General features: G+C 40.3%; 5 protein-coding genes across 9 annotated transcripts in view; 2 read left to right on the top strand and 3 right to left on the bottom strand.

Annotated features, from left to right (window-relative positions):
• Positions 1-14,626, top strand: part of LOC127353416 (PDZ domain-containing RING finger protein 4-like) — a 111,607-nt gene extending 96,981 nt beyond the window's left edge. For both annotated transcript variants that reach the window (XM_051382625.1, XM_051382626.1), the window contains 5 exons: positions 5,065-5,163; positions 7,452-7,514; positions 9,311-9,412; positions 10,278-10,406; positions 11,276-14,626. In XM_051382625.1, coding sequence (XP_051238585.1) covers positions 5,065-5,163; positions 7,452-7,514; positions 9,311-9,412; positions 10,278-10,406; positions 11,276-12,745 — 1,863 coding nt within the window. In that variant the 3' untranslated portion in view covers positions 12,746-14,626. The remainder of the gene's footprint in view (positions 1-5,064; positions 5,164-7,451; positions 7,515-9,310; positions 9,413-10,277; positions 10,407-11,275) is intronic.
• A 41,218-nt stretch (positions 14,627-55,844) lies between these two features.
• On the bottom strand, positions 55,845-63,816 carry LOC127353289 (glucoside xylosyltransferase 1). Its single transcript, XM_051382416.1, has 8 exons — positions 63,602-63,816; positions 63,080-63,172; positions 62,122-62,305; positions 61,624-61,755; positions 61,285-61,536; positions 60,561-60,684; positions 60,207-60,379; positions 55,845-57,077 (listed from the first exon to the last, which is right to left on the bottom strand). The coding sequence occupies exons 1-8, from the start codon at positions 63,814-63,816 to the stop codon at positions 56,916-56,918; spliced, it is 1,335 nt and encodes a 444-aa protein (XP_051238376.1). The 3' UTR covers positions 55,845-56,915.
• Positions 63,817-63,822: 6 nt separating this feature from the next.
• On the top strand, positions 63,823-84,731 carry LOC127353290 (periphilin-1). 2 transcript variants are annotated; one of them, XM_051382417.1, is made up of 10 exons: positions 63,823-63,921; positions 69,066-69,131; positions 70,295-70,368; positions 70,915-71,136; positions 71,362-71,423; positions 74,280-74,342; positions 74,821-74,984; positions 76,904-76,980; positions 77,680-77,814; positions 83,859-84,731. In XM_051382417.1, the coding sequence occupies exons 1-10, from the start codon at positions 63,909-63,911 to the stop codon at positions 84,078-84,080; spliced, it is 1,098 nt and encodes a 365-aa protein (XP_051238377.1). In that variant the 5' UTR covers positions 63,823-63,908; the 3' UTR covers positions 84,081-84,731. The 2 variants fall into 2 exon arrangements, with proteins under 2 accessions (XP_051238377.1, XP_051238378.1); XM_051382418.1 differs by lacking the exon at positions 63,823-63,921 and adding an exon at positions 68,261-68,463.
• LOC127353297 (YY1-associated factor 2) lies at positions 64,933-67,582 on the bottom strand. Of its 2 annotated transcripts, XM_051382426.1 has the most exons (4): positions 67,428-67,582; positions 66,991-67,116; positions 65,977-66,129; positions 64,933-65,862 (listed from the first exon to the last, which is right to left on the bottom strand). In XM_051382426.1, the coding sequence occupies exons 1-4, from the start codon at positions 67,451-67,453 to the stop codon at positions 65,622-65,624; spliced, it is 546 nt and encodes a 181-aa protein (XP_051238386.1). In that variant the 5' UTR covers positions 67,454-67,582; the 3' UTR covers positions 64,933-65,621. The 2 variants fall into 2 exon arrangements, with proteins under 2 accessions (XP_051238386.1, XP_051238387.1); XM_051382427.1 differs by lacking the exon at positions 66,991-67,116 and having other exon boundaries at positions 67,428-67,574.
• A 67-nt stretch (positions 84,732-84,798) lies between the features above and the next one.
• prickle1a (prickle homolog 1a) lies at positions 84,799-111,058 on the bottom strand. Of its 2 annotated transcripts, none has more exons than XM_051382402.1 (8): positions 110,737-111,058; positions 91,815-92,018; positions 89,885-89,998; positions 88,894-89,031; positions 87,734-87,937; positions 87,388-87,574; positions 86,423-87,292; positions 84,799-86,302 (listed from the first exon to the last, which is right to left on the bottom strand). In XM_051382402.1, the coding sequence occupies exons 2-8, from the start codon at positions 92,001-92,003 to the stop codon at positions 85,437-85,439; spliced, it is 2,568 nt and encodes an 855-aa protein (XP_051238362.1). In that variant the 5' UTR covers positions 92,004-92,018; positions 110,737-111,058; the 3' UTR covers positions 84,799-85,436. The 2 variants fall into 2 exon arrangements, with proteins under 2 accessions (XP_051238362.1, XP_051238364.1); XM_051382404.1 differs by lacking the exon at positions 110,737-111,058 and adding an exon at positions 97,316-97,600.
• Between the last annotated feature and the right edge of the window lie 33,121 nt (positions 111,059-144,179).

The raw sequence follows: 144,179 nt of genomic DNA on the forward strand, positions 1-144,179 counted from the left end.
CCTCCTCTTATTTGTTTCATTTAAATTTGTCTTTTGAATGCTTCCACCCACTGAGCTTGAGCTGTTTCTTCACATCTTAAAGAGATCTGTGCACCCGCTGGATCACAGAGGCCCCAGTGTCAAATCAGAACAAATATAATATATTAAAGCCTCTCTTTATGCCTCATTGCTATTAACAAATCCTATTATACTGTGTATGCTTTGTAGCCTGCACCATTTTTTATTTCATGCTTGGGGAGTTGGATACCATGCTAATGCAGCCCCACTTACTGTATGTCAACTGAAAACGCTGTGAACGGGGTGTAGACGAAAGCTGAAAAGCCACTTTCAGAGTCGACCTGATCTCTTACTCCTCACTGAAGGAGAGGAAAGAGAATGAAGAAAATGTATGTCTTTGAATTACCTTTGTTAGATGAAAAAGCACAGTGGGAGAGAGCAGTTTGCCATCACATCACAAGGAAACCATCTATATCGAATTCATCTTTCTAATACAGTAGCACATTTCTGTCAGACTAATCAACATGTGAGAGTCCTAGAGTAGACTATACTGGATGGTGAGGCGGATAGATGCCAGATGCCATGAAAGTACACATCCATAGTATACTGTGTATTTCAAAGCGTCTTGGGTCCATGTGAAAACACAGAATTTTCATTTTCCTGGACTTGGAGATGTGGCCAGATATACCACGTACGTGTTCATACTGCCATATCAGCAGAGATATCAAAAGACAAACACCTGTAGAATTCATACATATTATATTTATGACCTCCACCTTGGAACGTACAACATTGACAAACAGTGTCTTTATATGCACTTACAGCTGCCCTATGGATATTTTAATATTACAGATGGATGAAATGACGTAATGTGTAATGTGAAAGGAGTTACTCGTAGATTAGATTTATCTCCTGGCTCTTCACCCCACTTAGCTCTATGGGACTATGGGATATGGCATTTTAGTGTTTTGTCAGCTCATTGTTTTGGTTTTACGTCATGCTTTCAGCAGGCTATTCTGACCAGAATCAGCCCTAAAAGTGCTAAAACCAAGAAGGCCACTTGAGTAATAAGCTTATCAGACACCAAAGTAATTCATCACTGCTTATAATACTCAGCACAGGATTTTATAACTGAAAAGTTATCACAATTGCTTAATTTCTCTGGAGCCCGATGCAGTGGCACCCCTGCTGTGTCACCAGACTGCCAGCTACAGTCGGCAGCTGTTTTCAGTGAAACAGGTTTGATAAATCCACTGTACACTCCCTGTCAAAAAGCAAACAGCAAACAAAGTTAGCAGCAAGCTGGTGAACAGTAGAGCATTTAGCAGGTAAAGAGACAGATAAACATCATGTAAATGACAGAAAGTTTCTGTATTTGGGGTAAAAGATTGGAGAAACATAGTTAGTTTGCTTATTTAGCTTAGTTTGCTGGTGAAACCTGTTTTTTGCTCTAGATAGAGCTGTTTGCATTTTTACATGTTGCGTTTGGGTGTGCGTTCACCGTAGCGCACCCAAGCGTTTGGAAAGGGAGGGCGAAGCAAATGAGTTGCAATCTGCAACTACACCGTTATATGCCACTAAATCCAACACACGATCCTTTAAAATAAGCAAACCCTGTTTAAATGTTCAGGAGTAGTGAGTAGAGAAAACTACTGGTTTTACAGTGGTCAGGTTAGTACAGTTCATGTTAACTCATTCTCCTATTTCCCACTATATCCTGATTTCCCTGTAGAGACTGACAGTCAGAATTCATAGCGTTCTCTGCTGCATCTCTCTCCCTGACTATGTTTCTCTCTGAGTTTATCTACTAACTCAAGAACGTTGAGGCTGGATTTTAAAGTAAGCCCTGTTTCACTTAATAAGCTAGGGAAGGAGGATTTGAGTGAAAATATACTGTATATTGTATATCTAATTTAATTGTTCAGTCTGTAGAAAAGGCGAGGGAGAATTTCTCTGCCACCCCTGTGGTTAAAACTGCTCACACCCTGGGCTCATTTCAGCCTATAATGTCTCTCCTCTTTCTGATAATTAGGATTAATAAAACACAGGCCAAGACTTATATCTAGAATTTCACACAGAAACATCATACATTTCCTAGGATCCCTTGATGTGCATGTGGCCACAACACCACGTTAATAACCATTCCTTTGATTAGTTTCGGTAAGTTCAGAAGAAGCGAAGCACTCCAAGCTCAGAGATGGTCTTCTCTCACTGCCTGCCAGTGGTAGCCATCCATGCATTTGTGACTGCTTTTTCAATTACTGGTAATCAAAGGCGCGATTATTATGACAGCATCCAATGTGCTTTGATGGTGGGTGGCAATCTTCCCCCTAATCACGCCATCCCAGTCATTAATTTACTGTCAGCCCTCTTTTCCCTGTGCCTCGCCGCAATCTCCTGCCTCAGAGGCAGAGAGCTCGGCTGGAAAGTGCAGAAAAAAATTTAAAAGGGAACAGGCTAGATTGACGAATGCGCGTTTGATGGATCAGGAGACAACCTCCTTTTACTGAGGCATCCGAGTGGGAGTGGGTGTTTTTTCTTCACAATATTGTCTTAAAACAAGAAAGCAAAAGAACATCTGGTGAAGAAAAAAAAGGTCGTGTGTGTGCTGCACATAGTTTAACACACACATGCACGTGCAGTTTTGATGTTTCATCCAACATGCAGTAATTGTAGCAATCTATTTTCTCTGATCATTTTGCCACAGGTCTCTTGCACTAGCCTATATCTAGTCATTAATTAATCAGAGGCAACTTTAGGCTTGTTTCGCAGAACCAGATAGGGATGATGTAGTACCTGCTCACACTTCTGCCTTGCCTCAGTCTCAGCAATTAATTTGTGTGGTTTATTTTTAGACATATGTCTCCGAGACATTGCTGCTGATTTCAATATTTCCCACAGATATCCCACAACTTCTCACATCATATTAGCATTCAAGATATGCCCTGTCTCCAAACCTCCATTACCTCCATGACTGCTTCGTTGCATCAGGAGATGTGCTGCTTCAATAATATCTCTACCAACAATAACAGTGGTAGCTCATTAGTAACATTTTTAATACAGCTAATGACTGATTTTTGCAGCTCACTTTGCTCAGGTAGTGTGCACCAAAGCTTCTTCCGTCTTTCACATTGGATCTTTAAGTATCAGCCGGGATTTGAGGTTGTCATCGCCTCTGAGACAGTCAATTAAAGATCTGAGCTCCCTGTCAGGTGGATGCTGTCGAGAAAGATAAAACGACAAAGCTCAGATGATGTCGTTTTTTTTCAGCTCTTTTTCTCTGTGTGTGAATCTGTGTGCTCTGCTGAGTACACACAAATGTGTGTGTGCGTGTAAGCATAGGAGAACGGCTTATTTTGTGTGTGTAGCCCAGCAGCATCAGATGCCTGCATGGTCCAAAAACACCTCAGTGATCTGTCAATGTGTGAGAAAAGCTGAGGTAGAGAAGTGTAGGAAGAAATGAGTGACAGGGGAGATGAAAAGGGGAATTGAGCCTAAAGATGTGTTTTTGTGTGTGTGTGTGTGTGTGTGTGTGTGTGTGTGTGTGTGTGTGTGTGTGTGTGTGTGTGTGTGTGTGTGTGTGTGTGTGTGTGTGTGTGTGTGTGTGTGTGTGTGTGAGAGAGAGAGAGGAAGTGGGGGGTCATAAACAGCTTAGGAAGGGTAGCCAGAGGCACCAGGTGGTGGCTCTCTGGCAGTGGTATTGGCCTTTCCCCCTCATCATATCCCACCATGGTCAGACTTCACCATCCCCAAAGCCCCGTCACATCTGACATGTGTAACCAGCCAACCCTCACTTGTCACAGAGGAAATGAATCTCTGTTTCTGTGTGAGACCCCTCTGAGCCCCACCAGAGCCCTCACTGCTGCCTCATTTCTCTCTGCCCCCTCCATCCTCCTCTCCACTCAACCACCTGGCTCCTGCTGCTGAAAGTTGGTGTGTTTCTGCTCTAATGAAGACTTTGGGAGGAGAGGCCATTTCACACTTGATTCCCTCCAACACCCTTGATATGTTTCAGCGTTTGGAGATGGAGCACAGGCTTGTGCTGTGTGTTATATGGCTGCACCTCTGTTGTGGGAAACAGAGTGCAAAGTGGGTTAGGTACATAAACTGTCTGCAAGCTTGAGAGAAGTAAGTTGTGTTTGGTTCCATATTCACAACATATTCCATTCTAGCTGCGATTAATCAAATCTCACTGTGTGTTTGTATTTATGAAGTTAAATGAAGGATTCATGTTGACGCTAGGGTACTTTGCTATGTTCCAAGAGGCTTGTGGGAAAACTGACGACCACTGATTTGTAAGTCAATAGTTTGTTGATCTCTCCCCACGGGAAGATGGGGGATATTTTAGAGCTGCAGCAAATATGTATATCTGGTAGCATTAGCATAATTATACTTTATTTATAGTCTAATATTCTATAACTTGGCAGCAGCTTGAAATAAAAACACTCGAGGTCCTCTGACATTTATCAAAGCCCTACCGATCAAACTGTGCAAGCTGAGAATGTCTTTCATGATCAAACACTTTCAGACTCTAAAACCTCAGATGAGAGTTGGCAATCCAGATTCAATAAGTGTCTGAAAAACAAGGATTTTTCTGCTGAAACTTGAAGAACATTGTGGTTTGATCAGTGGAGCAGAAACTTATGTTTGCTTAGCCATTGTTATGCATCAAGATATAGTTTTATACTAAGCTTATAGAACTTATTGTTAGTCTCTGATCACTATCTGATTCTTCATTAAAGGTTACAGGTGTCCTCTATGTCAGCAAGACAATATTATGTGTTCATTTAGTGGCCATTCTGGAGCTTTTTTCCTTAATCTTCCTCAGCAGATTGAGTTAGTGCAGTCGTCATGGAATTCTAGTAAATTTCATCTTTTCCAAGTTCACAGAAAAATGAAAAATGGACTATCTACAATTCCACGACAACTGGACAAACTCCATCTCTGTTAGCATTGTCAGTTAGTATGCAGATAATATCATTTAGCTCAAAGCAACACTATACCTGGCATGCATGAATGTAAACTCTTGTTTTTACATTTATTGTATTTTCCCTATTATCTACATAGGAAGTGGAGTTGTGTCGACTTAACAGCCAAGAGAAGTTGGGGCTAACTCTGTGCTACAGAACAGATGAAGAGGAGGATGTGGCCATCTATGTCAGTGAGGTGAGTAGATAACGTGCCCTTCAAGATGACTTCAATGACAAGTTTAAAGGGTTCATTTCCTTCATATAAGACCATGAGTGTTGCATCTTCCAACTTAGTTTGGCATGAGAAACTTTTCATACTTTCATACTCTAACCACAGAATTGTATCTCTTTGATGATTCCCCACTCTGCTTTGCTCCTGGAGATACTATAAAAGAACATGGAACATACATAGCAACCACCTCCTGCTATTTCTTTTTTTTTTTGCCAACCACCACAGTTAGGACTGCTAGCTGTTTGAAAAATGAAATTATTAATACTCTGGAGGTGGAAGATATATGCATATTCTACATATTCCTTGTATTTCAGTTCTTTGAAGTCGTACATTTACATACCACACACTGTTGTGAAAACAGACAATCATTATGGTTGGATTAGAATCCCTCAGTAAAATGCCTAAACAACGAAGAGAGCTGGATTTCTAAGACTTAATCAATTGTGACATTTAATATTCATCTTCCCATTTATGATTTACTTTAGTATTCATGTGAGCAAAGCAAGTTTCTCTATTGGGTATAGTCATTTTAAAATTGAACTCTTTTATCAAACACAAATGACATTATTGAACAGTTTGGCAATGTTCTAACTGCGTGATTACACATTATGACTGCCAAGACAAAAAAACAAAACAAACACAAACGCTCTCAGGTCTTGTCTGAGTTGTTCACCCAGTCCTTTTAATACAGCTGACATCAACAAGCATTCTGTGTGAGATACATGTTAGCATTTTCTCCCACTTGTTGGAAGAATAGAAAATACTGTTCTCCATTCTGCTCAACTTTCTCTCTGATTCGTTTGAAGTTGACTCGGACCCTGCAAGGTGTTCGCTTTGAGAGCTGAGCGGAATATAAATCACTGTGGTCTGTGGCTCCTGGCAGCATCTTTAAGTGTTCGCTCTGCAAAAAAGTAGGGCTAAGAGGTGTGTGCTGCATTTAGATGAGGTGGCTGAATGTCACTGTATACAGGATGTGTTTGAGGAGGTGTTACGTGCTCTGATCATGCATAAGTAGTGAGTACACATCAACATGAGAGTTAAGAACAATGCAAGGTCATTTTAAAACAAGCTAAATTTCTCAACTTTGTTTTGCTTAATGAATAGCTGCATTGTTTTTTACTCTGTTGTTATTTAAGTTGATTTCCCTTTGTTTCCATTGTGTCTCACAGTACAGTGGTTAAATAATTCAGCAGAAGAAGAGCAGAAAAAGAACATTTCTTTAGTCCACTGGTTCATGCATTTTCTGTACCTGTTTACTTTGTTCTTCTCAGGAACACAGGGGAGTGGAGTCTGTCCCAGCATGCAAAGGGCAGAAAAGCAGAGTCCATCCTAGACAAGTTGACAGTCTATTTCAGGGCCAACAAACACGCTCATTCTCAATAAAGGGCAATTTAAAATTTTCAGGCCACCTTCCAAGTCTTTTTTATTTTTCATCCAGAACTATTTTATTCCCAACACAGTCAGACAAGCAAACTCAAAATTTTCTTGTTGTGTTGCAAAGCTGTAACCACAGCACAATGATATCATTTATTTTCTTGTATTCAAATTTTCTGTTGTAGATTATTCGGGTTGGGTCCCCTCCCCGATAACTGCAGAAAGTTTACCTTCAATTTGCGCTGTTCCCTCCAGTCCTACCCCCATTCCTGTATAGTGACCTCCCTCCCAGTTTAATGAGTGCTCCTCTGTGTAGGAGTGGACTATCATAAAGATGGAGTGCCACAGCAGCTCACCATCTCCAGAGATTCCCCCGGATAGGAGAGAGTAAAACGAATGGCCCCAGACACCAATTGATTGGCTGATGAAAGAGTGTCCTGCCCCCTTGTTCACCAGCATTAGTTACGGGAGGGGGGGCAGGTGCATCATGTATTGTGGTTGAAGTACAGGCTGTAAATGCTATATGCAGAGGCTTGTGCTATATTAATCTGCCAGAATATTACAACTGAGGCGGGAACAATTGAGGACTTAAATGATAAAGGTGATACCTCAGTGTATAGGGGCTTTTGCTCAGGGCTAAAATGGCTTTGAAAACTGACCAGACACCTTCAGACAAGCCATTTAACATCTAAGGGCTTCCCATGGCAGCATACCTATTGTGTGGTGTTCACATTGTTAATAACAGTCTAGACATGTCTAGCTGGGAGATGTCTACATAATGACTTAAAACATTTTCTGGCACTCAGTGATTCTCTTGAAAGAAGATTGAAAGTGTTTTAGTTCTGTGTGTAGTTATTTTGTTCCTTCTACCTTCACAGATCAGTCCAAACAGCCTCGCTGCCAGAGATGGACGGATCCGGGAGGGGGATCGCATTTTACAGGTACAGTAGGACACACTCTCTCACTGGCCCCCTCTACACAAGCTCTCATTAGATTCAACATAAAAACCCGCTTTTATTTTGTCGCACTCAACCACTGTCTCCCAGCACGAGAGCCCATTCATTTTTAATGGCAGCACATTAAAGGGGGAACTCGCCCCCGCTGTGACTGTTAGAGGGGGAGAAATGCCCCCCTGGCTGTTTTAGTTACCGACTCAGCACCAGCAGAGGTTTTTAAGAGTTCTGGTTCAGGATGGCGCCGTACTGCAGCTCACTGCCTCCTGTGGGATAGCTGAGAGGCTATGACTGTTATTGGCCCCTAGCTTAATCTTCAGGCCTGAGAGTTCTGCTACTGACAATGAGGGCTGGATAGTGTCGCCTCTGTGGGTTAGGTGGGTAATTACTGTTTTTGTGTAGGTGAGTCAGATCCACTAATTTCAATGTTAAAAATACATTAATGGACATTTTGACCACTTGAGGGTAGCTAAACAAGCTGAAAACAACATCTATTATCACCTTATTTAATTGTTATGGTAAGCGATTTCCTTTTTACATATTCAGCAGACAGAGCAACATTAGGACTGATTTGGAACAGATTTTTATCCACCTGATGAGTTTAATATTCACTTTCCTTATGGTTATGTTTTTGTCACCACCAACTCCTGGGAGAAATAAGCGTGCTAGGTGTTCATTATGTTCACCACCTAGTCACCTAGTGTGTACTCTACCTTCCAAGTACCAAACTGCAGTGGGTTTATGAAGGCCTTTTCCCTACTGCTGCGGGAAACATGATCGATGAGAGCGAAGTCCAAGAAACAGCAAAGTTTTACTAAATAGTTAAAAGTGTACGCATCATTTTTGATGCCACAAATAGGTGATGTGAACTATTCTAACACTGACAGTGAATGGGAGTTACGGTATGAATGGCAATGATGAATTGAATGTCTATGAATGGAGAAGCACACAGTAGTATTCTATGCAAAAAAAAGTATTTTAATGAGTACAGTAATATATTGAGTGAGGAAACAGGAATAAAGTCAAGGAAGCTGTAAATGGTCTGCAGAAGCTAGGATTAGATGTGGGGGGAGGATGCATAAGCACTGTTAGTCTAATTGTGTACCTGTGTCTACCATGTGTTGTGTGACTGATTTAAGCCAGGAGAGGGTGTTTGAGTGTGTGTGTGTGTGTCTGTGTCTGTGTCTGTGTGTGTCTTGTGTGTGTGTGTGTGTGTGTGTGTGTGTGTGTGTGTGTGTGTGTGTGTTTGTGAGGCAGACCAGTACTCTGGCACTATTATCCACCAGTGACAGGGCCATTACTCTGCCGGCAAAAAGATGGACGCCCCCTGTCAGTGGCCAGTTAATTGTACGGCTAGATGTATGTACGCTGCCGGATACTTTGGTGAACAGAACAGCTCCGTCGGCCCACGGCCACTGTCCCATTCATAATCACTGCTGGGTCCTGCTTCATATTAGGGAGCAGCACAGAGTGTTTACGACGGGAAAAAAAAGGATTATTGTTCAGTGCTACCCTTATTGTGGCACTTTATTTTTCTTAAGGGCTTTTATATTGAGAGAATGAAGGTGGCCCCAGTGTGTGTGTGTGTGTGTGTGTGTGTGTGTGTGTGTGTGTGTGTGTGTGTGTGTGTGTGTGTGTGTGTGTGTGTGTGTGTGTGTGTGTGTGTGTGTGTGTGTGTGTGTGTGCATGTGTTCACGTTTGCAATTATGTATACAATACATGTTTGCCTGCTTTCATCTGACTTAATGGTGAGTGTGGTAATCATGTTTGCTTGTCATCTTCAGATTAATGGCCAAGATGTACAAGACAGAGAGGAAGCCATGGCTGCGCTCTCCAGTGACGAGTGTAGGAACATCGTGCTGCTGGTTGCCAGACCTGAGATGCAGGTTAGAAATGACCACACACTTTCCGTGACATACATATCTTTTAGCCATTGAATGAAATGGGTAACATGGGTAAGGGAAGCATGTGTCTCACAAATTACAGCCCTGCAGGTTTGTCATTTACAGTATATTTGCTCAGAGTAAACCTTAGCAGTCTGGGGTAGCCAACCCTCCCCCTCCCCACTGCCACAACCACTCCTAGTGGAAGCCACCGCTGAGACATCTCATCATGTTTTATTTTTATGTAGCGCCACTGTAATTGACTTCCAACGGTAAGCCATAAAAGCTAATGGCATGCTAATGTGGAGTGAGTTCAGGCTCAAGGCCGATGGCGAATAAGCAAAAGGACTCTGCCGCAGTGCAGATGAGCCAGGAGCAATAGTAGACTCTTTGTAATTAAATGTGTCCCTCAGTAGTAAATCTGAAGTCTTCATATATGGATCCCATTTGGTTCACATCGAGCAGACAAACAGATGATGGATGGTGTGGTGCAAGTAGGTCAAAGGTGGCAGCCTTATGTCCATTAAACTGTATTGGCTTGATTTTAAGATTAGAATGCATGTTTTAAAGATGAGAGGTAGTGAACACATCAGTCAAACACTACATCACATTGATGCGTCTGCAGTTTCTTATTTCAAAACCATGCTGGGTGTTTTTTCAGAAAATCCCATTTGGGCATCCATTTGGAACACCCAACTATTTGTTTTGAGACACCGTGTTGCCACAAGCTTTAGGCCTTGACAAATAACTCTCGCCTCTCTCTCTCTCTCTCTCTCTCTCTCTCTCTCTCTCTCTCTCTCTCTCTCTCTCTCTCTCTCTCTCTCTCTCTCTCTCTCTCCATATGCTTCCCTTTTTCATTCACCCTTAGCTGGAGGAGGCCTGGCTGGATGATGAGCACAGTGAGTTCCTGGAGCAGCTGAAGATGGAAATGTTGGAGGAGCAACAGAGAGAGGAGATGGAATTGGCTGCCTTACAGGAGGAGCAGGAGTATGAGCAGGTCAGACAGCAGCAAATCACATGCTTTGTGTAACTGGATTTGAGTGTCAATGACAAAGCTTTTTTATCTGGGTTTAAGAAACTCTGGGAAATCTGCTTCTTTGTGTTTCCTCTGATCAATAGGAATAAAGCCCCTAAAAACTAGTAAATCAGAAATCAATAGCTAATAGAAAGTTAACCTTTCTATTGACAGACCGTAGTACCCACTGTGTTATGAACACTATCCCATTAGACTGACCAATAATTGCTTTGACTGTATTAGGTCATTACTCAAAGTCAATTCCAACCAGATTTAGCTGGCGGCAGAGACTAAATCAAACTCTTCATTGACTTTCTTAGCAAAACAATGAAAACAAGCTTTGCCCTTTGAAATATGAATATAAAATAATGATTATGAATATTTATGTAAGGGGACTGTTGAACCATTTTAATTCCAAACATTAGTAATCATAATTTAAAATTCTGTTTTGTTGGAAGGATAGCATGCTACAAAAAACCCATATAAATGGAACTTCAAAGACATGGCAGAGACGAAACAATCCCTGAAGTAACAGAGCTGTATAACAGAGTTATGCACAACAGAACATGTAATCCTTCAGGAGAATGCAGAATAGGGTTGCACTTGAACTCTTAAATACTTTATTTCTGGTTACTTTTGTTGGTTTCTGACCTCAGTCAATAAAAAAGGAAGGTAAAACATTTGTAAATGTGTTTTATCACTTAAAACAACTGCAAACATACACATCACAAGTTTCAGAGATCAATATGATAAAAAACAATCTTTATGTGGCAAGTTTATCAAAATTTGACATGTGTCATAAGTGCTGCATATTTATAAAAGTTTTGTTTTGTTCATCTCATTCATTTCAGAGAGCAGAAGATGAGCCCACCTGCTCCACGCTACCTCATCATAAGGATAGTGTACTGAGTATAAGAGACAGAATGGAAAGCTCAGAGCATAATGTCCTGGCACACATCCAGAGACGTCTGTCCCAGTGCCTGAGAGACAATCGGGACACGCACTGTACCACCGGCTCCACACGGCTGGAGGACAAAGAGGATGAGGACGATGATGACACTGAGGGTGATCGTTTCCAGCAGCTCTTGGAACTGAAGTGTCAGATACGTAACAGCGGTGAGTACGACCTGTTCTACAGCCGCCGCAGCACCATCGAGTGCAGCATGGGCGAGCAGGGCGGCATGCAGCATGAGCTACGTATGCTCAATGAGGAGCTGCGCAGCATCGAGCTTGAATGTCAGAACATCATGCAGGCCCATAACCTTCGGAAGGGCCAGCAGTCTCCCTCCTCGGGTCGCTCTGCACCCTCAACCAAAAACCAAAGCTTCCATCAGAGTGAGCAGACAAAGGGTAAGCTGGCTGACATTAATGAGAGGCTGGAGAAATCGGACAAGGACAGCTCCAGTGCCTATAACACAGCAGAGAGCTCAAGGAGCACCCCTCTGGCGATGGATCGTTCCCCGGAGCATTCACTCCAGAGGATGGTTAGTCTCACCAACCAGAGGAACCTTTGTGGCGGCCTTGCCACTGGCCCTTCTCTAAGCCCAAGCCCCGTCCCAGCATGCCGTGCTCCAGCACCAGGCAGAAGCAGCAGCCCTGACCACAGCAATCCCTCTGAGTCAAATCAGACTCCTCAAGCTGAGGAGGAGATCGGTGGGAAATTAAAGCCACGTGCTTCTCAGATTCCTTACTTTTCTCCATCCCACAGTTCCCAGCAGAGGCAGGTCAACATCCCAGCTCATGCCCGCCACTACCAGAGCTACATGCAGCTGATCCAGCAGCGCTCAGCTGTGGAGTACGCTCAAAGCCAGCTCAGCCTCCTCAGTGTCTGCAAAGAGCCTCAGAGGCCCATTAATGAGCCCAAGATGGAGTGGAAGGTCAAGATCCGCAGCGACGGCACACGCTACATCACAAAGAGGCCTGTGAGAGACAAGATCCTGAGGGAGCGAGCCCTAAAGATTAAAGAAGAGCGCAGCGGGGGAATGACAACAGATGATGATGCAATGAGTGAAATGAAGATGGGGAGGTACTGGAGTAAAGAGGAAAGAAAGCAGCACCTGGTCAGAGCAAAAGAACAGAGGAAAAGACGAGAGTTCATGCAGCGCAGTCGGTTGGAAAGTTTGAAGGAGAACCCTCAGAGCAGCAGTGAGGGTCGCAAGGAAGTCAGCATTATAGAGCTCAGCCACAAGAAAATGATGAAGAAACGCAACAAGAAGATCCTGGACAACTGGATGACCATCCAGGAGCTGATGACTCACGGCACTAAGGCTCCTGAGGGAGCCAAGGTGCACAACGCCTTCCTATCAGTCACTACTGTATAAAAACACACACACTCTCTACCCCATGCGGTATAATATACTTGCCTCGTTCAATGTGGCGTTTTTATGAGGACAATAGGAATATTTTTCACAGTTTGTAACCCAAAAAAGCATTTTGTAAAGAATTTATCAGTGGTTTCATGACATTTTCTTCATTTTTTTCAGTATTTTTTTTTTTTTTACATCAGTCTACAGGAAAAGCATTTTTTTCTAGGAAATTATGACTATATAATTATTTTATTACTTAGCTCTAAACATGTTTATCTTTTCAATTATATTTTCATATTTATGTTGTAACCATATGACTCAAAAAAGTTGTATGAGCATCTTAAGAAAAGTTAATTATTTTCTTTGTTGTCTTATGTACACTTGCTGGTTGCAACACGCAGTGCATCAGTGGGTGTCCTACCTTTCACTTACTGTTTTCATGCTCCTTTAATAAACAGATCTCATTATCCTTTAAAGCTGAAATAAATTACTCTCTCAATGCTGTCAAACGTAATTGAAATTACGGTTTAGACTATTGGTGCATAGACTTGGACTAGAAGTCCATTAGTCCAAGTCCACCATACAAGTATCCTAAAATGATCATAGTTTAAGTCAGTTTAAAAAACACTTAAAAAGAGGTACAATTTTCAGCTTTAAATGGACATAGATATCACAGATTCCAATCATAGTACTGTATAACTGGCTCCTAATAAAATATCGAGTATAACTACAGCACATCTTTTATCCCAAATTTGATGACTTGGAAATAAATCCAATGAGCTGAAAGGGAAAAATTGCCTTCAAACTCATAATGTTTCACCTCAAAATGTTGTATCTGGTTATCTGGGGGGTTGGTTGAGGTTTTAGATGACTGAACATCGTAAATTGTTAATATGAGCAGAAGTTTCTGGTCAACAAATAACTTTTGCTAATATTATTTTTATCATCAGCAATTTTATAAAAGCATCTTTTGAAAGTTTGATACCTCATGTTCCAGTGAAATTCTTCATACGTTGTTTCTTTTATTTCTGAACTAAAGCCACTTTCTTACAAAGCAACAAACAAGGAGACAGTTAAGCTGCTACACTGAACAGAAAAACTACTTTGTGGACACAAATGTACTATATATTGTACTTCTAAAATAGTTTGAGATTTTTTTGGTGTAAGGGTACACAGATATTCTGACTCATTGCCAGTGCTGCAGCTTTGTTTGTATGGTTTGCAGCTTTGGGTAAAAATATTTTGTATTCAGTTTTATTTTGCTTAAGTTTTTTCTACATATTCAACAACAGATGGACCTGCACATAGCTTTCACATACCAGCATTTTTACATAATTTTTACTCTCCACATACACCTTTTACTCAGCATAGCCTTAACAGCAAAAACTGAATCAATGATGCGTTTGTGTGGCCAACTGACTTCATGCACAGACAAACCGTCTCTGGATATCTCCATGCAAGAGAGAGGTATTATTCAGCCTTATTCATACATTGTATAATTTGAGTTTTTAGTAACAGGAAAAATTCATAGAAATTGTATAGTCATTACTGAATTATGTTTGCGGTCACATTAAACTTGTGTTGGGATGATTGCCACTGAGCAGGACTCAGAACACAGCATATTAGATCAAAAAAACTAAAGTGGTGAAATGAATGGGTTGCCATTTATCAAGCAGACTTTATAGTTCAGTTACGTGTACAGTATACTCATTCCAAATGCCTCATTTTTAACTGAAATATTGTAAATTTTAAATCAATCCCTGTATTTGTTTGGAGTCAATGTCAATGGTCTACTTTCAAGTAATGCGTAGTTGGCACATTTGTAGCCAGGTAAAATGTGTGATAATGATGATCTTTGCAAAAGAAATGATAATAAATTATTGGTTTTTGGTATAACATCGCACTGGATCATGTTTTTTTTATTCAGACCGTGTGGAAGAATTGAAATCTGCTTTGGTGACAGGCACTTGTACTGTGTAGTGAAAGATTTTAGCTCTTGAATCTTGAACATAAGACTTACATGACATTGAAAGGTTCTAGCACAATACTTGCACAAATTAATATTTTAATATTTATTATTTATATTTTATAATATATAAAGTTATTTTTCTTGCTTTACAAATTTGTTTGTACTTTTCTGTGAAGCGGTTGGTGTGAACTGTGTGAAAGTGAGCAACAATCTGTGCTGTTCTCAAATAAAGAAGAGACGTGGAGGGTGTCAGTAAATGGTGTCATATGAGAAGAGTAACCAGCGCAAAGAACGGCAACTACAGCAAGTCACTGACCAGTGTACTCACTGAAACAATAGAATTATGTGTTCACTGAACACACCTCATATCTCTGCAAGTGAGTAACTTGTCTCCCCTCTGTGGATATGTTAAGATATTAAACAGAGGGAGATTTCAATTAAAATTGCCTTACACTTGGATGACTTTGTGTTCATTAAAATGTACCAACCACTTAATCATTGCTATGGCCTTGTCATATGCAGGGGAGAGCTACTGGGATACTCTGGTCCCTGTATTATCTTAAGTTGTCAGTGTGCTATAGCTGAAATTGGAATCGGATACACTAACTGCCTGAAGACTGTTCTGTACTTCTATTTAACTGAAAACTTTTTTCCTTGTAAGAAACTGGTAAAATAAAAAAAGGAACCAAAAGTCTTCCTGATATTATACATGCTTTATTGAGTAGAAATTGTTCTTGGTTACCCATTGGCATTATGTCTATGTTTTGGTTGCCATGCACATTTTTACATTCACTTGTTTGGTTTATTATTTTCATATTTCCAAACACTTCATTTGTGTAAACTGGCCTGTGAAGAATTCCATCCAAACTCCTTAAGACGAAAAGGAGATCAGACTGTGTATCACTATGAAAGCACTTCGTACTAGCATGCTCTACTTAATTTTAATACAATACTCTTTTATAATGCCATGGTGTCACATTAATGTGGTTTTGAGGTTGTACTGCATAGTCAACCCCTTCCATTTCCATTATAGTCTGTGGCACTTAAAAGCATCTCCATTTATACAGCGACAAAACATTAACATCCAAATTGGTATTGAAAAGTAGACTCCTGCCATAGCCCGAGCCCATTTGCTCTCCCCCATCATTTGTTAATACGGTCTGTCTGTATAGACCAAGACCATTAAAATGCCAATGAAAAGCCACCGAAGAAGTGGTGTGAGTTGTACCAACCAAAGCCAGAACTAGGACAAGTGCTTGCTTGCTAATTAAGTTCATCCCTGAGCCCCTGAAAGAACCAGTCAGGTGTAATTAAAATCGAGCCTGTGACAGCCATGGCATTTGTCAGAGCTACCCAGCAGTTCAAATACCAGTACTGACAGAAATGTCAAACAGATAGCAGTGGCTCATCTCCTCTTCAGCGCTCCACTCACTCTCTCACACGCGCACACACACACACACACACACACACACACACACACACACACACACACTCATGCACTCACGCGAACACTCACACAGCCATTTGCCTCTTTTATGAATGTTTACTGATAACCTTTAGGATTCCCTGAAACTACAAATTCTCTATCATTATTCATCCAGGGAGACCCATATTTATTGACACACATCCACTTGACACGTGACGGTACAATCTACTTCATAATGCCTCCTCTCCCTCCTAATCTCAGAGGCTTGTAAGAAACTGGTAATTGCCTCAGATCATGCGTCTCTCGATGTCACTTTAACAATTGATGGCATCTTTGATCTTGGATATCATAACTGCTGTGTTGTGGTAATTGGCCCTATAATGCCAGGTGTAGTGGTGTGTATGTGGGTGCTATGGACAGACTGCTACTGCTGAGCCAGCTGTTCTGAATTTAATCAAGCAGGAGACAATAGTAAGTCAGCTGAGAGGATTATGGTGCATGGAATCACTCAACACCTCCTCTGAAATTCTTAACATTGACAATGGGCGTTTTTTAATTAAACCTGCAGAAATGTTTTATGAACTCCACCTGGTTATGTTATGGGGAGAACAGAATATGAATTGTCTGTAGGCGCATTTACATCCATGCTAGCTGCTCTGTGACACAGTGGTGCTTTGAATTAAATGTTAATGTCAACATGCTAACATGTTCAAAATGACAATATGAACGTGCTGAAGTTTAGCAGGTATGTTTACTTGCTAATGTATGGAAGCATTAACAACAAAGTACAGCTAAGACTGATGGGAATGTCATTAGTTTTTCAGGTATTTGGTCATAAACCAAAGTTTTGGACAAATTAAAGTTTTGATCTGACAATCGTACTCAGCTTGAATGGGACTAAAATACTACATCCCCCTTCACCATCCCCTAGTACAAAGGTCGGTAATAGACAGACTGTGATTAGGGACCAAATCCAGACACCATCCTATCCTGATCCAGACCTACCACCGATAAATTATTGAGAATCATTTAATTTTGAAGTGTTTTAACTTGTGCAACCTTTCTAGCCTTGAAGGGCACTGTTTTAGCGGCACAGGAAACTCACAGACCAGTTGCATGTGCTGCAAATCATCTCACGTGATGCTACTCAGAATCAGATTTATTGCCAGGTAGGTTTTTAGACATACGAGGAATTTGTCTTGGTGAAATGGTGCTTAAAATATACAATCACACAAAAAAATAAAAAGATAAATATATAAATCACACAAAAATATACAAGTCACACAAAAATCACACAAGAATAAAGTACTTTTAAAAAAATATATAGATAAAGAAAGATAAGAAAAGATGGAAAACTGTACAGAGACGGGAGTGTATTAGTCAGTCAATCAAATCTATGCATTCCAATAAGCATTACGACTTGAGTCAGCGAGTGAGATACACACACGGGAGAGACGAGAGACAACAGTCGGGGGAAATAGGTGAGTCAGAAAAGTAATTCATATGGCATGAATTTAAATTTTAATTTAATTAATTTTAAACATCGCTGCCTGAGTAGCAGAGAGAGTGCAGGGGGAGAGGGATTGTTTGGTTTAATATGTTAGTTTAGTCTGCCTGAGTCATTGATCCTTTATCTGTCTGGGGTTCGTGTAAGTTAGATGGCCCTGAGTCCTAGCCACGGTTCTGAATTATCAATAGCCTAACTGTAGTAAAGAATCCATAGAGCAGTCAGTTTCGTGTTGGATCTATAATATTCTCTATAACTACTCTCATTATATAGCTTATACAACAGGCTTAAAAAGAACCTGTCTTCTCATAGGGTGCTCCCATTGGGCCATACCCCCCTGTTAAAAATGAATACTGATAGTGCTGGATGAAAAGTCAGGAGGATCACCAAAGTTTTCTGTTCATCCCGAGGAGAACGCGACTGTCTGTACCAAACTTCATGACAATCTAACAACACATAGCAGGCATCTCAACCTCTTGGCGGCTCTACAGGAAAAGTCAGTATGCTTCATCCCCAAGGTAATGTACGAAATATCATGGCAATCTATCCAATAGTTGAGATATATCAGTCTGGCCCAAAGTATGGGACCAACTGACAAAAGGACAATGTTAGCAGCTAGACTGCTGGTAAATACAGTAATACATTTGTGGTGTGGGGGTGATATTTTTCAATTTTTTTCCCTTAGATGTACTATAATCTTTGGAGATTGATTCTGGGCTAAAGTAAAAGTGGACAGCAGTGGTGTGTGTTAGTGTGTGTAGCTGGTAGTGAGGAAAAATATGCAAACACTTTGTGGGCCTCAGTGGTAACTGTACTTCAAATTGTGATTAACTTTGTTTCATATTCAGTTCATTCTACATTTCCAGCATCACACCATGCAGGAAACCTGGTTTATAGCCAAGTGTTTTCAGCCAACTGTGAATATAATATGAAAGTTAATAGTTTGAAGGATTAGTTGAAAAGTCTAATCTTTTGTTGTCTCACTATTTGCTTCATCACAGCTCTGTGTATTCAAACTCTCTGCTGGATATGTTTGTGTGTCATTATTGGCAGAGATCTTTTATTGCTTCTGTGAACCATTTGGACTTTTTTTTTCTTTCACACCCCCTGTTTTATGTGTCATTTGTTGTTTCATTTTCAGCCCAACCAAATGCATTACGGGACCTATTAAGCAAAAACCTGTGAATATTTCAGAGCATAATTAGAGCTCTAATTACAATTCATTATTCATAAAATGGGTGAACCAAACTGCAATACATACTGCAAAGGTCTCAAACATGCACTGTTGGGATTGCAATTAGAATATGTATAATACTCCCTACAACATATTGTAATACTGTTAGCCTTAAACAGAGATATGCTAGTGTTTTATACATAGACACATATTGATTTTAAGAGCTGGTTAATAACCGCTGAAACATAATCTCTCTGAAGCATTCAGCTCACACTAATCAAATCACAAAAGGTTTTTTCAAAGCACCAAACAAACATGTATAGGCTTCAAACTACTTCTACGTCACTAACTCATCTTTAGCTTGGGATCAACACAAGTCCCCAGGTCTCGGACAAAACTGATATTTCACTTCCTCTCAGCCTTACCCAGTGAGCTCCAACCGGGATTTAAACATTGATTTGTAAGTTAAAAAATGGTTGGTTCGGACCGAATTTTTTGCTCTCTTTTCAGCCAGTGGTCTACATTTTAATGCATTTAATATTTCATATAAAAATGTCATAAATATTTAACTATATAGGCTGTGTGCTCTGTGAACAAAAGGCTTCCAGGACATCGTAATGGGAGGAGTTCTGTACATTAATGTAAAATAAAGAATTGTGCTTACTGATGTAACGTGCATGTGCAAGCACTAAGGCGTATTGGTTACAGCCTCAACTACTACTACATATATGCATTGGGACAGGGACTTCCGGCATTGTGAGTATGCACTCTTCAGCCAAAGAAAGTCAAAGTATTCAGCACAAACGTATAGTATAAAAAGCCAGAGGAGTGTATGTGTGGGTTAAGCTTGGGAACTTTCCAGGAGACTATGGTGGGATTCCTGCACAACGCAAGTTTATTAATATTCATACTGGCTTTCAATTGAGAAATGTGGCTATTTACACAATTATAGAGGATGAAACATTTCTCTATGCAAATCCAAGAGAAATATGATCAGAAAAAACTTTTGTACCAATTTGGTACGTCTTTTTAATGGTGACCACAGTCATTTATACATACAATACACCCAACCCCAATATTACACCCAATATTATACATACAAAACACCCAACACAGTTCTTAGTATGTAGTCAAAACACAAATTCAGATCCTCCAAAATATTTTTTAAAAAACCTGCATAAATTACGTCACCCAGCCTGAAGTGATAAACAGTCGCTCGCCCTGGTGTTTTCCAAGGTGGAAATGATTGACATGTCTGGTCAACCATGCAAACTCTCTATCTTGTATACGAACAAACACTAGCCACTTTGTACATTCAGTGTCTCTTTGAATCCCATTAACATTCCTGTAAAGTTTCTGTTTCTCTTATTCATGAGCTGTGGGTCTGAGTCTGTGTCCAATAGAAACTGCTACAATGATTTTGAGTCTCGATTGCCTTGCTGAGCTTGAGAATTTGTAAATAATGTCTGTCAGTCGGTGCATAGGATAAGTTTCCCATTTATTACATAATGTAAACATTGATCCCACCCCTCCTTCCCATGTTATTCCAGTGTCAGCATAGTTGTTGAGATGAGGGCTCTTTTATTAGACATGGTGAGCTCATCAGTTACCATTTCATATTCATGTGTATTACACTATGTAGTCCTGTTATGAAGGAATTTCATAACTGGACCTGTCTTCACATTGATTTAATTGGCTCCTAGTGCGCTTCCTAATGAAATCGTAGCTTGCAGAGTGTGAAGTGTACTCATATCTCTGCACTTCTGCCATTATAAGGGTTCATACATTGCAGCATCAAGCAGCAGGACAATTTAGCTTGTTCAGTTGCATTGTGGGTAGCGGGACACCTGCACTCTGAGTAATGAGAATCTTGCCAGGAGGTCTTGCTGGTCAGCGCTCAGCTCTTTACTGCTTCCAGGCTTTGCCACAGGCAAGTCAAGCTGGGAATGATCCACAGTGCATCTCCAGAAAGCAAGCCAGTGAGTAATGACCTCACTGTAATTTAGACTGTGCTTCTTTTGGATCATCAACATATTGCAAATAAGTCAACTTACTAAAATTTGCATTGACTAACGTTGCACACTTACAGGTCCCCAAGTGGCAGTGACAGAAAATTGTTAAACTGTTGTTACTGATCATTTGTTTAAACAAATGACACTATCACATTACATTTACAGAGAATGGCATTCAACTCTCTACAGTATCCCCACTTTGTGATAAGCCAAAGTGAGTTTATCTTTACAGAGAAAATAAATACCCAGTGTAGCCTGATTTAAATTATTTTTATGATAAGAATACATTTAGTCTTTAGGGAAGACCAATATTGTTGCAATAAGTAACATTATCTGTTTATTATTAATATATAATAATAATAATAATTTTAAATTTGTAAGAACCTTACATGATTTTCTAATGTGGGAATGGTAGTGGCCACATCTCATCTGGGGCTTTGTTTGGTGATCGACTGGGAAAATGGAAAACATCTGAACAGTGCCTTTTTCTCAATTAACCACTTAAATCAATTATGCAACTCAAAACATCCTCTCTATTTCAAATCATTAATATATGCACCTTTCTCCTCCATTATGATGTGCATTTACTAATTTATCATTTCAAATATTTTGAAGTATCATTGATGACTACAGAAAAAGCTGGCGTCAAATCCAGTAGATGATAATCCACATTGCCTTTGAAGTAAAGTGAACAAGGTGTGCTGCTGTCCAAGAGGTTGGTGAACAACGGGGGGATTAAGTGAATGCAAAAGGGGGCTGATGCAGTTGACTGCACAGCAGTCTTTCTCACAGTGAATGACCTTGAGGCTGGAGTGCACCATTATACTTTATTACAGTAGCTTACAGAAGTCTGTGCAGGCTTAATGATTCATGGCCACTGATTCCATAGTGCTTTGTAGACCATTTGACAGTGCTGAGTTTTACAATGAAAAAAAACTATGACAGAGGAGTGGCTAGAGCTACTGAGGATAAATGCTTTTGTTTCAAATAGCTTTTGGTGTCAGAAGGTAAAGTTAGATGTGACTTCAGCTAGTCAGGTGAGTAACACCACCACCTTAAATACACACACACACACACACACACACACACACACACACACACACACACACACACACACACAAACACACTCACACCCACACACTCACACCCACACACTCACACCCACACACACACACACACACACACACACACTCACACTCACACTCACACTCACACACACACACACACACACACACACACACACACACACACACACACACACACACACACACAGACACACTGTCAGGATATCAGAACATGCTATAACTATGTCCCTGCCCTCTATTGGCCCTGTCTTTACTTTCTTCTCTCCATTAGTAGAAAAAAAGTTGCTACAATTAAGATACCCCTTGTGCATTTAAGAGAAGGTCACCTTTTGAAGGAATGTGGAGCTACATATATATCACAGATAGCAGCAGCAGCCTATTCGTTTTAATATCATCCCTTGCAGTCTCAGTAATAGTGCAGATTCAAAAAGAAGAGCAGTAGAATCTGTAGATGGTGAAAATTATCTGTTCATAAACAGCAACATACATACGTTTCACTACAGTTCCAATGTTTATATCTGTAGAAAATATTTTTATTTTATTTCTTAACCTGTATCTGTTTCAGATTAGAAGCATTTATTTGGACTGAATCCATTAATCTTAATAAGGCTTTTATTGTATTTATCAAAAGCAAACTCAGTGTAATATAGGGCTGGCAGCAGCAGCAGAAACGCTCTCTGTGCGGACACAACAGGCGTGCAAGCTGCAGCAGTTCAGCGAGACAGCCGTCACACACTGCTCATGCATGCTGTGTGTATAAGGTGTTGTTGGAAGCGACATACACCACAAAATGCACTGTTGTTCCCAGTGGAAAATAGGCTATACATCACTGTCATCCCAGTCCCCCTTTTTGAATATCCTATCTGCATGGCACACTGGTTGTAAAGGATTATCCTCCTGTGGATTGCTTTATTGTCACAGGGTATCTACAGTATGCAAGGACTCCAATAGATGAGCTAGATGTCATCTTTCTGTTTATCTGTTAAACTACAGGTTAAGGAGACAGAAGTCATACATTTGAGTTAGGTAATTTTATGATGTTGCAGTGAGGATTTTGTTAACTTTGGTGACTGATCCCAAGTTTTTTGGCTGTTCATATATTCTGCTGCAGTTGTTCTGTCTTTGCTCAGAGAATAATTATCTACCCTTGAGCTCAAAAACTCCTTAGGTGTGCCCTCTGCTCTTTAAGCGCCTGGGGAGATGAGCAAAAAGAACAAAGACATCTCATAAAGTATGTAAAGTTATGAGCATCACTGCTATGCTGCAGTGCAATCAATTAAAAATACTTCTGGAGGGCAGTATTAGTCATGTTTTAAGAAGATTGGTGTACACCGCCATTACAGACTGAGTATTTTCATTATCTTAAGTGCATGTGATTTTGTTAAGGCCAGCATTTTTAGTAAATAGTAAACATCTATTATGAAAAATCTACCCATATGAGAATCTGAAACGATAAGTCAGGCTCTGATCAGGCATCTCTGGTGAGAAAATTAGGCTATTAGTCACAGTTACAGACTAACAGCCAAATGAGAATACAGCCACAAATAAGTTTGTTGTCCTTGTGTTATGTACAAGCCTGATATTTAGAATTAGAGTCAATTTCATGACCACTCCATTATTCAGTTCGACATTGCCCTCGGTTACCCGCCTTTTATCAGGGGAGACACTGAGACTGCATTATCCAGTGTACAGTTAACATACGGCAAAATTGAGAAGCCGAGACGTCCGTCTTCAACGCAATTTAGGGTTGGGTGATAGCACATATATATCGGCTATCAGCAATTGGTCCACTGAAGATTGGTTTTTTGGGCCTTGTTCAGTTTTTGTCATTTTATTTAGCAAATTTTATGTTTTGCCTTCAAAGAATGAGTTGAAGCCACTGCAAGTTAACTCAGGTGCTCAAAGAGCAGCATGGAACAGCATGTAGAGCCATAATATTTGCAGATCCCACCTGGTGAATTAAGGGTTATACTCGACCAAGTGGTTTGTGATTGTTTGATCAGAGGAAGACACTATGAATGGTGCGTGTTTTATGAGGAGTTAACAAGGCAGTTAAGCAAGTCTTTGTTCGGTAAGAGAAAACTTGAATTCAATAGGTGTACTGTTATATTTTGCTGTTTGAGGAAAATAGGTGTAAAGATATTTCTTTTCCTGACATTTTGTGACTTTATTTTGTTTATTTATAGCTAAGAGAGCTTGTGGAGCGTAGCAAACTCGCAGCTCGTACACATCTCCCAGCTGAAACTACCCTAATGCAGAGCTGTCCATGCTTTTCATTACTGGGACAAATTCGAAGGTATTACTGTGACAACATGGATATTTAAAGAAAAGTGCAGGCAATGTTCAATTTACCACAAACTGAGGCGGTCAGAATATACTAAGGAGTCTGCCAGCTTGACCTAAAGCACGGCTCGCTAACATTTGCTGAAAAGTGTGTAAATAGGCACATTTAAGGGTTAAGACCTCCTCTATAAGGGTTTCAGTACTGTCCCTTAGGCACACCCTTGTCTCTCTGCTAGGGAATGTGACTGGCCTCAAGCCACATGACCATGTTGGCAGCACCTTAACACAAACACATGAGGCCCCCCAGCAGTTAACCCTGAGTGGGCCCCTTACAGAGCTGGCGAATTGTGCCATCTTTTATAGTAAGGGTACTTATTTGTCAGGAGCACACATGATTCCGAGGCCGCGGGAGCGGACTCTGCAGTTGGACTCTCCCTCACTTGATGCTGAAGCTGCGGGGGCAGCGGGGAACATATGTATTTGTTTTATGTTTACACCAGTAAGGGTTCTGAAATACAGACAATATGTGCACCCTATGTAATTGTATTTTTTTCAAATAATAAAAACCATCATTCTTATACTAATAGTTATTGACAAGCAAGCGTGGGGGCACCCTCTCCTCACGGGGGCTGTGGGGGTATACTTTACGGCACAGTGTGTTTGCTTCATACTGATCTTATTTAAATGTTCTTTGTAATGTGTTGTACAATGAGCCTGAAACTGAAACGTGTTCTTCTGACAATACTGTTGTTTAGGCTTTAAGTTTTTACCAATGCAGATCTTAATGTCACCAACTTACACCCACAAAGAGTAAGGCTCAGTTGTCTCTTCAATGGCAAGTAGTCAAGTAGTCAGAGCAGAACCAGAGCAATTTCAACCACTTCACAAAATTTGACATGAGGGCAGGGATTCATTCTGAAACCATAACTGATTTCAGAGAAAATAGAGCATAGGGTGCTGTAGATTTTGTATTCTGTTAGATGAACATTCATGCTTAGGCTTTGCTTTATATAAATATGAACATCTATATTCATAAAACTGGAAATGTCAAACACAACTACAGTTTATCAATTTAACCTCTGTTGTTGTCAACTTTTAAACACACCATCTAAATGTCTAGGACTAGACAGATCATGCTGGGTTTTGATGCAGCATCTTCAATAGCGGTCACATTTGAAAGTTCTTCTAAATCTTCTAAATCAGTAACCAGACAGAATTATTGCAACATGTTCTTTTTTGAAGCATTATTCTGGGATTCTAGTGAACTGCTCAATGTGACAGTCCTATACTGTCAAAATGTCACACTGACACTTTCATAGAGTCCTTGAGCAACCCTCCTTTGATCTCCTTTGACCAGGTTTCTCGTTCAGTTCTTTACCACTTCACCACTACCTCATTTTGATGTATATCAGACCATCATAAAAAAATTGCTTGCAAATCAGTAATCAGTGAGAGGTAAATTATTAAAAACTGAGTTGGCAAGACGCACTTAAAAGGTCCAGTGTGTAACATTTAGGAGGATCTATTGGAAGAAATGGAATATAATATAACTAATAACTATGTTTTCAGTGTATAATCGCCTGAATGTAAGAATCATATTTTTGTAACCTTAGAATTAACCATTTTTATCTACCTTATCGCTGTGTGTCGCCTTTTATGGAGGCTGCAATGTTGAACCACCATGTTTCTACAGTAGCCCAGAATGTACAAACCAAAAACTAGCTCTAGGGCCATCCGTGTTTTTCTCGTGTTTCCCTGCCACCGTAGTATCTCCTAGAAGGGGGTGAATTGAGGGAGATGCAATCTGCAACTACACCGCTGATGCCACTAAATCCTACACACTGGACCTTTAAGGCATGGGTCATTAGGGCCCAAGCAGAAACCAAAATTGGCTATTTTGAATTGAGTATACTTTTGTCCAATCTCTGACCCTGAACTCATCTACATGCTAATATTCAGTCATAGTCATAGCTGGCACATAACATGACTGCAGCAAGCCCCAACATTTCATTTTGGGTAGCACAACCGGAGGTGAAAACGGGTCAAATTTTCTCTTCCTCTTTTCAGCATTAGTTGGAGATGTTTCCTGTCCCACTTTTATAAATGTACTCATATTCAAATCTGGGTCATAAAGTCCCAACCTACTTCATAGGTTATTAGTTCTTAAATGTGTTTTGTTTGTGTGATCTTCTTGAAAAGATGAATCACACTCTCGGGTTCATATTGTAAGCACAATAGGCGTCTACTACTGTACTGAATACAAACATCTGAGCACTTTGTTGTTTTAAACTAGTAGGGTGGGTTAGTATGTGTACCATCGCAGGTTTTATGGCACAGATTGGCTTTGTTTAGGGTTCGCATCCTGTTATTGTAAAATAAGCATACAGTATGTGCATACAGATGGTAGTCCTTTCTGGTATTCTCTCTTATATTCTAGTCCTCCAACTCTCCCTCACACATTCACATGCTCATCTCATATTACTATAAAATGGTCTTGTATGTAAATGAGATTCAATTCAACAGTGGAAGCTGAATAGCTTGGCTAATATTTCTTTTGAAGATCAGAAACACGGAGGGACCTGATAGCCATTCATGTGTGGTCATATTGTGGGACTAATGCACTGCATTAATTCCACCAATGGCTCAATATTTCTTTCAAATATGAACATCCTGTTTAATTTCCTATCTTTGGTGGTTTTTTAGAATAAGAAAACAGTGCACACAAAGAATTTCAGCAGAGAAAGGTGGTTTATAGATCTAAAATTCAAAGAAGGTTATGGGGTGTTTAAGCTACACTGTAATGTTTGACATAAATACAAGTACAGGAAATATATATAAATGTACATTTCCAAAGATGTACCATAACATGTGCATAATGGGCCATCATGAGAACAGAAGCTAAATCTTTATCCATCACAAAAGGTAATAAAGCAGTATGATAGTTTAGGGGATAAATTGACATGTCACAGTGGAATTTTTTGCTTTTCACAAGAAAAGTAAAAGCACTGTTACTTCTTGTAATGATGCACTGATTGCATTACAGTCATCAGTGAGGCAGAAGGCAAGTTTAGAGGTTCCCTGCAGTTTAATGTATAAAATATGGCCAAAAGTCAGTGGATACCTGACCATCACACCTACAGACGGGTGACAAATTAACCAACATAAAGTGTCTTACTAATGTGTTGAGCCACCATGTGCCACAAGAACAACTTCAATGTGCCTCAGCATTGATTATTTTGATGCTAATGGTGGAGAGTGCATTCTAAAACATCTGTCCAGAATCTCCCATGGGTGTTCAATTAGGTTGAGATCTGGTGACATAGCATAGCAAATACTTTAGATCATTTTCATATCATCAAACCATTAAATTACCCCTCGTGACCCATGGATGGGGGCACTGTCATCCTGGAAGAGACCATTCCCATCAGGATAGAAATCTTTTATTATAAGATAAAGATGATCACTCAGAAAAACGGATTGATGTGGACTGACCCTCCCCTGTAAGGGGACAAGTGGACCCAAACCATGCAGCAAAACGGTCCCCACAGCATAACAGTGCCACCAGATCGCCTCACTGTAGGGGTCAAGCATTCAGGCTTATACCGTACGCCACCCATGCACTTGTCCACCTGTCGAGAATAGGGTGGAGGTATGGTCATCTAACCATATCACGTTTTTTTCCCACATTCCTGTAGACCAGTGGTTTTTGCACCACTGAACTCTCAAATATGCATTCATCTTTGTAATGAGGATTTTATGAACTGCAACCCTACTATAACATCCCTCTGACAAAATCAGAATAAACTGGGCCTGCTCAGCATTTTATACATGCCACAGAGCATGACTGGATGTTAATTGCTTAATTGTACAATGCAGTGGACCTGTGTGAAAGCATCTGCATTCATTCTGTTTTTCCCACTCATTTATTGATGTTTTTCCTTTAATTTGTCACCCATCTGTAAATTACTTTTTTGGACATCCTGTCCTAAAACCATGGGCATTAATATGGAGTTGGATGCTCCATTGCGTCTAAAACAGCTGCCACTCTTATGGGAATGGTTTCCACAAGATTTTGGAGTGTGTGAGGTGAGGGCTCTGTGCAGGCCAATCGACGCCCTCCGCACCAAACTTGTCTAACCTCGTCTTTATGGACCTCTTTTTGTGCAACGAGGCACAGGCCTTCCACAAACTGTAGCCATGCAGTTGGCTAAAATGTCTTTGTATCCTGTAGCAGACCTTTCACTAGAACTATTCCAGTAGGTAGCATTCTTCTGACATTTGTCAAAGCCAGTTCATCCATCATTTGTCACGATTACACTGTGATTAATATTCTTTTAACATGGTTTTCCACATAAAAAGTAAAAAAAATAAAAATGAAACACACACACACACACACACACACACACACACACACAGGACAAGAAGCACATCTACTCTTTATCCCTCAAGAAATTCTGGATCTATGAATGCCCCACCCACCACCACTGCTTGCACTGCGTTAACTGGTGAAAGAGCAATGCGTATCATTTAGGATTCAGGCTCCCTCCCTTGTGGAAATTCTAAATAAATCAGGAAATCCCTATATCTGTGTGTTATCAAGCTGGACAACTTTTTCAAGTCAATTGTGTGGATATCCTAATTCCCAATAGTCCCGATAATGGAAATTCACCACAATCAACTTAAAAAGTGTTTTTTCATTACAATCGTACATCGTCCCAGCCCTACTAATGACAGTACAATTTGTCAAGTCATTGAGCTCTTTACGACCCATCATGAATTCTAAAATGTATTTTTTATTTCATGGCTATGTGCTGGATTTTGTCTGGTCACTAAAAGTTGATCCACACCTTTCAACCAATAAGACGAACCAGCATTTTACACACAGTTTTTCCCCTTCACTTTCTTTCTTCACACTGTTGCATTCCATAATTACAATGTTTATTTTTATATGCCTATCACTCACAATTATTATTTTATTTATCTTATTAAAATGTCTTATTCCTTGCTTTCTTTTTTACCAACATAAGTGTTATTATGCAATGTATTATTGCTACCCCTAATATTTCACCAAATCACAGTCTAATGGGTTATAATCTACAAACATAAATTTGTCAAAATAGTTTTATGATGGACTGACAGCTTTATCAGTAAAACCTTGTAATGTAAAAATCTGGACTAGAAGTATGTAGATAAGCACATCTCAGATGAATCCGAAAGGGAGGAGTAAATGTAATAAAAGCAATATGGTCCTATGAAATGTACATCAATAAGCTGGCCTTTCCTTATATTGATGTGGACGTTTGTGGTGATAACAGAGGCGATTCTGTTGGTACACTAAAGGTAACCATAGGAGCTTCTTGTATGCTGCAATAATACTTCAATGTCTGCCATATCGCATCTACCATATGCTGCTGTATTGCTGTATGCACACCTTATGCAGGTTCATAGTGGGCTGAAATGAAATGCATTTAGCAAATAAATAGCAATGAATTCTATCTCCCATTGTAATAACCTGAACATGGTGGGTGACGAACAGTTCTTGCAAAGCTGAATGACCTGCGGCTACACTGAGAGTCTAAGAGGAGTCTGACATAACCAGCCATTTACATTTGGCCTCATTCCAGGTATGCTATGGGACTCTAACGGCTTACATTTCCCCACAATGTCACAAGAAATTGCCACATCTGCAAAAAAGGCTTTTTTTCCCCTGTGGTGACTGTTTAGCTAGTTATGCGGATCCTGTCCCCTACGGTCGGAAAACAAACAACTTACTCTGCCTTTCCGTGACACCTCTTGGGCTTTGCTTAAACAAATGTACTGTCTGTTGTAGAGATAAAACCGGTCTATGAGATGTCTATCACCAGAAACTTCCACGCCTCATTTTGGGGGGGTGGAATAGTCAGTGGAAGATGATGTGTCTGTCAGAAATCCAAATCAACATTCAGAGGTAAATGAGGGGGGAAAAACTTGCAAATTAAATTCGCCTGTCAATCCACATCTGTTTGATCCTGTCTCACTGTCAGTCTAGATCAAGATTCCTCACCACAACATTATTTGAAGGAGTAAAAGGGGCATGCTAACAGTGTTCCGACATATAGTCTGCCTTTAGTCAGCTGTAAAAAAATGTTTAAAATGATGCTTCAAACTTCACGATTGCCTCCACAGATTTTCAGAATGGTATAGCTTTTTATAGACTTAGTAATGTATTTGTACTGGGATACAAGTCATTCGTGACCTCCAGTTGAACCCTCTTGTGTCTCCCTGGCTCCTCAGATGTTGCTGCCTTGCTTTGCATGCTTCCTTTGGCAAACCTGGTGGCCCGTTTGATTCACAGAACTATAGGTTCAGTCAGTGAGATTTATAATAATATAACTCCTTGTATCCTACATGAATTATTTCATACTCTCTCCATGGTACAGTCCCTCATTATATTGTGAGAATGACAACCGGCACATACTTTCAGTACACGGGCACCCCAGTTTTGTCAATATAAACTCAACCACAATGTGAGTAGCTAGAGCCCTCCTTGCGGTATTTGATGGAAGGCCATAAAATATTAATTTCACAACAGCTGTCTGGGGCTCTCTGTTATTTGACGTGGGCTGTCAGCCTTCTAATAATCTTCCTGGGTTTTGTCTCATTTGTGTGTCCCCATTGAGGTGCCTGTAATCTCTTTCATTATTAATCTCACAGAGCACAAATGTCATGCCGGCAGACATCGGCATCATTTAATTCTTGTTTACCAGCCTTCCTCTTTTGCCCCAGTGAGGCCGCCCACTATACTGCCACAGCAGCAAGCTTTACTCTAAAGAATAGTCTTTTCATTCTGTCAGGAGACAGAGAATTTGCATTAAGATCTATAGTCTTCTCCCCGCCACATGCCCCTTTTATCATTCTCCTAATGGATCACAACAGCCATTGAACCTTGCGTGTGTGTGAGAGCGTATGTGTGTGTTTGTGTGAAGATACCTTTAGAGCCCCTTGAGGAATTTTATAAGGCTGATTTTTACCCTCTTGTTGCATGTCCTACTTCCTGCTCCCTTATCTCCTTTCCAGATCCCCAGACTCCAGCAGCTTTAATGTCACATCCCAGGGTTGTGTACCTGGCCGGGACCGCCAGTTGGAGTGAATACTGATGGAGCTTGACTGTTTGTTTGTGGTTCTTGTGTGATTTATCTGAGTAATGTGGATTGAGGCTGAGGAAAACTGGAACAGAAGGTGACTGATGGAGATATAAGGTTTAAACAAGGAATGATACTGTGCGCTGCTGTATTTGAGCCTGATAGCGTTTTAGCATTCGTTAAGAGAAAATGTGTGTATTTCCACATATCTCACATGTACCATTTATGTTTATGTAGACAGGTTTTCTCTGGTGTCAGTCATGTCTGTTTGGTCAATGAGCTGTTTGATATGAAAGCGGTGAGGAGACGTAAGAAGCGAATAACCTGCAGAACTGACCCTCAAGTTCCCCTCAGATCTAACGAAGCATTTTAGCATCTTTCAGCTCATTGTTTTGGTTTTAAGACCCATTACTTTAATGTTTTGTTTCACTTTCTCTAAAACAGAAACTGTAAGCTACCTGACCAGCACCGAATAACAGACAACGTTAGCGACTACATAGTTAAGCATCTTTGAATTGCTACAAAGCAAGATATATTTCTCAGAAAATGGTGGGGACCAGACCTACAGAGCTACAAGGAAAGCGAATATTCTTTGCCAACACATTCGCCACATGAACTTTATAAGGTGACAATATGTCAGTGTTGTGTTTACAGCTGGTTTGAACTGATGAGTATTAGACCAATTACCCCTGAAAATGGCAATGTATGTGGCTTATTGTGTATTTTTCTTAAAAAAAAAGAGTTTTCTTTTTTCACAGCATATATACATTTTATAGGATATCAACCATTTCAGAAACTGGCCTATTTATTTATGTATTCATCTTTTCTATGTCCACACACCATTACCACCAGAAATTATTCACTTTTGTCATGCTTCTCCTCCACAGCCAGAAACATTAGCTCTTATTGACGACAGTTAGCTTGTTTCCTAATTTGTCAAAATTGGCTGCAGAAGAAACTATTGTCTCATGCTGCCCATCAACATCCAATTACATGCAAGCTACAGCTACAACTAGCATGTAATACTTCCATCCAAAGGCTGCCTAAATCAGCCTTTGGATGGAAGTGTGGCAACACAGGTGGTGGTGGTATGAACCCAGAATTAGGATTAAGACAGCAAGGCTGTTTGGAAGTCCTGGAGGGGTTGGAATCTGAGGTTGAGCATATCTCTGAGAGTACATATGTGTACCACAGAGGCCTTAGTAGTTCAATGAGCCTGTATATTAGCACTCACCAGCTGTTCTTTTGAATATGCCAACTCCTCTTTTGTTTGCTGACAGGCTCATTGGCAGCTGCATGTGGGATGGGGAAAGGCACCTGTTAGAATTAAACATGGGGCCTCAGCAGCCCCACAAACCACTCAAAACAGATGGAGAAGGCTGGGAAATGTGGCCTGTGTGTATCAAATCTCTTATTTTGAATTCTAGTTTGCGCCCAAATCATTGGCACGTGCCACATGGATCTGGGAGAGGAAGTTAGCACAGTGGGTCATAGTGATTGTGGGCATGACATTACAGAGTATATCTATTCTACAGTAAGCCATAAGATTACTTTATTTTAATAGTATGCTTGGAGACAACATGTTCACCAAAAAACAACTTGACTGTCTTCTCTCTTGCCCCAACAAGTAAGCTGTTAACCTGTATCCCTGTGAGTATAAAATTGCATACATTTCTTCCCAACATGAAATGAAACATTTGCATGAAAATAAAATAACATGGTTCCAAGTACAGTGAATAGAGGATCATACCAGAAGATTTAGTGAAGCTGGTATCTTTCAGCTCACGTTCTCTCTTTATTTAACCATGATTAGTTCATGTAAGTCATGCACAAAACATCAGGTGACCCAAACAATCTCCAGTCATGTTTGACACCTCAACATTTAATTTGGAAATATTAAATTCTTCTTGTGTCTGCACTGCTACATGCTGTTGGTTACTGCCTGTCACCGCCGTTACTATTTATGCTGCTTACACTGTGTTGTCGCTGTGTTCTTTTCTCCCTCTGCCACCAGCCTCCTGTCTCCTCCTGTCTGGTTTTTTATTAACTAGTATCGCAGTATCTTTTCTGCAGTATGTATATTCCATATCTTATAATATGTGACTGCGGGGCTCTGTTTTAAAAATCTATGGGGAATTCAAATGTAGCTTTTACCAAATCTTTGAATGCTGCTTGGTTTAATATTGGAAGCAATACGGAGAACAGATCCTGTAGCCTCAAATAAAACTGTATTAGCATTCATACATAGTGATTTAATTTTGACAGGTGTTCCTGACTGACAGATTATTTTAATTTGGTTTAACATTATAAAATCAGTCAAATATGCAGATCAGATTTGACTGATAATTTTTGCACTTAACTTTATAATTTGTAGGAACAAATTCGTGGCACATTCCCACAATTTAATGAAATGTTTCTGAAGCATATTCTTGATTTATACAGCATGTCAGAATGACTTCAACGACTTATCAATGGTTGATTTTTCCTAGTTGCATTAATTAATTTTGTTTATAATTAGCCTGCTATTTTGTTGTACAAATGTGTGATTAAATCAGGCTTATAAAAAGGTATAATGTATTAATATTTGTTAATCACACATTACTTCAGATAAAAAGCTCAAGCAAGATGTTATTAAGGCATTGCCTGGTGCCTGGGCTTGGGATGTAAGATGCAACTGTCAGCAGTCACATCAATATATAAAGATTTGAGTGATGTTACAGACTTTGAACAGAACAGACTTTACAAGTTTTATATGTTCACAATCAATAATGTGTGGGGCAGGTAAGTTTTCATAAAATAGTTAATAAATTATGTAAACCTGTTATAATGAGTAATACCAGACAAGGTTTAATGTAATTAATTTGTGATTTGTAACCTGCAATTACAATTATAGTACATTTTCTCTATTCTTACTAATTATATCATACATATCTAGACTCTAAGGTGACTGTCTGGGAGGCATTATATATTCAGCTTTCAATAATAAATGCTTTTAACAAACAAAGTAATGTTTCAGCTGTAGAGAAGATGTAATAGGTGTTATCCATCACCACATCACACAGGTGTCTTTTCACAAAATAAAAGGGAAATCGATGTCTCCATTACTGAAGAAGAATGCGCTTTTATGTGTATTTACAGCATATTTTATTGCTCTTCCATTGACACCTCATGCCATGGCTCAATAAGGGCCTCTTTGCAGATTGGGCTTCTTTTGGTTTTTATAGATAAATATGTTTTGCATAGAGCATTGGTAATGAACTTTTCATAGTTACTTATTCCACATGTTGTTATTCAATCTTTGTGAGAATGATACAGAGAGAGTATGGTGTGGATATGCCTTATCACAACACCATTATCCCATTAGCAAGCCTCTGAACTGGGTTTGTTGACTGTGGATGAAAGAGAAATATTAAGACCCTCATGAATAGATCTGACACAATTTTAACTGACTGCAAGAGGGCTGAACGATACCCTTTACACAAAGAACAAGCGAGGGAATGAAGAAAAGCTGCAAATAATGAATGTACTGAAATTGTCTGGAATAATGAGACTTTTGATGGGGGGGATACGCTATCATTTGTTGTCAGCCGTGGCCCTCAGACACAGGCGCTATTCACAGATATCATCATTTCATTCAACCTGTCTATTCATATTCAGAAGACCCAGGAGGCAAAAAAGAGCAGGAAACACGTGTATGAAGTATAATATGCAGGAGCGTCATTGTCTGTAAGAAACAAATCTTTTCCAAATGCATTCTCTGTCAAATTACTCCGATATCAGAATGTAATGAGACAGATAGGCTGTGCAATAAAGCCTGGACAATAACCGAGTCACATCTGACATCTAGGTAGGTGTTCTTAAGTAAATATGGTAATATGAAGGCTTTAATATTCGGAGACTCGCACATCAACAAACTCTCACTACTCGCTAGCAGTGTGTATTGGATGAGCCATGCATCAGGTAAAATGAGTGTTGGCCTATAAACTGAGAGGTAATCCTTTGAAAGGTAGCACTGATGATTCCACTGTGAGCCTCACAGATGGTCTGCTCCTCTCCATCCCTGTGAAGTCTGAAGAAATACGAGTGCCTAATGAAAATAAATGGCCTGGTCCATGTGACTTGATTGCGAGAGCTGCTTTCATCAATACATCTAATAAAGGAGTCACACCTCCTAGTAGGACAGAATGGGCTTGTGATATAGAAACAATGAAAGAGTTTGCTGCGCTACTTCTGTTTTCAGACACAGTGAAGCAGTTTATCTAGACCAGAGAATCACAATGAGCCATACAGGACTGAAGTAAAGCATCCCAGTTTTACAAAGTAGGTTGAGTCATAAAGTTTTAAAAATACTTCAAATTTCACAGTTTTACCACTAAAATTTCCTGCCTCACCAAATTTAATCTCTCAGTTGCAGTAAAAACATGGCAATTATGTACGGATTTTTAAAATGTATATGCTGTAGCAGAACATAATGAATATTCATTTGATTAATTTAAGAAAATGCTATGTGTCTATTACCCCACTGGCAAAATATTTCAATTAATTCTTTCAGGCCTTGGATGTGCCGAATAGTGTTTACAACCGGAGGGTCTGCCAGAAGAGAGGCCCCCTTCCATGGCTTTCTACACAGATCTTAGGCTCAAACATAGAGATGGGATTAGTTATTTCCATGGCAAGCTCATTCAAGTTCTTTAGTATGGAAGCACAATCTAAATGCAAATTGCTAGCTGATTTTGTTGTACCTCTGTCCTTGGGCATTATGACCTGAACATAATAGGTTAAAGGTTGTTTTATTGCAGAGAGAAGTAATTGGAGTCCTACCTGTTGATCTGATAGGTCAGCAAAGTCAGAAGCAGGCATCTAAATGATCATGGACCAGGGGCGGAGAGGTGGGGGTAGCTTCTGGGGCTCCAGCCCCGAATGCCCAAAATCTTTTAGGCTTATAAATGACTTCAACTTCGTGTAATTTCTCCTCAGTCTCTCTGACCAGAGAGCTAAAGTTCTATTACTGTGGAAATATCACCATCTACAAAAATATTACGACATATGGATTCACATGTCAGGTAAACATTTATTCCAGAGCTTGACCGATATGGGATTTTTGAGACCGACACAGAAGGCTGCTTTCTTCAACAAATAACTTGATTAAAAAATATTTAAGTTAAATATTTTTTAACATATTTAATCATTTTACATATACATTGTCAACTAATTCAAGTTGACATTGCTGAGAGCTGCTTCTTCTCTCTTACTCTGAGCTGCTTGCCATAGTATTATAAATCACAGTGCACTCTGCTGGATAAACTTTGCACTAACACAAATATATTACCACAAGGTTAATCTTCATGCATTAAAGGAAAAAAAACAACAACACAGTTTACATATCAGCGCATATCGAATAACATATCTGTTGATAACAATACAATACTGATATGTATTCAACAGCCCAATATCTTCATACAATATTGGTTGTCCAACTGACATATCGGGTTCTAGTTCATTCTGTGAACTCTACTCCAACGCAGTTTAACAAAAATAGATTTCAAGATCGGTAATACTGTTTACACCAAATTCATTCCCTACTATGCTATGTAACTTAAAGTAATAAGAGATCATTTTTGCTTCTTTTTAGATGCAGGAGTGAAAAGTCTGGTTTTAGATTTTTTAGGTATTCTATTGTCACAGTATAGTGTATATAGCTGCTGTAAATGGAAAAAAATCTCCCTGGGGTGCATGCCCCCAGACCTCCTTCAGTTTAAGCTAAGCCACAAATGTTTATGACTGGCTCCGCCCCTGTCATGGAGCCCATTGTTGTGCCCAACAATGAGGACAACTTCTGTGATGCACTAAATACCAGGTGCACAAAATTACCAGTTGTGTGTTTTGCACAATGCTTGCCTATTTAATTTATAGTCCTTTGTCTTTTTGAGCAGAATATATATCAGGACTTCTAATAATAACATCTTTTAAAGTCATTAAAAGCACACACTATGGACAGCCTTGTTACTGTTACTGTATGCCATTCAGTGGACATTGTTATAATTTGAATACATGACAGGACACACAATTGTAGTATGACTGGCCTCAAATGGACACCGATCCTTAACTCCAATAGTACTAATGCCATGCCTTTCACGGTTATACAGACCCTCATTACTTGAATACTGACACAATTGTGAAAAACTGTCGGAAAATAGCTGCATTATTTTCTGAACAAATTGTAACTCAGAAACCATGGGAATAGTGGTGACTAAGAGGTACACTTCACATCATTATTCCTGTATTCAGTTAAAATACGAACAGGAAAATGTTATTTTTCCATCAAATTTTAACATTTACATGCTTCATAATGGTGAAATCAGAAATAAAATGCAGCTTCTTTTAGTGTAAAATGGCAACAAATCGGTAAATGTCATTACAGTACAGCACAAAAACCTGAGTGACAATATTTTTGATTAAGAATATGGAATGGTGTGGAATTAATAATCATTATCTTACTGAATTAATGAAGTTGTTTGCATCTTGAACAATTTTTATTATTGTTCCAAACAGTACACTTACATAGTGAGGGCACCTACACAGTTGCCAGTTTATTAAGTACACCTACTGTAGCTAACACTAATACAGTCCTGCTGATTCCACTTTGTGGTCATACTGTAGGATGTAGTTGGACTTCAAATATACAAGAAGTGTTTCTGTTATTTAGCAGACTATATATATAGGCCTAATAATGTGTACATTGTGTACACCTAGATGTCTGTCTAACATTACCGCTTTATGCCACCTTTGAAACCAGAAACAACTGATATCAGTGATGTCTGAGACCTCACCACAAACCAGCCAAAAATTCAGAATGAGCAACAAGTCTTTGGCAATCGATAACAGATGAGTCAGTGATTAAAAAAATGCTATGAGGAGAATTACTCTGTGCTGGAGTATAGAGTGCTGCAGAGCTTACATATTTTTGTTGGCTAACCCAGAAGTTAGCATTCTCCTTTATCCTGGTTCACTTGAAAAGCTGCTTTGGGGATATGCTGACTACAAAAAATATCGGATAAATGTTACACCTGAATGAAAAAAAACAGACAATTTACTGCTGAGATGAATTGCTGTGTGAACAGGTTGAAGTGGGAGCCTGATGAGATGCTCATCTGTTCAAATGACTTACTGTCAAAGGGAAGCACCAAAAATCTGCTTGTGATAACTGGATATTCATGTTTGGCCATCTGTCTGTCCATTATCCACGGTTTCATTTTATTTTCTGGTAAAAACGTCTCTATAAAATGAGTTTCTTGTCTCTTCTGAGAATGTCTGATGTACTTGTCATGACTCATTCAAGATAATTACCTTTCCAATCAATATGAGGCTTTAACCTTTTGTGACCTCTACATTGTTGTAATTCAATTTAAGTGAAACTCTGGGGAATATGAATTTATCTAAGGAAGAGGGTAATTACTGTTCTCAAAATGGAGAAAACTGATTTCCTCTACAGCTGAAATGTTACGTCAAATCAATCCAAAACATGAAAAGGTTAAATACAATTAAAAAAACAATAACTCTAGTCTATTTGGTGAAGAAAAATGACAGCCGCCAAAACAAAACTTTTCCATTTGTCATTTGACAATTTGTCACAAATGGCTCCACCCTCCACAGTCTTCATTGTTTAAGATTAATCTAATTCAGATCATCTTAAACAAAACATTGGAAGCATCTTGATTAACTTTCCTTTTTGCTTGTCTTCTGAAACCCAAGGGAAAATTAATATTAATCCCAGTTAATCTCCACAGATTGAATTAAATTAAGTGAATAGGTATTCAAAACATCCATTCAGCCCCATCTCAATTCAAGCTCTCTGAGTTCAGAAAGCTCGGTGCTGTTCTGATGAATTCCTCTTCCCCAACTCCCCTCAAAATAATTATTTTGACTTCATACACAAATGTATATTAGGAAGTGAACTATATTGGACTGTAAAATAAATGTTCATTCTATTAAAAGGAAAGACTAATGTACAAAACATACAATTGTACTGCTGCACAAGGACAAAGTAAACTACTCTTGTAAAAAAAGAAAATGCCAACATTGCCAAAGAACTCACAAAAAGTGAGAAACTCACTCAAGGAAGTCTTATAGACAGGTGCATAAGATAAAAAATGTACCTGATGAAGGTCTGAAAGCAAAAATTTTGTAAATAAATTGAATACAAGTTATCAGCAGTGGGCAGGATGTTTTGGTATATACTATATATATATATATATATATATATATATATATATATATATATATATGTGGCAGTAGAGGCCCATGTAAACAAAATGGGCCAGATCTGGGGCAGCTGTTCTTATAGATGCCAGTAAAATCAGACTACATGGGGTCACTTATAGCGTACATGACTACACTGGGTAGTATTTCCTTAGAATGTAAGAATATATGTTACCACAAAGGTTATATTCTGAGTCATAGATCAGTACTGAATACTTAAAAGACTAAACACTGAAAACATTCACAGATAAAGGTTCATTCTCACAACAAATACTTTTAATGCATGTCTCAAATACATGACTTACACACTTATGTATGTGCTTGGTATTATAAGGATAGCCTATTTTACTTTCAGTCAAGCTAATGACTCACTATACAGCTGCAGCACAGCTTAAAAAAACACACAATAAAGACCTACCCACAAGCCTTTACAGACCTTCTCCACAGACTCATTCACAAACACAACACAGTCAACAGGTGACTGAACAACCGATAAATGGGCTCTGTACCCTGCAACTGTGTCTGTGTAGACAGCACAATATAACACAACAGATCCAGTGGCAAACAAAATATAATACACATGACTTCCATAACACCAACAAGAGTGCAGCAAGGAAAACACACAGGCAGGCAAGGAGAGACATTTACTGTAAGTTAACTAATGTTACCTACCTAAAGAGATGAACAGTTACATACAGATATACATGGTGCATCTGACTCACGTTATTTGACATCAAGGCCCATATTCTTTTCTTTTGAGATGAAACCCATATCCATGTCATGCCAAGTCCCTCTGTACTTGGTGCAGTGATTGTTTTGTTTGTTTCTTGGCAGAGTTTGTTTGTTTCTTCATCTCCCCCTCTCTGCTAGCTAACAAGTCAGTCAGAAACAAATTTGCTGTTATCATTAAAAAATAGGGAGCTTATGGTGGAAGACACAAAAATAAAGTGACTGTTATCTGACAAAGAAAAATATTAAATATTTCCCCCAGAAATTACAGTGGTGTTTTTGGACAGTTTTAGAATTAAAATCAACAACATCACAATTTACAGCCCATATAACTCTAGAGGCTTAAATAGGTAAACCAAGAACAGCAACTGGTCAATCAGGAGGTTAATGAACGGCAGCTGATCAACCCATCAAGTAGTTAGAAGGCGTTTTCCATGAGTTCCTCAGCTGTAGCTGAGTGAAGCCAAAAGGATGTCTGAATATATACACTCGGTGGCCACTTTATTAGATACATCTGTACAATCTAATTTGCATGTCTACTTTTATGATGCCCGTAATGTTTAGTTTTGTTTGTATTTGTGACACTCCCTCTTTCTCTGTAATCAGCTGACTATGGGCGTTACTCTGTGTGTTAAACAGACGTTGCCACAATTTCCTTCAGCCAATCATATCGTTGCTGTTGAACTTTAAATATGTTCTTGTCTTTGCTTCTGTCAGCTCAGCTGCCATTTCACCCCCACCCCAATTATGTCCAGTTTCATCACTTCCAGTGTCCAGGTCTGAACTCACCAGAGGCCTTCTCTTCTTCCCATCCATCCATTTCAGCATTCTCTTCATCCATCACCACCACCACCACTACCACCACCATTCCTAGTCTAATCACCAAAGACTATTTCTCATCTTTATGGAGCACAAGTCAACAAATATTGTTCACTCTTAATGAAGTCTCTCCTGATTCAAATATATTGGATTGGAGAACAGTTTCTTCAAACATATCAGTGTTTTCTGGCAATAATATTATTGTTCACTGAGCCGAAAGTAGGTTTGGCCAATATATATTCTCCCCTAATGGGGCTAAATCCTCCCAATAAAAAGGCTCATCAGAAACCCTTTTAATCTTTGGGATGTAACTCATATGCTTTTTAAACATAAAATGAATATAGGAAAGGAAAGAAAATGTTTGTGCATTATGGATTGACCTCAAACAGCAAAACATTATTAAAATAAAAATGTTTTAACATGAGGCTGACCTTTGTTTAACTGCGTGGTCTTGGGGAAATCAATCAATTTTATTTTTAAATGTAGTCATTTAATAAAATACATTTCTGTTAATTAGTCATTTGCACATCAAATGTTTCATGTGCTGGTAAATATTTTACTATTGCAATCGTTTGGGGTGACCATTCAGCCAGCATGTGAGAGGCAAAATTAATATTTCAGAAGTCAATTTTAAATCGGATTAAAGTCTGTTAATGAAAGTATCATTCATTCAGTGGCTTTCTTTGTCTTCTATTTAGAGTGTAGCCTGTAGGATTTTCAGTAGCTCAGTTAGCTGCAGTATTCATTGCCAAAGGTGTTAAAAGTCAGGGCTTGTGTGTTAAATGTTATAGATAAGACTGCTGCACGAAGAGGTTTTTTATACTGAAGCTCTGCATGCTGTATCCTTTTTCAGGAGAGCCATTTGCTCGCAGTTTCATTGTTTTATGCACATTCTCCCCTGATATTCCACACAACTGTTAAATGGTTCTGTCTTTACTATGTCAGTTTTGTCTCCTGTTGAGATTTTTTAAAATTCATTCACCACGCTTCTATCCCCATCGGAGCATGACTGAGAGACAGCAACGCTGAGAGTACAAAAGAAGTACAAAAGGTTTTCTGGCTTGGAGGCATTTGTATAGAGATAACTATTTTCTACTCTACTTTTAATGTTTGTAGCACTTACTGCATACATCCACAAGAGAGAAAAAAAGGCATTTTGTAGAGCAAGTCAGAAGTTTAGTGCTTGACTTGGCGTTCTGCTGCAAGGCAGAACTTTTATTGATTAATAGTGGGCTAAATAGATGGGGAGGGAGGAAGGATTTGTCTGTTGTTGGACCCTCTCAGTTGAGGACAGAAAACTACAGTCGACTTCACTGTAAAATGCTATGTAGATTTAGTAGTCGACCCATATGGGTTTTTCAGTGACCGATGCCTATATTTAGAGAGCAGCCTTGCCGGTGCCTTATATATAATGCTGATATCAAAACAAAGGAAAGAATAAATGTATAATGCTATTCTATTCTATAGGAAATTCAGGCATATGTTTACAGCAGGATGCATGACCGTTATAGTATATGGCTCAAAATCTTTTGAAGTCTTTTTTCACCACCATCCGAAAACGTACATGGGGAGCACTAACATCCTTCCACAGCAGTCATACTGACAGGGCTGCCTGTAGATATGTCTGAAGATGTTTTTGTTTATCGGCATCATGAGCACAGACATTAGCCAATGCCAATTATCTCAAAATGCTACACATAAACCTGATATAGACAAACTAATCCATTGAAGATTGGGATTTGTTGAGAGAGAGGAAAATAGAATATTGTGAACCTTTTAGCTTTAAGATAATAATAAATGAGGTTTGAAGTAACAGTGTATGGATTAGAGTGTTCTATAAAAGCAGCCGTCAATGCTTTCCACTGGACTTTTTCAAGTTTTCAAGGACAGATTTTTTTAAGCTGAAAGAAGAGAAAACTAGAACTGTCCATTAAAAAGAACAGCACTATCTAGCATCATCACTTCAATAAATCACATTAATGTATTTGGTATTTTCTCCTACTAACAACAGAGAGATGAAGCATCTACTCACTAGTTTGCTGATATTGCATTATTGCAATACGCCATTACCGTATTACTTCTCTATGCATGTAAATGTGGCCAATGACTTTACACAACTGAGAAATAACCTACCCTTCATGCACCTTCCATCTGATGACTTGCACTGTCACCACCATGATGCACTGAAAAGGATTTGCCCAAGGTACTGTCGTTCCACAATAACAGAGGAGGATTTCTATTCAACAGCTATGCATGTTGTTGTCACAGACTGCAAGAGTGGCCAGAAACAAAACAGAGAGAGATAGTGTTATTTGTATTCACTGTATAATGGAGGAGAATGTGGGAAAAACAGGAGATGCAGCCTCCGATGGGAGTATTTCTCCTGGGACACTAACACCTGAATAATAATGACACAGCCTGACAATTGAGAAGACAGGGGTGGTTTTGGTAAACCAACCCTGTTACAACAGAGGAAAAAACAATGGTCTTTTAAGTAAAAGGGATTAGAGCTTTCGGGTTGCCTGGATAGTTCACTTGGTACCCGATGTATCATGTCCTTGCTGCAGCGGCCCAGGGTTTAAATCTGACCTGTGGCCTGAACTGTGTGTCATCCCTTCTCTCTCCTGCCCTTTTGTGTCACTCTTCAGCTGTCACTGTCAATTAAAGGAAATAAAAGCCAAAAAAAAAAAAAAAAAAAAAGGGATTAGAGCTTCTAGTCATTTTGGCAAGATTGGTAAAATCCCAGAAGGCAAGGTTATGTAGAGGTCCACTTTTCCTCCACAACAAAATGTTATAAAATGAGTGGAGAGAGGGGCACAGCTGTAGGTATACAGTCAAGACAATGCAGTTTTATGCTATAATACCACTCATCATTTTCAGTTAATTCTAACCGTAAAATCTATATCAAACTCAATTTGCTCACGATTATATCACCTCTCTTTATGTAAGATTGTGTTCTCAAGCCAGTCATTTGTGGTCTCATGAATAATGCAAGTGTACGAAATCAAAATGCAATGAAAGAAAGAAATATATGTCATGCAAGGTTTAACATAATAATAAAACCTCCACAGTTGATTATCATCCAGCTCTGTCTATCGCTGGCTTCACTTCAGCTGCGTGTTCTCTGCATTTCACACCTTTAGTCGAGCTGATGGAAAGAACAATTCTATTATATCAGCTGAATGATTGCTCCTAACTTGTGTGGAGTACCATTACTGCTATCACATGGAGTCAGGGAAATATCACAAAGTGCTGTGGAAGATTAAATGGGACGGTGCTCTTTGTGGACAAGCCATATAAATGCCAGACCAGATAATCATGACAAGGAGAAGGCATCTCCCCAAAATGTTAATCGAATTAGGAATTTGGATAGAACCCTGAATAGGTCCGGATAAACGTGTGGTGATTTAGACCTGTATCTGTTCCTGAGGAGGGCGCATGCTGATTTTAATTTGATCAAGTGTGAGGATGTTAAGTAGATGGTCCTGCTGAGTTGTTCTATTTGCCCATCTCCTTGCATGTACACATTTTCTAATGAAATTAAAAGAGAGTGCAGTGGCATGAAAGGTTGTTCAAAGTGGTAGCATAAAGCCAAATGATGTTTTTATGACTTTCTGCTCCAGTGCTCAAAGGTGCTGTTCATTAGAGAGAGCAGAGCAAGAAAGACTGCAGCAGAAAGCATTACTGCTCTATTATGATACATAATCAGTGCCATCATTTCATAATGCATGACAGACCCATCCGGGCTGACACCTGGAAGGTGATGTCTACATCTTTAATCTGAATTTCAATGAATTTGCATGTGATTTATAAAGACCCAGTCAGTTTTCCGCTTATAATTAGAACCGGGGAATGAGAACTATTTTTCACCTGCACGCTTGATCGCATCCATTACTGGTTTGTTACGAGAAAGATCATGTGGCTAAACAAGGATATTTTGCAGGTTCTCAAGCAATATTTACAAGCCACTGAGATCAGTTGTTTACTCCTCATCTGAATGCTAACAGCAGCCGCTCCTGCTCATAACACTGAATGTAGCTAAATTTCTGTGTGCACTCTAATCAGCTTTACACAAACAAACAGCCACACACATTGGTATCCCTACAACAGCTGTGCCAAACACACTGTAAAAAAAACAGGCCTTGTTAAATTACCTATGGTGCAAAAAATGAAAAGGATCATATTTTGCCTATTTTCCTAAAGGCAGGTTTTCAGAAATTAATAAAGGGATGTCAGTTTTCTTACTGACAACACAATGCTATTTAAGAGTAGCATGTGCAGTGCATGGAAAGCCAAGGGAAAATCAGTAAAAGCCTCTAAGACAGTATAAGAATAAAAACTGCTTTTTAGATTTCAACCCTAAATCTCAGAGATATAAACTAAGGTCACACTGCAATTTCAATCCATCTGCAGTCTGCTCAGGAGAATAATTAGATGGGAGGGATCATAAGAAAGGTCTTGCCAATAAAATTGGTTTTGCTGCCACAGAGCCATCAGTGTCACCACTATGAAACAGCACCTGTCAACAAGTACCCCCTTTTTGTCCAGACGCCGGCATTTTTTGAACAATAGTAGCTTTTTTAGCTTTTTTTTCTTTCGCAAAAGTTTCACCAGTTTCTCTTCTGAATGTTTCTTGGTCAAACACAGCTCCGAGTCCCAGTGATTTGGTGTCTTCTCATAATAGTTTGGCAGTGAGACTGGTCAGCTGCATTTACAGTATACACAACATTTCATGTACAGTTACAATGCATAGTAGATAGAAAAATCAAATCCAAAATAATACAGAAAAAACAGATAATTGATTTATTCCTTTTCTATTCCCACTTCACAGGAGTCAGGAAAACTAGATAGATAAAAATGTAATCATCAGAAGAAGATGTATTTGGATTAGGCATTAAATCTTAAAGTTTTTTACCTTTTGACATCTGCTGTAGCCCTCAGGTTCTCCAGAGATGAGGTCAACAGACACTTTTCCTTTATCCTAGACAGATAATAACTTAAACAATTTATCCAACATTTCTAAATTTGCAACATTAAGTGCTCAGTGAATGATGCTGCTTTTTTGGTCCTGTGGTTCTTTGGCTGTTTAGCTTGATGTCTGTTAGTTAGTTAAGTTCATATTTAAACATATATTAAACATATTTAATATATATCCTCAGCCTCACTAATGGCACGAAGGATTATTATATTAACGTTTGTGTGTTGGGAAGATAATCAGCCTCCCGGATTATCCTCCAATGTCACACATTAGACCTCAGTGATCTGCAAACAGGATTAGAACTTAATCTTCTTATTAAATTGACATTCACATTTTATATAAAGTTGCAACTGTCATAAGGAGTTTGGTCTAGACCTGCTCTATTTGAAAAGTGTCCTGAGATAACTTCTGTTATGAATTGGCGCTATACAAATAAAATTGAATTGAATTGAATTGAATTGAACTGTGCTGCAAAATAAATCCAGTCTTCATTAGAAAATGTCAAATGTTACCTGCATTCTGTCTACACAGTATACAGTATAGCTTCATCCCATAGAAGCACAAAAAACTGATCATAAATTGTTGGTCAAATAGTGACTCGTCAGTATTCCATGTTTGAGGTTAAACCGGCTCTTGGCTGATATTATAATTTCAAGTAACACTTTGGGACTTTTCTTATACATTTTGTATTAAATACATAAAGGGTGTTACTGCAACAATTCTAATTAATTTATTAAAAACTCAGAGCACGAAGTGTAAATGTTTCACTCAATCTAACAATTTAGAATTGACTCCATATCACAGCCCCTCAATTGATTTCTCTTGAACACCTTCATAGGTAGAATATTGAGTGAACGAAACATTAAATGGCTGCCGGGTAAAGGTAAAAGGAAATCCATGCATGCAGGAGGGAGATAATGAAATAGAGTGAAGTCAGACCCTTAAGGCACATACCAGTGACTTGCTCTGGGTCCCACGACAATAAAGATTTTCTCCTTTAATTGAAATCTGGTTATTCTCTAGTCATGATGGACAACTTTTTAAATAAAGGCAGTGTCTCCTCTCTTCCTCTTAATTTTCCAGACACAGTAATGGCTGCTCTAGTTTAAACCCCTCTGACTTTGATGTAATGGCTGCTTTTCTGTGAAAATAATGTTTTGCTCCTCATTTTATTGTTGATGTTTTATGAACAAAAAGCAATTCTATTATAGAGCTGCAATTTACTGAGGGAGCCAGTTGAGTTCAGTTGCCCATATGCAGAAACGTGGTTAACACAGTGGCTCGTGGGTCAACGCCGCTGTGAATCTTCACACATTTTGGACACTGAATGACGAAATTAAATGTCACTTCCCGTGTCCACTGTGTTGGCTAGAGAATACCCACTTATTACATGCTTACAAGTTTCAGCATATCAAGTGCAGAGCACGCCTTGAATATTCCATGTAAATCCAATGATGATTGTCATACAAGGCTTATTTCCTGTTGCTTACCTTAGAATGAGCATTTTATATTGTGGGTCATTATTGGCAAAAATGAGAACTAAAAGATTCCTTGCATTACAATAGGACTGGTTAATGGTTTCATTTAAATAACTGAAGAGCTGAATAAAGGTAAAACCATCCAATATTTCACAGGGCAGAACTTTTATGTGTGGTTTTGTTTTTTGCTTATTCTTCCTCCCTACTCCTTTAATTGTCTCATGACCCCTCAGATTTATTTGATGACCTTTTGAAAGGGGGCTTGACCCCTAGGCTTGGAACTAATGGAATAAACTAGATTACGGTAGTTACAAAACCCGCTCCACCTCGATCAGCAACAACAGTAAAACACTGCAATGCACTGTTATGTAATTATTAACAGTTTTATAATTTCAAATATAATAAATCACCAGTCACATGGGCTATTTTTCTGCAGAACCAGTTATAATTTTTGATACTTTTTGCTGATAATACTTCTGCACTTCTACTTAAGTGAATAACTTTAAATTTTTTGTTGCACTGGTACATTTACTTGCGTTCCCTATGGGGAACATTTAGGACCACAGATCTTTGACTGCTGTAAAAACTCCCAATCCAAGAAAAGAGGTGAGGAACTGCCTTTCAAATTAAGGTATTTCACCTCACAAAATGACATCTGCTTCAGTCAGAATGAGATTTTCTTGAGAAATATCCCATCATGCAATCTACACTCACCTACAATCAGTCATACGGTATCACTGAAAAATTAGGCCCTCCATTCCTCCGAGCATGCATAAAAAATGATAATGACTTACAGGAGCTTTGTTGAGGAACCATCTGTGTCTTCTGGTGGTCAAAGTGCCCTTGAAAATAACAAGGGTGTCTGAAAAATGACTTTCTTGGAGCAATTTGTGTTATATTCCTTAGCTGAAACTATATAGCTCATTATGTATTTTGCAGCTTGGTAACCTTAAATTGCATTGTTGCTGTAATTTGTCTGATTAATCTATTTCAGTGATACAAATGCCTTACAGTGCAAGAAATAGAATGCTAAATTAGATTGAGATTAGGTTTTTATAATAGGTTTCACATGAGGGGCATGTCTACGTTTTTTCAGAAACCCCAGCTCATTTAACACTTCCTTCACAGCCAACAGTTCATGAGGGGGAGAAAGATTTGTGGTAAATTGTGGAGTTTGTGGAGCAGCCCATTAAGCCCCGGAGATTTCCTTTGAAAGTACTTTCAACTCCAAATGAGAGATACTTCTATGGTCTAAAACCAAGCTTGAAAATCTGCCCATTACAAAATTTTCTTTTCAATTGACTTAGCTGTATTTAGCAGAACTTATTTGAGCATGTATGCTTTTCAAGGTATACAGGGATTGTCCTTTTCCATGTCAGAGATAAATGTTGTGACAAATCCATCATGTGTCTTCGGTTGTCAGACTCAGAGAAAAACAATTAAAGGTTCCCCACACAGGTCGAGCTGCTCCAATAGTCAATGAAGCAGCCTGTGTTGGCCTAAGGACAATAGATTCATTAGGAAATGCCAGTGAAGGAGGGATGCATGTGGAAGACAATTAAATGACCTACAGTATATGAGGTTGCGGACTCAAGGGACTGAAAAGACGAAGGGAAAAGACAACTGATATAGAACAAAGTTTGCTCAGTTCAGTGAAATTGTTAAAGGAACGATGTGTAGGGTTTTGTGAACTCTAGCGGTGTAGTTGCAGATTACAACGCCCTCACCTCAACCTCCTGTTCAATGCATGTAGGAGAAACTACGATGGCTGCGAAAATGTGCAAAAAACAGAATAGGCCTAGAGCTAGTGTTTGGTTTCTGGGCTACTGTATAAACGGTTCAACCTTTACTTCAACATGGCGGCCTTCGCGGAAGAGGACCTGCTCCTTGTGTAGATAAAAATGGCCGAGTCTAAGGTAACAAAAACACAACAATTCTTATTATACACTAATGAAAACATACCTGTGAATATTATATTCCTGCCAATAGATCCTCCCAAATATTACATACTGGACCTTTAAGCAATTAATACAAATCAAAAAACTGAAAATGACGCTAAAATTGAAGTCACTGTGGTGAGAAATAGTCAAATAGGCAACAGGAGGTCCAGGGGAACGTCAGTAAACAAAATGTGAGCTAAAGCTAGCCCTGTCTAAAGTCTTTGGCACGCCTCCCAAAAGTCAACAGTCATACACACAGACATAACCTTACACTCATTTGCATGAGAACAGACAACACAAACACATTCTTGGCATTTGGCCAAACCACAGACAATTCATGGCCACTGATGCTACTGTCATGCTAGTGCATGAAAGTGGATGCCCGTATTAGTCCGTGCAGTCAGTCAGTTACCATGAATCACACGCTCAGTCCATTAATGCTGCTTGTCAGTGGTGTCTACAATGCAATCAAGAAAGTGCGGCGTATTGAATCACTGGGCATATTGTTCACTAACAATACTTTGCATGGCATTGATTTCAACCAATAGTCCTTAAGCCCTCAGGCACCGGGATTTGGCTTATTGATGAGACACTTTATATGGGAAAAAAAGGTCAGTTGAAGTGATTGATATCCTCTTTTATGAGTGGTAATACAGATGGTATTACTTGTGCATTTTGAATGCTCAATCTCAATGACATTTGCTCCAACTGGGCAATAAAAAGCCAATATAAGAGTGAGACTGAGTAATAACATCCTTATTTTTGTGTGTTTGAATGTTATGCATCTATAAAACATGCCATGCTATCTTATATGCAATGGTAGCAGAGACGAGAGCCCTTGGGGTCAGTGTGGAAGCTCTTTGAGCTGTTGTTTATAGCTGTTGAGCGAGAGGAGAGGAGCCACCACCCTAGGGTAGCTGGAGTATGGATTATTTGTTGAAACATTGATCCACACAGTGTGGCTGTAAGGCAATGTGTCATTAATCTAGCTCACCTTCTGTTCTTTGAGGAGTAAATCCAAATAATTAGCTAGAATGGGATTTAAATTGCAAGTTTGGAGAAGTAGTAGTTTTTTTCTATATAGTTGTTTTTGTGGCTTTAGTGATTATAACATTATTCTGGTAGTCAATGGGTCTACCACTTATGGTCTACACCATATAAGTGGATACATAGGAGGCTCTATATAAAATAGAATACAACTATGTTTTCATTAGTGTGTAATCGCCTGAATATAGGAATTGTAATGTTATTGTTACCTGAGAATGAGCCGTTTCTGTGGGTTGCCTTCCCCGGAGTCCGCCATGTTGAACCACCATGTTTCTACAGTAGCCCAGAAGGGACAACCAAACACTGGCACTAGTTAGGGCCGTTTCCGTTTTTTGCACATTTCGTGGCCACCGTAGTTTCTCCTTCACATTTGAAAAAGGAGGGTGAAGCGGGGGAGTTGCAATCTACAACCACACCACTATACCAGACTAAATCCTACACACAGGACCTTTAGATTTTACTTTTATTTTTATAACACTTGAAACAAAGTGTATAAATAGGTTCCATTTTGTCAAAACATTTAAATACATTAATTATATGATTTTATTGATTAAAAAAGCATATTAAGAGTAGGTTTATTACATGTTCTGAGTGGAAACCATGCTTCCCTATTCTGCCCTTCTGCATTTGGTGTCCCAAATGGTGACCTCAGCCCTTCCTGACTTTCTTTGAGTTGCACTAATAGATTTTCATGATCTATAAATTAATATTTTTACCTTGATTAGGCGAGCTGAGTAAATTCACGCTCAATTATGTCACCATATTTCTCGTAATATCTTTCAGTGTTAATACCATGACCAGAGAAAAAATACTTACACACCTGCAATTTTAAATCAAAATAATACTGACATGAAAATGGTTGAAGTTTGGAAACACCTGGTCTCAGGAAGAGTTGAAATAACTTTGGTGAGTTACCCGACATTTCAGGTCAAAAGTTACATTTCTCCAATATTTTTGTTTATGGCCAAACACAAAGCTAATGGCATTATCATCAGCCCCAGATGTACTTTGGGTGCTAATTAGCAAATGTTAGCATGTTTACATGCTAAACTAAGACAGTAAACATGGTATAACACCTGCTAAACATCAGCATGTTAGCATTGTCTAGCAAGTATTGCTGTACCAAGGTACAATCTTGTTCCTCCAAAGTTTAAATGAAATAAGAAAGAAGTCTATCAGTAACTGTAAAATGATAAGATGATATCTTTACTTTGACCATAGGCAATGAACTAGCAATTTCATTTAATTTCTATATGCAAATTCCCCATGTTGCTCTGCTTACAGTGGCAAATTTACTTCCGAGCATGATACTGATTGATCAATGCATGGCTAATGCTCAACGGTAAATTACATTAATTGTTTTAAACCCTGACATATCAGCACAATTATACCTGTCTCAGCAGTGCTGGCAAATGTATTATTGATCAAAACGTTCACTAGTTAAATTATATACTTGTGCAGCGGGAAAGGTAGGGAGCAGAGAGAGGAAAACAGATTTTCTACCTGGTCCATTCAACTGTGATAAACTTCGCACTTACCTCTCATCCTCACTTCGTTCAGTTTATCAAACTGACAAGATACATGACTCGCTGTCAGGTTCATGTCTTGACTAACTGGAGTCTCATCCTCACTCAGAAGTGCTGTCTTGCAAAGTGAGCACATCGAGGATCAGTCTTTCTTTAGAAGCCTTGATGAGTAAAACCTTTGTGCTGTCACATCACGTATCAGGTAATATGTTTTATCGATGGAAGCCTCAACAGCTCTTTTATTTAATGTAAATTATCTGTATGAGGCCTCCCTTAAACTCTGAAAACACAGTGGATCATCATCCAATTCCACAGCTCTTTTCAGGCTTTTAAGTCTCCTTTAGTTCAATAACAAATACTTCTCTCATTGTTTACCTTTATTACTCTGCAGTGGAATTTCTTCTTCTTGCTTTTCCTCCCCACTCTTATCTTCTCCATCACTTCTGCTTTTGTCATACTTCCAAAGTAACATACATTCACAAATTCTGATATCATCTTAACTGACCACTGACTGTTTGCCTACTTTCAGCCCGTTGATGCTTTTCTTCAAATATAAATGCCATCCATTTCTTAAACAATCCAATACTTCCAAATCACCAAAATTAGCTCCAGGATGTTCCACAAGTTTCAGCTGAGAGATTCAGTCTTTTTGCTGGTGGCTTCACTCCACCTCTACAAGCCTGTAGTCTCTGGTGGATCCTGGGCCAACTCTAAATGAAGATGCTTCACATCCATTACGTCAGTGGATATTGTTATGCACTTTCCTTATTGAACTGTATGGTTGATTTTGAGCCACTTTCCAGAACTATAGCTCTGATAAACTCACTCTACCCTACCTGTCCAGCATCAACAGACAAACTTGAAGGAGCATTTAGCAAATTAAAGATCCAGTCGTCTTTCTCAGGAGTTGGTGGAGACCAAATATTTTACCAACTTTTGTATAAGGTTATTAGGTATGAGAAATATATAGGCCCAAAAAATCCATAATGCTGCTTTAAGTAGATAACTAGATTAATATAAGCTTCAAACTGACTTGATAGACTAAACAGGGACATTTAGAGTAATAATATAAAAAATAATATAAAATGTGCAGAAGCTGTGTCCAAGTATAAATTTTAAGTTCTTATCTCTAATTTGTTTTGTTTTGGGATTTTATTTTGGGATAAAAAACATTATTCCCTTGCTTGAATGCCTTGTACACTACTTTGTTGTGATATTTTAAGTACACCACATTCCTAATGTCCCTATATTTATATTTCAGTTACAGCAAGAGGAGTTTGTTCTTCAGCACCAAAGAGCAGACAGACACAGTTAGCAACTAGTTGGTGAACACAGTGGAGACTTTAGCAACTAAAGAGGCATTTATTTCCCTCAGGGGTAGGTAGATAAAATGGAGCTAAAAGATGAGTAAATATAGGACTTACATTGGCAGGGTAAGTCATCTGGAAGATAATGTTGCATAACTGCTGGATATGTAAATTGTCAACAATTTTGCCACATTAATGTGAAAGGTGATGCTCTGTCAATGTTGTGTTCACAACTTGTTTCCGCTGTCCCCAAGTAGTAAAATAAATTGTTATTGCAAGTTTAAATGCCAGCTGTGCAATAGTATATATAATCAGCCTCTATAGAAAACTGTGTATATGCGTGGTCTGCACACACATCGTCAATGGACAATCTACTAAATTCAGGTTTATTGGTGGGAAATGGTGTATACATCATTTTTGTGAGTACACATCATTTTTACATCTGGTCCCAGATCTAATGGACTCTGCACTCTGAAAAACAGATCCTGTCATCTTTAAACTCTAAATGTCCTCTGCACATAACTTCTCTCCCGAAGTAAAGAGGATGTTGATCACTTTGTGCTGCCTAATATTGCATAATCCTTACTTTGTGACCCTTTTTACTCTGTGTTGGGCCATTTGCCTGTGACTGTTTTAATTTATGCCTGAGCTTTAAATCGTTATTGAACATTACGGAGGCCAAGTGCTGCAAGCAATAACATGAATAATCCATTGGTAGTTCCTGTTATACTGATAGAGAATGAGACCTCAATCACCATTATACTTAGGGAGTGAAACCAGGCAGTAGCAGAATTAGCCTTTCCCCCTAAAACCTGAATATGCTTTGCATATTTAAGTTGTAAACATCTACAGTATCTAACTAAGGGTTGCGCTGAAGGTATTCAATAATATCATTGAGCTTTTCTCTGCAAATCACTTCATGGGAGAAATAAATTGACCACTAGAGTTTTTTTGTGCAGGGCTTTTTGTATCAACATAGTAAACCAAAATATGAACTAGCTTAACCCCTTTAAGATATTGCTGTAAGTGGGAGTAGAAAAAGGACTATGAGCTTCTATGTAAAAAATTTGAACCAGAGCCATTGTACACCGATCAGCCATAAGATTCTGAGCACTGACAGGTGAAGTGAATAACACTGATTATCTGGTTATCATGGCACCTGTCAGTGGGGGGGATATATAAGGCAACAAGTGAACATTTTGTCCTCAAAGTTGATGTGGTAGAAGCAGGAAAAATGGGCAGCTTGAGGATTTTAGCGACTTTGACAAGGGCCAAATCGGGGTGTTCACGGTCTGCAGTGGTCAGTAGCTATCAAAAGTGGTCCAAGGAAGGAAAAGGGGTGAACCGGAGACATGGTCATGGGTGGCCAAGGCTCATTGATGCACGTGGGGAACGAAGGCTGGCCCTTGTGGTCCGATCCAACAGACGAGCTACTGAAGCTCAAACTGCTGAAACAGTTAATGCTGGTTCTGATAGAAAGGTGTCAGAACACACAGTGCATTGTAGCCTGTTGTGTATGGGGTTGCGGTGTATAAGTCTTCCTTATAGCCGGCAGCATACTGTACGACCCAATACTTAGTAGAAGAAAATTGCTCCAAGGTTTGAAGTGATCGACCCCTTTGACCCTATTTTCCCAATGAAATCAAAATCCTAAACTCTGTTATTGCTCATTAGCCTAGAGTGGATTCAGCCATTAATTGCCTAATACGCAAATCTTTTAGAATTACTGTTGTACTGGGTTTCTACCAGCATAGTAAAATTTTAGCTTAAGATGTAAAACTTGTGAAGGCATAAGTTCTTCTGAAGAAACAAAAAACTTATTGCACCCTTTAATTCCTCTTCAAGGAATCTGAATATATCGAACAGCTTCTTAGAAGAGAGACCATTTTAAATTCATCATGCAGATCTATTGCCTATTCCAGGCACGTCTGTCAATCTGCCTGTGAAATGAAGAGCCAGAGGCTGCTGACCCAGACACATCAGCTCCTTTTTGGCCATCTAACAACACTTTCTGAAGTCTTCACACTCACAGTTTAATTTCCTTTTTTCAGCTTGCTGCTGCCTTCTAGGACATGGCTCATGCTCGGTCTTTGTGTGGAGTGAGTGGGCAACAAGTACAGTTTATGCAAAGTAGTTATGCTGGCTGATGCAAAAGACTTAATAAGAACACAAAATAAAATGTAAGAAACTGAGAACCGAGCGTTTCCAAATGAAACCTTTAACACAATAAGCCCCAAATTTTGGTAATGCTTTTAGGGGCTCTTGTGATGTAAAGTTTATTTGCAGCTTAAAATACTGTATGTTTATTGTTAAAGCAACAAAATGAAATTCTAACCACTATCACATACTGAAGAGCTGTCACATTTAAAATGCAGTGAATTTTTCAATTGAACCTTATCACAAGCGTATGTATTTTAGAGATACCACATACTGCATCATAGCCACCATTAGAAATGCGTTTCAATAAAATATTTATTTCCCATTCAGTTGATATACATTTGAGTGTCTATGCTGGATTTTCAGTAAAACATTAACATCACATATAAGATTTTGTTTTGTTACAATACTCAATTTCTCAAATCAATAGTGCAAATTCTTAATAAACCTCCATCCGAGGAGATTTTAAGACTTGCTGGCTTGATTGAAAAATAACAGCTTCCTTTTGTTCCATTGTTCCAGTTTTTGGAAAATGTGTCGTTATTAGTAAAGTTACTAAAATTATTTAAACACTAATACAATGTAATAGTGATAATGTACAGTAAACAATGCTTTGAAAACTCCCATACCAGAGTACATGAAATGATAGCCCCGTGTTACATTTTTAACAAAGACATCAAAAGTGCTTCCTGCAACATGTCCAACAGTAATAAATACTGATCAGATTATACAAGTTTAAAGTATGACCATTTGTTCAGTTCAATAAAAAACGGAGAATTCTTACGTAACTAACAAGTACCTGAAATTAATGACAACCCTTTCCCGTGAACACTGCAGTGACAAAAACACTAGTACAAATATTGTATGCAAAATTATATTAAAACTCTAATAAAATACTCTGGATAAGTGTGTTTGTACCCTGCTGCATTTCTGTTCCCTCCTTAGACGTTAGACATTTGTACAAAGTGATTGCAAGGTATTTCTTGAAATAAGAAAATAAAAAATAACACCTGATTGTCTGGAATAGAGACAAGTGTTCTTCTTGTCAGCTACAAAGTCCAAAATCTCTACAGGGCAAAGTGGATTCAGTGCATTTTCCACCACGGTGAGAAAGCATTTGTAACCTGATTGTGTGTTCACTGGACAGATTATGTAAAAACAATTGGCTTCACTTTAAAATACAAAAATCTAACCTGTTCCACAGATTACCCTTCCCCATTTCCACAGTCTCGATATGCAGTCTGTAAACAGACGATGGTTCAGTGTTAACCTGAGTCTGTTTCCAGCTCACTGTCTCCACAGGAGTGTCTTAAATCCAAGTCACTAATTAGACACTAATTATGGAATGATATTAGAACGCCGTACTGATCATCTTCTCCGTGTGACTTCTTGCTGAACAGACATGATGCTCTGTTTTAACTTCTTGGTAAACAGGTGACTGGCTCTTCCACAGTAGGTATTTGTGGTGGTCTGCAGTGACGCCTCCAGCGGCCGAAGCAGCGAGGTCTCCATGTTCTCACCGAATGGGTACTGCGATCAAAAGAAAAAATGTACTGGTATTACATTTCTGATTATTTTTAGACCAGATTTTATGACAGCTTTGCACATCCACGGTAATGTGTCTCTGGTGGCTGCACCCACTTTAAACATCACTCAAGAAATACTCAAAGCGTGCTTTTTAAACAAAGCAGAATTGCAGAATTGTGTGTTTTTTACACCTGTTGCCTCCTGTGACGGCCATGATGGAACCATAAGAACTGCATTCAAATCACATGAATTAAGTGCCACATTTATCACTGTCAGTTCAAAACAATAACATTCTGCATTTGATTCATATATGTCAATTCAGAGTGTGTTTGGATGATGAATATCTATTACCACAACTACACAAGAATGGACTCAGCAAGGCGTGACAGCATTGGTTAAAGCTACAGCTGCGGCGGCATTCCAGATATGCTTCATTATTGTATGCTTTTCTGTCACCAAGTGAACGGCTAAGATAAAACTTCCAGCTCCTCAGCCAGTTAATTTTAGCAGCCAAGGCTTTTGTCATGTACAGTATGTAAATAAGGTACGACCAGTATGTAATGCAGGCCTTTGGTTTTTATATGGAGCTGCACCATTCTTTTACTGCTCTAGTAAATAAGAAGAAATCACTATTTTACAGCATCTCATTTGACTCCAGTTTGGCCAAGCATTAGGTTACTCAAAGCACACTTTCTTTATTATCTTTCATATACTGCAGCAGGCAATAAAGCACCATTAACAGCCTCCTATCGATTTTTATGTGGATGCTGCTGGTGCATTGTTCACACAGCCATCATGATGTCTCAAACTAGCATCAGCACTAAAATTTTTACAACTCTTTTGTGGGCTTGGCTGGGTAATGGTAGTGCCCTTTATTGCAAGCTCCACTGCTGTCTGGGAGAGCCTGCCCTGGGAGCTGGGCTGACTAAGGAGCTCTTGGTGGGATGGAAATGAGAGTTTCCTCCAGAATTGCCTGCTCCAGGCTTTAGGATGCTGTCCTCAAAGGACTGAGTGGGAATAAAGTGGGAGGGGGGCCTGAGGAGCAGGAGCAACAGGAAGCGCACATAAAAGCTTCAACAAAATATAGCTTATAACAACAAAAAGGTTGAAACACTCTTGAGTTAGACCATGGTGTGTTTTCTAATGAGCTAATTGTACATAAAAGACCTGATTCTCACATCTATCTACTTAATATGGGACAGGTATTATGCTTACTAATGACAAACCACAGCACTCCACCTCCTAAAATCAGGTGGAGGCTGGTATGTGCTGTCTTGGACACTGTATGTGTGTGTATGTGTGTGTGTGTTGTCAGAGACTGATGGAGGCATGAGGACCGAGTGCCCCATAATGAAGCCAGCTCGTTTACCTAATGGCTGAGAACATTGCCCGCAATGATAGTGGACGGGCCGGGCCCTGTGGTGGTAATGGATGGAGACCAGCTAATGAAGCTTCCCTTGCTCCCCCGATTGCTGCCTGCATGTTGACCGGTGTGCAGAAATCAACACGAGCAAATCGAAGGCGTGCTGCCAGCACAGCAGCGAGAGAGCTCTCCAGCTGACTTGTTTGCTCACTGATGACGGATGTGTAGTGGACTTTTAAGCTTTAAAAGCTGAAACGTTCTAGAGTAAATTTGACAGATGCTATACTTTTTTAATCCAAGTTCTGGCTTCAGTTTTTTGAAGTGCCAGCAATGCACTGCCAGTGCTCTGTTGGTTGTCATCCCAACTTAAGGATGCTACAGTTCTGATAAAGATTTGACAGAAGGCATGAAAGAAACAGCCAGACCTCACCAGCTATTCCAACATAGTGAAATCAGGTCTAAGCACAAACCCAAGAGGAAGATATCAAAGGATGAGGGTGGTGATTCTATATTATTGTCAACAAATCGAGTGAAAAGACCAAAATCAGTGATGAATTGCTCCACCTAACATGTATTCTGGTCTATTGGCCTCCATTGTTGTCCAAACTATTAAAAAAAACATCAAAAAGCCCTGGCTAACATGTTTCTTTGTTATGATGACCACAGGCACTGTAGTTTATTTTGCGTCAGTCCCACATACACCATCCTGCTGCCATAAATTACTAAAGTCCAGAGCAAAGCCCAACAAATACACCATTTACTCCTGCTACAGTAATATTTGCTGAATAACAACACTGCCCAGCTGTTTTAGGAAATTAATTAGTGTTTTTAAAACCTGTTTTTAAAAGATTTACGATTTAATTGGGGAGGAATGAACTGGGAAGTTGGAAGGTATTTAGAGACTGACTTTAAGTAGTAACTTTGGCCTTTTCATGGGATGTGTGGACAATAACAAAAACAGCCTAATCCTTTAAGTAGGCATGTATATTTGTTTTACTGGAAAGCAGTCACACTCAGTAAGTGTAAAGAATCGGCCTAAAAATTGATTTATTTTTTTCAATTATTCTCAGTCATGGTGGCACTGACTGTGTTAAGAATGATCTAAAGTTGGCCTATAAATAACGATACTGATACTTTAACAATCAGTAATGTACCCACAGAACTGTTGAAGAATGCCTTAAATTATATGGTATATCAACTCTGCAATGCACTTAATGAATTTTAATCTTTCTGTTGACAACGTCTCAAGCTGCCATTCCAGCAGACGAAGCAAGGTGGGGCAGATTTGTCTGGTTTGGAAGAACTAAGACAGGATGACTGAAATGTTTAACAGGCTATTGATTAAGCATTGGTGGACGGAAGCATCCATAAGAGAAAAGCAATGGCCTGGAGTGCCTATTGATAATATAATGACTAGTAAATGTTTCTCCAAATAGTCTGGTCTGCCTACACAACTGCTCTCTAAAGAAACAGAGGCACCAGAAAGAAAGTCAATAAAGATGATCATTCCCCTCTAGAATAAACAAAGTCGTTCATAAATTACTTCCACATTAAGTTTCCTGTGTCTGTAATATGACAAAAACTTTTGAGGAATAAATATACTAATATATATATTCTGATTTTTACAGACACAAATAAGAACCCTTGAGTAAGTTATTTTTATTTTACTGTAGGGACTCAGAGGATGTGTCAATAAATTGTTTAGACCCTTCTTTCGTGTTTTCGGGGCTCAGATAAAACATATTTCTGATTAAAGAGACTGTCTCTACCTTTTGGATGGCCTCGTAGACAGCCCGAAAAGCTGGCTGCTTATCATCATGGTAAACCCCCCTGTTACCATGGAGAATGAAGACACCTTCTTGTTCAGCCTGTTGACAGTTGCTACCATAGATACAGTGGTCTGGACGGTAGTTCCACTGACAGGGGAACACAAACAGGCTTTCTGGAACACAACAATAGACATGATTGGGTTGATAAAGATAATAAATTCAATTACAAACCCTCAAATATTTCTTTATTTGATGATGAATGTCCAAAGCAACAAACGTCTTTATTGAAGCCTCGTTTGTGTTATACGTAACATTCATGACTTCAAATAATGCGATTAATGTGGTTGCACAAACCTGGGTTATGGTGAAATATGATATTAAGAAGGTCCTGGTCACCCCAGGTGATGTTGAGTTTATACTTCTGGAGAAGGGGCATCAGAATTTCCTCCCACCGCAGTGCAACTGTTGTCATGTCATTCTAGATGGAAAAAATATAGCAATCAAGAGTGCATTCGTATCATTTTGCATCAGGAAACCAAACCTACAATTCTGGAAAATGAATGCCTTTGTCAACACTTCACGTCAACTCAAAGAAACTGTTCTGTCTCTCCTTTGAGTATACTCATTGTGACAGTTTACAAAAGAATTACAAGAGTGACCTCAGCTGGTCATTCTTGGTGGTACAGCTACTCCTTCAGTATTCTTCACACATCTCTAGTTGTTTAAATCGTTAACCAAATGTAAAGATGTTGATGTTTAATGTGACTGGATAATATGACATAATACTCAACCTACCGACATTGACTTGTTTGCATCAACACTGAGCCATGCTTTTCTAATAAACAATCCTGTGGAATTAATGTGGTATAAAAACATGCATTTAACACCTGCTTAGTACTCTTTGCCTTCACATGTGAGCACTTATCCATATTCTGCATTTTAATGTCAGAATGACCATCACTCGTGTATTAAATTGGCAAGATGAAGTTTAGCAGCTTTAGCACACACCAACAGCTGACAGTGGATAACATACTGCAAAAAAAATAACACACATACAAATTGTTTTCCTAAACATTACCTGAAAAAATTTTTCCCTGAGGCGTGTCATGTTCATGAGCATGACTCCTGAGTTGATGCCTGTCTTGCCATAGTAGGGGTGGCGGGCAAAACGGTTGTACCAGCCGATGCGTGGCTCTTCGTGCTCTGGGGCCATGGCAGCTAATTGGCTCGAATTGAACTGAGAAAGGAGGGCCCAGATGTCCTCTACCGGCTGCAGAAAAAGGATATCGGTGTCCACATAGAGCAAGGAATCCACCTCCTTCAGGATCAGCTGGTAAACAGACGACAAAAAAGTCATGAGCACATTTGTCAAATATGCAATTGTTACAAGTTATATGAAGGACGACTCTAGACCTACTGGCAAGAAGAGCCTCTGAGAGGCACAAGGTTTGAAGAGCTTCTTCCACTCCCTTGCATTCTCCTTGGGAAAAGTGATGGGGTAGATGGTGAAGTTGAACTTGGTCTGAACTGTCCTGGGCCAGGAATCCAGCTTTAAGAAAAGACAAGCCCAAAGAAAAATTGTACCTTAACAATATCCACATGTGAAGTTTGAGTTTTGAATTGTTAAAAATGCATTTAAAAGAGTGAGCATTTGAGCTAAAATGTGAGTCTAACTGTATAAAAGGAAGACTTTACTGTAAAAACAGACTGTTTCTAAAGCGTGCCCTGAGTTTGCTTGTATAATTTGTGCAATGGTTGCAAAAATGCCTCCTTAAAGTGATGCTGTATACACCAGTTGACAATTGCATGCGAAATCATTTACACAGATTAAGTCATAACTGTACTATTGTGTACAACGAGACAATAAATAAACAAGTAGATGAGAATTCTGGTGCTGTTGGGAGAGGACACTTACAGCATTTCTGAAGCTGTCATGTAGATCATCCTCAGCAAAGATGTAAAAGTGTAGAGGATTTTTGCTGAGGAGAACAGCAGACTTTAACATGGTGAGAGTCTCTTCTAGCCGGGGGCCACAGGCCACCACAGCCAGGTGACTTCTCCCATCATTATGTTCCTTGACTGCAGAGCCTGCCCTCTCTCTAAGAGCAAAGACAAAGTACACTTAATCAGTAATAAATCCTGGCTTTCATTATTTATTTATTATTACTATTTATTATTTACAACAGCTGAGTGGATACACAAGTGCAGGAGAGAACAAAGTAATTAAGATATCAGCAGGCTCAGCTGTCTGGTGCTCAGCTCTGTAGGTTTGGAACTGTCATTAGGTTTAATGAATAGACGTAGAACAGGACAATCACTCATACTTTGCGCTGCCACTTTAGACACAAGTTTCAATCATATCTATGTACACATATCGTAGAATGGCAAGCCGACTAATCTGATATGCTAGTATAGGTTAAAGTGTAGCAAGACAGACTAAAGAAAGCCTCAAGACCTTTATAATCATTATCTGCTTATGACCAGATTATTGGATTAGAGATGATAAAAAGGGGCTGTTGATAAGATACTGACATGATTAATGGCCTGTGTGTGAATGTGAATATCTATGACAATAAAACAGAGGTTAAAATGTAATGTAGAAGAAGGTTGGCACAGCCTTTAAGTACACACAATCATCATGAGATGTCAAAGTGTCACATCCTGAAATGTCAGCATATTTGATTTCTGAGAACAGCTTGCACTCATAGAAAGTAAAAAGTAGTCCAAAGGTACACTGTAAATGCAACAATAGTCCCAGCATTTAGACTGCACTGTGGACCTAGGAAGTAGGTTTTAAGTTTTAAATTGAAAACTATTGATTATTAAAGAGCACTGGTATGTTTTTTTATAGAGATGCACAAAATCAGTCATACCTAAGAGATGATTCCAATAAGCAGTTCACTCCACAAACATCAGCAGGCAGTCTCCAATATGGATCCCAGTAAGAAACTGACAGTGATTTACACCTGCCAGAATAAAAACATTACCCTTCGGATCCTCAACGTCAGATTGATCTCTTGGACATCAGAACTAACATGTTTTGGGATTAGATCTGTCCTGAACTGCCTCATATGGTTAGTGGTTTAACAGGTGGCCGTCCTTTTTAAATCCAGCCTAAAGCTAATGAGGCACGTTGTAATGGTTAATCGATTAACCTAGCTAGCTAACAAGTGGAAGCTAATATATATGCATAAGACAACGTTGCTATCAGACAGTCAGTTAACTTTGCCGTTAACGTTAGCTAATATAGTTAACCTTAGCTGTAGCAAGTCAACTAACATATTATTTCATTCACCCTAACTTTACAGCAACTAAATGTAGCTAGAAGCTAACTGCTAGCTAACCCACTGTGAAATCACATTAACGCTAGGTGACAGATTAGCTGGCTAAGCTACCTGTCAAGCCCTTCGCGGTCTCGAAGGCCTGTGAGGCCTGGCATTTTCCTGAGCAGGTGCCCGCCGTCATGACTGCTCCTGTCGGGTGTCCCCTGTTCTTTCAGCTCCCAGTCGTCTCTGTCCTCCAAGGTGGAGGCTAGCTGATTGAACACATACAACAGTGAGAAGAAGGTAAAAAGCACGCACAGGAGAAATGCGTGAAGGTAGCATCGCATTTTGCGTTTCAAGTTCTGTGCGTCAAGGGGACATTTTTGTTGATCTTATCCACCATTTGATGTACGACCCAGCTAACTCATCTATCTCATAAATGAAGTCAGAAGGTAAGCCGGAGAGAGCACAGTTGGTGTTTACAGTTTTCCGCTCCACCCACTTGTGTTTCACGTGTGTTTCAGTTTGACCTTTCATCTGTCAGTGCAGTGCTCGTACATTCACAGATAAACTACATGTTTTACATCTGTAAACTGAGCCTACGGCCAGGTAGCTGACACAAAGCTTGGTGAATAAGTAAGTACATCATTCATGTGTCGCACAGCATGGGAACCATTGCGGAGCACACGGTCAGACATTGTGCTACATAGAAGAGGTGACTCTTTAACAGTATTAACCCAAAGCTCTTGGCATGTGGTAGTTAAAACCATGAGGACTGTGGAGGTGGTGTGTACAGGTACATGTCCACCAACGAAAGTCAAAGCACAGAAGTCAGCATGGTTTACTTTAAGTATCAAAGGTATCACTGGATTGTAATTACTGATTACATTGTGTAAGCATCACTTAAATGATGTAAAATCTATAACAATGAATCATAATGTATAAGTGATCACATGTTGTTTGTAAAGTTTGAACGTCCAAAGTACATGGGCTGTCAAATAAATGTAATGGTATAAAGTATAAAAGTAGTAGGTGGAAAATACTCAAGTTATATTTATAGTGTACAGTTCATGTAGTTAAGTTTCCACCGCTGCTTTTAGGGCCTTCCTCTCAAGAGGAATTTTTCACTACAACCACAACACATGTAAAAAAAACAGGGTGAAAGTTAATAACACACACACACACACACACACACAGTACAGTGAAGTCTGGGCAACTCATTGACAGACCTGAACTGGCAACACAAGTTAAATACAAACTCTATTGTCTATTTCATGTGTTGCCTTTACAGAACATGTCAGTCATGATGGGAAAACCATTCAAATTCAAAAATACAACCCAGTACCTATGGAAATGCTAAAGCCGATAACTTTAAAAGTTTTGTTTTCCGATAAAGGGAACTTGAATGAAATCAATGCGTCTTACAACCCATTCCTGTTTATGATGAAAAATAAAAACATGTCTCAGTATCTACAACTTATTTTATTTAACATTATTTTACAATATAAACCATTCTAGAAGAGAAGCATAGTTAGAATAATTATTCAATATTTTTACTCAAATGTTAGACAGTATAAAATGAGAGCTGGATAAAGGCCAGTGGCTGACAGTGTTATGATTTACTGATAATGGCAAAGTGGAAATAATGCTAAAAACAAAATGTTATCATGAACCAGAACATAGGATGCCATTAAGTGCAAACAATGATAACAAAACTCAAGGACAGACTACAATTCTGAGATGTCATCTTCGTATTTTCTTTCATAACGTATCATTTATTCTGTGCGGCAATGACCAACTGAGTTGTGACACTGAGTGGTTAAAACAAAAGTCACCACAACGCATGGCACAGTTCCACTGACATCCAGGTTTTAATGCTAATTCCTCTTTTCAGTTCATCGTGATGGATCTTGCTGCGACAGTTCTTTGAATTGAGCGTACAGCATACATCTTGACTCCTGAATTCTTTACCATCATTGGAAGGCAGTGGACAATACAACCCCAAGTGGAAGAGGATGCTATCATATTGGCATTTATAGTATTATTTAAAAAAAACAAAAAAAAACGTGCATGTTGAAGTTTGATCTCTGGTTGAGGCTGTTGAGAGTGCAGAAGAACAGGTTGTGCAGACTGTAAGTGTGAAGTGTGAAGGTTAGTGAGTTTCCCCGTTAACCGACGAGCCTTCCCCGTGGGGCGAAGAGCATCTGGAGACCCCTCGTTCAGTGTTATCAGAGCTTGAGCCACTTTGACTGTGTTGGTCTGCTGAGGCAGCACTTGTTGATGTGGAAATGGGTTTGGCTTTCTCTTTAAAGTCTGTGATTATTACAGTCAAGTCTCCAACCGTGACCTCTAGGTGCTGGGCACTGCTCCTGTCTATGTTTTTTAATCTGGGCCTGGTGAAGAGACAAACAGAAGCAGGATTTGAAAACTGCTTGGTGGATACTTAATAATTCACTGGTGGAAACAAGATCAGAGATTCATTCATTCATTCATGAATTCATCCTTACCTCAACTTTTTATGGCTTTTCTTTTTCAGTGTTGGTTCTTTATCACTCTTGTCTTTCTCTGATTTTTCTTTCTTCTCCTTTTTGGGGTGTGTGGGTGGTGCAAACTGCTGGTTTACTTGCTGTGCAACCAGCTGAGAAACAGGCCGTGGTTTTCTGAAAGAGACCAAAAAAAAAAAAAAAAGTTAGTTGGCCTCATAGTTAATTTTAAATCACTGAAGCTGCAAGTAGGCTGAGCTTGTGGCTTGAACTGACAACTGTGTAACTGTTCAGTATGACCAAGAGAAATGAGGCTTTTGACTGTCTTAACACAGCAGTCATATATACAATGAAACAGGTTTTGCTTGCTGTAATCATTTCTCCTGGCCATGAAGAGACCCCTTATTAATGCAGTTCCAATACAAGTGATGGGCGACAGAATCCACCGTCCCCATTCTGTGTAAAGTACTTTGAGTTTATCTGAAGTTAGCAGTCAGCAGTCTGTGTTTGTTAAACCAAGCGTGTATCTTCCAAAGTTAGTGATTTTACTGTCCACCCACTGCAGGAATCTGCAAAGTCTGTAGTAATGGACTACAATAGGGCAAAAATACCCAAGTCAAAGTCCTGGCAACAACTGTCAATTTTGACTGGACACAAGAATACTTTGATTTTTTTTCAGATTTTATTCATTCAGTCAACTGTTGATATGCATTTTCTGCATTCCCCCCTCACTTTAAGGAAAGTTTTAATGGCCTCCAATGGCTATGAATAAAACAAAAGTGGGGAAATCTGTAAACAGAAAAAATACTGAGGACTACAGTCTCTGAAATGTCCATAAAGTTAATAAATCAATAACAACTGAACATTAAACCCCTTGATGAAGACGTATTGCAGTGCTGTCGTAGGTGTCCTTAACAAACCTGCAAGTGGGTGTACTTTAAAAAAAAAAAAAAAAAAACATAATGCGATGGACAATTAAAAATAGTTCTTCGGTGTTCTTCTATTCGCTTTAAAATGAACAGCCACAGTTATTCTTACCGAGTTGAAGTCCCCTTCCTAACATCACACATCAAGCACTTGAACGCCTCAGCGCTGTTCCTGAACGTGCAGACGCTACAGTCCCAGTACCCATCGTCGGAGCAGGGCTTGGGTTGTCGCTTTGGCCTTCAGATAAAAAAACAAAACAAAAAAAACAAAACAAAAACACAGTAATAACGTCACATTTTCAACAAGCGAACGCATTTCAAAGAAACCTTGTTAGATAAAGACTGACCGAACAGGAAAGACACGAGTGTAACTCAGAAGTCAGTCATTAAGGAAGAGGGAGCTTTCAGTTTCCACAGTTGCACGGTGTTAAAGCAGCAACCCCAGCCGCCATGAACAGTTCAGTAAAAGAGCTCCATCCATTCACCGAGCTTTCTGTTACCAAACGGCCCCATAAAGTCTTCATTCAGACACACTAGCGACAGTTTTACCTTGTGGGGCTCTTCTTGTCTCCCATTTTAAGAAACTTGGACTCGCCGGAGTTGAAAAGGCTCAGTGTTACAGGTGAAAAAACGCATTTAGCTGCTTCTCAGCTGTCGCGGAAAGTCCTCTAGAAGGACGGTCACGTGATGCGGATTCACCCAATCACTTTCAATGTAATCACAACAGAGACGGCAAATGTGACACAGCGATGATGAAAGGCGCTTTGTAGAATTTACAGCGTGGTATGGGAGAGTGGGTGAGCACGTACACGGGCTTTAATGAGGGATGGGAAAGTAAGAAAATGTGCACAAAAACTGGAGAGACTACTAACGTGTGTAGGATGGGATTTGCCACAGAGCTGACACTGATTCATAGAGATTAGTGTGGGATGTTTTCTCTTTCTTTTCTGTGTTTGAAGACTTGAGTCATGTATTTTTTTTTACTGGCTACATACTTGTGTATTTCCCACACAGGGAACTTAATTGTCACAGCAACAAGTTACATATACATAGTATAGATAGTTAAGCTTAAAAAAACACTAGACTATTATCTTCATTATGAGCATCTACAATATGAAATACGAAAAACAAAAATAAAGTGGTACTATATTCACCACAGGCCTACATAAACAGTGTATTGAATAATAATTAGTATTTTTGATACTTCAATTTCAATATTTCTATCTTTTGACTGTTTATTTTTAAATTAAGTTATTGCTACTTCACTGAAATAAAAGGTTTTCCTCTAACCCCGACCACTATCAAGTTTGGACATTACCACCAGTCGCCACCAGAGGGGGGCAGCGCACTGTTTTTCTTAAAGCACGTTGTTCAGCGAAGAAGAGCAGACAGGAACTACAACAGTGCTGATGGAGTTATGTCCAGTGGTGTATCCTGGAGCTGTGCCTGGCTCTGTAGCTAGGGTTGTTTTGGTTTTACTTGCACATGTACATAAAGAGAGAGTCTGGATTGTTTTGGATTACAGTAGAAGTGTCCCTTCAGCAGTAGGATAAATATGTGAAGCTCAAAATCAAATCATTCTTTGGTAAGTCAGTATCTTTCGACTTTCTCTTGTTCTGTGATGCTAACTGCGTAGGTGTGCTAACAGCAATGCTAACGCCATAGACCTTCATCATCCAGTCATAATAACAACATGCATTTCAGCAAAGAGCAGTGGCTCTCACTCGTACTTTATCTATCGCTCTTTAAATGTTTCTCTTTGACATTTTGACTACTTTAAGTTAAAATATAACAAGTACCCCCCCCCTCTTCAAGAAGTCACCGTCTGAAAGTGAAGTATGGTTGTGGGAGAGGACCCATTAGTTAAGTGTTCATAACAACTGCAAATACTTGAAGGAGTGGCTTAAATAAATGACTTGTGGAATGTCAAAAGCTACTACTACCAGACTACTGTCTCCTCAGGGATATGTGAATGACACCCAGTTATAGCAGAGTTGTGGGTGGGGATGGTGTAGAAATGTTGTTGAACTGAGCTTGTGTGTGTGTGTGTGTGTGTGTGTGTGTGTGTGTGTGTGTGTGTGTGTGTGTGCTATAAGACTGTTGTTCCTGTGTGTCCAGAGTGGTCGACTGTAAATATGCCTATGCCAGGTCAGATAAACAAGGCTATACTCTTTATCCTTCTTATAGGTTTGTCACGCTCTACAGAGACATCTTGGGCACACCAGACAGTGAACCAAAATCATTCGTTCAACAGTAAGTTTTACGTTTTACAAGCATAACAATGTTATTAGTAGTCTTTCATTCAGACTTTAACCTCGAACTGGACTGCAAGTCAGTATGAGCCTGTACACAGAGTTGTAGTGCTTTGTCCTGTGCGCATTTACCAGTGTCTTAAGATGTCAGTGTTACGGGAGGATGGATTCATTGTTACCTGTCTCTGTAGCCTCCTGCTCCTACATTGGTACTTCTTTGGTTTGATGAGAGAGGTAATTTCAGCCACTAGTCAGTCCAAATCTCAGGAGACCTGTTTTTATTATAGGATTTTAGTCTAGAAAACATCCAGTGAGAAAAACTTAATCAAGGAGGCTGCAAACCAATCAGTGGACTATGCAGACTGTTGCTGATGACATGAGTAATCACCTCAGTGATGAAGTACTGTAATGTTTGTGCACACTAAATTTGGATGTACATATATGCCATTCTTGTAGATACTAAAATACAATTCTCTGATGACATCGCTTATTTTTCCACCACATATTCATTCAACTCCATATTTCACTGCTGCAGAGTTTTATCATTTAGAAAAGTTGGAAGAAAAGACTACTGACAGGCCAGTGAGTGATGCATTTGCCCAAGCATGTATAAGAGTGGGGTCATGACAATGTAGTGAAGGAGAAAACTGTCAGCATCAATCATCTATTGTAGAGCCTACTTGAAATGATGTCTGTCCCGAGTACATGCCTATTGAGTGTTGCCAGAACGCCTTTAGTGAAATTAATTATGTGGGTTGGCTTTGCAAGCCTAAATGACAGCTGGAGAGGTGGTCAGCCAACAGCTTCTACCTCCCAAACCCTATTAACACCTCAGTGGTCTTATGCAGGGTACCTACAGCCAACAGAGCAAAGCCTGCCTCTGTTGGCCCACTGTCAGAGGAACTCCAATATGTGGCTTCACCATGGTGGAGAGGAAACCTAACACTTTGCATCAAGGCATTCCTGCACTGCGTAGTCCACTGCTGATAAAGACACAGCACTAATGTACCATAGTATTATTCAATAAGTGCACTCAGTAAGGCCATTGTCTTGACTGCCTGTGTGTCAAATCAAAGCTTTGTTACATGTTCTGCACAGTTCAAAAGTGACTTCATAGCTGTACTTTGAACTCATACTCAGTGCCACACACTTCTTTTTTTGCAGTGGCATATCAACGTGGTCGAAAATCAATTAGAGAGGCATATGAAGAGCAGTTCTCAGCAATGGATTCAAGAGAGGTAAAGGAAAATGTTGTTTTGCATGGCCAAAATATATTGGATTGACTAAACCCCTTTGGCCATTAGTAGGGAGAACTGATTAGTTAACAGGCTTTGCTATCATGAGGTAGGTATTTATGGCAGTATTCATTCACTTTTTCTTCTTTTATAAGTCACTGTTTAGGGGGATATTGATTTTAGACTGCAGAGATTAGTCTCTTGAGACATCTTTATTGGAGTAGGGCAGCATTAAATGATCCAGGTCTTAATGAGAAATTACTTGTAACATTATAATTTAAATTTAGACAATTTAATGTCAATTGTTGTCATAGGGATATGTAATGTTAAGGTTTAAAATAGGGGTACTTCCAAACATTTTTCATTCAAATTTTGTGTAGAGAACAACTATTTTTAAAGCCCTGAAGTTTTTCGACGGAGATACTATCTACACTGAAATCTGTAGCTCTTTGAACAGCATGCTATCTACTATGTTGAGTTATTATTAAGTCAAATCTTTGCTAAGGCTGAACATATAGACATATAAAATATTACATTGTCTCATTTCAGGTGACAGTCCATCGAGTTGTCAATATTGTTGAAAAGAGGAGCTCTATACATCGGCCAGGGATAGAATTTGACAGAGGCTTTAATGATGGCCAGTGGTATGGTGGTCCTCGAAATTACCAGGACTCAAGAGAATGTCACGACGAAGGCAGTTACCCGCCCAGTGATCGTCGATACTTTGATGACAACACTAACTTCCGCAGAAATTCTTCCCCCTCAAGAAATGTAAGATAAGCTCGGTATGCATGGATATTAAACTTGTATCTTGAATATATAAAGTTATATATAAAGTGAACAACAAAATGCTAGATAGCATTTGTTTAATTGTTTGTATGCCTTTTTGTTCCCAACAACGTCATACACAATAATCTTCATATCCTCATTTGCACAGTTTTCCAATCCGAGGAGAGATTAAGATTAAGATTGCTGTAATTGTGATTTTGTTTTCAGGAGGGCACGTACTCCCAACAGTGTTATGGCAGGGATGATCTGAGGCATCAGTTAAGCTCAAGGTAATTATTTTGATTCTATTAAATCATTATTATGTGACACGTCCTAATTATCTCAGATTGTCAGCTGCTTTACTGAATCTTTATGTAATGCATCAAACTGACCACTAGGTGGAGGCAGAGTCTAATCTTTTAAAATATGAACATTATTAGTTTGATTGTTGAAGTTTAAAGACCCTCATGGTGTGCAACTTTTTTTGCATGTATTATCAGTGAGAAAAAATGGGTTAACCCAGCTTATAACTGTACCACTTTTGGAAAATAAATTTAGGAAGCATTTTTCAATTATCTGTGACCGCTCTTAACGTAAGCTCGAGAGCTTAACCCCACACAGAGCAGCTAAGTCCAGCAGTTATAACTGCTACATCAACAGACACTCTTCTCACCCTGGCCACTTCAACATACCAACACTTTACAGGCCCGGGCTCCACTTTCCAGGAGTCATACCAGGCTAGAGAGGGGGGACAAAGGGCACTAGTGTCTACTCACTCAGCCAAACAACCCCACCCCCACCCACACCCCTTACCCCACCCTGAGAGGGAAAACAGCTAGACCACTCCCTCTTCAGGCAAACACTCACACACATCTCAGATATTCTGAGCAGTGTATGTCTTGTGTCTCTTTTAGTCCTTTCTGCATTAAATTCAAATGTATAGTGTCAGATTACCTTTAAAACTGTTGCTATCCATTGCTACATAGCAAATTATTGTGTGAAGACATGCTTACTGTTAAATGTATATTACCTACCTATACTGTAAATGTAGACTCATTGAATAGACCTTAGTTTTTGTGTTTTCTGGATACCTATGGAATCATTATTCATCACACATCAAAAATACACAGATTTTTATTTTGTCTGTGAATAATTTTGCACATGATTTGGTAGACATTCAGAGGCGACATTCACACTTTATTGATGGAGTGTTTGTTCACCCCGGTGGATTGAAAATTTAGATTTATCATAGTGCTTTTGGTGTTAACAGAGTACATGGAAGCAACATTATATTGCAACTTTTCAGGCTCTAGTTTTAGTTTTCAACTTTTTTTTTTTTTGTAAAACTTGGACAATTGATTTGTGCGGTATGACTATACTGTATGTGTGAGAAGTCCTGTGTAAAAATACATTCTAAAGTTTAATCTGAAGTAAATGAGCCTCAATAACAGTTAATCAACAAAACGTAGTATTTTCCAAAGTTACAGTTTTTGTGTTATTTTCTCCCCACCGCAGGAAACCCAAAGAAGGAATTCTCTAGTAAAGGACTTTAACTAACTCAGATTACTGAAGCTTCATTTTAACTTCAGATTAACCTTGGAATGAACCACGGAGGATTTTAACCTCCATTATTTACATTGGAAGCACATAAGGAAGGGATCTTTCAGTAGCCAGTGCTAACAGGAGGAATGATTACGACCAAAAACTGTACTGAAAATGACCCTGTCTTGTCCTTTAATGGCACTCCAATAACAATGCTCCATCATTTCTATCAGAATAGGTTTAGATAAAGTTTATGCTTCAGCTTCTCCTGTCAGGAGGCAGCTGATTGCCTCTCCCCTCATCCTGTCTCCCAGACAGCAAGGCAGGAAGTCTGACTGTAGGAACCTCTGTTGCACAAGGTGCTGCATTTGCCATGTTGACAAGTGGGCATAAAACGACTCTCTCAATCCTAGCACACGACAGAAACTCCAGGCACTCTGGGTTCTGTTAGCCCAAGCTGGGCATGCCATGCTCCCATATGGAGGTTTTACCCAGGGATTATGAAATGGATTAACTGCCTGATGTACAGCTCCAAGTTATTAGCCACTCTCTTAATGAACAGTCAAAGGCTACCATGCTCAATTAAGCTTTGTCCTGTTTTTGTAAACTTGTAAACTAACCTTTTTATCAGTTTGTTGTTATCTTTAATCCAGGTGTGTTTTTGATTTGTGTAGGTATTTAAAATATAAAGCAGGCTTCATGATAATGGTAATTTCTTAGTGACTGATTTCTGAGTGAATGTTTAATAAATTATTCTTTAATTTACTCTATAGAAGTTTCCAGTACACAACTTTTTCTTTCTATCAGTAGCCTTTTGATGTTAGTTGTGTACTGCACTGTATGGATGGCAATTTAGTGTTTGGCAAATGGCAGGCCGAGTCTTGGCTACTTCAAACAGACCCTGAGTCGTAAAAGTCTGAGTCCTTGTTAGACCTGCTCTTTGTTTGAGATGTTGAGTTCAGGCAGAGGTCGTGACAACCAGGTGCCTTTGGGACATTTATACCTCTGGGCTTAAAGGTTGTTCTGACATAAGCTTTGAATCTGGGTGATCGTAAAAATGAGATGCAGTGAACAAAAATTTTAGCTTGTATTGGGCCTTATGACATGTCAGACAAATGCTCAGAAATGGGTCATTAAATGGTTGAATAACAGGTTTGCTGACAGTGCTTTGTGACTTCAGCTCTGTGTTTAGGCGTAATCATGTCCCTGCCTACAGCTGAAAACAGATAATAGTGAAAGAGACCAAAATTGGTTCAACTTTTAGCCAACTGTTGCTTGTGCCAAAGTAGAAGATTGCCTCCATTCCACAAATTGATCAGCGTGCCGCAGCGCCCCACTGAGTCTGAATTTTGAAGTCTTTGTGGTTTTGTGTTCTATTTATTCTGTTTCCATTACCCATCTGAAGGCAGTCACTGACATAGACCGAACCCTTTTAATTCTTAAACCACTAATGATGGATGTTATGCATTTTGAATTTACACTTAAAATGCTCGTCATTCATCTATCATTTTTTTGCCTGGACTTTCCTTCACCAAACAGTTGTTGTCAGGTCGCAGAGCAGCTTTGTCAGTCATTGATTTGTCTGTATTTTTGATGTTTTTCAGGAGCAGTGGCAGACCCGGTACTTATTACCGCAACAGAGGTCGAGGGTCAGGCCCTTCTCTAAGGTCAGTGCCAGACCGAAAAGCCAAGTCTCTGCCCTCGCATCCATATGGTTTTCTAGTATACATTTTTAACAAACTGCCAACTATCACAGCACACAGGATTTGAAATCAGTTGACTAGTTTTGCTGGAAGTGGGCTTCCAATCAAAATGGTCAAAATTAGTCTGTAAGGAACATTGACCACAAGTTATTGTATTAACTGACATTCAAACACAGAAATTACACCCCACTCTTTAATTGTATTGAGAGAAAGTAGTGTCAAATGTCATATATATATTTTTCATAATAGGAAACCCATGGCTAGTATTATATCCCTTGTTTTAAGTGCAGCACACTCACTGAATGGGCTCAACCAGGTGCAGATACGAATAGATAAATGCAAGACGCTATTTACTGCACAGAACCTATAGATTTTTTAACGTTATACTTCGGAAAGGGTTTGTCGGAATCCTGAACTTCTTGATTGTTGGTTATTTTCACAGAGAAGATCACAATAAATATAGGACCTCTCCGCCTGTGAAACGGGACCGCTCGCCAGGAAGGAGGGAAGCCCAGCCACCGGTCCGGTCTGGATCAAACACCAGCAACAGGAGCTTCTCCCCCGACAGGGACAAAGGCTACAGCCACCAGCAGTCCCAGAAAAAGCGTAAGTTTTACGTTTCAGTGGATCTCGAACAGCTCAAGTTTACAGATTTTAAAAAGTCTCAGTCACATCACAGTGTGATCGGCTTAAAGTGAAGTACTACCGGACAAGCAGGAAGAGTCGTAGCAGTTTTTTGTATTTATCATGTATAGCTCTGATCTGTTTTAAGGAAATGTCTGACCTGCAACTCGAGGGGGATCTTATGACCGCCAATTATAAAGCGACACTCTGAAATCCCCAGTACTCTGTGATTGGCCACAGCATGCCAAACCTGAAGAAGCATAGATAATGGGAATGCTACAGTGGAGTTATATACACTAATACAATGTCTGTCCTTGCAGCTGTTCAACCCCCCTGTAATGACAACAATAGAGATCATTTTACCATTTTACAGAGGCATATGTATAATTATAATGTCTAAAGGTATTAAGCCATTCCAGGTGAAGCATCTGTTTTCAGAGGAGGTGTGTAATGTGAAGGGTCATGGTGTGCTGAAACACGTTATGTTAATTACACTACACCACACACACTTTTAGAGGCTGGGAAAAAGGATACCCTTGGTTTATTGAGGTGGTTTGGCTTGGATTCAGAACCTGACCTTTCCTTCAGTGAGAAACAGTTAATGCGTTGGCTTAACGATGTCTTCAAAATCACTTTGGGTCTGTCATTTTACATGCTTTCTTTTGTGACTTTTACAGGCTTTAGAACTTTAATTAGCAATGCTTAACTAATGGAATTTATGGATTCACATGTAATTCATAAGCGATATTATCTCTCTGAGGCAAAGCTGTGTGGACTGTAATTTCTCCGGTGCTTTGGTTTCTAAGATGCATGAACATATTAATGTGTTGAAGTCTTGGCTTCATCTTGTACCACCCTTTGAAGATGCAATAAAACTGTGAGAAAACAGTTGTACCTCCCACCTCTACTCCCATCTGGGATACTAATTAGGCCACAAAAAGTACTCAAAAATTGGATTTTGGTGATGTGGTATTCTAGTTTTTCTTTGTACACAGGAAGCTGCCATATACAGGGCATTGAAATCTGCATTTTCCAGGAGATATCTTGCCGGGGAGATCAGGTTTCTCTAATCCCCTACCCCAAATATGGAAACCAGGTTTCTTGTGTATATGGCGTTTAAGAAATCTGCGAACAGGAAAGCACTGAGGGTGTGAGGTGTCGGGCAGGTGTGGGGATACTCATGAGCCCCCAGCTTAGCTCTGCTGTGTTGGGAGTTTTCCCCAGAGAATGAGAGAGTCACATGTGCGCTACCTTGGCTGACTCTAATCACTATGGTAGATTCCTTCAGTAAAAACAAACAACTTGGCCATATTTGTTTTTTTTTCTAGACACATTGGAGCCAGCGGAGGAAGAATATTTCAATTTAGACACAGCTGAACTCCTCCAGTACTATTGTGTGGGAGGATCCGACAAGGGAGTATTTAAAAAAAACAAAAAAAACTGTGATTTATGTTTTTTAGCTGCTGCCTAATGCCTTGGCTTCACGATTGTTCACGATGATAGTCAAGTGATTGTTTGATGTCTCACTGTAGAAAGTAATTGTTCCTGTTTGCAGTTATGAGACAGCACAGCGGAGAGAGCTAAGGAACTTGTGTGTAGAGAGAGAGAGAGCAATAAGATCCAACTAAGGTCCTTATCCATATTTGAACTGGGGATGCTCCAGTTAATGTGGCATATGTCCCAGACCACTGATTCACCAGGATGCTCCGCCAGGGTTTGTTTAATACGGAGCAAAATTAAATAAAACAATGCTGCGGTCTCCCTTGTGACTTATTTAGATCGACTTCTTTTTATGGTTTCCCCCCTTTATCTGGTTATTTCCCATAGGTGTCGTGATGAAGATTATCTTCTTGTTTGCTCACTTCTTTCCATTTCCATCTGTTGTGATATTTTCCTCACAGATAAGCCCGTTGTGCCGACAAGCCACACTCCCAGCAACTCTGTGGAGGAGTCTCCTCACAGCTCAGCATTTTCAAAGGTAAAAGCGGCAATCTCAACCAGTATTGCTCTTACAAGCAACATGTTGAAAAATAAAATAAAATACAGTAGCAACTTTGCACAAACGGTAGGTTGGGTATGTGCACTGTTGCACCTAATGTAACAGCTTCCACATCACCGCAGTCTTGTATTGATAGATAGATATTGATATTGTTTCTATTGTAATGAACTTCGTAATAGAATATAACACTTTGCAGCAACAAACTCTTAAGTGTCCTTAAATTCACCAAACACATTTTACAGATAAATGTATAATCAGATAAATGTATAATCTACAGTGCATTGTTTGTAGTTAATGGGCAATACTACCAGTATGGTGCTGTAAAGTATAAAATAACATAGACAAGAATAGGTTCTTTGATTTGTTGACATTTAGGTTGTGTTTCCTTTAACTGCAGGTATAACTGTTATATAGTATAGTATAGTATAGTATAGTATGCCTGATTTACTTTGGCTGTAAGGATCCTTTAATCAGAGTTATGTACTGTATATGGTTCCTCACTTCTGTTTACTATTAACATGTGACATGTATAATGTGACATACATAATGACACATACAAAAACAAGAACTCAACACTCGTAAGAGAGCATGGTTGTCTCTATTTGAAACACTTTGAAATCAGAACCAGCTTCTAAACCTGCTGACCTTAGCTGTAACCCTTAACCTTTGGTCCGCCAGGAAAAAACTTCTGCATCTGTAGCGGAGACGGAGGAGGTGGTGGCTGCCAGCATGGAGCCAAAGTTGACACCAGAGGAAGACTTCAAGGCTCGCCGGTTGGAGGCCATTAAGGCTAAGGCTCTGGAAATTGAGACGGTAATAAGATTTGCACCACAAAACGACCTAACTTCTATGAATTCTCTTTACTCTTTGTTGCTCACGCCATAATATAACTGGTCTCCACTGGGTTTGTTAGACCTGAACTTTTCTCCATCAGTATCACTGGGTCTATACTACAAAAAGCTTAATCTTAACCAGGCGTCAGCTATTACTGAGTTCTAAAATCTTGTTTTTATTATTCCACTGAGGTGAGATTGTTGTCCTGGTTTTCATTACAAACTTTGAGCTTTAAGTGACACTTTCTTCCAATCTGCTTTATTCTGTCCGTTTCAGTTATAAAAAATAGCAGTCATTCTTCCAGTGATTGACTTTTATACACCACACCTGATGACCCTAAATATTCCAAGTCAAGGTTACACAGGACATGGACACAGGTCAGGGAGTGTCAGGGTGGAGTTGTTGAGAGAAACTAAAGTGGTGCCCTACAGTGTTAAATAACAGACATACTGAAGAATTCTGTTTGTATAAAAATCTATTATAATCAATATCAGTTTTGTATACTGCAGGTGGAACATGTAGCCCCAACAGTGAAGTCCCTAATGGGTTCACCTACTTTGTGTATTTGCCCCGTGTTACATATGTGGGCTTTACCCTGATCTCGTGGTGGGTCGTGTCCAGACAACCTTTTTACACTGGTTTTATGATGTGGCTGACAGTCAAGGGGTTGATGTAAAAGGTGCATAAATGCGCCTTAGGCTTGCCACACATAATATTTCACTGTTTTTGAGAAATTTTTTTGGTGCAGAGAAGGAGGATAAGTCAGCAGAAAAGTCTTTAGCACCCCAGGTTGCGATGCCTCTTGTGGCCTGCTATTTGGAGTTGCACTTTTTTCCCTCCCCTTCCTCGCTCTGTACTACACTGCCACTTATCTGTTCCCGTTAAAGCAGGGGAGGAATTGCCCTGCAGGATGCAGGCAGCCCACCCACAGTGTGGTTTGTCTCTTGGCATTAGCACACACATGCTTACCCTGCCATTTCCAACTGCTTCTACAGACGTGGTGAGAGGTAGAAACCTCTACTATGTCTTTACTGTAACATCTGCCCCAGGCTCAGTTAAACACGCTGATCCATCACTGCTGTGGATTTCCAAACTGAGCAGATCAGTGGTGGGCAGAGCTGGATCTCAGACATCCTTAAAGTGGTTTGAAGGAATGGTTCCAATCCACAGCGGTGTAAAACAAGCATGTCACTTAAACCAAAATTAAATACTCCACCCCCTTTTTGTCTTTCCTAAATGCTATTTTTCTGATCAGCAAGTTCTTTCTGTGTATACAATTCTGTTAGCATTGGGCCAGATCAGTCGGAAATGGATTGGTCACACCAGAACAGCTCATTGTTTTTTTTGCCAAGAACTCGTTGTTATGCATACTTTCTGTGGGTGTTCAGGATTTTAAATGAAATTAGAAACCTCAGATAAATTTATTGACACAGTAAACATCCCTGCTTACGAGACTGCTTGTCATAAGATGTTTCAAAATGTTCAAGGCATAATGACCAGCATGCAGTTTTTTTGTAAACCATCACAATACCTCATTCTCTTTTTTTTTGTGATGGAAAATGGCGTAATTTATCATTCTTGGGACTGACCACAGAGCAAATGTGAGCATGTACAATAACAACATAGGAATTCAGAAAATATCCATTCAAAACTTAAGCTTAGTGCCTGGGAGTGATTATCAGAGTCCATTCATCATCTCAATCAGCACAAATGAAACATATCCATTTCAACTATTAGCCCCTCCATCGAGAGGTCCGGTTTGCAGCTTGAGTGATTAAAATGGCTCTTTTAATATCCCCTAATGTGTACCAGCCCTCAAGTCATTACCCTACTTCCCTTATTATGCAGGACCCCTGCCTGCCTCAGTGCTCATTTGAACAGAGCCTCAGTAAATGTCCATGTGAGTGCCTTATGTATAATCTCACTCAAACCCCCAACCCCCACCTGGTATCCCAGCACACACTCGTGTCAGTATTTTCACAATTTGGACCTCCATAAACATCCGATTTGGGCAGAATCCCACTTTTTTTAAGGCCCCTCCTTAAGGGCCCTAGTGTTCCTCTTTCTCTTGGGGTTCCAGCCCGTCCTGTGTGGCCCCCTTAGTATCAGTCTTAAAGATCAGTTCATGGCTCCCACTCCAGGGAGGGAACTTAGGCAGAACCTCCGTGCAACCTTTTCTCACAACATACAGAGCACGCTCAGGTCAAAAGCACCCTTCCTGTTTGTTCAAGTAACATGGGAGCAGTTTTTACAAAAATAGCTGGCTGTTTGAAGTCACCCCGTAATTGTTTTTAAATGCGGAGTGATGGTCTTCATCTCACACAGGTTTATATGCATAGTCATGTCCATGTAAGCACATGATAGCTCACAGTCTTCTAAGCTCTAGTACCATCAAGGGAAATCTCTTAATCTGAGCACAGAGTTCATGATAAGGCCACTTTTTACCATCATTTCCTCTACCTATTTTGAAGCTTTCAAGTGTGTAAAACTGTGCATATGGGATATAATGAAGTGAAAATGTAATCACTGTCAACAAAGGCTGTAGCTTGGTAAGAGCTTAGGAAGGTTTTGTTTTGAAAGATGGCAAACATAATCAACCCTAAGTGATTAGAGGGGTACTGGTTTGTGGGACATGGACCACATGTTTGTGTCCCATTTAGCCTATGTTTCCTCTCACATCTTCTAACCTGGAACCAATTTTTGCCTCTTCCAAATAATGCTCACTGAGTGAAAATGTTTATCAAAGGAGAAATCTAACTGGCATTGGTGTAGAAATCCACCTGAAATCTAGCGTGTGTAATGTTAAATTGATATAAAAAGGTTCGGAGTAGCCTGGGATAGGACAGCTCATACGGTATGCAGACAGAAGGAAACCTGTGTTGACCCTGAGCCTAGCCGGCCACACGTGTCGTGCGTCTCTTGCTTCGTTGTGGTCGGGGCTGAAGACTATCATTATGTGGGGCCACGAATTCGCTTGACATGATCTGCAGACATTAAATCATCAGCCTGAGTCCAAACATGTCCCACAGTCTGGGATATTTCTGTTGGAGTTTACGTGACATGCCTTCCTCTCTGTGTATACAATGCATGTTGTGATACAGTGATAGTAACGTGTTGCTCTAATATTCATTGTCAGAATAGTTATTTTACCCTACTGTGACATTTGATAACTTTTTCCCTGTAACTGGAGCAAACATTGTTCCAAATTAATGTGCTATGGCACAGAATGTGGGTTAGGGATGCGGGAACGAACAAAAAAAAAGGTGTGCACTGTGAACTGTCTGAACATGCTGTAACTAGTTCAGCAGGAGAATTATCAGGGAGAGAAATTTAATTTAAAAAAGCCAAGAAGGAGAACTGAACTGATCTGGGGGCTGGAGGCAATGCAGTCTGTTTTGTCTTTGTTGTAATTAGCAGGTAGAGCACGAAATGGAGAATGTTAATTTTCTCCCACCAAGTTTTGTGTGTGTAATTTTATAATTTTACATAAGCTTATTTTGCATACTTTGGTCCTAGCCCGAGACACACAATACATTTGTGCATTTGGAATTTCTTTTCTCCCACAACAGGTTCTCTCAGTAGCCTCTCTTTTAGCCCTTTAACTTTTTTAACATGGAACCTTTCCTTTTGCTTGAAAACACAGAGTGGTTCCCATGTGGCAAATTGTTTCCATCCTTATTGTTCCGAGCTGAACGTCACATTATTTTTGTTTCTTTGACCTTTCCTGTGTGTTCAAAGCACCACCCAACCGAGCTCCCTCACAGATTTTGATGGAAAAGATCATCTTGATACTGTCTGTGGCATATTTCTTGTTTCTTTAAATATTGTAGACTCACAGGCCAGATTGTATTTGATCTAATTTCTCATACTCAGTAAATCAGATATTGCACCTTTCTTGCTCAAAGCCCTCATGAAATTCTCATCAAGTATGGTTAAGTCACTTGACAGTGATATAATGAATTTACAACCCTTCTTGTGATCACCATACAAACTGATGGATACACGGTCATGAGTTAGCCTAGATACACATTATGTAATGTGTATCTAGGCGAAGAAACAGCAGTTGTGGTTTTAAATTTCCCCGTAACTGACAGAACCCTGGAATATAGCCGTTTAACCGGTTAACCTCACATTCTGCTCAAGACTGGACACTGATTTAAGTTGACAGGCAGCATTTTTCTTTTCAAAGTTACCAAAGCTGATGGCTTGTGTTTTATTGCATTTAACAGACAGTTAATGTTTGATAAGATACTGTCAACTCACGCACAAGTTCTCAAAATGGTTATACTGTCTGAACATGACGCACATGTACAGTTTCTCTAAGGAACCTGCCACAGTTTAGTGATTAAAATAAAAGTAGATCATATCTCCTGATATTACAGTAGAATTGATGCAATAATTAACTCAATAGAAGCCAATAATCTGTTTTTCACCTAATGAAGTGATCACCTGCCTACAGATAAGATATAAATAAAATACAAAGCTTTATCATTTGTAAAAAATAGATATTTTATAGAAATTATACGTTGTGTGGGGGTAAATATGTCCTCTATGGCCACATGTAATAGCCTGTTTTTGTAAATAGACATGTATCTAATCTTAACTACTAATTGGATTTGATTTCTTACTTGTAGTGGCCAAGAGAGTGGTTGTTTTAAACCACAGAGAAGCCTTACGTCTGCCCCAGTGACTTTAATTTGAGGGGAGAGGTGATCTGGGCTGCATTAACTCAACCCTAGAGGACCTTGATGTCCCAGACTGTTCCTTGACAGGCTGGTGTAGCCCTAAACCTCTAGGTGGCTTCAGCGCAGGGCCCCACATTTAGCCTTCTCTCCCCAGGTGATAAAGATGTTGTGAGCTTGCACCTGGGACTCTAATAAAGAACTTAACAGCCGTTTTGGGTCAGCAGTAAAATCCGAGAGGGATGTGAGAGCTTGTTACAATGTGGTGTGAAGGAATGCTATAGCACCAGTAACATACTCCGACACCTCATGTCCCCTTTGTCATGGGCCGACATGCACTTGAATAGGCTCACATACACACATTCACACACCTGTTTGGTGGAATATGCCAATTTACCAGAACTGGGTTCATTAAGTTCACAGTTAGGCGTCGATTCAAGAGCCGGTCTGTAGAATTCAAAGAGCTCTCAGACAGAGGTGCTCCCTTATTTGTGAGGATAGTACACATTTGGGCTCGATGGGTTGATCTTATTGAATTATACAATATGGGATATCCTTTCATATACTGTTAATTCTGTATGCATATAAATGTTCTGTGTGCATAACATAGCAACAGGTGCATGGTGTGACTTTCAGAACAAATACACAAATATGTTCTAGTGTTAGTTTGAATAGAAAAATGTGTGCTTTGTGCTGACATATGCTCCATGTTCAGAAATTTGTAACAACCTGCTACCTTTAAGATATTGAAGTGATATTTCTCGTAGTTTAAGATAAAGGCATAGCTATACTTAAAGGCACACTGTTTGATCCAAAACTAAAAGGTAACCACTTCACCAAAATTAAAAAAACAGGATTGCATCACTCTCAACTTGATTGACGAGCCTATATTTATGATCATAATCAGATGAGAAAAAAGCTTATTTTCAACTTGAAGTAAATTAAATGTTTGAATAACTTGCTTTATAATCCCCAGTATCATCAGAGTAAAATGTGCCAGTATCTGTTTTCTAATAATAAATATAGCAACTTCTACATAAAAAAAACCTGTTCTGTAAATAGTTCTCTACACTTTTCTATACTTTGGTGATCAAAAATATTCCTCTGAAGCTCAATTTTGAACTATTTTTAAAATAGTTTTCCAATAAATATAGCTTCTGATCAATTATATAAATTTCAGTCTTAAATGAATGATTTCCAGTTATTCCCACTCGCATCCCGTTTACGCCCTGCTCATTTCAAATACAGATACAGATAATTGTGTACTCGCTCATCCCTACTATATACTTTTTTGTATCATTATAAATATTGACATTCTTGACGTGATTGTTTTATGTGCAGCATTACAGACGGGACTGTGAGACATTTCGCACTGTGGTGAAGATGTTGGTGGCCAAGGAGCCCAGTTTGGATAATCTGCTGCAGGCTCCGCTGGATGAGAACCTGTTGGAGATCAAACAGCGCTGCCTAGATGCCCTTAAGCACTTTGTGAAGGAGCTGGACGAGGTATTGGAGCAGCCGGACACCTCAACGGAAACAACAGATGACAAAACACTGAAGTGACAGGACAGAGACTTCAAATCTTTGAAATAAGAAGAAAGCTGTCCAAGTGGATTGAAAAACTCTACAATTTATTTTCACATTTTATTTTAATCCTGTTGTTTAATCAAATAATGGTAACTGTTATTGATTAAAAAAGTAGATTATTATGTATTATCAATAAAACACAGAATTTCCCGTGGTGGCACTTTTCCACTTGCTGAAACATGGATTGAAGACTCAATGCTAGTTATACATAATTACTAAAACAGATATGCTGCTACAGTGAAATACCTATAGTATTATGAGTACAGTCAGATGGGCCTTATACACAAGATATAGTTTCTATGAAAACCTGAATAATTCAAATTTGAAGCTTCAGCTGCGTTTTTTTTTTTTTTTTACATGTAGTGTATTGTAATGACAATATCTGTATTTGTTGCAGCTGAATTTGCAAGTGCAGCTAACACTAAATGTTACAGAAGTATTCTTGAAAGGGTCCAACTCTATATGGTGTTTTTCAGTGCAGCACTGTTCTTTATAGACAATACTGACTTTTTAAATATAGATTATGCATTTTTGTCTTATTTTGAGATGTAATCAATCTGCTTGAAAATATCATCTTTTAGATTTTTAGTTAAACTTTTGTAAATAAAAGTTGAGACCTTGAGTGAAGTGGTGTCTCCTTGTTTTTTTATATGCATTAAATACTTTTGTGTAGGAAAAAAAACAACACAAAAAATTATATATAGATAATTTTATTACAATTATCATCTATTTTAGCCTTATATTCCAGTTTGTACATTTATACAGATTACAATGATTTGCTTACAAAACAGTGACCCATAAATACACCACACAACCAGGCCTTTTAATACACACACTGTTCCTCTCGTGTTAGTGCTGCACAAGCCTGGAAGAAAACACGTTTGAAGAGCTTGGGTCAGAGTTAGTTTGTCATTACTTTTCTGACACCCTCATGGAAAAATTGCTCTGTACCAACTGCCAATTGTTGCATGTTAATGCCATTTTGGTACAAAGCACGTCATTAGCTCAAGGGTATAAAAATAGCCATTTTGTTTTTTTTTAACTCTACAATATATACATTAATATCTTCACTGTTAAATACACAGTTTAGATGGTTTATAAATATGTATTACTCTAAAATACTTAGTCACTTTACTGGTAGTTTGTAATGCGTGTTCACCTACAAAGATTCAGAATAAGGACTGGTGTCTTACACAAACACCTTGGTAAAATGAGTGCTGTGAAGCATTTAATAGCAAGCAGACAGTTACTGCATTTTAAACAAAGGACATGAAAGGCAGAGGTGAGTGGCAGAGCATTACCAAAAGCTGAGGATAAGAGAGTAATGAAAGTCTATGAAATTATACAGTTTTTCCCCTTGTGCCCTTTCTTCTTTTTGGACTTAGTCCGCTGGCCATAAGGAGGAGAGGACATGCCCGCCACAGGGCTGGGCAAGTCATCAGTGTAGTAGTATCTATGGGGCCTGGGCTGAGGGATGGGCTGACCTAGGAAAAAGCCTTCTTCCTCAGAATCAGAGGATGAAGAGGAGCATGTGGAGCACCAGTCATCATCATCCCCATACAGCCCCAAGAATTGCCCTGCTGCTGGGCCCTGTAGTCCATAGTCTGACATGGCAGCAGGACTGGGGTGTCCGTGGAAGCCTTGTTGCCCCTTGGGATAGAGGGAATTCCCTCTGTGGTCCACTTTGTAGCACATCTGGGCCCTCTCCTTGGGCAGAAGGTTAAGAGCATTATCAGAGCGAGATTTGCGACTGCGATGCCTCCTGTGGTGGTGATGGTGGCGACCAGACTGAAGTTCTTGGCCCTGCTCCTCAAAATGGTACACTCTCCGGCGAGTCCGTTCACTCATAGGTGGCTGGCGCACTGGGAGGTCACAATAATGGCCATTGTCTACCACGTCATCAGAAAATTTCACTTGCTGCGGCCTAGATTGTGAACGTGTCCTCCTGAGGGCAGGGACATGAGGCTTGGGTCTGTCCTCTGGCAGAGGCACCTTTTCTTCCTTTGGAACATTTTCCTCCACCTCCTCTTCCTGCTCAGATACAAGGCTCTTCAGGGAATTTGCACTTCTGTGCAACATAGAGGAGTTGAGGGTTCCCATATTACTGGTTTTCTCACAGTCCTCCGTCTCCAGTTCATGGAAGCCTTGCAGGGAATATACCAATGGTCTATCTTTACTATCACCATCTACTGAGGCCCCTGGAGAGAGGAGAGGGAAAAAAATATAAAATGTTTGCACAGACTCAAGACTTCAAAAACCAACCATCACATAAAAGATTTTTTTTCTAAGATTTGATGCATAATTTCACATCTACTCACCAGTAATATTGGAGAGTGCCAGTGAGTCCATGGAGTCTCGGACATTCTGATCTGTCTTCTTGAACTCATCCGTGATACACTCCAAAGAGTCATTATACCATTGTTGCTCCTCTCCCTGGAAGCCTCCTCCAGCCCCATGATCCAGCTCTAACTCCTGGATCTTTCTACTGCTTGCTGGGCCCGGGTGGCTACCGTAGGCTGAGTCCCCTAGCCCATCCTGTGACTGGGCCCAGTACATGTCAGCCTGGTACTTCTTACTGGCCAAGCTCCCCCTTCCTCCTCTATCACCACTGCCAGCATTGGAGGACTCCTGCTTCGTCTTGGCATCCTTTTCGGCGATCCAGAAATCCGTGGGTCTGGAGTCCTGTGCTTGCTGGAAGACTCCATGTTCCCCAAACTTTAATAGCAGCTGAGTCATGTAGTCTTCATGCTCAGCCCACTCCTCCTCTTGGTCCTCAGGTGCCTCGGCCTCCTCACCACGTCCCCTCCAGAAATGCTCATCAGATAAGTTCATGTGGGCAAGCTTGTTGGTCAGGGTGTCTTCAGCATTTCCACTGAAGCCAGGGAACTTATAGTTGACAGAGGGGGAGAAAAGGAGCGACTGTCGACATTGGTCAGCTGAGCGACTGCTCTTGCCCATGCGCACGCTGCGGCGGGATTCACGTGACCGTGCTGATTGGAAGGCAGAGTCAGAGGAGTCAGAGGCATGTACATCTTCACCGAGACTGCAGGCCTTGGAGCAGTAAATACGACCCTGGTGTGGCAGGAATGGACAGCCCAGTAGAGAGCTCTTACATTGGGCACAGCTGAAGCAGCTCTCAGTGGCATGCCAGTGGAGCCCATCATAGGTCATCTGAGCATGATCAACACCTGGAAAAAGGGAAATGTTGAGATCATTAGCAATACTAATCTAAAGCCGTCATGACTGGTGTTTTAATTTTAACTCTAGAAAATCATCATCTTACCAATATGTTCTCCACAGGCCTCACAGTACTCAGCATAGAGAGACTCAAAGCAGCCACAGCAGTATGGTCTGCCATCCTTCATGATATAGCGCTGGCCCCCCAGAATTGTCTCACATTCAAAACAGGCAAAATGCTTCATGTGCCAATGGCGCCCCTCTGCCTCTGTGCACTCATCAGCAAAGATAATCTGTAGACAGATGTATATTAGATGTGAAAGAACTTGGTATCAGATTTATTCAAGTGGAGATATAAAAAATAGTTTTATTGCTGTCCCAGTGCAAATGCCATCTGTGTCAGATGTTTTTCCTTCATGAAATTGTTTCCTCTCAGTATTTCATGTTTTTACCTCATCGCAGGCTGAGCAGCGTGGTTTGAGCAGCTCAGCATGGTGCCTTCCACAGTGGATCTTTCCATCATGGTAGAAGTAGATCAAATCCACCAGCAGTTCACTACATGTGGAGCAGGCAAAGCATGCGGGGTGCCAGCACAGCCCAGGGCCCGCCCTCGAGGCGAACACTGCCATTTCTCCACCGTTTATGTTTTCACCACACTGTAATATACAGACATAGTTGATTATAACATCCTGTAATGACTCTGAAATTGCACTTAATCTGTATGTTTAAAAGTAGTCTGTGATAAAATAATCTGAATCCTGCACAGGTAATTACATCATACAACCTCATGGAGATATGGGTAGAAATGGGTGACAATTTAAAGGAAAAACCAACTAAACCTCTATTCTCTGGAAGCCTCTCCATTCTCCTGTTTAGGTGTTCAATTGATTCACATAATTTCATTCTCATCCAACCTTTCGAGGACCCCTAGTGTCCTATGAAACCGTCTGCATTTGTCTCTTGTTCTCCACTCATTCATTCAGGTTTTTCCTTTAATTTGTCACCTGTCTGTAGCTTTGACTTCAAGCCCAATTTGCTCCTAATGTAACACAAAATAATTAGAACTAGAACATCATATGGCTTGATGGGTTGTGCTAACAGCAGTCCTAGAGTGGCCAGATTAGTTTTTCTTTCCTGGCTTGTCTTTCTGACCAGTGTATCATATGGGGACATGCCTTTTCAAATCAACTACAATGACTGGATAGAAAAAGAAAGAAAGAAGAAAGCATGGATGTCTAGTGTACAGCTACATCAGTGTTTTGACATGTTTTATGGGCACCCTCTGGCTGCTCAAACATTTTTTAAATACTAAGTGAAACATCGTCATGAGCCACTCCAAACCATTTTGCAGAGAACTTGTTAGTCTGCATGGCTGCAAATCCAGCTGACAATGAGATCTTTATTTAAGCTTTTCCTCTGGGTTTTTACTAAAAATGGATCCAGATTAGCCAAATACCCACATCGGAGATGTACAGGGGACAGGTAGCAAATCTTTTTTTCAATACTGTAGTTGAAAAAGGCTTTTAAAATATGGGCTAAATCATTGACTTGAAATACCACAAGCACTCCATGATTAAAGTAGTAATTAATACATGCAAGACAGGGAACGTACATGCTCACAAATGCTGTTCAGAAGATTGCGGGGCAGCAGTTTCACTGTGCCCCTCCCCAGTGCTTCCTTCTTCCTCTGAACACTGAACATAAGTAGCTCCTTCTTTTCCTCCTCACTGAGGGACTGGCAGTAACGCACCTGAAAAAGAAAGTTTTACAATTACACACTTGTACATTTTATTTTTTTTTAAAGGTATAGTAGTTAAAAAAAAAAATCCTGGCTGGGATATGAAGTGTTTTAAGTAATCTTTTTCTATTACACTCCTTGAAAGATCCAGTTGGAAGACTTATAGCTAATAAAAGGTTATAAACTTAAGTATGAGAGAGGGCAGAGTGCATACCAGAGCATGCCGAACAAAGGCAACTCTTGACCCCAGCTTGCCCTTCCTTCACCCCCTACATATCTCCACCCACAATCCCTGATTGAGAACATAATTTTTACAACAGGCCTTTTTGATGTTTCCCAAAGCCTTAACAAGAGGGAAAGCAGACGTTTACACAAACAAGGCCTGTGTTTAGAGTGAAATCTAGAGGACGGGCAACAAAGGAAGAGAGACAGCCAAGTCGAACTGTGGTGCCACTGCGGTGGTGGCATCACATAAAGACTCTTTCAACCAGCATCCCTCTCTCCCGCTGAGCAGTCCTCGTAAAAACCACTGCTATGACAGGAATCCTGCTGGTGGGGGCTACCGGCAAACATCATAAAATCATCAAGTCAAAAGTCACATTGTGCCCACAGTACGTGTCTACAAGATTGTGGAACAAAAATCCCCTAGTGTGATGTCAACGTGAATGCCAAGGGCTCACATTAGTGGGATGGCATGGAGATGGTGAGGCTGTTAACGCTGTGGGTTTAGCGGGCAGCAACAGATATGGCTACTCAAACAAAATGGATAGTGGATCTTTTCTGCAGCTGTAGCTTAATGAGAGGACCTGCTGGGATGAATTTTATGATACTTGCATTTGCGCACATGCACACGAAATCTTCTCACCTCATTATCATGCGGTGGAAGTTGGTAGAGGAGTTGCTTGATTCTAAACTTCTCTCCTGGACTGTTCACATAAGGGATCTTATCCTCAGGCAGACAGGAGAAATATAACTGGACCTGGGGAAAGAATGGCACAAAGTTAAAGAGCCTCAAGATAAGGTACTAGGTTTTGGTGAGACTGAAAAAAAACATTTTAAGTTGAACTCAAAGGTTCAATGAATCCCCACACAAGACAAATGAAACCCTTCCTAAATTATATATTTTCAAGAATCTGTGGTCATAAATCAGAACATATAGCTGTGTTTTGGTTACCCAAGAAGTTGAGAAATTTTTGATGAAACCCAAGTTTTCATCCATCAAAATGAACCAATATATTATTGTTATGGTCTTGGATAGAGCTGCCCATGTTTATGAACACAAATTATATTCCAAGGAACCAGAGAACTGACACATTAATTTGTGATGAGACACATTCTGGGACAGCTCTGTGTAAAATGAATGGAAGACTGACTCTGTGGAATCAAAGAGTTTTTCCTAACCCTCAAATCAACCTTTATTTCAAAAGGACATCATATGCAATCAATGGTTGTTGATGATGGCACTGGAGGAAAAATTTTCTTCATAAATCTGTTACAACAGGTCAACAGGTCAAATCAGTTTAAGGGTTGTATTTTTCCACTTATATGCTTGTCTCTATAGGGACAGGACAAAGCAGCCTGTCACAGTGGCACTTTGACCCTTGGGGCTGACCACTGAAAACTAAACTTTATGAGGGAGGGGCTATTACAGCCGGCTAGATAAAGAGGTGGGATGTGCTTGTCTTGTGTGTTGGGAGGGCTTCCTGCAGCTTTGGCCTTCTAGAGGGGGTAACAGCAATTTACCCTGACAATCAACCCAACGTTTGCCCCCCACCATAAATTATGCACATTTTCATGCTGCTATTACCCCTCATCCAGCTCCCTAGGGGCTGGGGAACAGTCAGCTATCACCGAGGCCCCTATGTGTTTCTTCACTGTAATGATGACCCATAATACACGGCCCATTCAGGGCAATGGCTGCAGTAAAGACATTACAGTTGACCCATGCATTTCCAGAACAAAAGGCCCTGTATGTTTGGGATTCAAGGTTTTCTTTTGCTATGAACAGAACTGTTCCTACCCATCTCCCCCCTCATTACTTCCATGTGTGGTGTTTAACAAGGGAAGCTGGGTGGAAAGACATGGAGTGGAAGAGTAAAACACAGCGAGAAAAGAGAGGGAAACTAGGAGAGAAAAATGCTGCCGATTTGGGAAAAGTACCACATCACACTGGCTGCCCCGCGGACACAACTAACAGCCCTGCTTGTGTTTGTGGAGGAAAAAGCTTGTTAAAAGATGGCCCCTATATTCTCGATCCTGCCAGCAGCAGTAGGCTCGACCTACCAAGTCCTCCTCTTAACAGATCTCTGATAATCACAAGCAGACTTTGCCATACCGCAGTTTGTAAATAAAAGTACACACATCCTGTCTGTAAGTGGCTGCCTGGTAGACCCTGACATGTCTGCCTCCAACAAAAGGACCAATCAAAAGGTTTATGAAATATGTTGTCTGTCCCGTGTGTATCCAGAGACTCTAGGTGGTGTGTTATTCAGTAATGTGCTGAATAGCATTTATCTAGGCCAGGCAAATGGGCTAGGAGGGAGTTAAAATCAGGTCAGAGCTGTTTTTAGTTGGATACATCATTATTCACTATGATGCTTTAATGAATAAGGATTTGTGACCCAATGAAATAGGTACCACAGTTAAAGAGAATAAAATCATGCTGTAAGTTTTCTTTATAGTACAAGGCCAAATCCAAACTAAGCAGGTTTGTTTGAGCTAAGCTCAGAATGCTTTCATGAATTTAATGAACAATTGCAATAAGAATAGCCCATTTTAAGAAGTATTTTGCTCACCTGTTCAGGCCTAAGGCCAGGTGGTACCCAGGCATACTCCTCCAGCGCACAGCCTGAGTCATCATCAGAGGTGGAGCTGCGTTGAAAGCCAGAAGTCAGCTTACCGACTTTCTGCTCCATCATCAAGTCTCGCTGGCGTGCCCCACCCTGGAAGCCAGCTGCCAACGCTGCCGCACTCGCCAGGCTCATCAGACTGTCTTTTTACTAGACAGACAAAGCAAAAAATGGAAGGGATGGGGGGAAGGAAAGAAAGGGAAATTGGGTTGAGGATAGGAAGTGGAGGCAGGGTTGAAGAAGACAAGAAAACAAAATGTTGGTTACAGAGCCATTACATCAACCAATCCCCACATAATGCTATCCTCACTCCATCTAATCCAGTTCTCTCATGTCAGTGCCATTCCACTAAATGTTAACCACCAGCTGAATCACACCATCACTATCTCTTTCATGAAGCCCACAGCCCCCCGCAAAAGCCCATTATGGTATCTGAGCAAGCTTTTCTTGGTTCGCTTCTGGTGATGAGTCTACTTCATAAGAACACTCATAAAGAGAGCTATACCCTTTCACTGCTATTGTGGTGGCAGTTAAACATGTGTGTCCCTCATGTGGCTTTTGAGGATATAGAGACCATTAGGAAATTCCCAAAGCTTCACGAGGTGACGTCCAAACTCATTATAGCGACAATAACAAGCAGTTAGCTACTCATAAATACATAGTGAATTCACAGTTGCTTATACATTAGCCCGTTTTGGGGCAATGTTTCACAGACCTCACATTCCTTTCCAATACTGTAATTCAGGTTGCCATCAACCCAAAAGTAAGAACAACACCAGACACTGGCTGTTAAATCTTTAGGGTCCACCTTATCTGTGGGGCTATGGTCTGAATGAGTCATCACTCAGCCTGTTGAGTTGCTACGTCATACTATGTCCCAAGAGGGGCCACCACATGGGATCTGATGCTGGCCTGATCATTTGAGCCTGTGGTCTGTATAAACACAGGCTTGGCCTTAAGACAGGGCCACCATATGGGGAATGTCCACAAGCCTGGTCTCTCCCTTCATCTCTGCTTTTTCTTTGGACTGTTTGTTTTCCAACCTGCTGCAGTGAGTGTCTGATCATCCTTTCATCTTTCAGATGGACAGAACAGTGCCAGACAGGTGAAGTAGATGGATAGAGGGGGACGTGGACGGATGGCGGTTGGACACTGACGGTACAATAGAAGGGGAAAAATAGAGCAAGGAGATCAAAGCACAGTGTTGACCTATGTGTGTGGTAGCCATAGCTATTTATGTTTTTCTCCACATCCATGCTTTCACGGACGTAACTGTAATGCAGTAGTAACAAAGATAGAAACAAAATAAACCATTGCATAGATGGATAAAATCATTGAATTCATGTAACTCTAATTGTTAAGCATAACTTTAAAGCACACACAGTATGTACATTGTGTGGAGCAGCAGCCACTGCAGCCACGGATAACAATTGTAAGTTAATAGTAGCACAAGAACAGAATCATCAGGTAGGAAATGGCCCTGAGTTCAAGTTTGTAAAGAAAATCACTTCCAGCTAATTATGAATAATCAGATAGTTACTAACCCAATCACTCCTACAAGCCTGCTTTATTTCCTGAGCTGCTGTAAGGTTCGCAGGGCCGCGCAGACGTGGACATGATGAATGTGTGTCCAGTTGTGGTCATTTCTCACAGGCCAAGGGCTCTAGCTGAGATCAAATGGGACCCCAGCCAGTGTCCAGCAGCCTGGCCCTTACACCACCTTCCCCCCCAAGCCTCCACCCCCTATGGCCGGCAAGGGCACCGAGGGCCACGGAGAGACAGCTGAGAAAACCAGACACACTCGAGTGCAGCCTTTGAACACCGGCTTGACAGTAAAAGGGCCTGAAAATCTGCGCTCTCTCCTGGAATGATATATATGCCTGGCTGCCTCTGGGAGTGTGCAGCTACTCTGAGGAGGGAATGCACACATTTATGCTGAAGCCAACATTGACACAGGCGTGTAGACATGCAGACATAGCTAAGCTGGTCCACACACACTCATGCAGCAACATAAACACCTTGTCAGAGTCAGCTGTATGGTCGTGTACCCTGTTTCTCGTTTAGTGACAGCTCTTTCCGAGATAGCGGCACTCCAGACCCTCCTGCAGATGATTAACTGCTGCACATACAGCATGCCAGGCCAGGCAGCTACTGGCCATATATATCAACTCATCTTTCTCAAGGATAAGTCAGCTCTTGTGGACTCGCCACTGCCGGTGACTGGCATGCCCTCGTCTAGCCTGCCCAATCAGCGTTAGGCGTGATGGATAGTGGTGCCAGAGGATTCATGGGCTTTTTGGGAGAGGAATTCATGCTTCCATTGTATGACAAAGTGTCAAGTCAGGCGGATTGGCTTATGACACGTCCCATTAGCCTGATGTCCTAAACAATGGTGCCTCTGTGAAGGCTTGTTCATCAAGCGCCTGTTTATCTCCCTTTAAGTCTTTTTTTTTTCTCCTGAAGATGAGGTTTGTTATCTCCTCTTAAATGACAGTTAAAGCCCTCAAACCAAGATAACCTGTCTTCAGATGAGGGGTTTGGGGGGGTGAGAAATGAGACACTCTCTTGTTCTATTCACATCTATTGACTTGCAAATGAGACCAAAATAACCTGCAAAAATGTGGCCTTGTTTGAGAGCATCTTGGGTTTCACGTGGGAGATAGCTAACTATAGGCAGGTTCTGTCAGGAGCCAAGAGACTCACTTCTCAGCCTCACCACATTTTATCAGGCGCAGACTCACTCATGCGCTACATTTGTTAGAAAGATGTTTGCTTTCACATGTTGGCCAAGTCTCTACGAGGATGTATCACACAGCCAAACCTGACTCACAGGAATGTCAGGCTTGAACTTAAGCCAGGCCAGCAAAGAGAAATAAAGGATGTACACAGCTCGATGTTAAGCAAAGCCCCGTTCTCATACAACCACATCTGCTTGCATGCTAATTTTTCCTTAAGATGTCATGCAGTTCATTTCCTCTGACCCTGCCCAGAACGCTTCCTTAACTTTTTGAATGACAGAAGCACTGAGCCAACTAACCTAACCCTGCTTATACTGACTTGCCAAGTCACTGACTCATCACTTGTGCTGGCTTTTAAAGTTTTTCTCCCAACAAGGGAACTATGGTTTGTTAGATTAGTTTTTACCCCCCACCCTCCTTCTCACTGTTCCACATCCCCTGCCCTGCCCTCCTCCCACACTCACCAGACCCCTGCAGTCCTGAATGTTTAACAGCCCCTCACTCTTTTGTAAAGGTGCTTGTTAACATGGCTTTGGGAGCTGCAGGCCTGCATATCTGACTGATCTGCCCACAGAGGGCCAGAGGGTGATGGGGGTGCTACTAGACTAAGGCTAAAATGGGGGTTACTGACATGTATGAAAATGTTAATGTATTCTGTTACACAAAAGAGTCTAAAAGTAAGTCAATGCAGGTGAAAGAGGGAAGCTGGAACACATGCTTGCTTTGAATGGTTTTCAGTGAATAGAGATTTTAAAACATCCCACAAGATATTTAGAATGAATGAAGAGGCCTGTGTTATAGAAAAAAAGTGCACAATGACTTTGATAGTCTTTTTACACAGGAAGCTTGTATTCCAACAGGAGCTCAGTGAACAAGTGGGTGCAAACTCGATTCATTAAGGAACAAAATAGCCACAGATTTATCTTCACCCTTTATAAAGCACTGCAGAGACTCTGCATCATGAGTTAAGTACAGTGTAGTGTTATTTATCACTTGGATAAATACATACAAACCTCAGAGGACCTCATACTGTGACTGACCAATAAATATAGCCATCAGTGACATTTTAAAGGATATTCAACAACACTTAAACCAGAGTCCCCCAAAATCCAGACACTGGAGCATTGGATGAACAACCCTTGAGTGAGTGCACAGGGAAAATAAGCAGCTTCTGGTCTGAATTACTGTCTATATTCCTCTAGGAAGTGGATGATGGACATGCACACAACCCAACACAGTGCTCTCTGTCAGTCTGAACCGGCCAAACATGTTTAACTTGGCTCTTGCAAGCTCAGCAATGCAGGACAGGCTCTACTTGAGGAGAAAAACAAGATTTTCTGTTCACAGTCCCTACTTGAGCTTGAACTCAAACAAATCTGTTTTTATGTCAGACAAGATATGTCTTAACTTTAGAAAAATATGCCACATGTTATTTCTCTTTGCTATCCCTGTATACACAAATATCAGATGACAGCCTGTCAAATGTTGTCACGTTTTATGTTGGCACTGTATCCCTTGTGAAAAAAACACAAAAGCAAACATTGTGAAACTGCAGGCCAGATCAGATTGGTTAGATAATTACATCGTCTGCAGCCTCACATGTATACAATCAGCCTTTAAGGTTAAACCTGTAATTGAATGATTTAATAAACCAATAGCGCATCATAAAATCAAGAAGTGAAAAACAACACTTATGATCTTTATCTATGGCAGAATGTTTGAATCAATTCAGCTTGAAAATGCCAAGGAGGAAATGCTGTTAGAAAGTCTGCGTGCGGCTAACAAGAGACCCAGAGATGAGCTCAGTTCATGCAGCGTTAAGGTGCTACATGGCTGGAGTTTGGTCACCTTATTGAGGTCTCCTTTCATGACCGGGGGAGTGTTTTTCCAAGACCAAATGGATGGGAGTGACATCCCCACAGAGATCTACACGATGAGACCACCTGCATGCGCTTGCCAGACTGCACTAAGACTCAACACACACGTGCTGCTGTCACATAGCAGACATCAAACACATTTACATGCCAGTAAATTCAGTTTGCAGTATATGGGACTTAACATCAGCTCTTTGACTACTGGCACTCTTCACACCACCTCAATGGGAAAAAGTCCTTCTGAAGGCAGATTTTGACTTAAAGATCAGAAGTGGGAATCATGCAAAACGCAGATTAATGATTAAACCCTCCCATTAAACTAAACAATCCAATAGATTTCTTGTACATTTTTTAAAGTCTTACCCTGAAGCTTACTTCATTAACAAGGCCCAGGACCCCCACTGACATTGACTCTTACCCCCACCCCACCATGTTACATTAATGTTACACACCTATCTAGCACACTGCAAATATTCTATTATTGTCTATATTATTGCCAATTTTCTATTTATGCTTCTTGACTTTCAGTACTTGTTTTTATCTTTATATTTATATCTTGTTTTATGTTAATGCACCAATGTACCACAGCAAATTCATTGTAGGTGAACCTACTTGGCAGTAAACTTGATTCTGATTACAAATCTGCATCAGAGTCAAAGAGGCTTTTTTCATCCAGTAGCACAGAGAGTTCAAAATGAAGTGAAAAGTGAAGTTAAAGTAAACACTTTAACATCTCTACCTGTTCAAGTAGTTTTTCTGCCAGCCTCACTACAAACAAAGCACATTCCCTTGAAAAAAACGATTACATCTTCAGTTATTTCGCTGCCGGTCTTACCTCAGCGTAGGCCAACTCTCCTGAGGTGAGCAGGAAAAAGGATCTTATCACCACTATATCCAGTCCTAGATTCTTCTCCAGCCTCTGGCCTCCATATCAATGCAAGATCCTCAGAGTGCTAATTCCAGGACAGAAGCAGTCAGCCTTCTCTATCAGAGCTGTCAGCACAGTAACAGCCCATATCAAAGCTAAGACTGTAAAAAGTCAGAGAGATGTCTGTCTGAGTGTATGGGAGAGAGTGTTTGAGAGGGGTGTGTGCGTGTGCGTGTACATGGAGGAGCTCAACCAGATGGTCATCCCACCCTAGTCTCTCTCACCCACCAGTCCTCCTCCTCCTCCTCCTTCTCCTCCTCCCTCTCCCAATCCAAGCCTCTTAACCTCAGCCCGGCCCCTTAACCTCATAGCAGCCAGTCGCGGCAGGGTATGGACGAGCGAGGCGTCTCTCCTCCACTGACCCTCCCCTCGTACTTCAAACATATGCTTCCAAATGAGAACCACCGGTAGAGCTCCAGCTCACAGGAACTGCGCTTTTAAGTAGCAAAGAGCTTGTTTTACCACACTGACCGCCCCATCTCCACAACAGCTTTCACATGACATTCTTCTTTCTCCTTCCCTATCAACAGCTCAAGATGTGGGGAAGGTGGTGAACGTTACTCGGGCTTCGGTTTATCTTGTGGTTTGTTTCTCGTCTCTTGCGCGCTAAAATGTCACTAAGTTACAGAGAGCTGTTTGCTAAGTACAGCTTTATGATTATAGAGGGATTGTTGGATTGAGTGAACAAAAGATACTTTATTTATCCCACTGCAAAAAAATTACTTCTTACCACCTACAACATCCTCACTCAGCCTCACATAACTCTTACCTCTGACTGAACATGATGTCAGCAAGTCTAAAAGAGACCATCTATCAGGCCTTTAACATATGTATCACATAAGGCCTATACAAAGAAATTACTGTAACCACAAAGCTGTTATTATCAGCTTAACTTTGTCTGATTGAAGGTTAAAAATTGTCTAACTTTGTTAAGCCCTGCAAAACGCACAATGTAACTAGCCCATTAATTGATAAGCTAATTAATTAATCCTTTGACTCATAATTAAAGCAAAAATTCACTGGTTCCCTTTTTTTCAAATGTGATGATCTGCTCATTTTCTGTTTTCTACGATATTAAACTGACTAGATCAGACAAAATAAGTCATTTGAATATGTCAACTTGAGATGTGGAAACTTATATTGGGCAATTTTTAGTTGCAGTCCTAATTCAGTTGATGTTTCTTCATATTCAACATGAATAACCAGAATATATTTAATGTCTATTCAAACAAATCTTACACAAAAGATCAACAATACATTGCTAGCATTGGCTAATATCCAAGCTTTCTGTCTATTACTTTTCTGTAATATTATAGACCTGTTCTATAAAACCCAAATGTACACATCCAACCATCCAGAAAACTCCCCTGAAGGATGCAGTTGACCTCTGCCTCTCCTTCACCTCTGCAGGAATGTCAGAACGTGATTCTCTTCCTGTTGCCTCAGAAAACAAAAGTGACCAGTCAAACTCTGGACAGTTGCACCTTTTGCATGCCTTTACAGTTGTTTGGTTGCAAAGTCAAAGTGTTACTTTCTCCCAAAAGGACATGTTTTATAGTGGACATAATTGTGTGTGAGATAACTAAAAAGTTCATCCTTTTCCACACAAGATTTTGCTGTAGAGGGTTAACAAACTTTAAGACTATAAAACAAAGCAGTAGAATATTTTACTAGGAAGTCAGGAATCTATTAAACAGCTAGAATTGCTTTCTTTATTAACATTTTAGCAGCTGTTTAAATTTGTGGAGATGACGTCAGGGTGTAATTCTGTGAACAAGAACACATGCGTGAAGCATTTACACTGTGGGATTTTTAAGTGAGGCTGATATAAGAGGGTTCACGCAGGTCAAGACTGTTAGAAAAAAATGTATGTATGTATGTAGGCAATAGAAATGGAACAAGCACTACAGAACAGTTCATTTACATGCACAATTCTGCCTATTATTTGATCATATGAGACAAAGCCACAGCACATTGAATGCTACTTCAGCTGATATGTTGAACTTAGTACAACAGAACATCATTGTCTACAATGCTAACTGGCTAGAAAACCTTTTTATAAGCATGTATTTTTTATCTTTAATTCAACTAATCATTCAAAGGAAGAAGGCCAAAAACATGTCCACTCAGTCTATTTTCAGCTCACCTGTGAATGACTGGCATGCAACTTTGATTGGTTAATGTAAAAGAAAGAAAGTAAGTTTGATTCACGGAAAAACTATGTTTGAGTAAATTGATGATTGATGTTCTGGGGCGCACAGACACAAGGCGCACGTACCGTAGTTGTGTGTGGGTGTGTGGACAAAGCCATTGTAGCGGCCAAGTCCAGGGAGGAGAAGTACCCTTTCACAGCAAACCTCAGGCCTTTGTGCCGGTCCTAAAGACTCTGCAACCAGCTCCATTCGCAATTCTTAGAGGGGAGGGACAACACAGCATCCTGCCTTTGGGGTGGGGGTCGCAGAGCCTATTCAGCCATGCCAGTAAACAGTTTTATACCCGATTTCCCCATAATGTAAAAAAGAATCACCAGTTCATTCAGTGCACGATTTTGCCACATTTGAAGCAACTGAGACAGTTGTCCTTTCTTAAGCAGTTTCTTCCCAATTTTTCCCCATTCTTTTCATGACAAGTTGCAGATTTTAAAGAAAGTTCTTTAAAAAAGTTCAAAGTAGCAATCACAGATTATGTCTTACACTGAAATTGAAAAAGAGAATCAGTGACTTTTGACAATGAAATAAGGTGAGGACAACTGTTTAAAAGTCACCTGTGGATTATCTTTAGTCCCTGCTGTATCGGAATAACATCCTGAATTTCGTTATGAGATCGTACAACTCTATAGTTAGAAGTAGCTGGCTGCACAGTTCAAGGTTCGCCTTAGATAGCTGAATAATATTAAGTTGGAAGTTATGCATCCCTGACCTTTGACCTTAGAGAGCACCAGATGACCCATAAATCTATGGCCCCGGGGCTTTACGGCCCATTCCCCTGTCATAGCCACAACGACCTGAACAGCACCTCACACCTGGTCTGCACCTTCACAGCGCTGTAAAAAAAGAAAAAAAGAACGCCTTGTGCTAGCGGCGAGGTAGTCCTTGACCAGCATGTCCCGACAATGACAGGACAGGGGCGATTATCAGAACCTACGCCCAACGATAAAACTGCATTCTTCTCTGGTCCAAACACGTCCCTGAAAAAGGGGACCAATAAAACAAAGCGTCCAGTCAAAGCTGATTGCTATATCTCACAGTAAGCAGTAAGCATGTAACCCCCATGTGAAACACTAACCTGAAACTAATTTGAGTCCCAGGAATTGACATAAATTGGGGTACCAAAGGGGGCAAAGGGAAGGTCAGTCTCTAACTTAGCGTCACTGATGACCATTGTTGAGAGCAGCTCTTACTGGTGTGTGAGCTACCTTATAAAAAGTAGGCATTCTCAAGGTTTAAATGACTTGCCAACGGGTATTAGCAGGACACAGGCCCAACAAAAGCCTCAGTTATAAAGGCCAATAAAAGCCTATCACTTTACTGTAACAACAATCCTTTTTACGCCTTGAAAGAGGGAGGAAAAGGTCAACTGGTGGAGCAGTCAGCGCATTGATATTGACTTAGCTAGATTGGCGCTGACAAACTCAGGTCAGACTGTGGGCTTGTTAGCCCTATAACCCTCACATAACCCCTTTTTACTGTTTCCCTCTGACACATTGGAGGCTGCTGAGGGCAAGGCTTAGATCTAAGGTTAGTTTCAGACAAAGACATTTCTAAAAAATATTAAAAGAAATATCTACTCACATGACACTTACTAAAGAACACTAAACACTAAAGATCATATGTTTCTCAAGAGTGTTGAATGGGAAAAATCTAAATGAAACAAGGACAGGATTAAAGATTTATTGGACTAAATTGGTAATGAGATACGGTTACTTCTGAACTTTTCAAATCTCAATGAAAATCTAATTACCATCCATAAAAGTACATAACCAAGCTGTCTGTGTTTAATTATTACATTACAGTATGTAATACTATCATATATCAACAACATAATACCTGTTAAGTAGATGATGTCAGATTGAATGGCCCTGATTTCATGGAAGAAATCTATGAACACATTACTTATCGACCCATTTATTTAATTTGCCGTAACCCTGTTGTGTCATGTATGATGTTATACAACACGAATGTCCGGTTTCCATGGGGTAACCTGTAAGACATGACAGACAGTCTGGTGTCAGCGCACAGGTTGTTTCTTGCAAAGTACACTGCTGTCTAACTGCTTTGCCAAACATTGCAGAGATGTACGATTGGGACAGCTCATATTTCACCCTCAATTTGACACCCTCTCACCTAGTTGTAAAAGCAGGACCTCATTGGGAACAATGGGAAGTGGAGCGACAGAGCTCCTGGGGCTGTTAAAGGGAGGAAGCCCCTTTATTTGAGGACACTATAATTCAACAAAAGCCTGTGGCTGTCTGCACACAGAGCAGGCCGAGGATGAATGGGTTGCTCTTACACTACTCACTTGCACTGACAAAAGCACTGGATCAGCAGAGGGCAAAGCCTGTCATGTGTGGTCTCCATGGACAAACTGGGGAGAATATATACATAAAATACAAATACAAAACAGCCCTATTAACACGTTAACCTGATGAGTTCAACCAACAGCTCTCTGTTTTCAATCTCATTATTTATTCCTTTAGCGAAACCTTCAAAAAGAAAAACTGTCAGGTTTTCCATGCCTTCATTTCCATGCCGTGTAAAAAAGGTTTTCTCATTTTTGCTGAAACAGCACTCCATCAATGTCCAGGTTCAACACTTTAAGCCTAGACATTTTTAGCTTATGACCTCACACTTTCAGAAAGTCTAACTCACACACCAGTCTAACCTCACACCTCACACATCTGGGCTTTTCTCCTCAACTTTCCTCAAAGTTCAACCGTATATACTTCATATGGCAAGAAAACTATTTCCTGTGTGTTTCCAGCCCCGGGCTCAAACAGACACATGAAGGAGACCGCCGTAACAAAACAGGCAATAATCGGGCATGAGTGCTATGAGCAAGTTGTTGGAGGAGGAGAGGATGCAGGGTTTTTTTTTTTTTAAAGAGAAAGTTGGCAATACCCACACGTGGAAGCATTTTCCTGAGCCGCACGGCTTCAAAAGGCAAACTATGGAATCCAACAATACTCTGAAACAGTCAAGAGCTGCTCAGTCAGGATCCCACTAATGATTAACATTCCTGGAGAAACACTCCGTTACAGTCTTTTTAGAGTGTTCTAATTAAACACATGCTCCAGTGCCACAGCACAGAGGGAACACTGACGGCTAAAGTGGGGATGCTTCTTTCCAGCTCTGCTTAATTGGACACAATTTAAGTCATTAAGGTGGTAGTAAAAACAGCAGAAAGAGCAGAGGAGATGCCCAATGATCTCCCCTGTAAGGCTCCCTGTTGCTCTGATGTTGTTGACCCTTTCACCTCCTCATGTAACTCACATTCAAATGTACAGAGGGAAAAAAATCTAGCCCTACTTTTATTTATGAGATGTCTGACTGGAGATTTTATCTATCTATCTATCTATCTATCTATCTATCTATCTATCTATCTATCTATCTTCTCTCTCTCTCTCTCTCTCTCTCTCTCTCTCTCTCTCTCTCTCTCTCTCTCTCTCTCTCTCTCTCTCTCTCTCATGTATTCACATTTCTGAAGAGGACAAAGGGGTGAGACATGTTTGGTGGTCTTACATCTTGGGAGGTAAACTTATATCTGATTATGTATGCATCTGTCTGCCACACTGCGCTGCCTTTCTCTGTGTTGATATATTGCCTATATATGAATTGCTGTGACATCATCTTTTTGCAGTTGATTAGGTGGGAGACCAGACTGGTTGTATAGCATAAACAACAATTGGAATAATGATCTAAATGGTTATAGGTGATGACAATTTGACTTCTTCCACTATTAAAGAAGTGGGTTGCTTAGATTGTTGTAGGACTGAGAACGGTCTGATGACTTAAACATTTGTCTTGTCACCTTTTTGAACTTGTTGTATTGTACGTATGAATGTATATACAGTGGGGAATCCTGGTGGATTAAGTCTTTAAGGTGCTGACCTGCCTGTTCTGACTCTTGTCAGGGATCTGGTGTGTTGTTTCATGTCATTTCTTACCCCTCATTACCTGTCTGGTCTGTACTATGCACTGCAACTACGGTGGCCGCAAAAATTGTGAAAAAACACAATAGGCCCTATCTAGAGCCAGAGTTTGTTTTGTCCATTCTGGGCTACTGTAGAGACATGGCAGTTCAACATGGCAGACTCTGTAGAAGAGGACCAGCTCCCTCTGTGGTTAAAAAAAAACAACAATTTGTATTTTCAGGTGATTATACACTACACTACACTAAACATACCTTTGAATAGAATATTCCATTTCTGCCAATAGATCTTCCTAAACATGACACACTGGACCTTTAAGTTCTGTGTACCCCACTGTGTGGAGCTCTTTTATTTAATTATTGAATGAATGAACGTAACTGCTAGCAAAACCACTGAATTGTAAGATAATATTGACAAAGAAACTGAAATGTGAATTGTTCACATCATATTCGGCATATTAGAGTAATGAGACTCATTATTACAAATTCAGCATGAAGATGAAAATGTGACATCATTCAAATTCAGAATTGATGTAATGTGAATGTACAGGTTATATGTTATGAATTGTATGTGTGTGTATTCAGGTCTAGTGAGATCCAATCTGAAGCCCTCTGGAGGCCTCAATCAGTCCAGCAGATATACAGGCCAGACATGGGGTCATGAGTCCCTGGGATCTGTGTTTGGGTGAGTATGCGTGTGTGAGTGTTGGCAGTGACACTATGTATGTGTGCAATGGAAAAAAGGCCACAACTGGCTGCCTTATCACCCCATAAATTAAGGATACCAGTCCTCCAGGGCAGAGCTAATTCTCAGAAGCCTTGCATACGCCTGTTTCTGCCAGCATCAGTGTTATTTTTGGAGCTGCTAATACAGAGGTCACTAATGACACCAAACCATTTTCAGTCAGCAGCATGTGCCAGCATAAAGAAACATGTGACAGAGTGGGCATACACCCTTTATGTGTGTGTTTGAAAAAACGATTTTTGCCCTTTTTATTCCTTATCAGCATCATAAAACATACTCCCTGAATGGTCAAATGTACTGTACGTGTTTGCCTGCAGACAGGACACAAATGCACAGATAGACACATCTGGTGAGCCACTGCTCTTGTTTTCTTTGGGAGCCCAGCCCCTAACAGGAAGACAGTGTGAGCACAGCAAACAAAAACCCGGCTCTTTGAACTGGCCTCTCACTAGGGGCTGCCGTCAGGTTGTTGTGGCCAAACGAACTGTTTCTATGTCAGCTCAGTGGGTCCATTGTGGGCCTCAGGCTGCTGCTCTGCAAGAAATGTCCTCAGTTAGCCTTTGTCAATATTGACCCATCTGTATGTCATCCCTCAACATTTAACTTCACTGTGATATATGACTCTTTCCAAATGATAATAACACATTTCCTCTCTGTGAATAGATGAATTATATGAGATTACAAGGTAGCAAATACTAAACGTAAATTCAGTGATAGTAAAAGAGCGGAGGTGGGATAATAACAGGCTTGAATTCAATGTTGCAAACCAATTTGAGTGACAAATGCAATCGAATGTAGCATTAGAATAAACAATTTTAATGAATAAAAACAGCTAGTAAATGCCTGATAGGAAGTCATTCAGTGTTTGTTTCTCTCAAATTAGTTCAGCAAGTCTGAGAGAACATATTTAGAATGTATTATTAGTGGGCTGTGGCAGGGCTATATAGTTTATTTAAATGTACCTACCCTCTGCAAGTAGGCACATCACTTAGGAGTGGGTATTGTTTCAGTTGTATTGGCTGTAATTCCAATTCAATTGATCAAATATAGCTCCCATTGATTCCTAGTTCTGATTGTAGACATATAAGATGAGAATTTGTTGAAAGCAATAAAAATCCCACTTTATTTTGAGCTGATATAGGTGGCTGTAAACAGTAACTTGACAATCAGTGAGGTATTCGGTGATGCTTTTTGGTTGCTATGTAAAATTAAGATGAATTTTTTTTTTTTTTGAGCCTTGCAAAACTTTAATGTTTCCTGTTTTACACTTGATTTTAGGACTATAATAATATGACAATAATATTATGACTATATCTTGGGACATTCAAAAACACCCCATTCTTATACCTTGCATTCATAACTGCTTCTCCTTAGATGGATTTCCTTCTTCGCGTGAAATTACTCTCGCTGTATCACAACTGTCATAAAGACAAGAGCATTAAAGTATGCACAATGTATTGTGTGATTCACAGTAGGTTCAGACTTGGTTTTGAGCAATTGATATAATAATCAGCGTAATCAAAACACCTGTCAGCTGTTATAACTTTCAAGGCAGCTTCACTTCAGAACCTGTTCTTGAAATCCAAACCCTAACCCTGGTACAAAGCATGATAATGTTAGTAAATACAGTAAATTGATAATAATGTCAAAGTGCAACACTTCTAGAGCATTTAATGCTTCAGATGGAATAGGGTGGAGTAGTGTTTCATTATGAATGTTAAACACGTGCTGTAGTACATATCTGACGGTATACAAAACACTTGCTATTTTGTGATGGAAGATCACGTCAAGGAATGATCTTTGAATTATGAAAAACGCCTCCACTGAAATAAGTCATTTAAATCTTCTCCGGCAGAGTGCCGAAAGGGGATAATTTATTGATCTATTGCTCTGTGTTCCTTTTTCTTATGATGTATTTTGTAGATTCAGCACTGTGGGATTTGGGAATATGGCCAAACTCTTGTGCACATAAATTTGTCTCCAAACCTGATTAATGCCATTGTACAAAATGACAAGTAATTATGAGCATTTATTTATTTAATGAGTAAATGTTCTGAGAGGAATATCCTGGCAGTCATCCAACAGCTGTCCCTACTGTCTGTAACTGTAACCTTTCAGAAAAATGTCAGGAAATACCTTTGTTGTCAGTCCAAAAATCCATTGCCCTGCAGAGTCCATTTTTAAACCCTGTTGACCTTTTCCATATAATCCACGCTCACTGACTCCACCCTTGTGACAATGCCAACAGAGCAGGAGGAACAAGAGCCACAGGAAGGGGAGGGGAGGGGGGTGTTTTGCATATTTCCAGCCGTGGGTCCGGAAAGCCTTAACTGAATCCCCTGTTGTGTCCGGGGAATGAGCTGGGCTTTTTAATGACTATCTCAGGGTAATATGTTTTCTTTTGCTTCTAGCCATTGATGCTGTGATTGCTTGGATGGATCCCTATAGATGCGGAGGACAGAGGAGAAAACATGCCCTCCTGCAGGAATGCACGTCTGTGTCAGGTTGGGTCGGGGCGGACTGTCCAAAAAATACTCCATCACTGAAGTTGCTAACATTTGGCATCTCTACATCTGTTATTCCCCCTTTATCAAAGATAGACATGTTGATAATAACCAGTTTTGTGGCACTGCACCGTGGTTATTATACAGTATTCATCCAGAGAGGAGCATCATGCCTATACATGGTGGTGATAATGAAACATGTGTGTCGAGTATGACTTTCATCATCGTGGTGGTCTGATGGTTAGTCCCGCAATTATGCTGTGTGGTTACCAGAGATCTGCTGGGGCATTAAACTCCAGTGTGAGAGCCAAACCCGTTTCCCTCTAACATCATCCTGCAGCTCCTAATAAACAGAGTTGTGCCTGGAAGCGCTAAATCACTAGCTACCTTTAATCACTTTAGAATAATGCTTAGCATGTGGATCCAATGTGTGTGCCACTGCTGCAGGCAGATCCCACTGACTCTCATACATGATGCCGTTTGAAAGTTACAGAAGGAGGGAAACTTTACTGCAAGGCAAGCACAATTTTATAATCTCTCCCACAGACGGCATCATCCTCAGTGGTTATCCCAATCTCTACAACCACATTGTAACAGTGCCCTAAATTTGACCATCCAGGCCACCGTCCAGTCAAGCAGGCCCGGTGACCACGGATTCAGGGACCACCGGCGTTTAAACAAGCCATACTTCATCCAGCCTCCTGCCAACCTACCACAAACAGTTTACAGTCAGCGTGCTCTGCTCTCTGGAGTTTGTCTATGGCAACCCGACTCCATGCCACATCTCCCCATCCAGAGCCATGAAAGACTGGCCTCCTCTGACAGCTCCTCACAACACATGGCCCTGTCCCGCTCTGCTTTTAGCCCTGCTGTGGTGAGCTGGACCACGTCTGGGGATAAAAGGCTGCCAGAGTGTTTGGCTTGCAGGCGATTTACATGGACGCAAGGGTGATTCATTCTAGCTTTGCACAAACAGGCCTCTGTGTACATTTCACTGGTACTGGGCTTTTAAATCAACAGTGGGAAACATATACACACGGGCACTGGGACTTACATTCTGCTCATTCACACTCTGCTGGGTGTCTGCCACACACGCATACACTCTCCGACACCTTCAGTCATACACACTCATAGGTGACCGCTTTGTCTCTGTCCATCTACTTCTCTCAGACAAACACACACACACACACACACACACACACACACACACACACACACACACACACACACACACACACACCCCATGACATGCCCCACTGTTTATGTCTGAGACTGGCTTAATGTCTGCGATTTGTCTCCACCTCCTCCTCTTGCTGTGCACTAATGCAATGGCATAACAAGTGTACTAATGTTATAGCTTCTCTAGTTGAAAGGTGCATTATAAGGTGCCTTTCTGCTGCCCAGTCCTAAATTCGCCAGTCTCTGTGCACTTGGTACAAAAAAAACATCTACCTATTCCACATTTTTTTAAGCGAGCACTCATAAACATCAAATTGGCCGAACTGATCGGAACTGTCTCCATTGCTGTGTCCAAGACAATTCATGACAAGGCCAGCTATTTATTTCCCGGAATAAAATGCTTTTTTAAGTCTTTTGATTCTATTAATGGAACCTTTGATTGAGATGTGAACAAGCACCGCATGACTGCTCCCAAAACGCCACTTGTAAATGGTTTTAATCTATAAATAACTTAATATTCAGAGAATTCTAACCTGCAGCAGATCAGTTAAGGTATAGGCTCAGCTCACATCCCCTCTAACACATGCCTCGCCTGCTAGATTATCTATACATTAAATAACTGCAGCTGTGAAGTATGAGACACATATTTCAGCAGATGCACATATGTTGATCCATCCCATAACATTTACAGTAAAATACATTTAAATCATTGATTAGAATTCGTTTGACAAAACAGAACTATTTTTGCATCAGATGCTGGGTGTCAGTAACCCAACATGCCCTCATTTTGTATTTGTCAGTACATACAATGGCAGAGTTTGAATCAAAGGAAAAAATAACTGCTATGCCTAGCTCACACAAGAGCTCAAACATTAGTTTACTTTTATTTGGATGAAAATGTGTCGTAGTTCAGATTCAAAAGACTGCAGATGAGTTTCTGTGACTCCTGGGAAGTGAAGGCGTCAACCTCTGTTCTAGCCACTAGGTGACACCACCACCTTGGTTCTGTGCTCTGTCCTCAGTGTATTTCTGTCCACAAAACTCACACTCACTCAGAGTATTTCTTTCTTTACCCACTTCCTTTTCTGGCCACTGTCCCAAGGAGCAAAATATACCAGCATGGTTAAAGGTGCTGTAATCATGGATGGTAGTGGTTCCAAAATACCTTCTTGGTGCGAATTACAGCAAGATTTTGACATCGCTGACATTGTGCAGAACCTGCTGTTTATCGTCGTCCTTTGTACTGTCAAACTGCTTCAAGGTATAATTCCATTTATTTTAACCCATTGTCACTTGTGTTGTCCTGCAGTCTCTAACCACTTCCACAATCTATCCAATGTGTCCAAATGAAGACCGAGGCACCTCCTTTGTCTATCCTCTCACTTAACTGTCAGGCTTCAAGTTGAACTGTCCTGGGATCAGCAGTGCTCTGTTTTTGTCAGCTGCGACCATAGTGACAGATATCAGACCCGTCTGACTCTGCGCTCCTTTGCACTCGGTCTGAGCCAAGTGGGCCTGTCATTCTGTCAGTCCCCGTGAGGGGCATGCACAGGACCTAATGGCTTATGGTGGTGTTTACTGTGCTCCAATGAGAGCAAAATATTATCTTAGACAGCCATGGTTAAATATAACATTAAGTGCTCTCCTGTGCCTTGTAGGTTTAGCACTTTCTATCACAGCTGAAATGTTTGAAACTTGAGGGTGTGTCATTGTTCTCTAAAGGAAATCACTTTATGGCATGTTTAGCTCTGCAAGAGGGCCATAAGGAGTGATGAATTCACTCAAGCAGCTTGCAGAGTTTTTATTTAAAGATCTGACTGCACTGCACAAATATCCAACCTCATAAGTCTTTTAGGGTCATGCTCTGGCTTAAAAACATTGACATCAAGTCATAAAACTGGATTTTTATCTAGAAACAAGATAGAATAGTGCAGATCACACTATCAGGATGATGAAACCTGACTCAAGAATTTAATCAAAACAAATTCCCTGTTGTATTTACTCACTTACTTTAATAAAACATTTCAGGACAAAATCTTAGATTAAATAACTCGTCAGAGCGCATGGTTGTCACCTTATCCATCATGGTTATAACTCAAGAAAGTGAGAGTGACTTCTCATACTGTCTGTGGCCGCAGTGTGTGACCACATTCTCCCTCACAACAGCACTCTTGACAGCTATGGAGCGCTGCATTGGCGGACAAGCAGCGGTCACGGAGCCCCGACCAGTTGTCACCAAAGTGACAGGCGACAGCTGAGTCCATACATCTGGAGGCCCCGGGGACTCCACACTTCCACCCGCCCCACGTCTCTAACCCAAAGTTTTATCCGCATCAGAGAAACGAGGTTACTCTGGCTACACGCGCAGGGAAAGTTAACGTGTCTCTTTGGAGATGTTGCTGCGTAAAAGCGCAAAGCAGCATTGGAAAATTTGGAAATTAAAGCAGTTCGATGACTTTTAGGGCTGCAACAATGACCTATATAGAGTATAGGTTCAATTGATGGGTTGCATTAACTGTATATTGTTGATTGTGCTGTTTTTTCCATATTAAAACCCCAACATTGTGGTCTAGTTTGTTTTTTTTCACTGCATCATTTAGAACATTTTCATAGCGTTAAACTTGAAAACAAAGTGACCAAAAAAACATACAAATAAAATTAGTGCAAACGTAGGCATTGAGATTCATCAAAAACTACGCAGACTCCTGAAAATAATGTGCAAAAATAACAGTTAAATGACTTTGTCCACTCACCCCCAAAGCGTTCAGCCGCAGTAAACCGAGTATCCAGAACCAATATTCCTGAAGTGAGAAAAGCGATTCACGCTGCGTCTCATTGGCATAAGATGAAAAGTCCAGAGAGGGTGCACCACTGTGCCGCAGAGCTGAACCCAGAGCTGTGCAAAGCGATAAGCTTAAACTCCAGATACTTGCTGCATTGGAGGGGAGCGCAGAGAGAGAGAGAGAGAGAGAGAGAGAGAGGGAGAGAGAGAGAGAGCCTGGTCTGACTTCACCCACTGTCACCACATCTCATTTCAGCGGCACACGGCGCGCTGTGGTGCTCCTCTCGGCGGTCACAGTGAGATGACATTAGCGTTGCTCCCTGCCTATTGGCTTAAACAAGCAGCCCCCACCAATCCTGGAGAGACGGACCAGTGTGGAGAACAGTGGACAAATGCTCCTGTGAGTTTAACTCCTGCTGCTGCAATGGGGAGTTTAAGGAGAAATGTTTGCGTAATTTAACTGCTTGAAAACTACTAAGTGAGTTAATCTTCCTCTGTTGGCCCTTACCTTTATATGAACCTTTGTCTTTATCTAGGCTACATATGAACCAATAAAAAAACACTGTAAACTTTCAAATTTCATGTGTGTCTGTTTCAAATAGTAACCACAACTCAGTAACAAAGACCTGATGTGCAAAAACGCCCTCTTGTGCACCTCCATCCCCACATTCAATTTGTCACCAGCCGCAGAAATATGATCTTTTTTTTGCAAACCTATTTGTCCCTCTTGCCATCAATATGAAATTGTCACAATGTGCTTTATGCTCTCCCACACAGACTGTGTAACACTACTCCTATTTACAGTGCGACATGAAAGGTAAGTCTATATTCATACACTGAAAAGCCTAGCTTTCTATTGAGTCAGACAAAATGATCTGGGATGATCAAAGATTTGAAGAGAACGGCTACCACCCATAAATCGGTGCATGCGCATAACGCGATAGTAAAGATTCAGGTTTGTGTTCCATTTAAAGGGTCTTTCCTCCTTTTGCTTGCAGAAGCAGCCCACTGTTTTTGCTAATTTTATGGCATCATTACAGCCCAATGAGCTCATGTGCTGACAACCTAAACGCCACTAAGATAAGATTTTTGGAGTTTTAAAGAGCTCTCTGGCCCAGATAAAGCCTTTCCATGACATCAAGAGTGACTCTGCACCCCAAAAACAACTCAACCAAATCTGGATCATTTGTTGTACTTGAAATCAGGATCTGAAAGTGTCGGCTGAAACCTGAAACATAAATGTGCCCTTTGACCTTTATGTCTCTCGCTTGCCGGTACAGACACTACATCTTCAGCTGACCTGGGTTACCACCCAGTGACAGTCACATAGATATGACTGGGTGAATGCATCTTAAGTAAGAACAGGTTTAGCAAGCTCAAACCTGTCAGTCATTCTCTACACAGCCTTGGCATTAAGCAATGGAACACATTGCAGTGCCAGATCTTATGTGGACCAGATGGATATAAGCTACTATGGTATCACACTTCACTGCAACTGCTCGTGGTGTATCTTCTTTATCGGCGCTATGAAGATAATTCATAGAATCCAAGCTAATCTAAATGAGGTATCACAGGAGTAGTGCCCTATTTAACTTCACCTCATATAGGCCCAGTAATCAGTACATTAAACTTATTTTAAAATATTTTTGTTTTTGTCATTATTTGGGATGTGTCCCGTTTTAGCACAAGTTTTAGATGTGCTCAGAGATGTGACGTAATTCCACTGTATATTTTACTGCTTCAGTTCATTTCAAAACTACACTCAGATAGAATAGGCAGAACATGCAGCCCTGCTAACATTATCTTGAGGAAAGGAAGTATAAGTTACAGCACATTTTATAAACAAATGGGATGTGTATGTAAGGTTCCTGTAGCACAGCACTGAAGGAGGTAGATACCATTTCAGACCATTGATTATTTCGAAGAGCCCTTTTGCCTTTGACCAGAATGTTTGACTGGCTATACCTGAATCTTAAAACCCCTCTCAATCACTTCTCTTGCCTCTTTTAAGAGCCTTTCTCCAGCTTATCTAATGAGAGATTAATGGTGGCATTCGAAAAGACTGAGTGACTGAGCATCACTTACATGACCATAAAGATGCTCAACATACTTTCCAGTGCATGTCTCTCTAATGTGGCATGCGACTTTAATTGTTTTTAATAACATAGGACTTGATTGCTGTGTATCAAATGGAATCCTGGTGAATTGCTGAGCATCAGGGCATCACTTGGTCAACAAACCGATATATTTTTTCCCCGTCACAGCTGTTTTGTATTTGTCGTGCTGTGTGACTGAGCAGCGGTGAATGTGTTGGTTAAATTGTCAGTCCCTCTAACAAGATTAGGAGCATAAGGCACTATAAACCGCTAAAACAGGAGCTCACCAACAAATCTGCTTTAATTTTTTACCTTTATAAGTCATAATTAGACCCATATAAGGGCGTGATGACTTTACACTTTTCCTTTCTTTGCACTCTTCTGTCTCTGTCTTGCAGAACATCTGCCCTTCAATGGAAGTTCTCTTTCATTAATTATTAAAAGAAGATTCCTATTGTGAACCTATGTGTTTTCAGCTGTGCAGAAACGCAGTAATGTAGTAATGGAGCATTTCTCAAAGTCAGGCCACTGGCTTGGAGACCCAGTTTTACAAGCTTGTGGGAATTCTGCATTCAGCTTTAGTGGATCCCATCTGCATCTATATTTTATACTCAGGAAGTGTAAATGCATCTGGTTGAGTGGTAAACACTGGCATACATTCAAGATCATAAGTTTTACCACTAGAGTTATTTGATATTTAGCCTGAAATCACAGCAGTGGGGCTGTCTAAGAGATACAAGTCTCTATTGAACACCTCAAGGTACAAACAGTAATGTAGTTATAACACGGTTGCCAGGCTGAGTGAGGATATCTGCTTGAGTGTTAGTGTGGTCTTAATCAAGCGACTTACTCAGCCTTTCATGTTTGCTCTACTTTTTATATGTGTCGCTTCATGTTTGCTTGGGCCCAGGGTGAGTGAATATGAAGCTGCAGTTTATGTGTACACTAATTTTGCTGAGATAGATAATTTTTTTCTCTGAGCAAGTTATGACTTCCTGTAACCTACTGGGGTATTTGCATACTGGAATATATGAGATAAAGAGATACAGATGGAAACCGTGTCTGCCCCAGAAACGTATTACACACACACACACACACACACACACACACACACACACACACACACACACACACACACACACACACACACACACACACACACACACATATTTTCCTGTAATTCCATTTGAGATATGGTAATTGCTGGTATACTACTCCCACAAAGAGACAAAATAAATCAACATTGAGGTGCATTCAAACAATTTGGGAGGGGATTCTTTTTCTAAAGGGATCTTGTTTATTTGTGTTTACACAGGAAACCTCTAGTCCAAACAAAGGCAGGAAAACAAACAAACAAGTGACTGGGGTAGAGGCTAATGGCTAAAGGCAAAGGCGGGACCAGTCAACAGAGCAGCTGGACCTCTTGACCAGTCACCTGGCTGCTGTCCATACTCAAACACTGGTGACCAATTAGGGACCGTTGGTCATCCCAGAGCCCCAAAAGGCCCAACTTTACTCAGTCTGTTGACTCGATTTGTTGTTGGACAGCTTGTCACAGATTGACAAATGGGATCACATTACTAAAACAAACAAATTAATGCATGAGCGGGAGATATAGCAGTCAGTCAGATCCTCCCTTTCTGTAGAATCCCACAAAGAAAGGCAGAAACAGATTCTACATGAACTGCGACAGTAACAATAAGCTCTTGGCATTCAGTTTGGATTGTTGATCAAGCATCCTGTGAATACCAGGCTAGTATAATTGATAAGCTACACTTTAGCCTTTGTAGTCTCTAATTGGCTCTTGTTCAAGCTCTCCCAAAATAACTACAAACAGCCAGTGAAACAAGAGAAGGCTTGTTTGCTGACAGCATGCTAATTATGGAAATGTTGAGGGTAGAAGTAGTAACCAACTGCTTATAGTAGGGTCATAATATTTGCTGGCCTCCATCCCTGCATCTGTAATGGAGTTTGCCAGAATTGTCATTATCTGATAATGGTGTACAGGCAGAGCAGGAAGGAGTCCTTTAAACATGTTAAGCACATTTGCATGACCAGAACACGTCTATTCTCTGCCCCCACTTGACTGAAATCAAATCCCTTATGTTAAATAAACCAGCCTAGCCAAGAAATTGTAATGTATCCACTCCTGAAAACCTGCAAATTGTTGTTTTTTTTGTAGGCTTTTGTACGGATTAAAGAAACAAGATATAACACATTAATCATTTTGTAGTTGAAAGTGTTGGTTTGGATTATGTTACCTTTTACAGTGCCCCTTGCTTCCAGTCTTCAAGCTAAACTAAGCTAAAGTAAGCTAGCGGTCTCCTGGCTCCAGCTTCATATTTACCATACAGACATTAGAGTGGAATCAATCTTCCCATCTAACTAAAAAAGTGAATAAATCTATTTCCCAAAGTAAAACTATCCCTCTCAGTAATATTCTGTCTATTGAGGTTATGCAAGAACACTTTCTTAGTTCACATTGGATTGGAGAGGCTCCTTTCAGCAGTTATTCAAAATTAATATATTTTCCTGCTAGAGTATCCGCCATCTGCAATCATACTTGTGCTTTTCTCCACAACAGTCTTTTATGAAAGAGCTGCATCCTTGAAAATGTTCCACTCAGGTGGATCCCAAAGCAGGTTTACATATGCAATAATCCTGCTCCCTGTAGTTTATATTGTTTAACACCTTAAAAGTAAGTATGACCAATCTATGAAGATATAACTGTTACCAAAAAAGTACAGTGCTAGTACTGGTTTTGCAAACGAAACTAGACACAACCATCCAAACTCTATTAAATGCTGGGAAGAGGTGGTGTTTCCGCATCTGCATAGCATGACTTTGATCTCTGGCCAATTTGTGGAGCTTTAAATTGGGTAATTTAAGCAGGGAATGTGCAGGTGGAAGGTCTGAGGGATTGCACTAGTTGACATACACAATTCTCTCCCTAGTCCAAGGAACACTGACGGAGAAAGGTTTGTAGGCCTCAGGCAGAAATTCCATGGAGCTGGGGGAAAGACAAACACTGAGAGGGTTAACCGAGCTATGCCACCAAACTGATTTCAACGCATTATCTTCCCTCCTCTGACAGTTTGGTCTGGATCTTTGTTCGTGTGGGCGAGCCTCCCTGCTGAATTTTTCACGCCCCTCTAAATGTTATGCCTCAAACAGAAATTGTTAGAGGATCAGACCCTGATGTTTGCTGGTTTCCGTTGCTTTTCTTCCATCTTTGTGTCCTCTCTCAGCCTTTCATTCTTATCCCAGACATTGCAATTCTTCGCTATTAATTCCCCAGGGGTGGATTGAAGCTTCTTTAGACATACTGCATTCCCCAGGCCGGTCTTCTGTCGCCTGTGAGATAGCGCAGAGCACACAACCTGCACTACTATTAAGATTCCTTATGTTACCCAGATAAGGGACATAAGAGGATCTCTGCTTTCTCTCTGTCTCTACTTTCTTTTTGTCTCTATAATGTCTTCCTTCCTTCCGCTTCCCCTGTGTCTTCGGTAAGGATTCCTAATGTGCCTGTATTTGCTCCATCTCTTTCCCTGTCTGAGTTTTCAGACCTTGTCCAATCAGGACTAGTACACTGGCTCTGGTGTTTAGTTTCTGAATCACTGTTGGTGGCTCTTCGTCACTCTGCTTTTTTGGCACCCCAGACTGCAACCAATACCTCCTGAGGGAGCTCTCCCCCAGCCCTTATCCTCTTGTTAAAAAGAACTTGGGAAGATTGACATGATACTTCAGACGATGTTTCATGTACAGATATACCCACAGCGAGTGGTTGCATGATTGCAACTGCAGGGGAGAAACTGATGAAGAAATTCACACCTTTATAAACTCAACACAAGCTTGAGAACTGCGGTGGTTGAGAGATGTTGCCTGGAAGCTATTTGTATAAATTCTTACCCTGCTGTATAATCCCTTTTCAGCATTATCCACTCTTTACTTGGCAATGGGAACCATTTGCAAAGGGCCAACCCAGTGGATAGTGTCTGTTTCCCTCATAACAGGGGCTGTACATCTTCAACTGCAATCCCGTGCAGCTTTCAGCAGCACTAGGCTGTAATTTAATGTGTGCCTGTGGAATTCAGCGCAGGGTCATATTGCTTCAGTAAAATACCATCAACAGCTTTGTTCCGCCACAAAAAAATACATTAACAAAATGAGGTCAGCCGCACTTTTAGGCGACACTTTACGTATAACACATTACTTTTTACAGACTTGTTAGAGGCTGGAGAAGGCCAGCTAACCTGATTTACAGCTCCGGTTCTAGTATCAGCACTAAATGGCATAGATTTCTACATTTTATTTCAACATGTGGCACTGCAATTGTGGAATTTGCTCTGATGAAAGGTCTCTTTCCATGCAAGGCTTTTTCATGTTCTTGTAGATCAGTATCCTGAGGATCATCAACATGGGGCTGCGCCAGTACAGCTCTGTCTGCACCTCTGCAAGACTGACAGGCTGATGGAGGAATGTTTTTTTGGGGGGTGGGGGTGGTCTTGGAAAGGTAGTCTGAAGGTAGCAGCCTTTCAGAGGAATCTGCCCCATTCCCTAAATTCCTTGCTAGGCAACCTGCTTCAGAGGAACAAGTTTCAATCGGAGATGCTTGTTTGTCCAGCAGGACTTTTTCTGCAACTCTGGAAAACTTGGGACCCTCTCGCTGCACCCCTTTCGACAGTCGCTTAAACTTTTTCTCTGTTCCTTCATCCCTCCCTCCCTCCCTCCAACCCTCTGTCCCGTGGAAATGCGCCATTGACAGATCTTTATCAGCAGCCCCATCCCTGCTCAGGCTCGCCGTTTGCCTTTGTTTTATTTCACCGACCAAGCACTGAGCCAGGATGAGGGATTTGTGTGCGCTTCCCTCTGCAGCACTGCAGTCCTAATATGAAACTGGTGTATTTGTGGTCGTGACAATCCTTTTCCACTCTACGAATGTTGCTCTGGATGATAATAACATGGGTCCATGCCTGGGGGACAACGCAGTGTGGTCAGGGTCAGCCGCAGATGGTTGTGCCTGTGGAGGATATAAACAGCGGAAATGTCAAAACAACCCTCGGACAAGTAAAGGCAGAGGGAGCAAAATACTGAGAAAGTGAGACAGAAAGGGGGTAGAAAATATGCCAATAAGCAGGAGTTACAGACAGATGGAAACAGGCATTACAAAGAAGAAGACTCAGCTAAATATAGACAACATGTAGAAGACATGTATTACTGCCCACTTGTCCTTGATGGTGTGATTATATGGTGATGGTGAATGGAAAGTATGTTGAGCAGTATATAAAACACAAGGCTGTGGGCAGAAGGTGTCGACTTTCATCCCCGCGGGCTGGGGACAAACAGGCCGGATGAGTCTCTAGAGAGGACCAATTGCACCCAGTCATGAAGCCCTCACCAGACTCCTAAACTACAATACATTACTCAGAAAGCACTGCCACCCAGGCTTTTAAAGGTTGGAAAGGACAGTAAGAACAAAAAGTGTTAATCCATGTCACCTCTCTGCTGAGTTCCAACAGGTCAAAAAACAGGAGTTGTTAGACAATCATGTAAGTAAATAGGTTTAGTCAGAGTATCTAAACACTGTATTTGGAGGTAAAACCCAAAAATGTTAGTAACAATTCCTTATTGCACAAGAAAATCATCACAAATATGGTATACAATTGACCCAGGAGATCAGACTTGATGCCATGTTCGCAGAGCAAAGCAACTTTGCATCTAAAATATTATTATTGTCAAAAAAAAAAAAAAAAAGAATAAAAAAGAAACATCACAGTACATTATTTATTTTTAGTTGGGATGGGTTGGGAAAGAAATGGCTTTTTTTGCTCAACCCCAGGAGGCTTACTTTAGGCAACAAACAAACTGATACTGTTATTTTCTGGTGAGCATAGTTTCCCTCTGTTATGCCTGAGCCATAAAAGATATATATAAAAAAGTGCTTCTAAGCTGTCTGGTTCTTTCATAATGCTTGAGTGCCTGTCTCACATTTGATGCCGGTGAACACTGTGTCCTTGATGTGCTTTTGCCAACCAAACACTGATGACCAGATGCGTGATTTGAAGGAAGGAGCCCAGAATAGAGACGGGTGACAAATCCCATTGCACCATCTTTCAGTCTCTGTCTCTTTAGCTCGTTTTCTGATTCTTATTTATTCACACACACACACACACACACACACACACACACACACACACACACAAGGTGGCATCAACTGCATGACTGGGAATGTTGCCTCACAAAGACAGTTTGCCTGTCAATCAATGCTTTCCTAATTAGACGCACTGTATGTGGATGTCGTCTGGTTTAATTTGGGCGTCCTTGCTTTCAAAACAATCTGCGTCTCTGACTTAAGAATTTAATGAGGTGGGGACAATAAAAGAAAGCTGGACCATGTGCACAGCTTCTGTGCTACCCTTAATGCCTGAGCTATTACTATTGTCACAGCACATCATTACCATTTCCACTGTGTGATTTCTATTGTACACTCTGCTCATTAAAAGTGTCACCAGAGAGATTTCACTTCTTTAGCCTTAAATAAGCCAACTTATGGCCTTTGAGGGTCTGATCTGTCTAATTAACCAAAAAGAGGACTTTCCCCTGAGATCAGCTTCTAAAAACACACACTTGACCTTTTGAAATTTGGAAAACAGTCCAGCACCTGTGCCAGGGAAGGAATTACTTGAATCTGATATCCCAGGAAACAATCATTACCTTTGATCCTGCATATGCGGTGTGTGTGTGTGTGTGTGTGTGTGTGTGTGTGTGCGTGTCCAGGTCACTGTAAGCATACTCCATTTTAAGGTGTAAAGACGGTCTTGTTGTATTGCGCACACACAAACACACACACACACACACACACACACACCCACACACACACACACACACACACACTCAGGGGTCATGCTGGTCCATTAACAGCCAGTCTTCTGTGACGTTCAGAGACAAACACTATTATAATATTTATGACTCATTTTCAAAAGCTGCCATGTGCGTTAAAATGAGATAAATGTTTTCTGGGGCAATGACATGTGGGTGATTGTGACTCATAAAATAGAGATGGATTGCGTCCGTCTGATGAAATGCATCAATCAAATGCTGGTTTTAAGTTTCCACATTTAATAGGACTCATGTTTCACACAACATGTTAATATATATTTTTTTTCATATTTTTCTTAGGAGTATGGGTCCAACCTTGACAGTAAATCTACAATTATGGTGTGTTACATGATGAGTGTTTTTTCATGCTTCTTTAGGCAATCAGGCAACATTCAATTTTCATATTAATACATGTCAATAAAAAATATATAAATATTAATAAATGTAGTGTGGAGTCACAAAAGAAGAAAATAAATTAAGTTGCGCAACACAACTGAACACATTAACTGGGATATTAAAACACAATGTTCCCTAACACTCACTTGTTTTGTGATTCAGACCATAAGTGCATGCAATAAACCAAGACAACTGGGAATGGGATTGTTAGTAATTTGAGCAGAAAGTTGTTGTTTTCAGGACTCACTGCTTTTTTAAAACATAATTTCATTAAAAAAAAATCACGGCCACATGGCCAACACTGTGGTGAAGAACAAAAGACCACTTCCAAAACCCTCAGTGTAAACCAAGTCTTTAAGTCAGTAGTTCAAATGTGCATATCTCAGCCTGTTTAAGAACCTAATTGTATGCAGTCTATATTGGGCCCCATCTGCAGAGCAAGGCATTTAGAGGTCAGTCCAACCATAGTTTTGCTGCATAGTCTGTATGGATGCATAACATAAAACCTTATATATATATTTCTACTCACATATTCATGGATCCAATTCACACCTTGCTTTTATAAAATACTGTTATCCTGTTACACACTATTAAGGTTAAAAAGTGGCGGCGGCTAGGTCTTATGTGTCCTCCAACAATGAATGAAAATCATACACGCTTCTTAAATCTTTGCTCGACATAACACAATTGTAGGATCAACCATCAGCAATCACTGACCTTGAGGTTTTATTCAGCTCGTCATACAATAGATGTAGTAGCCACTTGGAGATCAGTTATAGAAAAGTCTAGTAGCTGTCAGAGGGACAAAAGGTGTTACCACTCAGGTGGTGTAGCATAACGTCTGTGTATACATCCCTGTCAACTACTCTCTTTCTCTTGTTCAAGTCCTTATCCTTCAGTTTAACCCAACACTCCTTCACTGTCTCCTGCACAAAATACTGGTGTGGAGTGATCCAAGCACCCATGCGGGATCAGCCGGGAGCAAAGGAGAGTGTCATAGCCCTCTTTTTTTTTACTTTAGGCATTTGAAACACTTTGCAATGGTGTGTGCAGTCACACAGGTGCACATGCACATACAAAACTAGCACCAGCTACACACTTTCAGGTCATCAAGGTGACGGTTGGAGTGTTGGAGCTGTGTCCATCACTGCGGATATAGTCTGTCACCATCTTAATGGGATGGGATTTAAAAGGATGCCTGCAAGAGAGGAAAATAAGTGCTCTCTACAGCTCACATGGAGGAAGCTTGTTTAAGTGTTCTCATTTTCTGCAGGCACTTTTTGATGAAGACAAATTATCTTTCAGCTTGCACTGAAACAGCAATTGAGTTGGACAATGGGGCCGATCAGGCCAGTATGAAGATATAAATACAGGGTAAACTAGGAGCATAATTCATTGTCAGGGCATACATATTGTTCTGGGTTATATTAGGCAACGGCTTATTCCAGAGAGTGAACGCAGGCCAAGAGAAGATCACAAGGCAAAAAATATCCATCTTTGAAAAGGCCAATATCCTTCTTGAAAATACATGTCTTAACAATGATGACTCTTTTTACACTTGCTTGAAGGGAAACCCTATTTTTAGACTCCTAAATAAAGTTATGTCTTTAGTTCTTTGTGAAGTTTTGTGAAGTAAAGCAAAGCATTGCTTCAACTGGGTTTCTTCAAACAGTTTACTAAGGCAAGCTTTAAAGCTGCACTAATCAATAATTTACTGCCCACAACTTCACTGTATTGGTTCACTTTTACTGCTCTTATACACCTTGTTTCCAGCTGCAGCAGGCAGCTGTTTTCATCACAAAGCTGTGATAAACTCTGCGTAGACTATGTGCCCAGCAACAAAAGGTAGTGACAAGCTAAAGGGACAACCATGTCCATAACCATCTATTTTTCTTAAGAGATGGTGTAGACCAAAACAGCTCAAAGGAAGTAAATATTGGACTTATATTTGTCATGCCACCAGAAACACAACTCCAAATGAATTATATTGTTGTTCCATGTCAGCTGAATGTATATAGACAACTGTATGCTAACATTTAGCCATAAGACCAGCTTGTTTTGGAGATCTGGCCCCAAGACTAAAAAATGCTTTAATGCTGCTTCATGGCATTGTTAGCTCGCTCACATGCAGGTCATTAGACAATTACATACAATACAGATATGAGCAGAAACTGTTGCAGCTAAACAATGTGTTGTGCATAATGTTCAGTATTTATCTGGCTTATGACAAAAAAACAAACTAAAAGAATCGGCATTGCGGACATTATCCCTTTGCTTTTCGTGTCTTTACAGTTGCTAAACTGTAACAGGGAACGGCTATTCATGACTCCCCCCCAGGGCAGTTAAACTCTGCTGAACATTACAATAAGGCATCAGAGGAAAATGAGACTTGTTCCAGTCTGTTATTATGGTGATACCACAGTACAATGCCAGACAGATGTCACTGTGAATGAGACAAGCTGTGATGAGTGGATTGAAGCGGTGTCATGAGTGGCATAGTTTAAGAGACATGAGTCACTCTGCAGACTGTTTCCTCACTGTTCTTTCTCATACTCAGCCATTTGACTGGCTCCTTTGCCCAAGTGGGAGATGTCAGCAACATAGTTCTGGGTTGGCAGTATAGGGGAGTTTGTGTATGTCTGTGTGAAACTGAGAGAAAGAGCAAGCGAGAAAGAAACAGAGGTGATTGCGTCTGAACTGAATGTGTTCACTGTCATTTGTAAAATCTTCCTAATGATTAGACTGCAGACTGTTAAATAAACAGTTGCAAATGAGTCCACCAGTACCATACTGTGCAGAAAAAAAATAAGAAAAAAGTGATGATGTTTAGTATAAGCAAGTAATGAAATCACCAAGCTTGTGGAAATGAGTCATATACCATTTTATTAACATTTTATTCGTTTTTGATTAATCTAAAATTACCCCTGCTGCACCAGTCCCTCCAAGACATCTCTGGTTGCCCATAATGAAATACAAAACACATATCAAGTGTACAGTGTCATAAAGCCAAATTGGAAACACAAGAAGGTCTGACAGTCTGTACAGATTTATGTTGGGTTCACGCTCTAAGGATTTACACCCTTTTGCCTGAGCACAAACCACAGCTGAAATAACCCAAAATGGTCCAAACCCTCAAGCAGTCAGTACCACTTCAAGTGGTGCAAGAAAGTAGCATGAATTATATGGAACATTCCATTTTTATGTGCTATAATGGTATGGAGAAGAAAGGAGTGCTAAAATAGTGTCATCCTTGCAGGATATCATAATAATAAAGCAGAATAACTAATTATTCCAGTTTCAAGACACATCCAAAGGAGGGTTTGTATGTTTTGTTTAGAGGAAGGAGGGGATCCAGCGGCTGGACCAGTAATGCTTGATCCAATCTGATCATGTCAGAACCCGCGGCATGTCCACCAGCTGTGTCCAAACAGCCCACACCTTCTGTCTGTGTCTACGAGCTTTGACTAGAGCGAGAGGTGGTGGTGGGGAGGGGGGGTAAGGGTGTGGGTCAGCTGAGGGTGTACCAAAAGCTCTATCTGTCTCCACGCTACAGTAACTTCTGCTTTTGACATGTGGAGGCCCTGGGCCCATCTATCCTCCCCCTGACAGCTCAGCTGCACATACAGGCAGTGGAAGGTAGACAGATTTGGTGTAGGCTTGCTGCTTTAAAGTCATAATCTGTGAAATTTCTTTCATTTATAGAAATGTCTGTTTTCGCTCTGCCAGTTCATATAACACTGTGATTCGAGAGCATTCCAACCAATGAAACACTAACATATTTGCTGCTGTAAACACGCCACAGTCCTCTGGTGCACTGCTGTGCAGAAACTGTGCATTTTACAAATTCAGCTGCAGTAAAACTGTGCTTGTTTGGAATGAGTAAAGAAAAAATTTACAGCTAACTCAAGTAGTGAATAGTCAAACTTCATCTACATATAATGCAGGAAAATAACATCAGAGTACTCCCCACAATAAAAAAATACATACTAGAGCAATTACAATTATAGCAAAAGTCTCAAATTAGTGGAGAAAACTATTTATAGGTAGAACTAAACTTATGAAACACTTGGTTTAGTCACTCTTTGGCTGTCTCTACAAAGTTAAATAAGTTACAGTATGCATGTTGGGCAAAAAGAGGAGAGCAATAACAAAAACCATCTTCTGGCTTGTTAAAGTGTCATTCCCCATGCATCACAAAGATCCTGCCTCAAAAAGGAGCCAGAGGAGAGACCGTAAGAAAAACCTGGATAAAATAAGAGAGATGTTTCAGTGCAGATGGTGTATCTTAATAGATGTGAGCTCAGCGAGCTGTGATAAGGGACCATGTCTACTTTGAGCAGGGACAACAGACAATCTCTGCTCAGGGGACTGTGCAGCATCTGCAGCCAGACATTAATAGATGACTATGAGTACTACATTGACAAATTGAATGCCACCGATGAGTAATGGCCAGAGACTTGTGAAAGAGAGATTGTCACAGGAAACTAAGGACTCAATTGTTCCCAAATGCGCTGATGCATGTGCATAATAATAGACAATGGATGTACCTAAAGTACTGAATTCAAAATTCCTTCTACTTTGCAGGTTATTTGATAAAAGGGGGAGTCATTTTGGTGCTGCAGGTAACATTTTTTATTCAAGAATGACCATCAAATGAGCATATTTCCCAAAATGTCAGACTATTCCTTTAATAATCTCACTACTACCAGCGTTGCCTTTCCCCAAACAACTGGATACGCACAAGCCTTCAGACTCTCTGCAGATATTTTGATTTTGCACAGTACCGTGTAGTGCAGACTCCCTCTGTTCATGCAATAGCTAAGCTTACATGGCAGCTTTGCCCCTCTACAGTGGTTGACAGTAATCTTTCAACGTCTTTGTAAACTATGTAAACAGAAACCTGTGGCTGTTAATTGGCAAAATGTAGTCTCAATCCAATCTCTCCTCACACAGCGAGCTGGAGATACTGTAGTATTAACTGCAAACAACCAAAAGACCACGCTCAGATTTCCTAAATGTGTGAGGTCCATAATAAACGTTCAGTGGACTGTGTGCTGAGAATAGTTCTGTGTTCCCCAACACCTATCGCCCTGACTGGTCATGTTGCAGCTAAAAACATAGCGAGGGATTGAGTCATATGGTTTCACTTTGAGGAATATACTTTCCTACATGCTCTCTGAAAAGCTCATGTTTCCATTTTCGTAGGTGTGGTCTTCTATTTAGGTCACAACAGAACTCAGAGGAGAGGAATTCCCTGTGTATCCATGTGAAGGAGGGTTTTAATGAACTGCTCAGTGATTGAAATGGGGCGAGTCAGCTTATTTTCAAATGAAGGCACGACTGTTCGTTCATTTTTGGAACAAAAGGTACATAACTGAGTACATAATGCTAAAAAGAAACAGAGGGAACTCCCCCTGCATGTCTGTTCAAGAATCTGATTGATATTCATAGTGAGAAATCACAGGAAAATCTGTTTCAGAGCCATGTCTATCCACATGTAACATTTTAACCATACGTCCTCTTCTCTTCATCACGTTATCATAAGCTGCATACCAGATAGTTTTTCATTTGTGCAAAAAATGCACATGTGGGTGAGGTAGAGGATCTATGAGTTAAGGCCAGCAAGTGTGCTTGCAGTCCAGCCAGAGCTCCCACTCATACCCCAAGACAGCCTTCTCTGATGAATAAAGAAGATGCTTTATGGCCTCTGGACCTGCCAGGTCTTGGCCAGTCATGCACCGCAGCACTGTAGCTCATTCCAGACAGCCATTATCAAAAATAAAAACTATTCGAAAGGCCCACAGAATGCAAGCTGTCTCATTAAATGAAAAGTTGGTTTGTGAGTGAGTTTGTTACACACCACACATCAATTTACTTGGAGTCTCTGGCATTTAACAGTAGCCTGTATATTCTTGTCTGGTCCGCAGAGGGTGTAAAATATTCCAGTTCCTAGTGTGTCATCATTAGAGCATCACCTTGCTGGAATACTTTCCAAATCACTAAACACTCAGCAGATGTCTCACAAAACAAGACAAGACATTTTAAATATTAATCCCAAGCGTCTCTCTATCTGACTGGATAAAGTCAATGGTGAGGAAGTATTTTGATTTTTTTGGGGGGGCTTTTTATGCCTTTATTTGATAGTGACAGCAGTTCCACAGGACATAATCAAACCTGCACCGCTGCAATAAAGTCTACATGGGGTGTCTGCTCTACCAGGTGAGCCACTGGGCGCCCCTTTAGATGTTGTGTTAAGTAAAAATATCAATATCACAATGAAAAAATACTCCATTACAAGTAAAATTAATTCATTTTAAATATTTAAATATATTATTGATTCAATAACATATAAGCAGCATTTTAATGTCAAGGTAGAGCTAGTTTGAACAACTTTGTATACTGTTTAATCTATAACAATGCATCATTTCTAAACTTATCACACAAATAAATGCTGTGGGGTAAAAAGTATAATATTTCCCTCTGAAACGTAGTGGAGACGTATAAAAAAAAGTCATAAAATAGAAATACTAGTAAAGTAACTTGAAGTGTTGCTTAAGTAGGCTACAGTACTTGAGCAAATTGCAAATTAACTTGAGCAATTTAACTTAAGCTGGTGTCACATTTTGCTCCCCCCGCACCATTCGACTAGTTTTCAGCAACATTAGCAGTTTTCTGGGGTGTTTGTGCATGAGCAGGCACTTTTCTGCATGTATGCATGTGCTTCTGTTCGTTTGAGCCGGGAGTGTGGATTAGGTCTGGTCTCTGGCTCTCGTCAGCACATGCCGGACACGGGGCTCTGAGGCCCTGCATTCATTCCATGTTGTTTTCATTCCCCCACCTTTGCTAGGTGCACAAAAAATGTTTTCTCAAGTCTTCGCATTCCAGCAAAAAAAAAGTGCTAGCATTTACTTTTACACACACCTGGATTGTGGCCTTTCATTTGATACCCAACATTTTTCAATTATGCAGCACAGCCCAAAAAATATGCACAATTTCTTCTTCTGCACTAAATAGTTTTGGCACACAGGACAAGCAAACAAACTGTAGGTGAAGCTTTAATAAACACATATTTCCTAATCCTTCATTTATCAGAGAAATCTAAATTTATCTTGGCCATTAGTACTGCTGAAAATAGCTGTATGAACATGATTTTTTTCACTCACAGAGGGGCACTCTGTTAGCACTGTAAACTGGAGCAGGAAATATCAAGGCCTGTAATTACGGTCTGATACAGAAGGTAAGGAAGTGAACTAACATTCCTGATCAGAGCGCAGCCTGGATGGAAGACCTCCTCCAGTACGCATTCATTTATTAGCTTTTCATTAAGCAACTCACCCTCTGTTTGATCCTTCCCCAAATAAAGCTACACAGATTTCCCCAGATTTTCTGCTCCAACCTGGGGTCAGAATTTAAACCTCTGCTTTCAATGAAAAGCTAACAAGAACACTTACCACCACGCCATGACCAACCACTCTATAAAAACACACATCATGGTTTCATCAAGCCTGGCATGACATTGTTATTTCATGTTGATGCTAATGACTTCCTTTGATCCAGATGACATCCTCTGACATTCTGGGACTGGGCAGCCGGCAGGAAGCTGTTGGTATGCTCTGGCACAGTCTGAGTCTGGCCAGCAGCTCTGCAGATGGTTTGAGCTGAACGTGTTGTGTCATCTCACAGCCCTCTTCCCGGAATCAGCCTTGGCTGAGCACCTTCTGCCCTCAGCAAACCCTACCAAACTAACCATCTACAATTTCACAAGTATAGATTTGAAATAAACAAGGCCACATTGCTCATGGGTAATTTCTGTTATACATCTGTTTTTTTGTGTTACTTTTAAGGGTCCAGTGTGTAACATTTAGGAGGATCTATTGGCAGAAATGCAACATTCATAGGTGTGTTTTATTTAGAATGAGCTGTTTTTATCTACATAGTTAGCAGGTCCTCTTCCATCATGTTGAACTGAAGGTTGAATCGTTTGTACAGTCGGCCAGAACAGACGAAGCAAAGACTGGCACTAGAGACGTGAGTTTCAGGTTCACACGCTTTGAATGAGAAAGTGAACTTAACTTGCACCACTAGATGACACTAAATCTTATACACTGGTCCTTTAATTACACATTTACATTTCTTCTACAATGTTGCTGTGTTTCATCCAGACAGCCAAATTGAAGTAATATGGTTCATGATCTGAATTCTTTCATTATTCAACAATGAGAGCACTGTGGGTTTATTTTGGGTTTAGTCAGTCAGTTGATTTTACGAATGTGACTCATGCTAACAATTGCATGTAAACTTAATCAAGCTTACCTTTTTGGATTGTGTATTCATTTTGACTGTCAGCTCTACTCCCTTGTAAGTTTGGGTACCACAAATCTGCCCAGCCAACCAGACCTGTTTTTAAACGTACAATATGTAATTTATGCCACTAGGGAGTCTCTCACGCCCGAACAATACCAAAAGACGAGGTTTGGTGATGTCTTGAAGTAGCATAGGATCATGGGAGTTGTTGTTTTCACCACCATTGCTGTCACTGCAGTCAGCTTCTCCTGGTTAAGATTCCTTTAGCATTCAGTCTATTGTTTAGGAGGTTTCTCCCGGGAGCCGGATTATCCGCAGAGGTCTGGCTCAAACAAATGGACCCAGTGATTGAAACCAGGAAAAACACTGAATAAAGCAGTTTCACCTTAAAAATGTATGTTCTGTTCAGCAGACAAAGGACGTCCTGGAAGGCCGGCCTGCCGAGCTTCTGTTAATGTTTCATAATCAGTGTATTGTGCTTAGAACTGGATAAAAAGTTTATTTATGTCAATTTATGACAACTTCTGGCAAACAACAACGCTGAAGCATGCACAAAGGGATATGAAGCCATACAAGCAACTGGTCAAACGGACACAAACCCAACTAAATATATAACATAGGTATAGCTTTTTTTTTGTTACAAAACAACAACAACAACAATAGATTTCACTTGCTTTAATCCACTTGAATCTACTTAACTGGATTGAAATAAAATCCTTTAAAAATAAAGCATTTTAGTCATTAATCTCTCACCATAAGTGTGAGAAAAGTCATACCTTTCTCAGTGTTACTGTGTTGTTCTGTGTTTGTCCTGTGTTTGTGTTATATGAGCATATTTACTAGATGATTTGTGCGATTGATGTTGCGATAAAGGGGTAAATGCTTCTGCATATCTCATTGCCAGGAGCATGCTTGACTGTCTCGTAGTAGGGAAATTGCCCCTATGACACTCTGGATCACACAGACGACCTCATACCAGAGAGATGCGCTGTACTGACGAGAAGCTGAGATTCTAGCACCACACAGACAGCCCTGAACAGGGCAGGCTTTCATAACAACACTGCCTGTTCCGTTTCCTCGCACTGATGGTGCGATTTGTGGATGAGCTCAACAAGTCCCCACTGTAGCAGCAGCCGGTCACTAGAGGCCACAACTCTGTCCAGAACTCACACTGTGTGTGTCTTCTTCCACTAGTCTTGACTCTACTTTTGAATTTTCTGCATGTGGTCACTCTCACAGAGCAGTGAGAAGTCCAGTTTGGAGAGCTAAAATACATTCCATTCTTGCAAGATCTTGATATGATTCACAGCTCAGTTTCCAGCGGATATGTGCTGGGATAGTTTCTACTGCAGTATTGGCCTTAAAGCAGGAAGCTGCTGGGTGCTTTGTTGTGGTGGGAAGCAGCGCTGCTATCCCAACAGAGATCTCTGTCGCATGGATTTCGGACAGCAGGAAAGCCAACAAGAGAGGCTTTCACATGAAATCGCCTGGTTGCTACTGTATCATCACAATTCCCCTATACCTTACCCAGCGGAAACTGATCCTATCTCTCCTCATCCTGGGGGTAACTTAACCCATATTTATTTAATTCCATCAGTTGTCTGTTGGAGAGGTAACAGTGACTCATATTGTTACATCATATGAGCAGATACAGAGATACACATAGCGCATAATGTAACTCATAAAAGCTGAAACTTTCCCACACACCACGGTAATCCACAACATTTCCAAAAATTGTTAAAGTTTTGGCTTTGACTTAAGAGAAAATACCAATAGCAAAGCGAGAAAGACAAGCTACTTCTCCCTTTAACAAGAATTCATTTCACTCAGTTGGCTCCATGTGTTGGACAAACTGTTAAAACAAGTCGAAGGCGAAAGCACCGCTTCAGAACGAAGGGGAAAATGGTTACAACCACACAGACTCTGTCTTGGACGTGATTGGTTGTTTACTGCCAAGAACAACAACTTAGCCGAGGAAACAAGATCATTCTGACACTCTCCAAACGAGTCCCAGGCTCTTGTGGAACAAGCTATTTACTGACCAAGTTTAATTAAGAGTAAATTGATTTGAAGTTTTATGTGGTTGTAACTTGGAGGAACACAGTACTCACATAACATAACTCACTGGAAGGGAGGTTTTTCTCTGAGTCGTGCTTCAACTCCCACAGGATATTCTCCCATAAAATATGAACCCTCTACAGTTTTGTCAATAAGTATCTGCTCTTGACAGGATAATTTCAAAAGCACAGACATGAGTTTGAGGGGTTGCATTAGGGCTCAGATAGAAATCATAATGCCGGAGTTGCTTGTAAGCCAGCTACACTCCCTGTGCAGACACAAGAGAAATCGCTGGACTCCTATTAAATTATTCCAAAGTCTCAGCAGAGTTGGACATGTGAAAGACTTGTTACTGCCTTGAGGTCTGTGTAGTTCTGACACAGAAGCTGATGTCTCCCCTCGGCCCTTCAGGCGTCTGCCTGGTTCCCAACCAGTCGTGGGGGATCTGCCCTCAGAGCCACAAGGTTCACCACTCACTGAACTCAGTGCCTAGGGGTCAAGGGTCAAGAGCCCAAGGCCAGGCCACAGCCTCAGCAGCTGACAGTTATGCTTAAAGATCATACTCAGCAAGTTGATTTGTGAGGTTTACATAGGGCATGGGCGGGATTGTCAAACAAAGCTGTTTATGTGCCTGTACCTGTGTCCTGCCTCTGGAACAAAATTTACACCCTATTATTCTAAAACTACGACACACAGGACATCTTCGAGTAACTAAGTTACAGCAAAGTAAGAAAATATTTCTCACTGCACAACAAAAAAAGTGTTTTATTTACAACAGCATTCATCTCTAGCCTATAAAAGGTGAGCCTGCATACAGTATAGCAAAGCTTTTAAACTTTTGCACTAGTTACAGTGAAAAGCTAATTATCTTTTAAAGAGGGACAGCAACAACAAAGTGGCCCATTGCAAATCTTGTCAAGGCTTTTTGAAGAGCGCTCTCATAACGCCTGCTGACCCCAGGGTAGAGTAAACATTCCATTTGGCCTTCATGACTCGCCAGTAATTACCCAGACTGCCCCAGGGCCTTTGCTCACTGCCTGGCTGGCTAACTGGCTGGCTGATTTTACTAGCTCACAGACATACAAAGAAACATGCATGCATTTCCTAACAGGTTTACCCCACATTAAGGAATCAAAGTGCATTCACAAGGGGCTTGTAAACTCACCTTCATAAATGTCAAAGCAGCAAGAGGGATTCTTTCTAATGGAAAACAGCTTATAGGTGTTTTAATGGATGTGTTCAGCTTTTTCCATTCTTGTCAACCATCCATAATCCGCACTACTCCGATTTATCAACTCAGTGTATTGCAGTATTGGTTGCTGGAGCTCCTGTGCCTCCTTGCATACATTCATTAAGCTGACTGCTGAAGGCTGTCGGTTTGCAGTAGTCGTTACCGTCTGCCAGCACTGATGCTGAATTGACGCACTGGCGGCTTTTTCTGCCCGTGTGCTCATACACTTTGATGCACACACACACACACACACACACACACACACACACACACACACACACACACACACACACACACACACACACACACACACAGGTCTGATTGTCCCCTGTCCGGCTCCACTCCCTCATTATCTGTATAACTGCATGTCTGAGACCTTTAGCTCAGCAGCTAGGCCAAGTCTCCACAATGCAGACAAACATCCCAGTCATGATAATTCACCTTTGGGACATTAATACGTTGTTCTGGCTTTACTGATTTGGTTAAGATGTTGATCCTGTTCCAATGTTTATTTAATTTGGTGGAAAACTAGATAGTCTTATATGGAGTACTGAGAATCAAGTATGTCAATTTAAATTTGCTTAATTGGCATTAAGTAAAGTTTGGGCAAAACATGTCCGTCTTTCTTACTCTCACATACACACACCACATACGCACACACACACACACACACACACACACACACACACACACACACACACACACACACACACACACACACACACACACTGTTTATTGCCCCTAGCAACATGTATGGTGATGCTTCTACATGTCTGTGTGGGCAAGACTGGCTTCCCTCGAGCAGGTGACTCACAATGGGAGATTGAAACAAACGTTGAATGAACCTGGAGAAGCAATGCTGAAAGAGTGGGGCCCAAATTAAAAAGCACTGTGGAATTAAGTTTTTGGCAAAGAATGACTGTACAAAAAAACATCTCAAATTTCAAGGAAATTGGCAAAAGAAAACATGAATGAAGGCTTGTTCCCATCCACTACCATTATTAGGAGTTGGTTCATTGAAATAAGCAGCAGGTGGCTCCAAATGTCCCATCAGAAAAACACTACAAGATGATGTAATTAAAAGAGTGCAAGCTGAATGCCAAACGATGAAAAACAATGCAGACAGCAAGATGGAAATATGACATTTCTGTTTGTTTGACGTATTAATGTGTACATCCGATCTGTGTGGAGAGATCATGGACGTATTGTAGAGCCATGGGAGCGATAAGAAGACATGGGAGTGGAGTCGGTCATGTTTATTAAATGTTTGCTACTTTTTCCAAAATTCTTCTTCCATTAATGGCATTAACTCTTTCAAAAAGGGAAAAAATGCATGCAATGGTCAACCTTTTCTCATGTGATACTTCAAAATGTGCATACAAATATGTTGATAGAAAATCTCCTGAAAGTAAAAAAATGAAGAAAAAATGGTGGCATAATAAAAACCTTTCGATTAAATTCAACTTTAAATAACAATAACGTCCCTCTCACACACAATTTTCCTTCACATTTAACAGCCATTTCAGTGGCCGATCTTCAGCCTAAATGGTAAATGAATGTGTTGTTAGCTTGATGGATGTGCGTTTCCTGAGAGCCAGCACTCGTCTTAACATAAAACCATACATCATTTTTAATTGGCTGGGGTAGACTGGAACTTGTGATAATTAAAATCTAAAGTCCTGGAAAATAAGCTGCTGCGACAGCAGAGACACACAATCCTGTTACCTTAAGTTCCATTAGTGGTTCACTAATAAACTAAGCATGTGTGAGGCTTTAAGCATGTTAATTATCTGTGGAGAAGCTGGAAAGGCTGATAAAGAGAAAAGAGAAAACAAAAATCAATAGCAGCTGTGGTGGAAAACAATTAAAGTTTAATTCCTTGTATGTTTTGCATTAAAAGGTTTGTTTAAAACTTGATAAACAGCTTAAAAACTCTTCACAATAAATTTCATAGTACAAAGCCATGTTACTACGTGTTGTATCAAGTAGTTTAAAGGGAGACTGAGCTGAATGCAGGTACTGTTCACGCAAGGCCCTCTCTGAATACGTGTTTACTCAGCCAGTCATATGTCCAAATCTAAGTCATATTACCGTTTTCCAGACAGATTAACCCTAAAATTCAGGTTAACAGCCTTCCAGCGCAGGAAATTCCTCATGCTGCAAGGGACATTTCTGCATTAGCTATAATATGAATTTTGATCTGTGCTGTGACCTCTGTGAATTTAATCTATAAATTTAAGGTATATGAAATTAAATCACTCATTTAGGTCTTATAGATGGAGGAGCTTTTGTGGTGTTTGGCAACATGTAATGACATTTACCATTTCATATATAGTTGAAATACTGAACCACACACACCCGTTTACAACCTTTTTTTAATGGAATGGCAATTAAACATTTCAACTTCATATGGCCTGTTTAAAGGTTAAATATACGTTTGTGTAAATCATATCCATCTTCAGGTACAAAACAGGACATGATCAGAATAAATTAAGTTTGCAGTGATTGGTTGTGCTATATTAGTGTTCAACAATAAAGATATTCCTGGAGCTTGTGAAGAAAGTCTGACAAACTGGCAGATTTTCCATGCTTGTGTGCACCCAGAGTCTGTGTAAATAAAGGGAAAGGGCTGGTAGGGCTCTCTCAAGGCTTTGCTCTCTCTGCTCCGACCTTATAAGGAGGCCTGCTGATCAACAGAGCAGTCGCTGGGACATTTGATCCACATAGACAAATGGAGAGCACTTGCACTGGAAACAGTGGGCAGGCAGTTTGGGGGAGGGGGAGCTATCATGGTTAACCATCCTGCAGATATCACTGACATTTCTTAGGGCGCTTTCCAGTGAGTTTAGTCTCAATGTGAGGAGGGATGACTGCATCGGAGTCATCAGTGAAGATATAAATTATTTCATGGTTAATGTGAACAGAAGGTTCAAGGAAATTACAAATCTTTTCTTTCTCAGCTGACTTTGTAACATGCAGGATCCGCTTACTTTGCCCCACAGGCAACAGTTGCTGATTCACACTGAAGGCTGTAAGCTGCTGGGATGAGAAGGTGCTGCCAATCTCACCGAGACTTCAAGATGAAAGGGATGAACATGTTCATTCCCAGGAGCTGTTGACAGCAGAACTGACTTCCAGGTCAGGATGGGTAAGGATCATCCACAGGGTCCAGACCTTTTGCGGTAACCATCAGGAAAACAGCTGGTCCTGGGCTTTCCTTCCACCCATCCTCCGTCACTCATCCCGTTTAGCAATAGCTGAGTCAACTACATGAAATAGACACTCCCCTATCCGCCAACCACAATCACACAGTTTACTGTTATCGCAAGGTTACACCATCAATGGGAGCTTTGACTGCCTTAGATGATTGTAGGGTGACTGTAACAGCCTACGTGAGGGATTTCTCAGGACATCTGTTTGTCAGAAAACCTCCTATTGTTGGTATTTTCTTGGCCGCATGTTGAACCTGAGAGAGACAGTGAGAAGTCTGATCATGCAGGTGTGTGCAGGGTCTCAGGTGGCACAATGGATGTGAAACAGCAAAAAAAAAAGTCAAGCAAGACGTATAGAAGGTACAGGAAGGGAAGACCACCAACTGCACAGCAGTGAAGCGAAACATTACATATTAGCTCTGTTGGTTTACTGATTGTCCTTACATTGGAGCAGCCCAATGGTGGGATTCAGCTTGGTGACCCAGCACCCTTATCAGTGAGTGCATGTTTTGATCACTGATCACTCAGTGGAGCCCCTGCAGGTTCCACATCATATAAGCCCAAGGGGGTGAATACCTGTGATGCAGAAATACTGTTAAAACATGGTGTGAAGTGAGTGACAGTGCTATGGTGCAGCTGTGTGGCTGGCAGGGCTGGGATGCAGAGGCAGGTGTGAAGACCAGACCACCAACAGTCCGAGCTGAGAGGACACACTGTTGAACATTCCCCTCCCAGTCAGTCATGCAGGTGTGCAAATCATGTACATTTGTCTTGTTTCTCTTTATGTCTTTACATATCTCTATTTTACAATCTGTAAATGGCCTTAAAAACAGTGTCCATTTACAGTGAAGAGTGCAAAGAGGTGTTTTTTCTAACCTTTTTGGCTTGTGACTACTTGTGCTGCATTTACGTCATATCATTAGGACTATAAATATGAGCAGCCAAGTGGGGAAACAAAATAAACTAATTTAGGCTATTTATTTGGTGTGCCTTTAAGGCTAGCAGTGAATAAATCATCTTGGAATAATGCGTGAACACTCCTAAGTTGGAATAACGGGAGGTTTTCTTATTCTTCCCATTTTGCTGATTGTGTTAATGCAGAATTAAAACAAAATCTGTCTGTTTGCAATCCCTCATCATTACATACGTGTACTGGTTGTAACCAACTCAACAAAAATAATGTTGAGGGTCATAAAGAGGTAAAACTATCCAATAAGGCAAATAATTGTGTAGAAGGAATGTTTTTTCTGCTTTCCTGTCCTGTTAATAACCATCTTGTGACCAGCCGTTGTGGGGGTCCGACCTGTAGGTTGGCCATTAAGAGTTAATGGGGATTCAAATAAAAAAAAACAACAACAATTCATTATTCTGCCTTGTAAGTTTCAGAGTCATCTTTAGATGAGAGTTATTTGATGTTCTTTTCTTAGTGTCAAGTCCTGTTCTGCCCTGAAGTCGTGATTTACACAGCAAGAGGCCCCTTAGTAAACAGAGGGAGCAGACGCACTGCTCAAGGGCTCCTCATTCATCTCGTCATCCCAAGGACACTGACAGCTGGCCTTCGTGACGGGACAATGAGTCCAAGAGGAGCTCCAGCAGAGAGAGCTGGCCAAGGGCCCTTTCTACTCCAGAATGAGACTCTCTCTCTGAAGGGGTTAAAGTCTTAATCCTCCTCTATTCTCTATGGCATAAGGATTAGCCAGACAAAGTTAATACGCACACCTTCAGGTTAGGGACTAGAAGAAGATCCCTGCTCTGTGGCTGCTCGGCCTGTCTGCTGTTTGCAAACAACATGCGGCCTTCGCCACTCTCATTGGCTGTAGCCGATGCAAGAGCACATTTTGACCAGAGAGTGACCACCCCTATTTCAAAGCCCTTTATGTAAAAAAGACAGATTGTTTGACTTGTCCCTCTGCACTTTATGCGTATGCATTTTGTCACCACTTAACCCCCGATCTAGGTCATGATTGAGATAGAATTTGCATTCATTCAGCGTGAAAATATTGTAAGAGCTATGTAAACACACGCGTAAATGGAACGATTTCACAGCTCACACTGCTGACCCTCAAAAGGGGGTTTGTTTGCCGCTGCTCAGCAGTATATAAATATTCAATTGCCTTTTAGCCACGGCTGCTGCTAATCCTCAGCAGAAGTCGCTGCCAAGTCGAACATATTTTGGGGCAGCTGGATAATAAATCATAACTCAAACACAGAAATATACCAAAGAGCTTGCTGTTTACGCCTTTTGTTCTGGAGCGATGAAAGTTGTGACAGCGGGCGAGATGGGACAAAACCCACCAAGGACTTCAGGCTCTATATGGACTGTCCATGCTCTGAGGCGGGCAAGGTGAAAGAAAAGCACCACTCATGGCACACCAAAGATGTTACATACTTTTAAAATGATCCAGATTTGCTGCTGTGAATGATGTCCACATGATGTTTTATGTGTTTGCGTTTGTTAATCCCAGAATGATTCACTTTTCTAATTTTGTTGATGCTGTAACAAAGTTTCCGATTTGACCAGAAAGAAGAAATATAAAGAAATGGGGACTGTTTTTGCTAAGTTTAAAAGTATAATGAGTGGTTTAGTCACCATGATTGCTTGGTGCGGTCATCATTGTCTATACAAATGTGAAAGAAGTAACTATAACAGAGTTATTTTAAGCTATTTATGTCCACAATGGTTACAAAGAGCTTTACATCTGAAGATTTTTAATCAAAAAGCTCTAATTAGAGAGGTGGAAAATTATTAACATTCTCAAACTCTAAAAAGGAAATCTGCGTGCTGGCTGCTCTTACTTTTACTTTTTACTGTACAATAATTCACTCAACTGTTTATTGGCTTAAGTAAGTGGATACTGGTATGTTGTGTAAGTGAAAACAGGTGTCCAGTGCTGTGGCTGGTTTGGAGATATACGCTGTCTACAGTATGTCTGTATCTATACATATGGCAAATTTCTTGTATCATCTAACTATATCTACAGTATCTGTAACTGTCTCTCTCTCTATTATTGCTTACACTGCTGTTCCCATGCTCTTTACTGATGAATAAAAGTTTTGGAAATTGTTTTACAATCTATAATCTGTAACAGAAGTCCTATAGGTATCATGGGAGATATAAAAAATTATGCTTACAATAGCCAAATTTGGTTTATGGGACAAAGATAGACCACATATTCCACAAAGAAACACTGTGGTGACACTCGGAGTTCTGTGGCATATTTGTGTGACATTCAGAGTCGGAAATTGGCGCCTGTGCTCACACCACCGCTGTCAATCATGTCGAATGGCCAGTAAGTGAGCATGTGTTTGCTGAAACACTGTCTGCCACAATAACATGTTTACACTGTGGGAAGGAAAATCTATTGGGTTTCTACAGAAAACAGGCTTGTGTCCTGAAGGATTTGTGAGTCTTTTTTATGTAGTCAGATAATCGAATGCAGGAAAAACATATTTTCAAACTTTACTTAAAAGGTTTGGGATGAATGTATGTGAAAGTAACCTAACAGGGTAGAGACGGGAGGGTTACACTGTTCACACTGTCATTCACTTTGTAATGAAACATGTATGTGTGTAACTTCTTTACACGCCACTGCATTGTACACAGGTAGCCACAGCCAAGTATGGAGCAAGGGAGTGTTTAAAAGAGTAGTCCACTGTTTCAGCATTGCATACTTATAACGCTGTTTAACTCTTGGTGGGCACATTACCCACAATACAACTCGATCAATGACTGTTTGGGTGTGTTATGCCAGAAGCTGATGTTAGGCTGCCAAGTAAGTGGAGACAGGTGGAACCTCACTACAATGTATATAAGCAACTTAAAATGAAGAAGTTTGTTTAAGGCATATTTATGAATAAAGATAGTGGGATTCTTCACAACTGACTATTATTAACTAAAACCATGGTTGGGAGGGTTACTCTAAAAATGTATTCTGATTTTATTCAGTGTATTTAAAAAAAAACCTTCCTTCTCATTAATTAGATTCAGGCAGTAGCTTCTGGACCATTATCACAACTGGGAGGCAGAACTTGCACTGCACTGTGAGGTTGTTGCCTTTCTGCTTTAATGACGAAATAACATAATAAGTGATGTTGTGAGACGTTAATGTGTGCACACTGTGTTTGTCCAGGTAGTATATTGTTGTTTATTTTAAAATATATCTTAAAATTGTAATCCTACTAAAAATCCCCATTTTAACTAAATGTAACTCTTTTCTTCTTGCAACTGTAATGGACAGTTACCTTTGTTTTGTATGCGTTACTCCCCCAAGCATGACTAGAACACATCACATCCTATAGAAAATAGAAGGGATTGACAGTATCAGTGCCAGCGCTTCAAGGGATTCCTGCTCACATTGGCAGATTACTTAATTTCTGTTTTATTAATCATAAAATTAGTCATAAAACAGTATCTCTGACTCATGAACAATGCAATCCAAACACATTAAGACCTGCTTGAGGAAAAAGCAAGTGGTGGATCAAAGCCAAACACACAACTTTTTCACTGGGAAAACCATCTTTGTTTTACATTACCATAACCCTCCGGTTATCAGTGGAATCTATGGAATGGCTAAACGGCTTGTTGAAGTTCTTATGAGATGGCCTTGATCCATCTGTAATCCCACTCAGATAAGAGGAATCCTACTATATCTCAGGTGATATAAAGAATAGCTCCATTCATCTTGTCAATGAGAGAGATTCTGTGTAAAGCTGAGAAACCCCTCTGCTGACCAGAGTATCCATCATTGGTCATTAAGACATGAGTGGCAAACCACCGGTACCAGCATGGATCAGATCCAGGTGGGACTTGACGGCTGATCGGACTGAGCAAATTCCACCTTTCTGTCTGGCTAAAGGCACAAGCTAAAGTGTTGGATATGAATAAAGAAGCTGAAGCTTTGGAAGACGACTTTAATCCACACTGAAACCAGAGTGGTCTCGGTCACCGAGCCTTGTTTATTACTGAGGGGATTAAGGTATCGCTAGGTTAAGTACAACTTTGATCATGACTGCTGGCTCCTGGAACGCACAAAGGCTTGAACATAAGCTAAGGCAACAATTACCAGCCGACAGAGGGTCATTAGACAGAGGGCTGCTGCCCATGTCAGCCCCCTCCAACCAACCCCGACCAACCAGGACCTTTGATAACATCAAACCCACCTCCACTGCCACAATCATGCCAAGCAAGGCTGCCTAATGCTAAGCACAACTCTGCCAGACTCCACTGAGATCCAGTATTCCCAACAACTAAAGAAGAGAGGAGTTGCCCAACAGGAAGTGTCCAGGGTGGGCCAAAGTGGGAGGCTGAGAGCCTCTGGGTGGTTAGGTCCATGGAGAGCTGCTCAGACCTTGTTAAAATGTGATGCTATCTCATGCTTGTGCTTTGTTTGATTTTGTTTTACTCTTGTTTTACACAGTTCTTTCACCTAAAATGAGTGCAGGTTGAGTACTATATTCGTGTTGTATTAGAGTTTGACTGTAAATGTGATATTTTTAATCACCCCCTTAGGAACACATTATGATTATGATTCCCCAATTGAACTTAATAGTTTTACTGAATTCCAAAAATAAATAGAAAACATCCCAAGGCTGAGAGTGTGTTGTTTTTTTTTTTCACTCATACAGGTATGAGTTGTAGAACGTGATTTTAAGGCTAAGCGACGTAACTAAAGCTGGATTTATACTAAGAAGGGTAAACTGCAGTCCTACCACAATACCTCTAGGTTTTGATTTCGCTCAGTGACAGATTCCAACCATGGATAGACAGTAGGAGGTTTGAACCTTGGTTTCTCATTTCTTGTGCTTGTCTATGTTGACAAGCTAACCACATTTTTAAGATGGTTAAAAGATAAAAGCAACATATGACATCTTAAGTTAGCTAATGTTAAGAAAATGCTAGCTAACTAGCTGGCTAATCTAAATCAATCATTGGCTAGCCAACTAGCTAGCGTTTTGCTACAGAGCAAAACACTGACTAACTATCTACATCAATCGTTAACTATCATTTGAGTTATGCTTAACTTCTACAAATGCATGCATTTATAATAACTTAACATTACTTCAGATCTTGTTCTCCAGTACCTACATAAATGTGCTGGTATGTAGCCTACTGTATTGTTGCACCATTAGTACAAAAGATTAAACCGTAAGTCTGAAGTAATAATGCTGTATATGACAGGCTGTAATCTAAAGCGTTACCTAAAATAAATACACCCTGATCATTCCTAAAATATTTGACAACACATATTCCATCTTAAATACTATTAAATGTGTGGTCAATTCTGAAGTCTGCATTCTCATTAATGTCTATATGGACGCACACAGGTCAAAATACTTTCACACACATCTGTGCAGATAAATATGAGCGCTACTGCAGCAGTGTTTCAGATTTGCTTCTCTCCAATAGTACCTTGTCCTAGAGTCTTTGTGACCTAATTGTTTTGCTTAGGGTAAGTTGTAAGCTACAGTTACATGCATGATGGGTCACAAGCAATTCTGAGCCTTATTAAGGAAAAAGAATCAAAGACAACTTTACTTTAAGTTTACTCTCTGATTGTATCCAGTTGTAACAGTTGACAGTCTGAAGAGCATGAAATCAACAGGCTAACCTTTGACCCATCGGCCCTTTCTCCCCTCTTGAACCTGGTCCTGACAAACTCACCGAACGTCTGAAAGGTCAGAGCAGGGTCAATGTACCTGTAATCAGGCGGAAAGGATCGCAGGGCCAAGCTTATGTTGAGAACCTGATAACATTTGACTTTTATTAGAGCGGTGAGGGTCAGGTCACTGTTACACTGGCTCTCAATCTTAATTCACTGGGTCAGGACAGTGAAAACTCAGGAAAAACTCTATCTGTTTTAATGTTTTGAGCTTCAAGATTAGTTTATTCAAAGTAGAGTGGACTGGATCTTAAACTGCCACCATCTGTGTTGAGTTAAAGGCATCCTGCCAATGTTGCTTGCTAATCAACCAGCTTACAGAGCATGCTTCTTCTGTTAAATATGCTTGTGTAAGATATGTAGTCTCATAAATCTTTTGAGTCGCCCCAACAAAATTCCAACTCAGCAGTGTTTGTCAGTGAATAAGCAGTGACATAATCAACAACACTCCCTTTGGGTCTGATTATGCCACAAAAGTATTCAGTCACGACAGTGTTTTTCACTCATGTTGGAGTTATTGCTTACAGCTGGCCGAGCACCATTGATCCCAAAACTAAGCGCTTAAATTTAACATATTAACAGGAACCAAATCGGCAGCTAGTAGGCCCAAAGTGTTTCGGTTAAACTGAGAATGAGATGACTGGTAGGAAAATGTGTACAAAGGAGTTCCATTTTTACCCCATAGTCCCTCAGAAGCTACAAAAGTTAACACTGACAAAACTGGATGTAAATAAAGTGTGTAAATAGAGTGTGTTATTACAGCAGTTCATAAGAAACTGTATGAGTAAATGTCTTGCAATTGTTGTCATGTCTGGGGAAAAATAGGGGATTTTAGGCGCAATAGATTGAGGCCTTTCTGATGGAGAACAGGTGAGGGTGGGAGTCATCAATCTGTCAATTTGTTACTTCTCAAAGCTAGCAATCCAACAAGCATCCCACTTCAGGCAGCGATTAGCCAGGTGGGAGGATGGAAGAAAGGATGCAGGATTTGAACATCTTTCTCAAGCCCCCCCCCCTTTCTCGCCTCATTTTTGTGTGTACAACTGAGTGTAAGTATTGTGGAAGTGTTATCCCCATTTGTATAATTCATCTCAATTTGTCATTTTTTGCCCACCTTGGCAGGCATTTCACCCCAACTTTTGAAACTTCATCATCAACACCATTAGAGTTCTTTGCATGTCAACCAGAAAACACCTGAGACTTATCAATTAAAAGTAAAAGAAGACACTTAACATTCACTTTCAGCTGTCCAACCTATCCAGACCGAAAGAATCTCCCTATTACACTAGCAGGATGAAGATTTCGCGTCTACTGCCATCTACTGCTCTCCAGTGCACCCATCCTGCTTTTGGTCACCAATTGATCTGATTTCTGTGTCCGTCTCAGCTCCACAATCTTCCGTAGACACCATATGGAAAGAACGTGACTCAGTGAGTGCAGAGGCATTAGCTTGCAGCGTAGTGTCCGACAACAGTTTGCAAGCCTTTACAAACATGCCAAATTTGATTGCATTTTGAGTATCCTGAGAGCTGTAGTCTTTGACACTGTCCAAAGAAAACCACCAATTTACTTTCAATCGCTCTAGGTTGATTTTGGAACCATAGGCGATATTTTGTCAAGGCTTTTGGGAATGTTATCACAAACACAGCCCGCTGAGAGTTAGTAAGACCTCTGCTATCCCTGGATTATTCTTGAACTCTATGTTACCTGTGGTTGTTAAGCTATACTTGGCTGACACTGAGATAGGTCATTTGACACACATTGCTGGCCTTTATTTCATTATTATTCCAGATTAGAGAGGGATTTCATTCGTTTTCTGTAATTTATTAGTTTTGACTATAAATGGCAGGTAGAGTTTCCATCTAGAATTTCATTTCAGATTCATAACAGTGCTTGTGTGACCTGAATTCAAAATCTACTCCAAAATAAACTGAGAATCTTTGGGGAAGTGTCTGCAGCTGGAGTAAAATAATTCTAGTAAAAGAGATTTCAGTCAAGGCTGAAATATTCTGTGTTGCTGCAGTGGTGTTTCTAAACAGGGGATTTCTCTTTTTCATACTTTCCCTCCCTCGCTATCTCTCTCTCTTTTTTGGCAGACATGCAAAGTAAAAGTGTAGCATATCATTAGATCTGCAATGGTTCCAAGGCCTCTGCCCTCATGGCATGTTCAGGCTTTGCGGCGGGACCTCACCTCTTATCGGAGACAACACTGCATTCCACTGCAGGGCAGATGGAGTCACATTTTTCAGCTCTCCACTGAAAAGATTTACTATTGCGCCCACTATCTCTATGATTTGTAGGTACAACCCACTCTTCTCCCTCTGGCACAACAAGGCTGAAATATGTTGAGGAACATGCTTGGTTTTCACTTTTGCACTCTGCTGTCGTATTCTTGATTTGTCTCTTTTAGACTATCCTAGAGTCGAAGTTGTGGGCTTTTCTTCAATTTGCCTCATTAGATTCAGTCATTTACAAGATGTGTGTTATCAATATAGAAAAACTACCTTATGTATGGACCAGTACATACTCTTAATATCTTAATCTGTATTACAAAATAAATGTGCTAAACCATCTTC

Source organism: Dicentrarchus labrax, unplaced genomic scaffold, assembly GCF_905237075.1.
Source record: "Dicentrarchus labrax unplaced genomic scaffold, dlabrax2021, whole genome shotgun sequence".
Lineage (NCBI taxonomy): Eukaryota > Metazoa > Chordata > Actinopteri > Moronidae > Dicentrarchus > Dicentrarchus labrax.

Coding starts and splice junctions, on each gene's coding strand:
- LOC127353289 (XM_051382416.1), bottom strand. CDS start 63,816: ATGCGATGCTACCTTCACGCATTTCTCCTGTGCGTGCTTTTTACCTTC. Junction 60,685..61,284: donor TCAGGGAAAAATTTTTTCAG/GTAATGTTTAGG, acceptor TTTTCCATCTAG/AATGACATGACAACAGTTGC. Junction 57,078..60,206: donor TCTACGAGGCCATCCAAAAG/GTAGAGACAGTC, acceptor TTTTGATCGCAG/TACCCATTCGGTGAGAACAT.
- LOC127353290 (XM_051382417.1), top strand. Junction 74,343..74,820: donor GGGTCAGGCCCTTCTCTAAG/GTCAGTGCCAGA, acceptor TTATTTTCACAG/AGAAGATCACAATAAATATA. Junction 74,985..76,903: donor CCAGCAGTCCCAGAAAAAGC/GTAAGTTTTACG, acceptor TTTTCCTCACAG/ATAAGCCCGTTGTGCCGACA.
- LOC127353297 (XM_051382426.1), bottom strand. CDS start 67,453: ATGGGAGACAAGAAGAGCCCCACAAG. Junction 67,117..67,427: donor GACAAGAAGAGCCCCACAAG/GTAAAACTGTCG, acceptor TTTTATCTGAAG/GCCAAAGCGACAACCCAAGC. Junction 66,130..66,990: donor AGGAAGGGGACTTCAACTCG/GTAAGAATAACT, acceptor GGTCTCTTTCAG/AAAACCACGGCCTGTTTCTC.
- prickle1a (XM_051382402.1), bottom strand. CDS start 92,003: ATGAGCCTGGCGAGTGCGGCAGCGTTGGCAGCTGGCTTCCAGGGTGGG. Junction 89,999..91,814: donor CTGGCCTTAGGCCTGAACAG/GTGAGCAAAATA, acceptor TTCTTTCCCCAG/GTCCAGTTATATTTCTCCTG. Junction 87,293..87,387: donor GGCCTGTGGAGAACATATTG/GTAAGATGATGA, acceptor CCCTTTTTCCAG/GTGTTGATCATGCTCAGATG.